The following is a 144,179-nucleotide window of genomic DNA, read 5'->3' on the forward strand; positions in this document are numbered from 1 at the left end:
ATAATTTCTTCGATGACTCAATCATTTTCTGTATAAAATGTCTGAATATAATAATAAACACAGTAGAAACAGTAAAGCCTCATATTTGAGAAGCTGGAAGCAGACATATATTTCTGCTTGAGAGATGATTTAAATTATTAATAGCTTATCAAAGTAGTTGCCTATTCACTTTCAGTCAATAGACTTAACAATTAATCAGTCCAAGCTGATCATCATATTCCAGTCCATGTGTCTCCTGTGAAATGTACCTGGCTCCATGGTTTCACCTCCCACCTAAAGGTGCACACCTGCACCAGGCAGGGCACTGTGGTGGCAGGTTTGACAGCTTCCCGGCAGCTCTCCTCCGGCACCAAGCTCTCCTTGCCTTGGACAAACTGGACACAAGACACGGTCCTCTGAGCTACACCCAAATCACAGGATGCTGAGCAGGGCGATGTGCTGAATACTTTCCACCTGGATGAATAACAGAGGTTTTTAAATCTTTTTTTTTTTTTTTTGCCTGTGCAAGAATTAATTTCAGACGTGTGTGAGTATTTGTCTGTGATTCACCTTGCCGGGCAGCTGTGGTCGTTACATGAAACCACTGCTGTGGGTTTGGGAAAGTCACTGCACTCTGAATCCTCCACCACCTCCTCCTCCCCTTCTGTTTCTCTGGCACAGTACAGCACCCTGTTGGCCACCCCTCCTCCACAAGTTACACTGCAGACTCCTTGCTTAGAGCGCCACCTGGTTGTTGGAAAAAATATTTGGGTGCTGTAATTTTCAAACCCTTATTTCAAACAACACACCTTAAATTTCACGCTAAAGACAAATATCAGATTGTACTATACATCAATGCTGTATGCTATATGCATGCTAAGTATAATGTCTCACACGGGGGGGCAGGGAGATGTGTTGCAGCTCTCAGACTGAGGAAGAGGTTTGGTAGAAGCATCACAGTGGACGTCAGTCATCCTCAGTCTGGTCTGGTGGTCCATGCAGGAGAACCACACCTGCAGGGTTCCTGCACAAGCATCAGGGTTTGACTGACCTTATTCTACGAGGACTTACTGTTTCTGAGTGATAGCGATTATATTTCTTAACTTACCATTGCCGCAGGTTTTTGAGCACTGGCTGATAACAGGACTCCAGACATATACAGGAGCCTGTCTGGAGCGTGGCGACACCCCAGACTTCAGCAGGGCCTGTTCCTGGTCAAGAAAGACTGTTTAGACACACTTCACATTTTGAATTAAGAGTGAGATTTTAGTTATTTTCTGCTTTACCTCTCCCTTAGATTCCCAACCAATGGGACAAACATCGGTCACACAGGGCACAGAATCAGGTGGTCTGATCTGCAACGAACAAAAGCTCTGATCCACTTCAACATCCTGACCATTCTCTGGCCGGATGCATGACACAACTTGTTTTGCCTCCCCTGGCCCACACACTGCTGAGCACTCCCCTGGCTCTGACACATGCCATCTGTGAACACATAAGTTAGTTTTCAAATAAAAACTCGTGAAAAATATCATCATATTCTGTGGTCATAGGAATTTATTTAACCCATGCACTCATGGTAATCAATAAATACCTAACTGCATACTGCATACCTGGCAGGGCAGTGTTGCAGGTTACATTTTTCAACAGTATTCGGAGCTGTGTCAGCTGAGCATTCAGAATCAGGAACCTTAACTACATTGGCTCCATCTTTCTGAACACATCTTACAGGACGCACTCTCTCTCCTCCACCACAGGAGGCACTGCAGGGCCCAAACACCCCTGTATCCCACCTGTGAAACAATAAATTATTCATGTATAACCATTTGTGCTGAGCTGTGTATCAGTCCAAAGGGGGAAAACAGTATAAACTTAACCTGGGGGGACAGGGTGAGAGCTGACAGCTTGTGTGGAGCGGTACAGGTGGAGGAGGTGTTTCACAGTTGTGTTCCTCCAAATGGTTGTTGGTATCCTCATCTATACAGATAGATACGTGCCTCTGTACACCTGTAGAAAGAAAGTAGCTTAGGGAGGGCCGTTCACCCCACAAAACTGCATGTATGCACAGTTAATCATTTCAGTGGACATTTACTAATGAAAACATCTGCGATCGGAACAATGACAAAATAAATTTGGCATATTCAACACTGCAGTACCCTCATAATAGACAGACACATTAAGGATGGGATAAAAGCTTCTTTAAAAGGTCAGTATTGCTGCACATTATTATACAAATGCCTCATCTCATTTGTAAAACCCACTTGCTCATAAAACAAGAGTGCTAAAGCTAAAATGTGCAATCAGCCTGTGAATTTATAATGACATGCTGGGTATTCTATTTGTGCCTTTTGATATGGTTAGTGATTAACAGGCTCTTACCTGATCCACAGGAGACAGAGCAGGGTGTTGTGAAGAAAGCCCATTTCCCTTTTGGTGTAATGCCCGTCAAGTCACTGTTTCTGGTTGGTACATAGAACTGGTAGCTAATGTTTGGATTCGTTTTCTCTCCGTATTCTTTTCCATATTTGCGATAGACCTGACAAAAGCAAAAATAATTAGAAATGTCAGATGTTGCACAGTTTTACGACTTGATTTCTGCACTTGATTATTCTTAACATTGTATAAAGATGTAATGCGTAATTGCTAAAGTTTTCAGTTTTCAAAAGTTGAAGAAAGAAAAATGACAGTTTTTCTCTCCTGACCTGTATGTTTATCTCTTCTGACAGCGGCCCTGGCAGCAGCAGCTCCTCCATCTCAGGCAAAAGGTCAGAGGTCAGGTGGAGACGGTAGTCTAAGCGATAATCATCCAGCAGGGAGGGATGGGTCATATTCAGTGCCATGCTTCCCATCCCGGACACAATGTATCTACCCCCAAACATTACAGCTGCGGACACAAATGCCAAAAAGTTTTAGAGTTTTAGATCCTGTTAACCATTTTGGAAAAAACATAAATCTCTGGTAAAGTGATGACACTCACCTATATGAGTGAACAGAGGTGCCGTGTTGACAATATGAACCTGTGTGGCATTCACTGGCAGAGTGAGGAAGGTGGTGTACTCTGAAACAGAAAGCACTTAATCATAACTCATGGAAGGTAATATAGGAGTTAGGGCTGCTTACTAATGAACCTATTGATTATTTTTGCAGTTAAAGCTACAGTTGGTTACTTTTAGAAAAGTAACTTTTGTCACATTTGCTTAAACTGTCACTAAATCCTGAAAGTAGGACAAAAGCCGGATAATCTGTGGGAAAAAAATCATGTTCCCCCTCCATTCTTGTTCCAAATATCCATTGCATCTGAAAGAAAACAACCAATGAAAGCAGAGGAGCCCCTAACGCAGCTGTCAGTCATGTCAGTCATTCTCCAGACCTGCAGTCAAACTGTCAAACTAGGCAGTGCTTATCAAAAATAAATCAATATTCTATTACTGCAATGCCTATTTCTCACCTCAAATGTTTTCAGAAACATATTTTAGTGACTGTTGAGTTGTAAAATGAGAGAGTTTGTGATGTGGCCAGTGGGTGGTGCTTTGTTTTGTCTCAACTTTTTCCAACATGGCCGCCGGGGTCACAAACGTTCTCATTTTACAGCTAAACAGTACACTAAAATATGTTTCTGAAAACATCTAAGGCGAGACAAAGACAATGCAATGACACAATCTTGATTAATATTTGATCAGCGCTGCCTAGTTTGACAGTTTGAACGCAGTCGCAGCTGTGATTGACATGATTGACAGCTGTGTTAGAGACTCCTCGGCTCTGGTTGGTTATTTTCATTCAGGCTCTTGCAATTAGGCCAATAGGAGCACTAGGAGGAGCCAGAAGAACATATTTTTTTCACAGACCATCTGTCTCATGTATCACTGTCAGGATATAGTGACAGTTTCGAAAAATGTTTTTAAAAAAAAATATGAAAAAAAAGTTAAAGTTAGTTATGTTTATTTCATCTGAATAATGTCTTATTTAAATGAGTAATTAATCATCAAAATTATTGTCAGGTCATTTTCTGTCACTGAATGTGTTAAATAGCTACACACTGTAATTTGCTACCTCTGGCCCGACCACCATTGTAGGAGTCAGAGATCAAACTGCAGGATGATCCGTCTCCACCACACACCCCGCATACATCCATCACTTTCCCAGAGTGCAGCACACCATCACAGCCAAACAGCTGACCAGAGACAAACAGCACATTTAAAAAGGTTAGAGTACAACTAAAGTGTGAAAGACTAAGATTGCATCTGCTTTGTCATCTTCTCATTCTTCCTTACCTGGCATTTCCCTCTGAGACAAGCAGCTGTGGAGCCAAAGGGAGGCGGGCTGTCTGGCTCGCAGCGAGTCCCGTCCACAAACTGAGAGCCACGGCTCACTATGAAGTTCTCTCCTCTCGACTGGCACATATATCTGCACTGCTCGTCCCCTGGTTACGATGAGAAGAGTTCACATAAGGAAATGTTAGAGATAAAAGGTTTTAACCATTTATATATGGAAAAAAAATCTTTAGGCCCACCTTGTGCGAAGCCTATAGCAGGGATCCAGGTGTAGAAGGAAGCAGTGTGTGGTTGCAGGTAAAGGGGGTGGAGGTCTGTTTGGGAACACTGCTCTGCCATGAAATCCAGCTGGGTGCTCTCACATGGCTGCAACAACATGTGTGGTCAGAAAATTGCACCTTCAGCCCCAAAATCAGAACATTTTTCTTGATCTAAAATTGATTTTGAGAATACCTCACTTTGCCTCAAGCTCATAGTCTCACTTTTAAATTACTTCTTTGCCTCTAATTCTTTGAATTATCCTGTCAATGCCTTTGTTTTTTTAGGCTTGTTACAGGAGTGCAGGCTGCAAACTGCTGACAAAAGATCATTGAAAAGTGGGACGATTGTGGGTACAGTGATCCTCTGAGTAAATAGTATTGACCTACTGTACTGTGGAGGCCCACTGCAAACAGTAAGAACTTACCTGCTGGTGACAAAGTTCAGCTTCAATATCCGGTCCCTCACAGTCATTCCCTCCAAAAGCAGGTCTGAAAATCAGACATGACACATAGGGTCACACATTCAGCAAGTCATATATAAGTTGTACACTTTGAAACAGCCTAATTACATAAAGTACAGTCACAGGATTTAACTATGCCTGATACTTTCATCCCATTCGTTACCTTGGGTTATTGCATTTCCGCGTGCGGTGAGTGATTCCCCCACCACATTTCCGTGAGCAGGGCGAGAACTCAGACCAGCTGGACCAGGAGCCGTGCACCACCACAGACGAGCTGAGCTCATCTGATGACACACAACGCCCCTTCAGACACCACTGGAACAAAGGAATGCACCTCATGAACAAACATGCTTGGGCCTTCTTGTGGTAGATAACACTCAATGATTCAATGGGGGAATGATTGCACCAGAAGGCCTCACTGATGATGCAGCAGTACCTGATTAGGTGCACACTCTGTCCCGTCCAACAGTGGGACCAGGAGACGTTTGCAGGAGCTGTCATCATCAGGGTTAATGTGACAGGACAGGACACGACAAGCTGGCTGATGGAAAAGGAGACCAATATTGCAAAAACGACTAGAAATGTGGTATATTTTTGATGTGAAATGCCACCTGGTGGCATCAAGCTGCTATAACATACCAGGTCAGGATTGGTGAAAGAGCAGGCTCTTGCAGTGCTACCAAAAGCTATACGGCACTGGTCATCAACTCCATAGTACAGACCAGGCTTCCAGTCTTGGAGGGAGCCTCCCAGTGCAGGCAGGTCCTTCACACATTCAGCTTTTCCTTCACTGGGAACATTAATACAAGTGACGTCTCATCATCAAGTCCAGACTACAGCAGTTTTGTACCTTAACTACTCACTAAGTTCATACACTTAAGATGCAATCAGGTTTTAATCAATTTCAAATCTTCCAATTATTACATCAACCTTTCTTAAAATGTGAGAGGGGAATCAGTTAAAACAACCTGAAGTGAAAACACTAATGACTTATAGATGAAATGCCCTTTCAACAGTCCCAGGTCTGCATGATAAATGAGAGGCACTTTCATGCACAGCTGCTCTGAACAGGTTGGCCCACCTGAAGAATGTGAGCAGCTGCTGTCTGCTGCAGGGAGACCAGGTCAGATCCACACTGTTGTAGCCTCCGTCAGAGGCCATCATGAACCCACTCCTGCTGCAGGTGTTCCCTACTCCGTCATGGTTGATTCCAAAACTGGGTGAAAGGAAATTAAATATAAAATGTTTTAAATTTATTTTATTTTGTGGATGTATTTACTGAGATGCATCATTAAGAAACCTTAATGTACAAGTTAGTGGTAATATTCAAAGTTTTCACCCTATTTTGCAGTGAATGTATGAAAACTTAAGTATTATAGCTGCAACTAACAGTTATTTTCATTGTTAATCTTTCAGTTATTTTCTCTATCAATTGATTAGATTTGGTCTTTAAAATGTTTGAAAATGTTGAAAAATGTCGATGAGTGTTTCCCAAAGCCCATGATGACATCCTTAAATGTCTTGTTTTATCCACAACATACAGCTTATTGTCATAGAGGAATGATTTTTTTTTTTTTTTCACATTTAAGAAGCTGGAATAAGAGAAATTTGACTTTTTTTTCCTGAAAAACAGATTAATCAATTATCAAATTAGTTGGCGGTCAATTTAATAGTTGACATCTAATCGATTAATCATTGCAGCTCTATTGAGAATCTCCACTCAAAAGATTTGCTTCATAAAAACTGTCTGCTAATCAGGGCCCAGTATTGTTACTGTTCTTTAGTGATTCACCATATTCTTTTAACCAAGCTATAGATTATGTTGCACGATAATGTTATTTCTTAATAATTCCTAGAATGAGCCATACCATTTGGTGCTAAGTATGTGGGAAAAAAATGAATGCCCATAAAGAAAAAGCTCCTTACAAATACAAGCAAATAAATATTTATTATCTATTATTGCACACTTTAATCTCCCTGTTTAATTGTATGCTGCGTGTTGTCAAACATTACATTTTTGCATGTTTACCTCACTGTGAACTCAGAGCAGCGATTAATTTTAATTAATTCGTTGAGGACACACCAATTAAACACCGTCTCTACTTTCCATGTAATTAGTGCCAAATCACATCGTTAATTCCAGGAAACTTGGAAATTATTCATAAAATGCAGCCCTGTAAAAGAAAGTGTTACCTAATAAGGTTCATGAGCTGCAATGTAAACTTTAATCAGATATTGTAGATTCACTGTTGGTCCATGTGTCTGCTTTACCTGTGGCCAATCTCATGAGTGATAGTGATCCCCAGGTCAAAGCCCGTGTCCTCTGTGATCACACAGCTCCAGTCACTGGAGCAAGCCCCACCCAGCTGTGCTACGCCCCTGACCTGCTTGTTCCCATCAGGCAACTCCAGGTCGTATCTGTTTGTGATCGTAGACATATAGTTAAACACGGTTTGTTCAGTTATAAAATATTAGGAAAATTTCTGTTTACGATACAGCCAGCTACATGTGGCACACCTTGTTATGTATAAGAGGAGATCAGCGTGGAGTGGGTCTGTATCGTTTGGGGGGTTTATCCTTCTGCCCCAGTCACACACACTTCTGAGAGAGGAGGTAATGTTGGGAGACATTTGGATTTCTGGCTAGAAGAGTGACCACAGGAACAAAAGTAAGGTACTGATATGTAGGTTAGTCCGCCATTGCTGACACTCAGAGTCACTGTGGAAAACAGCATTAGCTCAGTGCCTGTGAATGTTTGAATTACTCAAAAGCTAAAGGATTTTTAGATTACTGTTTTAATATACTACTTCTAAAATCTTCTCATTTATGAACTTTACTCTACATTGAACTTATAACATGGGGCCACTTACCTCTGGCTCTGTCAGGATGATCATGCGGACCAGGTGCACCCTCATGTTGGCTCCCAGGGCCATGTCTCTCAACAGCTCTGAGGCCTGGGTGGAAATTGAAATTTAAGTCAGATGAATATATTTCAGGATGTGCAGAGTGTAAAGGGACTATAGCATTGCAGTGCACCCTATAAGTCTGGCTATGTAAACATTTGAACATACAACACGTGGACTGATTTTTCTCTCTAATTGTGTTACATTTTACTTACATTAATTATTTATTCATTAGGCTACTCTTTATTTCAGCCTTCAAGTGCTGTAAATAATGTTGGTTTAAGTTTAAGACGTTACAAGTCACATCCCAGCCAACATTTGAATGTGGGGCCCATGTAGGTAATAGATGGGCTGAATATGGGATTGTCCACGCCACATGCCCACATGGGTGGGTTTACCCGTGGGCCCCACATAGGTTACGCTACGGCTACCTGGGTACAGAGTGGGTATGAGCCCAAAATGCGTATCTAATCTAGTCTAATCTAATCTAATCTAATTTGATCTAATCTAATCTAATCTAATCTAATTTGATCTAATCTAATCTAATCTAATCTAATCTAATTTGATCTAATCTAATCTAATCTAATCTAATCCAAGGGTAAACCCACCCATGTAGGCAATTGGAATGGGGCCATTATGGAACCCACTGACAATACCATATCCTCCTGAGACCCAAACTTTTGTTTGTTTTGCATTTTTAATTTCTCCCAGCTATTTGGGATAAGCAGGGCCCGATAAGTATATATATAAAAAAAAAAACAACGAAAAAAAAAAAAAAACACTGTCAATGATAATTAAGTCCCAATATCCGAAAATGAGACAATTTCACCATAAAATGTGATCAGGTTTGGACCTTGTCCACTTTTGTGTCAGGATAGGCTGCAGACTGGCCTCGCAGAGATGGCTGCCATTTTGTTTGTACATGGAATAGTGTATTTTGATCTTACTACCACTAGATGGCACATAACAGTGTCCACGGAAGAGAACAACAGGTCTAAGGTCAAGTAAACCCAAAATGGCATGTCCTCATGTGAGGAAGTGCAGTCACAACGGGGCAAGGCCAAGTAGTTTGTGAACAGCAGCTTACAACAATACTATAATTATTATCACTTTAACGTGGTTTAAGATTAGAGTAAAATGAGATTTAATTTTCTAAAGTTTTACATTGTAAATGACCATTTCGGGTTTATTAAAAGACTTTACATGATTTAGGCCTAATTAACGGTGACTACATCTAGTCTACATACAGTATATTGTGGTCTGTTCTTTAATTTAGATAGGGAACTACCTAACATGGGATACTTTGCCTGTAATTATGGTAAAGGTTAAAGGTTGGCAGAGTGATATGATAATGAGGTGATGTGTCACGATCGTTGTCGGTGTTCGGTTGTCCCTCTGTTGAGATGGACTTTAAAGTGGACCAAGTTACGACCCAGAAGTAGCTTTATAATTCAGTAGCTACAAGCTTATAGTTAACGCCACGAGTAACCAGCGTTACATTAGCTTTACTGTACCTCGGCACAGGTAAAACAAAGGTTGCGACTTTAAATAATCACTGTTTTAATCCTCCACCCGTCAAGCGTGCTAACTGACCCAAATCAAGCACACCTGCGATACGTGACCAACGAGTGCGCGCTAAGTCTGGCTAACATGCTAAAGGCTAAAATGTTACCTTCGCTGAGGTGTGTGAGGCCTTTCTGCTGTCACAGTTTCAACTTAAAAACTTAAAGGACAGCAGTGGGACTCGCAAAATGACTTCCAGACAGGTGAGTCTGCTACAACACTGATACTCAACTGTGAAAACTCTACAACCCCTAATTACTATCGTGTGTGTTTGTGGCTGGAGCTGCTGTGGAGTTTTTATCTGGTTGTCTGCTCTGGTAATGTTTTCCTCTGTTTATAAGTGGTGGCACCTTAAGTAGCCAAATATTGCTAATAATAATTTGTATTTATTTTAGATAATTCTTATTTAATTGTCTGTGTAAGTGTTATCTCTGCTCTGTTTAATTGTAGTAAGGTATCACTGAGAAAGGTGGTTGTATAATTAAAAATCATTTGTTTGCACAGGCTGCAAAGTGGCCTCTATACAAAAGGATTATTGTTGGTTTGGAGACAAGAGCTCTGTGTTGTGATGTGGATAGGGTAATGAACTTATTCCCTTTAGATTGTAGCCTGAATATGTTCTATAATTGAGTAGTTATATCAGCAGATGCCTTCAGGTTACCTTAGAAGGTTTTAAAATGTCTTAAATTTTATAAATATTATTCCTGAGAAGTTATTAAATGTTCTTAAATTTGAATTTGTGAGGTCTTAATTATCACATACATTTTATTTAATTTCAGTTATCCTTCTTTTAACTTCTTTTTGTCAAAATAAGTCAAGCTCTTCTGTGTGTATGTCCACATTTCTGATTTTACAGATCTTGAAACCTTCCACTGAATCCGATACTGTTATTTTACTTTATACTTGCACTTACCCATCGGCAAAATGTAGAAAAACTCATTATAATAACCATTTTCCTAAATAAGACATACCTCTGCAAGGGACCACATATATAGACTACTACTTACCGGCAGTGCTTTCATAAGAAAAACATGATTTGTCCCAAAAGTAGCCTTAAAATTGGTTTAAAATTATCTTGAAAACCTTTTAATGTAGGTGTCTAATACTGTAGACACCCTGTATCACATTTTTAAATGTACTCTATGTATATTTTTACTTTAACATTTACCTAAAGTACATTTTAATTGACCTCCTTTTTACTTTTCCCAAAGTACATTTTTTTTTACACAAGTAACGTGAAGTATGTTGCTTGGGCAAAAATTTCAATACATTTTTCCAGATATTGTTTTAAGGTACACAAATGGCAATCGACGGAACGTAGACTGTTGTGCTCAGACTTACAATATTGAGGTTGGTGAGGATGTATCGTTCTGTATCCTGTTTGTGGACCTGCTGCACATCAGGCCCGACCACCACCAGCAGTTCCAGATGTGTGATATCAGGCATCAGAGCCGAGCGTCGCTGCCGCTCACTCACTGTGAACAATAGGAAGACACTGTATAGACATGTACTAGTGATCTGCTTATGTGTATTGTACCTGTTTTTGTAGTTAGTTTTACAAATACTATAAACTGGTGTTTTACTGTACCTATTACACTTCTTTACAACATCACAGAGAGAAGATCGTTCCCTTTACATTATCTGTTAGTCTTCAAACTGTTTTTACAGTTAACCCATAGAGAGACATACCTGAGGCATCAGAAGAGCCAGGAGCGGAAACTATGTCTCTTTGACTGGGGGAGTGATGAAAAAGCTTAAAGAGGACACAGACAATAACACCATTTTTAGATCCTTCAGAGCAGCTTCAAACCTGTGCAACCAAATTTAGATCTGTAGCCCAAATACTGAATAAAAACTCAAAACTATTTTAGAGCTTTTGCTTCTTTTTGAAGTCACTGCCATGTAAATCCAGTAAAATACAGTCATGACTCTGGGCAGGTCGTGGGTTTTCACAGGATGATAAACAGTTTAAAGTTGAAGAGTTCAATGTACTTTGCAGAAGTCCTGAGCAGCGGAATCACTAACCGCAGTGCTCCTGTTCACCCGCAGCTTTCCACCTACCCCGTCCAATGGAGAACTCATTAGAGCGGTGAAGCCAGGCCGCAGTAACAGCAGACAGAGCAGAGTCGTAAAAAACATGTTTCCCCTCTCTTCCTGTGCGTCTACCTGCTCTGCTTAAACACCAGGACAATATGTGATCCTCCTCTTCAGCAGGACGGAGCCCAGCCAACAGGGTATGAGTAACATGTGTTTATGTAAACAGTAGGGACAAAGTTGATGAGTGACACACGTCATTTGCTTTTTTTTTTTTTCTAACTTTGGGACCAATAGGACAGCTTTTCTTGGTTGTTGTTTTTTTTTTGTACAATGACTAATTTGTCTCATTTCTTGCCTTTAGTCACCGAGCAAAGAAAACTATCACAGTCCCTTCTGACTTTTTGTGTTTGAAACATTTTGATGATGAAAGAGAATCAGCGATGGCAGCTGCATGCTTTATTTAGTAACCAAAATCCACCTTTGGTTCCAACCCATATTTATATTTAGGCCTTTCACAGCTGCAATCACTGCTGAATTAATCCCAATTATCTTAAGTAATGTTGCATGTTGTTGCCTGTTGTAGCCATTGGAGGGCAGACATGATCCTGCGGTAGGGCTGAAGGAAACTGGGAGGAAGAAGCACACACACACTGGCCCACAAGAGTGTAACAACATAACATCCCTTATGTCCATAGCAGACATAAAACCTTATCTAATGCTAAATTGCTTATTTGGAAGGCAGGAGATTCACAGTGGAAACAATAAAACAACAACAGTACAGCTAAATCTGACAAGCTTTATCCTCCGGGTCATGGCTATAATTATTTTCCTGTACTACTTAAACTAGGCCAGATGAGGGATTTTTCTCTCTAGATTCAACTATTAGTTGTTCTTTTATTTTTAATAATCTGTTGGCAAGGAAGTAATTTAAAATATGTGATTATGTTTTTCTTCTTTCTTTGCTTTTGATGATATAAATACAGTAAAACTGGGCCCTAAAGATTGCGTCCTACCTCTAACACAGCGAGCTCAATGGGCAACAATTTCCTCCTGCTGTGATAATGACACAAATGTCCAGAAAAAGCCAGAATATTCCACCTTTTTAGATAAACTCTCCAGTGTTGTTTCACCATGTTACTAAAAAGTGTTTGTCCTCTCTTTGTTCTCCTCTCCATTCCCCTTTCTTTCCTAAGGGGGTATAGTTTATCTCCATAAAGCTAGGATTCAAGCCCCATCTGCCATTAGTCTGCCAGATATCTGCCTGTTGTCAGTCTGAATTAACAGCTGGGTGTCAAAGGCATTACACCAGCATCGCTGCTCCACTAAAACCTCTATGCCCTGCTGGATTTACCGAGCACAACAGACTACAATAAGTGTTGTTGGATCCTCATGCCCATGTCTGTTCAGAGGAGGGTAGGGATTGTATATTTATGATCCTAAATTATATATGTTGAGCCATATGGGATACTCAAGTGGGCACAACAGATGACGCCTCAGGGAAATGTTATGTTGTTTGGTTGCAGTTGATGAAGAAGGAGGAAGTTGCTCATGCAGTGAAGTGTTCTGTTAGATAGTTGCAGCCACATTTTTGTCGTCATTCTCTTGCAACTATGTTTTATTTAAAAAATTGATAATGTCCTCCAAACCTTCCAAATGGTACTTTCCATCCTTGGGACAACCTTTTGGATGGACATTTGGCTTACTGCATTTTGTATTGTGAAGCTCAACCTCTCAGCGGTTCATTCTGACATGCATTTATGTAGAGTGGCTCCGGCTTGTACATAAAAGGATTCTCATTCATCTGTTACCCTTTGTCAGTCCCTCCATCTGTCACACTGTTGTCAGAGAGCTATGTGTGCAAAAACTATAAATGTTAACCTGCCTCTTTTTGTTTGAAAAATATATGGAGCATAAGCTATATGCTAGAATTTTACTAATTTGTTTAAAAGAAAAGTATCAAGGACGCTACTTGAAAGGAGCAGTGTGTAGGATTTAGTGGCATCTAGTGGTGAGGATTGCAGATTGCAGCTAACTGAAACTTCTCCCATGTGCCAAGCATAAGCTCCCAGTTAGAATTCCTTCAGTATTCATTGTTCAGGTTTTTCCCGGGAGCCAAATTAGCTACAAAGGTCTCCTCCTCCTTTAAACCAAACAGGCCATGTGATCAAAACCAGTAAAAACACTGAAAAAAGCAGTGTTATATGGGCTGTTAGCCCAGCACCTGCTAATGTTGGCTCACCTTTTCTCTCTGATAAGTTAAGATCCAGATGTTTAGGAGGTTTTTACTGGGAGCTGTATTATCTGCAGAGGTCTCTTTCTCTCCAAAATAAACGGACTTGATGATTTAAACCAGTAAAAACAATAAATAATAAAGCAGTTTCATGTTACAAATCAGTGTTTCTCCGACGCTGTTTGGCACACCACAAACAGGCCGCTAGCCCAGCACCTGCTAATCCAAACACTTAATGTGTACTCAACCTTTTCTGATCCAGATGTTTTTGCCAGGGGCCAAATTATCCACTGAAGGCTCTTCTTCTCCAATACAAACGGACCATGTGATTAAGACCAGCTTCACGTTACACATCAGTGTTTCTCCGACGCTGTTTGTCTTGTCGCAGACAGCCCAGCATCTGCTGATGTACGCTCACCTTTTTTCTCTGACAACTTCAGATCCAGATGTTCAGGAGGTTTTTACTGGGAGCAGAATCATCCACAGCAAAACAAACAGACCTGGTGATTTAAACCAGTAAAAAGACTAAATAAAGCAGTTTCACGTTAAAACAATTTTTTTTCTGATGCTGCTCTTCTTGGTCGGTCTGCTTACTATGGTAGCCGACACAAGACTGGCCCTATCATTGTTTGGTTGGTGCGTTCCGGGCTGCTGTAGAAACATAGCGGTGCAACATGGTGTACTCCATGGACGAGGACCCACTCCCTATGCAGATATAAACAACTTGTTTTAAGGTAATGCAACCAAAACCGTTCTTATTTTCAGGTGATTATACACTAAAGAAAACATACAAATTATATTATAGTCCGTTTCCGCCAATATATCCCCCTAAATCTTGCACACTGGACCTTTAAGTAGCAGGCACGGAAGTCTTCCTAAGCACAGAGTGGGTGAAAGAATAATTAAATCTCTTGCTTTTTTCTCTTGAAAGTTATCCATTGTCTTGGCTAAATCTAGCACCCCTTTCATGTCTGACTCACTGAAGCTGCATTTCTGCTAGGAATGTGGCTATTTATAAAACTGCCAAAGTGATGGATCAGATGTTGAATCTAAGTTAGAGCCATACATAAAAATATCACCACCAAACATCCGTTTTTCAAATATATGGATGTTCTTCTGAATCGTTAAGTGCTTTGTTTATGTATGAGCGACTCTGTCTTCAAGTTGTAACATAAGAAAACCTGTAAACTCAAGAATATTTCCTCCTGCTGATGGACTCTTTACTACCTCCTTGTGTTTTCACAGCTAATTAAGACAGATATTGTGTTGACAGTATATTGCCAGCCCTGAGATGATGACTTTCCAGCCTGTAATGCAACACTGAGGGTGCTAAAACTCAGTGGCACTACAAAATATACAGATATTTTCCAGGCAGTGGTTTTCTCCCAGTAGTCCTCCAGCTGTTTTGGCACATGTCAGCATATAATGGTGATGCAAAGACGCTGCAGGGGCATTTAATGATGCCCCTGTGCTGATGATGATTTAACGATCATGGTGTGTGTGTGTGGTTTCTGATAAATGGACAAATATCTGCAAGTAATTACACTGAATTGTTTTCAGGGGAAGCGCTTTTGTAATCTGGGTTTGAATGATAGGAGGGAAAAGGAGAAATGACTCAGTATTTGATGCTCTGCAGTGGAAATACCAACTTCCTAATGACTATCATATAGCTAGCAAAAAGAGTGGTAATTGGTAACATGTTTTAATGTGGTCTCCAGACTGTGGTATGCATTGCATCTTTCCTTGTGACATCTATCAGTGATAAAGCTATAGGGGAAAACAAGCTTAACTTATGGTATTTCTAACATACAATTAATTTGTTATGTGACACTTATACAGCCAGAATTTATGGAATTAAGACTACTTTATATCTTTACTCTACTTTAAACTAGGTGAATTAAATGAGTAATCTGAGTTTATTTCACTTTACCCACCGTCTTTGACCACAACCCATTTAGCTGGAGTTAAAGATAAATCGTGTTCCTAAAATAATCTCACCTGCTTTCAGGTTTACAGCATAAAAAGATTAAAAATGTCCATTAATTTACCCCCATTTTGCCTTGGCCTCTTTCTCCTGTGCTCAGCCTTGTTCCCTCTATTCCTATGAGACCACTGTAACTGCAGTTGACTGCAATAAGGGACTGCAGGGAAGGGCACTGAATACTAAGATGGCCAAGCCACACAGCCCACATTTAGATCCAACCCTCCCATGAATGGGCAGAAAGCTTCTATTGGGCTGTAGAATGATAGTGTTGCAGTTGTTAATGGGCAAACGCTATAATTGGACATCTGTTGGCATGCGGCTGATGAGACCAGAATTTTAATAAGCTGCACATGAAAAAGTCTGACTGCAAACTTTGGACACAAGCATGAGCAACATGAGTAACAAGCATGAGTAACCAATGTGATAAATTGAGACTCGTGGGAAAAATGACTTGGCATTGCGCCCCTCGAGTAGACCAATAAGCAATCAATACACGTGCAGACTGCAGAGCATTCATCTTTTGCTTCAAACCAATGTTTCTGTCCTTCTCCCTTAGCAGATGCGTAGTATATCTGAAATCATTTTCCTCATTCCCATGCTGCGGTGTTTCTCTGCTAGCCTTGTGCACTCCAAATCAGTAATTATAGTAGGCTATGTTTAGATAAACTCAACCTGAATTTTGCTGCTCGCTCAAATTGACATCCCACTCTCAAGCTTTTAGACTTCTCTTCTAGTCTGGGACTTTCAAGATACCTGACAGATTCATGGCTACTGAAATAAAAATGACAGCAAACCTTTGAAATAATTTCTGATCTTACACATCAGTTTAATTGTAATGTAGAGTACAACTCATCCTGTGAATGTCTTCAGCTCTAAAGGGAGCCTTTTAAAGTCTGAGGAAATTACCCTGATGTCATCATACGGGATAAGCTTGGGCTTGCCACTTCAAATCTTGAGCAGAGAGTCTGTGTCAAGACCTTGTGGGTGCAGTCTGAAAGACTTGGGCATTTACCAGAGACAGTCAAAGGAAGGGCACGATTGAGTTGCATTATGGGAATAGTAGTGTTTTTGGAGCCTTGCCTGTATTTAAGTCCGTAATAAGGATTGTCTTAGTTTCTGCTGCATTGATTTTGACTGTGCGTTTTACTCTCATATCTCTTGTGAGCCCCCTAACCTCATAAAAGTGTAATGCTAAATTCATGGAGAGTCCCTTTAAATAGCTACTTACAGGCTTAGGCTTAGCTTAAACAATATGTCATAGCCTACATAACAAAAAAATTATAAGTCATTAAGCAGACGTACCTGAGGCCCCATGAGGATAGAGATTATCAGTTAGGTTTCTAATATCCGTAAACCCCTTGCCATATAGACTAATTATAATGACCTCTTTGTACAACAAGCTAGGTTTTAAAAGGGGATGCCACCTAAATTAAGAATTCCAGTATGTGAATCCCATGGTCTATAAGTTCAATTAATATTTGGGAACATGCACTACTCTCTCAAAGCCAGAAACCAGAGAAGTAAGCCCCAAACTTGTGACGTCATAGGGTATAAAGTCTGGAGCTGCTCCATAGACAATAAATAGCCGCCTGATGTTATGTTTGTTACACCCAGTTGAGCTGTATTCTGTTGTATTCTTTCAGTTGTGACACAGAAAATGTACCCATATACTCAGAACATTCCTCTGGGTGCCCTCAGTGTCATCTATAACATCTTTACCACTTTGTCTGTGGAGCAGCTCCAGGGTTTATACCCTAAGACATAAAAAATTTGAATTTCAGCACTCTAGCTTTTGGATTTGAGAGGCATTTATTCATGTTTCTAATATTTTTGGACTGTCCTAGACCATGAGAAAAACATGTATTAATTTTGAAAATGGGCGCAGTTCCCCTTTAAGTTGATCATACACATCATTACACACACTGGTGCAGTGATCAGCTAATTAAAAGGTGAAGTACCTCCAGTCATAACATAATGATAAACAAAAAGAAGCTATTTATGAGCCATGTGCACGCTATCCCAGACATAAACCCTCATACATCTAAAAATTGGGCACACAAGCTACCTAAAAGTGCCATATCTGCCTTTAAACTCTGCCCCGAAAATGAGAATCTGCGTCTAAAAGTGTATGCGGGGACATAAACACTTCACTATACGAGATGACACGTCTCAGGGCTCTTAAGGCACACAAAGAGTCCTTGTATGACCACTGGTACCTCGACGTCAGCGTCTCTGTTGCACTGAGCTGAGTTGGCCAGCAGCAACGTCACTCCCTGACGGCGGCATCAGAGCAGCACGAGCGGCCATCCGCGCAGCAGCGACTCGCTCCGGAACTCGGCGGAGGGAGACAGCGTTGGACAGCGGCTCTGTGCTCTGGGACTGACTAGACGGCGACTTTGTGCTTCTGTAGCTCAGGTAAACCACGAAGTCGCTTATGGTGGAGACGCTTTTGTTCATTTCAAGGTGAGTTTTGTGTGTTTTTTTATTTAGGCAATTCGCTATAAGGAACAGCGTGGGTACCAAACGTTGCGAGTACAATGACTAGCAAGCTGCCTGCACTGTAGCGGTTGTCCTGTAGCCATAAACTGTGTGTTGCTATGGTACTGCCAGGCAACGTCCCACCTGCTGCTGCCGCGACTATATGTTTCTGCCCTCCTGTCAGCCTAAACAAAGATGAATATATGGAAACAAAGCACTCTTTTGTATGTTTTAATTCAGCCATTCATTTGTTATGAATTTAAGTGTATGTGCGTATGTGTTTTAATTGTGCTGCTTTCTTCTAGTCAACTGTTTTCATTAGACTATGATGGATCATTTTTTAGACTTCAGTTACAGTTGTTTAAATTCCAAGCAGTTTAGTAATACCTTCTGCACTTAACCAACACTCCACATTGTGCCTAGTCTGTGGGCTATATTCAGCAGCTGTAGCAGACAGTAGAAAGGTCGCTGCCTGTTTTTGAGTATTTTTCCAGTCAAGTGCTCATGTGTCTGTGGCTCTAGGTGACAGCACAGTCCATTTCCACTAGAACACAGCGAATGCTTGGCATTGCCTTTGTAACGGCTGTCTGTTTATTTTCATAGTGTCTAAGTAACACCCAGGACCACAAGGCTTGAGCAAACACAAGATGGTGATTACCAGCGTGGCATCCCTCAGAAGGACATCGCTGGCCATGGACACGGAGAGCAGATGTTTGCAGTGAAGGTGCCTAGTGCATACAGTAGCTTCCCATTCTGTGGCTCATACACAGCTGCTGTGGTTAGGCATCAGTGCATGCCAACGCGAGGCCCGTGATACAAAGAAATTCCATTATCCCTCATCTCCTGTCTGCTGTGACAGAGAGGAGGAAATCACCATACCATGCTGTCGTGAGTCCAGGAAGGAGGGAGAATTATGAGTCAGAATGGAGAAGAAAAGAAAACTGTCACTCTTCAAATCCGCCTCTAAGCTTGGTAGACAGCTCACACACTTATTTTAAGAGCACGACCAGATCTCTTTTCAGCCGCCATCTAGAGCTGTAGGACTATGTAGAGACCTTGCTCCTTTTTGCTTTCCATAAATTATTACTGAAACCTTTTACCTTTTCTTAAACTGTTAGGTCTGTATACATTCCAGGGATTAGAGTTAACGCTCTGAGTGAGTGCAAAGTACAGCGGGGTGCATCCAAAGGGAGCTCTGTTCATTGTGTTTTAGTTTACACACCTCCTTATCTCAGCTGTCAAGAGGGAGGATTCTTTTCTACAGTAACTTACCCAGAGCAATAGAGATAGTGGTGGGAAAGGAGGGGTGGGAGGAGTGAGAAGAACAGAGAATGACTGTGAGGGAGTGAGCGTGCTTAACCCAGCCACTGAGTGACTCTTGTATCCAAGGACGAAGGTAGCAACGCATCCAAACGCCACTCTTCGCCCACGGACTTGCTATGAAGAAATGAGGCGAACACATAGGCACTCAGCGGCGCTCATATAGACTCAACAACCTGCCCGGCCCCTCCTTCACAGGTCCCCTGGGGTTTGACTCGCCTGTCTGGAGTGCCAGGGCTGATGACTGAGCATATCATGACGGCAGCTAGAGTGAACTACACAGTACGATAGAGTAGTACTTGAATGGGAGTTTCTTTTTTTTCTCTTGAAGAAAACAAAACAAAAGTGTTTCCTGTATTTCACCGGTGTCATTGCACCTAAACTGGCCCACGTTTGTGTATGTTTTTTGGCAGAGGAGCAGACTGGAGAGGAGGTAGTAACAGGTGCTGCGTGCCAAGGTGGATTTGGAGGTGGGGAGGAGAGCTGAAGATCATGGGTAAATCAAACAGCAAGCTCAAGCCAGAGGTGGTGGAGGAACTGACAAGGAAAACCTACTGTGAGTACCTTCATGTCTGTTTCTTTTTGTTTCTCTTGAGAAACATTCTTCTCAGCTAGCCTGTATGAGAACAACAGCACATTGTTACCAAAGTAAAAGACTATACAGTATGTGATAGATAGCTAAGATTAATAATCACATTTTCCACCCACTGTGTTCCATACAGCTGTACAGTAAATAACCCTGCCTGCTAGGATGTATTGGGATTCCACATCAGTTTCTCGTTATCGACAGAACAGAGCTACAGCTAAATGTCAGCTGGGAATAAGCTCCCCGTTTGATTTAAATTTACATTTTAATGGTGTGTAGCAAATTGTGATTGGTGAAGGTCTGGCAAAAGTTGCAATCAGCAACTTTAAATCACGCTGAAGGGATTTATGAATATGGAGATGCTGAGGTTGTATCAGTCATCGAGCTGGGGGTTTTAGAGACGAGGACATGGTTTTATATGCAGGACATGGAGCCTCTGTATATTTTTATTTGAACAGAGACAGAGATAGATACAGAATATAAACGGTCAAATTAAGGCTGTGCTTTACATGCCAGAATTCTTAATGGCATTCCTGCGGAGTCTGACAGAAATGGTGGGACTGGTGGAAAAGTCAAAAACTGGAGTGAGCCTGCAACATCGCAAGTACATGTGTTGTTCCTGTTGATTTATCAGGACATTGCATATACTGCATTTGCTCTTCTCACCTTGTTCACACTCATTTATTCTTTGATGATCTCCAGCTGAACAAAAAATATTTTTTCCCCCGCCTACAGTTTTCAGTCACATTTGAGCAAAGATCACGTTCATAATTATCACAATGATGTCTCTCAGGAAGACACCGTCTTAATCATTTTCATGTTATTTCTGGAACCAGCGTTATTATTGTTATTATTTAAGCAGTACACTGTGCAGGTGTGGGTGGGAGTTGACATCCATTGGCTGCTTAATGACAGTGTTATTTGTGTAGTGGGTCTCTCTACAGCAGAACCATGGAAGGCTGTTGTGGCAGGAAATTGCTGTGGAGGAAGATTGGGCTCCGTGCTGGGCTGGGCTGTTTGCTGCTGTCCTCTACTCTCTCTCTCTCTCTTTCTCTCTTACCCTTTCGCCCTGTCTCCTTCGCTTTATCCCCTAATTGCCCTCTTTGAGCTGGGAATGGAATAGTATAATTAGGATCTTATCTGGTTAGCATCGCTGAGAGGGGTACCAAGCTTTCTCTCCCAGCATGATCATTCTCCCTTTCTCTGTTGTTGCCTGACTTGACTCTTATCATTTCTGTTTTCCTTCATCCTGTTGCCTTTTTCTCTCGCTCTCCCATGAGAAGCCTTGTCTGCCATTTTAGTCTACACTTTCCTTTGGTTCTTGACAGACTGGGGACTTAGTAAATTTCTCTGTCACTATGTGTCTTCTTGTTTCAGTGGCAGAAGAGGTAGGTTGCTTTTTTCCCCAGCAGATGCCCTCTGTGTTAACAGGCAACCGACAAGGCCAGGCCAGACATAAGGCCTGTTTAGTTCAGAAGATGTCTGTGTGCTGCTTTGCTGTAGGTTTGAAAATGCCTGCATCTTCAGAAGAAAATTACTATGACCTCGTGTTTAAAAATAAAACACTTTCTGATCAAAGACAACATTGAGCTGTGCCAAGGCCCTGGCTAGCCGGTGTTTTTCCTGCTCTTAGTGAAAACTGTGGAAAATGGCTGCAGCTTCACCTGTACTTTAAGAGAGCTTAATTCAAACCAGAAATTCTTTTCCAAGTGACTGTTCTGGCATCAAATGGAAATGCCAGCAGTCCTATTAAAATGTCTGCAGGATTTAGGCGAGGCCCATGTAACGGCACGACGATTTTGTAAGTTGTCAAAGCCATGAAGAGGCTCAAAGTGACAGAGTGCAAGCTGGATGTGTGGTAGCAGACCCTGCAGGGTCAACCAGCTGAGTGGGCCCTGCATTCTCCTGCACATGGGTCGATTGCATTATTGCCCGTTGCCTCTGACCGTCTTATGTAATAAAATGTTTTATTAAATCGAAGCCATGGTAAATTGCCTCAATTTTTGACTACATTGACTTTTGAGGCCAATTTAATGGTAGCTTGGCTTGGCTGACAGTCGTGAGATTGACCCTGACATTTATTACCCAGGAAGGGGTCACATGATGGATTCCTTGGTGAAATGCAGAGCAGAACAAATTGAAGGCAGAGATATATGCAGGCGAAGACTACCTGACCTGGCCTCTCATTGATAGCCTCTGTATGATTCTGCTCATGTGCTGCAGCAGTCACATCGTGGAATAAATATATAGACCTCATGGTCAAGTGTTGAATATATTTGTCATGGATATTTTTTTCCTAACCAGTGCAGTATGAGGGCATTGGACATTTTGATAATTTAATTCCTTACTGTTGTGACAGGTAAATGTCTAGGTTTGAAACTTGCTTTCTTTCTCTGGTTGTATGTCTTTGCACTAACTATGACTATGAGTGGCTCAAGGTTAAATATTACAGTAGAAGAAATGATTGACTAACCGACTAGCTGTTTGTGTCATTTATAAGGCTGCTGCTTTGCCCCAGGCCCAACAGAAGTGGTACAGTAGTAGACATCCTCAGACTTACAGTGGCATGAATGCAGAAAGTCTCTCTCAAAGGACCACCTGGTTAAACTAATGCTATTGATTTCCAGCCTTTGTTTTCATTAGCAAGCCAAAGGGCCGAGAGGCTGAAAATTGCTGTGGTTACTTGAGAGAAAGTAAAGAGACGAGGGAGAGCCATGAGGGATTGGTTGATTAGATACTGGCAGATAATGGTGTTTGTGTGTGGGCATGATAACACATCCTGCCTCCTGAACTGTTCTCTTTCTTAAATCTGTGGCTGACCTTCATTCCCTCAGCCTTGCTTGTCTTTTTGTGGCTCCCTGGAGTGTACTCCCACTTGTCGTCTACTATCCTGGCCAGCAGAAATTATTATTCATCTCCTCTGATAGTATGCTAGAGTGGATTCATACAACACTCAACGAAACATGGCTATTTTCCAATAATTGCATGTTGACACCGTGGAGTAGTTTTGGTAAAGTCAGACGATGTGTGAAAGGACTGGGCCAAGATGATTAACGATGCCACTACTTGGCTCTTCTGTTGTATCTAACAGCAAGCTACTCTTTTTCTAGGACAACCAAAGTTTTCCTCTAAGCTAATGTCACTCTTTGTTTCTCTTACAGTTACAGAGAAAGAGGTGCAGCAGTGGTAAGTGTGCATTAATTTTTAATGAGATTTTTCTTCCATTCCTGATGTGGCTAGTCATATATTAGCAATTGTGTTTTTACTGGCAAAGCTCACAGGAGTAAGGGGGAGATCTTATCTTGACCCACTTGCAAAACCCACTGGTATATATTTTGCCCAGGATTTGGTTTCTTGAATCCATGGATAGTGTATTTACATTTGGTTTGATAGCTGATTTGAAGCCATCTCCCTCACTCTACCCTGAAGACAGATGAGTTCTGAAAATAGAATGACTTTGAAGCCTTACTGAGACTGAATGACTTTGAAGGCTGATAACACCGATACAAAACATTTCCATGATGCATTCCTCAACAACCTTTTTGCTCCATTTGCAAACAGGATGTTTGGTAACAGAAGAACCTGAGGTCATGAGGTTTCACTTTCGACCGCTTAATCATTACATAGTCACTGAGCCTCCACAAGGTTGTTGATTAGTAATCCTCTCTGTATGCATATGAATATATATATATTTATACAGAGAGATACCTCAGGCCCTAAGTCACAGAACTGTGGTGAGAGTGATCATTACTGTTAAGGTGTGAATTTCTGAATGTTTGTCTGAAGGCACAGTTCGACAGCTGCTGGCACATGGATAAGAGACAATATATCTTCATTTACAGAGATGATTCAAGCATGAGCGCAGTCATTGCTTTTGTTTGCTGCATGCCACTCTTGGGCTATTGTTTCCTTGGAAATGAAAAACAAAGCGTGGCGTATATCAGAAGAGTGAGCACTGTAATAAAGTGATCACTCCATGTTCACACTTCAGTTCTCCTGCTTTGGTTTTGCATTTCACGACCTAATTCTGCATGCATGAGAAGAGTTCTGCCTCCTAGACACTGTTCATGTCCCCTGTTGGGGGGTTTACAGGGGGTTTACTGTTGGGGGGAGGCAGGGCACATTCACAGCAGCAGCATCATTGGATATCACTGGGCATTGACAGGTCAAGAGCCTCCGAGCGGGCTTGTCTCTTGGGCTGACGGAGTGCACTGGGGCGGAATACCCCCCACCCCCCTTAAACTTCCAACCCCCCCGGCTGTGCAGCCAGCTAGCTCACCATCACTCTCACTGTTTTTCACAGCAAAGTTTGCATGAGTCCTCACTTGAAGATCAGCAGCAATCAACACGGCTGAGTGTGAGGGATGAGAGGGAATTTTACCAGGGGAAATGCCAGATGGCGTGTAATTAGAGCACAGGCACAGACATAGAAGAATAAGCGGGGTTAGATAAATGCCTGTGTTGTGCATTAAATTTGTTCCCCTTCCTAATTCTCCTCTAAGGGAACATCATTAGTATGCTAGAGGCTCACCTGAAATCAATAACAAAATGCCATAGCTCAGTGATGTTCCTGCCAGCTAGGCAGGGGCAAGAAAGACATCCTGCACAACTCTTTAGCAAACCACCACGGTAGATGCCAAGGAGCAGGAACCAGTGCCAGTAATAAATACTTAATTTTCATGCTGGCCCCCTAGTGTGGTCGGATGCACAATGTCACGTCTGCTGTGTCCCTGCAAGCACAGTGCGTAGTTGTACTGTTACACTACTTCAAGTACAGTCTGACTGTGTGTGTATGGGGGTGTATGTGTGTGTGTCTTAGTGTCACCAAGTCAGATTTCGTGTACATGATGTGTACTTGGCAAAAATAGGCAATTCTGATTATGAAGCTGACGTTGGGCAAACATGTTTACACTGGTACAGTCATTGCCTTTTTTACTCTACCCATGTACTGTAGATATGTCTTCTGCTCACATAAATCAACTGGTAGTATATTAAGTATGATAGTAGCCTTAGATATGCATTACTGTATGCCTGATGAAGCTAATAATTGTGGCTGGCCGAAGAGGGAAAATAAGCATTTGATCATTTAAAACTGAAAGTGCAGATTGAAGAATTTAAGCCCGACTAATATTGACATTGGTACTTCAGAGGGTAAAAATCCAACATCTATATATCGGCTGATGTTTTTTAACAAAATTTTACCAAACAGTTAGGATACGAATCCTTTTAATTTGGTTATTGAAAATGAAAAAAATGGTGCTGTATTTGCATTGTGGGTAATGTAGGTGCCAGGTTTTAAGAAGGAAGAAGAACGTGTGGAATAAACAAGACAATATCTCTGATCTTGATGCATTTAAAAAAAAGTCTCCATGAGTCTGACAGTATTATAGAAGTGCAAGGCTAACATGATGGAGTGCTCTTATAAATCACTGCTTCTTTTTCATTTGCAGTAAGTCCTCAAGGAGCTCAAAAATTGTAATAATCAGTCACAGAAAAGAAATTTTCAGGCACTCTCAGGCAACAGTCTACTGTATATTTAAGGTGTACTTCAGTGATTTAGTATTGCATTATAAAGTTGAGTGACTCATAAGAAACAAATTAAAAAAGCAGTCAAAATCAAAGGAGCAGAGGCCAAGATATCTTCTTTTTTGTTTTTAGCCCTTACATTTTTTATATACACATATATATATATATATATATATATATATGTGTGTACTTTATTAATCCCCAAGGGGGAAATTCAATTTACCATAATGTAACTCAAGAGCATCTGTCATAGACCTAAATGCACACTTATTTCAAATGCCATATCTCCAGTTTGTAACATAGGGTTTACATTTTTGTTCATTTTGTTTTTGCCAAGATAACTGTGATGATGTCATCAGGGTTATTTTTAGACTGTGGAAAGTTTCTTCAAAGCCACAGAAGAAATGTTTTCAAAGGGAGTAGTACTCCTCATGCCAAACTGAATTTCACATGTAAAATTGGTTAGGTAGGTATTTGGTTTTCAATTTTCAGATTCTGATGTTTTGAGTAAAGACTATAAAACCTATAAATAAATATAAATCGTAAATCCTTACTTTGTTAATATGCTGCTTTTGCACTGCTGTTTGACAGCGCTCTGTCAGGTGTTGTCTCGGATTTGGAGCCTATTATTATAAGCATTTATGTAGGTCTATAATTTATCCATGATAAGAAAAATTGTCATAACCTGTTATTATGTCACAAACAGTGTATAGATAGGACTTTGTTCAAACAAACCCCTTGGCATTACAAACATGCAAAAAGCACACCAAGACTTTTGGGAAATATTTATTATTAACAAAAAACAATACAAACAACAATACTGTAGATAGTAGGTGATTTGATGGGGGATGCCAATGCCCCTTCGTAGCAAACTGACCAAAATGTATCCCTCTTGTTAACCTGCCATCACTCTCCGTCCCCTGGGTCCCCTCCCAGATGTCGTCCTATCCAGAACTATAACTGATAAATTATTGAGGATTGTTAAAGTTTGAAGGAGTGTTTCTATTTTAATCAGTGCAGCATTTTAAGCCTGGGTTTAGTGACCAGGAAACTCAGACTGTGAGACGTGATGCTACTCAGCCAATCAAATTTGTGCCTTCGAATAAGCCTTGCAACTCAAGTGAGATGCAGACATTGGAGAGATAAGATGAGTCAGAGACATTAGAGAGATACAGAAGAAGTAATTTCACATTGCATGTTCTAAAGAGAGAAAAGTAAACAGCAAAAACAGAGCTTATAACCAAGATTGGACAGACTCTTACATGTTCATTCTTCCCACGAGCAGATCAAAACCAGTATGCCTCATCATATGTTCCCAGACCTTGGCGGTTTATAAAAGCAGCGATGTGACGTGCCACTACGAGACAAAGCACCGAGCTTCTTTTTAGCAAACATACCCACTCAAGCCTGAACTAAGGGCACAGTAAATAAAATATTTTAAATGGCGCTGAATCACTGAATCATTTGTCCAACAAATGATTCAGTGATTGGAAATGAATGTTCAGAATTAACAAATCGTCTACTAACTCTGGGATAACAGAATGCTTAACAGGTTGTAGCACTGTGCTGTCAATCTCACCTGTAATATAGAAATGTCTTGACTGAGTCCCTCCCAACTGAAGCTTCGAATACTCGCTGCCGAATACTACCGAAGGTCTGGAGTCAAAAAAAATGGTGCTCAGGTCACCCCCAACAATTGGTAGAGTGCCCTTTTAAAAGCCCTTATTTAATCAAGCATAATAACGGTTTAAAGTGCAGACTTGTTTTGACCTCACACAGTCTTAATCAGAGCTCTTGGACCACATTTATGTTCTCTGTGATACTAATTGATTTTTATGTATTAATTTAGCCTTCTGTCATAACGATGCTGGATATAGGAAAGGTTTTTCCAGCTATTATTAATGTCAACAAGTTGAGTATTGGAGTGCAAATTAAATTTTACTTTGTCAGTCTTAAACTAAAATTGGCTGTTTGACCCACCTGAAGTGTCGCCACTTATTATAAACCTTATATTGTTGTGGATTTTAAGATTCTGTTTCATGACAGCTGTTGTTCACTGTGGCTGAACCTGTGACACAACTTATTTGAATATTTTATAGATGCACTGTTGTATTTTTGCATTGAATAGTGTATACTGTACACACAGTACACACAGTACACACTATGCTGTACAGTGTGTTACAGTACCATTCAGCTTTTTGTGTTGGTTGCTGAATATAATTTTCCATAGTCACACATTAAAAATGACTTAAGAATTCAGGTGAAATGGGTCAGCTTTGGATTATGATATGCATTGTGCGCCCTGCACTTTGAATACCAATTAGATTGTATTATGCATTATAGCGAGCGAGGCTTTCATTTCCCTGCATATCTCCACATGATTCAAATGTGAGAATTACATGCTTCTGCTCTCTTCTCGCCTCTCTTCTTGCTGAACTTTTTCTCAGCTGCTCCTCAAAGCGCCTCTCCATCTCTGTGACTGTATGGAGCTGGCTTCATTATCTCCAATGCAGATTAAAAGTAAAGAGTTTAAGAGGAGCGAGGAGCCAGTGTGGAAAAGATCTGTCCTGGCCTTCATTCTTCATCAGAGCACACTCTCTCTCTCTCTGGCCGTAATTACAGCCCCAGACTTGCTCTGAATCAGAGACGAACGTGCAGTGCTCCCTTGTGTGAATGTGCGTCATTTTTGCTGTTGATCAAGAGCAAAAGCTTTTTGCGATGCTTTTTATAAAAAGAGTGCTATTATTTCCCTGCTTTTCCCTTCCTTCTCTTACTTTTCATCTAGTATTTATTTTTGTAAAGGCTAAAACTCTCTTCCTCGCTCCCTGACCTGTTACAGTCTAGTTAGACTTTAAGGCTGCTGTGTTCCTTTATGAAGATGTACAAGGAAACTGCGCACCTCTGAGTGACTGCGTTTGAAATTGCCTATGAGATGCTTCTATATTTAGGTTAATAGAGATATTAAGGCGCTCTCTAGATATGTCATTTCCAGGGGGCAAGAGGAAGCTCTCAGACTTATCTATCAGCCATGCATATTATCAAAAGAGGACTAGAGAGTAATTTGATTAGAGTTAACCACTCTGGGCTCGCTATTGGATTAGGGCGATCGTCTTATCTGTGAATGAGACAAATAGCTTTGCACTTTACCTTTTTGATCTAGCGCATTCTTTCAAGCTGAATCAGTAATGACTGCTGTAAAGGTGAGGAGGTGACTTCAGTCTGCCATCATTGTTGCCCACTTTTATCTTGATTATGTATTCTCAGTGCATTATAAATTATATTTTCAACACTTTAAGTGGTGTCTATCTGTGCTTTATTTTTCAGGTACAAAGGCTTCATCAAAGATTGTCCAAGCGGGCAGCTGGACGCTGTGGGCTTTCAGAAGATATACAAACAGTTCTTTCCTTTTGGAGATCCCACAAAGTTTGCCTCCTTCGTCTTCAATGTATTTGATGAAAATAAGGTCTGTAATCAATTTAATATATTTTGTGGTCCTATTACAAGGGAGAAAAATATATTCAACCACCTTTGGTACCATAAATTGACAGTGGCTGTTTGTCCAGGGTTGCTGCTAGATAAGGAACGTTATGTTAAAGGGGACCTGTCATGCTCATTTTCAGGTTCATTCTTGTATGTAAGGTTTTTACTAGAACATGTTTACATGCTTTAATGTTCAAAAAACACTTTATTTTCCTCATACTGTCTGTGCTGGAACACCTGTATTCACTTTCGGTCCAAGATGGCTTCGTACAGCACCTGTCTTTAAGTCCGCCTCCTGAAAAGCCCATTCTGCTCTGATTGGTCAGCTTTTCCAGTACTTTCATATCTACCCTCTCTGCACCGTCATCACAGCTTGGGAATGACTGTAACAGAGAATAGTGGCAGTTTGTTACTGTGAAAAATCACTAATAAAAAGCTTTTAAACATAATCAGACATGTTCCAATAGGAATATGATCTAAAATCTGGGAGAAGTTAACAACATCAGCAACCAAGATTACATGTTTCACTGATGATAACATGTAGCTTCATATAGCAGTGTAGGCTTTGTAATAGAAACACTTGCAGTAGTGTTCCCAGAGCAGATGACTATATAAAGAAAACCAGCACACTATGACGTGATACTGTAGCCAGAGTAAAGTACAGTACAGTTGGAGTGTTCAGAACAGTAGATCACTGTGGATCAGTTCTACATGCATTTACATCATTATTTGAAACCTTGGCCATGTTTAATATGAACATCCTATATTGTCACGCTATATAAGACACAAAATACAGAAAAGCATAATAGGTCCCCTTTCAAAGCGACAGTGTCTGAGGATAGAGCTTATCTAAAGGCCCTTCCTTGAGCCAGAGGTTGCACAGAATAAAAGGGCAACACGGTATAAAAATCCTTCCATTTTGAGGCTTTTATTATTCCAGAGCCCTGTTTGCTTTTTTTGAAAACTAAAAGCTGTCAGTAAAAGGTTTAAGGACATGTTGGCCATATTTTTATTTATTTTTGATAACTGTAAGGTTAGTATGAATAGAATCCTATTATATTTTGCATGCATTGGACATTCACATCAGAACACTGCATACATAATGTTCTGCTCTGACATTGTCAACATCATAAATGATTCTATCCTTTAATAAAAATGCATAAACAGAGAGCTGAGGATGAGTCACAGCATCAGTAGTAACACATAATTGTAAGCCTTAGTTTTGTGCCAGAAATCAATTTCCAAGAGTGGATGCCAATTTATTATTCACAAGGTGTATATGCATATATTTTCTGGAATGAAACTCCTTCCCTGTTATGTGGGCGCATCCACTAAGGATTTGAGGATATGGTGAGAATGCACATTTTAACAAGGCCAAAGTGTTACATGCAACATTTGTCTGGAGCAATTCATCTGATCGCAGATGTAGATTATTCAAATAGTGTTTAGGAAGACAAACTGTAGCAGAACAGTTCCTGGGATATTGGCGAGCCCCTGGAGGTTTATTGACTCCAGTTAAGAGGCTTTGTGTCACAAGGATCAGACAGCCCCTCGGTCTGATGTTTATCTGTGACCTTCATTAGCGTTCGGCACCCCTTAGTTAGAGAATGCATTGATCTTAACAGTATTTATGACTTATGCAATCAGCAACGCATGGCTTCAGCATTGTCTGGCTGGTCAGATGTCTGGTAGAGATAAAGTGAGCTGACCCCAGGGCCATGAAGAGTGCTTGGCAGTTTTATAAGAGTAAAGCTACAGGTAGGCAGCTGTTAGAGCAGAATGCTCTTTTTTTGATGCAACACAATCCTTGGGTATCCAGTGAGAATATGAATTGACCAAAGCCTGAAGGCACCACTGCCAAGATGTTGATTTATATGCATTGCTTGTTGTCCACAAGCTGTTGTTTTCACTGTAGTGAATGGCGTGTTTTTTATGCAGCGCCTTTTAATCGTTTAATTTGAGTAAGTCTCACGCAGTTGCTTGAGGCTGGAGGTCATAACTTGATGAGTCGGTCTGAATTAGCGGCATTTGAGCCACTTTGTGCTTCGTTTTACATTTGATTACTATCCACTTTAGCAGATGTCTCTCTGCAATGCACAAAGTGAAGCCTCAAAGAAGAATGCTAAAGGCCACCATTTTTGGAGGGTAATTGGAAATTTTGAGCTTCTGTGGTAAGGTTCAGTGCATGGGATTGTAACAAAGCCTAGTGTCAGAACATTTTCTACCTTGTCGAACAGAATTATCTGCCATGCCCATACATGATGCGGAATCCTTAGAAAAATGTGAAAACGTCTTCGCCCCAAATATACAGTGGTTGTTTATGTGCTGCAACTTTTAGATGAGGAGCCAGTCGCATCCATCTTCCTAATGACCACAGGTGACATATTTCAGCCTCAGGAGAGAGCCAGGTGCAGGGCAAAAAATAGCAGCTGACTTGGAGCAAACGGCTGGCCCGGTTTTCAACAGAATACAGCAAGGACATCATGAAAGAACAGCAAGGAGCTCATGAAAGTACAGCTACAGCAAGTGTGAAGCAAGATGCTCATCTTGTCTCCGGGCCATTTCCTCTCCCCCATTCTCCCTCCCCCCCTCTCTCTGCCTTTTGTTACTCTGTAGGATGGACGCATCGAGTTCTCTGAGTTCATCCAGGCCTTGTCAGTGACTTCCCGGGGGACTCTGGATGAGAAGTTGAGATGTAAGAGGATGCACCCTCTCCTGTTTTTTGACATTTAAATGACAGGATTTAGGACTGACTGATATGCATTGCATATGAAAGGGGACTGCTGGGTTCCGAAAGAACAGTAAATAAAACATTATTAGCAAGATACAGCAGGGGTATGCAACCTGGGGGTCATGACCCAACATGTTGACAAGCTTTTTTGATATAACACTAAAACACAAATATAACACTCAAGAAAACTTGCAACTTTAGGTGTAATCAAAAGTTTTAAAGCTGAAACAAAGTGTCGTCATTATTTATATGCAGAATGACTACAGTCATCGTGAAAGGCTGCTGCCAGTCTGTACCCAGCAATTACCACTTCTAAAGAAATGAAACACTGTGTGCTTTGTAATCCATGAAAAATATATAGTCTTAATCTCTTATTTTACATAATGAAGTCACAGTAGCTTTTCAGTCTTTCCTTTCAAAATTTACTTCAACATCTTTTTTCATACAGGGGCTTTTAAATTATATGACCTTGACAATGATGGCTACATCACCCGAGATGAGATGTTAAACATCGTAGATGCCATATATCAGATGGTGGTAAGTTTTACCAGGAATCACACATAAACATCTGAATTGTTTGAGTGGCAGAGACTGTAATGATTTAATATCTCAGGGGAACACTGTGGAGCTGCCAGAGGAAGAAAACACACCAGAAAAGCGAGTGGACCGTATTTTTGCAATGATGGACAAGGTTAGTATTTTAATATCAAAATAATATCAAAAGACTTCAGTAATGAAAGATAATGCGCTAGCTTCTGTGCCATTTGCTATTTGCTGTTACTTTCTGCAGTTTAATGTCAAACTTTGCCTGACACTGATACAAGTGTAGTAATGATTATAAGTTTAATAAAGGAACTGAATCTGCCTTTGTTGCCACCCTCAGGGCTTTGACATGGACACTGTTAAGTTTAGAGCTGTAAGCTGTAGCCACCACAGCGTCACTAACACCGCCTGCGGTCTATAAACATCATATATAGTCTCCTCTGCCACTAGCCCTCGGTGCTAATGCCCTCAGCCCCAAGAATCTACTCAGCTTCAGTGAAAGCTGAGACGCAGCCTGCATGGGTGTGTTTGTCAGCCCACTACTGCCAAGATCAGCCCATTGGACTGGCTGTGCAGCACAGCAGCACTTAGTGATTTGTATTGGCAGAGTGGCTACCATCCAAGTGCACTGAAGCAAAGATCAGTCCAACAGCATAGAACAGGAGTAACATGATTTAGCTTAAGAGGCTGTTTTGCCCCCTGCTGGTAACACCGTGTTAAAGCATTGAAAGACTTGAGTTTCATTTTGTCTCATGTTCCTCTTCCAGAACGCAGACGGGAAGCTGACTCTGCAGGAGTTTCAGGAGGGTTCAAAGGCAGACCCTTCTATCGTGCAGGCATTGTCTCTTTATGATGGACTTGTGTAGCAATGTAAGGTGAGTGGGGTATTAATGAGCTAGTACCTGCATACTTCTCTGCTTGGGTGATTATCAATCTCAGGTCATGCTTCAACTCCAGGATAATACCGTCTAATTCATCAGAGCAAAGAATAAAAGCAAGGAGACTCAATCTGTGGGCTGAAACTAAAGTGAAGAAGCCACTTTCTGCTCCTAGTTTGTTCCTATGAATTATTCAAAATGGCCCACTTGTTTGCTGGCAATCAAATAGTCTTGCAGTGCTGAGTGAAGAGCGAGACAGCCCTCCGCTCTCACTGCCTAATGTAATGCACCGGCCGCTGCCAATTGTTGCCGACATCCTGCTCAGCGTTTTGTCAACTGTGAAGCGAGCTCGTGAAGACATATTTTAGTAATGCAGTCGCTCTGTTTAGTGATTTGTCTTGCATGCTCTGAGCACACCCACATTTCATGACACCACTTACTGTCATCTATTCAATGGTGATCATTCTCACAACTCCTCAGATGGATCCAGCCCAGCATACACGCGCCAAATCCAGCACCATCACACCTGCGACGGGAGGAAGCCACATTTAACTCGCTCACCCAGAAGTGGACTGCAAACTTTAGTCGCACAGCCGTATGGCATGCGTGTCGATTAGCTGTTCGTCTGCATTTTCGGATTGTAAACAAATATATCCTCTGATGTGACGGAGAAGTCAAACATGTCAGCAAAACCCTCAGTCATTTATCTGTGCTTCTACAGCTATGTGGCACCGCGTACACCCCTGAGTGTTGTGGACTGTGTACAAGCATTTCTGCAAACGCAGTGTTGTGGTTTTCCCATGGACAGTCTAAGGAACTGAACTCCCCCCTGAGATGTTCATGTGCGTCTTGTTCACATACTATAAACCGGGGGATGCACGTGAACCGCTCAGAGGAACTGTGCTGCTGCTTCACCACCACATGGAGAAACTCGAGACCCGGGAGAATCTGGAAAAATGTGTTACCTGGTGATAACGTGAACACTAACTTAAAGTTACAAAGCAGTATAGTGTATATTGTATAATGTAAATAGAACGGTAATTTATTTTCTGCTTTGCTGCGTTTATGGGAATTTCCTCATGAGTATGGAATGGAGTTTTATTTTTTATCAAAGGTGTTGACATGTATTGCACTGTATTTTTCATTATTGTGGGATTGTTGTACTCTCACATTCTGAAGTTTCCTTTTCCTGAGAGAACAGGGTTTTTATTTGACGAAGAGTGTTTGAAGGAGTTTTTTCTATGGAGTATTTTACTATGTTTGCAGTCTCTGCATCCTTTTGTGTTTTCACTTCCCCGTTCGCACTAGTGTCTAGTGTCTGCAGTGTCGCACAGCCACATCCTGAATGACATGACCAAGCAACACGGCGACTTCTCACAGCTTGCATCCAAACTGAGGCTCATTATTTCTTTTGAGAGCATCTCACTCCACCCTCAGCGCACACACAAAGCCCTGGTCATTGAGAGGCACAAACAGACATCAGTTCTGGTTGTAAAGCTTTTTGCGAGCTCCGTGGTTGCAATTGTCCACTTTGTATTTGTCCTGTGTGAGGCCAGAGCATGTGATGATGCCTTTTTTCCCATTCTTGGATTGTTTTAGTTAACAGCATTACGATGTTTTATCAGCTTCACTGATTTTCTGCCTTATGCAAATGAGAATTTACTAAATGATAAATGTCATTTACCTGTTGATTAACAGTATAAGAGCACAGAATAAAATGCATTTAAGTGGCTAACTTTTCTATCACTGCATTCTTAGTCTTTGTATTTGACATTAATGGAAAAGATGTGTTTGATTTTTTTACATACAGGATCATTTAAAGCAGCTGCTCTGTTTAATGCACAACTGGAATGACTGTTGCTTACATATGTATTTGCAAAATGTTCCTTATGATCGTTAATGAATCATGTCCCAAGACAATAATCAAAGACTTCACACACCCGACTGCATTCAATATTTGAAAAGATGATTAGTCCAGTGTTGCACTGACCTACTTCACTTTTAGGGAATAATGTCATGTTGAGTGTGTGTCATGCTTTGAAACACAGAACATGCCAACTCGCTGTGTGGTGTAAGCCTGCACTGTTTGGTTGAATAATGAACACTGAACTGCATAAAACTGTGATGTCTCTGCAGTGATTTGGTGGGGGGGTGGGGGTTAATGAGGCTCAGTGGCTTTTGTGTGGAGGCTGCTGGGTCCTGGGCCTGCTCAGACCTGCTTCCTGTTTCCTTCTCATCAAGGACAGATGCAAGTGATATCAAAAGGAGGAGGAGGTCAGGAGGTCTGGAGACTGCTCTGTCCTTTGGGTGCATCTTTGATTCCCGCACAGAAATTTTAAATGCAGCAAAAAGAGAAGTTAAAGCTTGTGTCAAAAATATTCTGGGTCCCTACCACTTATTTTGGAAGAAGACACTGAATAATTTAGGTAAGATCAAGGCTGACTTCCTCTGTGAGGTCTGATCTCCCCAGACAAGATGCGTCATAGCTAGGCATCAAGTGCGCGTGAATAATATTTAATAATCGATAATGTGTTTCTATCCAGATCCAATACTGTACACAGTGAAAAGGGAAAGTGACATTTCTGCGTGGCACGTCAAGCTATTCCACCCATTCATATGCCAAGGGGAGATTTCAGGGTGGGCTATGTATAAAATTAGATTGGTGTCAGCTGAATATAAACGATGGCTATTTATAAAAACGAGGCTGTTACTGAGACAATGTTCTCGGCATGTCCAAAATACAGGCTCCAGACTCTGCTGGTAATGTGCGCAAAGCCGTTAAAAACCACGTCTCTGGGGGCCCACCTCGATTATGGAGAAAATTGAATTGAAGGGGGAATGTTGGATAGGGTTAAAGCCTGGAAGTCACAGTGGGGTCGTGGCACACACACACACACACACACACACACACACAAAATCAGGTTGGGTCTCGGGAACCTTTTAATACCCATCTCCGCCCCCGTTTGAAGCGTCAGAGCTCTCCAGGGGCTCTCCAACACAGAGCCAGTCCACACGCTCCTCCAAACTTTACGCACGGATGTACTCCTGTGGAAGTATTTTACTCTGGATTTTAATGTGTTTCAGCTGAGCTGTATTGTTCCAGATATCGTTTCTACCGATTGGAAGCAGTCCCAGACTTTGCATAGCTTTGAAATCTGAACTTTTTTTTGAAACTTTCTACAAGTTTTTAAATTGTTTTTATGTGATTCGCCTCATTCCAGCAGACAGATGCACTAAATCTTAGAAAAAATGACCGTCTTATTAAAGTGCCTAGTCTTGGCGCTCTGTGTCGGCGCGCACAGGCTCTTGGCAGTCCCCCGAGCTGAGGAGGATGATGGATCCGGTGACAGCGCCTCGACCCTGGCCTTTGTGTTCGATGTTACCGGCTCCATGTACGACGATCTGAAACAGGTGATAGAGGGCGCCTCACGGATCTTGGAGAAGACTCTCAGCCGGAGGACCAGACCCATTAAAAACTTTGTCCTGGTCCCCTTCCATGACCCAGGTACTTTCTAACCAAACACACTTCTCCTTACAATGCCTAATTAAACAATAGGCACATTTGCTGTGAATGTTTAATCATGAGTTTTATTATGTTGTAAATTAATGCATATAAATGTAGCTTTATTGCAGCTTTAAAAATCAGCCAAACTGTTAAATTGTGTTGCCAGGTTCAGGCAACACAGCAGCCTATAGTCTTCTTTTTGTATTATTACAAGCATATTTGTTACATTGCCCCTGATTTTATATTTTCCTGTAGCTGTCATTTATGTAGTTTTACTTGAAACTATAACAGCAAACTGCAACACACCTCAGGACCTGTTGCACATGTAGTCCATAGCTGTTTCACTCCAAGTCCACTTGGACACTGGAGCAGCACTTTGAACTAAACTCTGGAATATTTGAGCTTTTACAGTGAGGAGTCGGTGGGACAGGTAGGGCTCCTCACCCCAGGCATCTGTCCTCTTAATATATGAGAAAGCTGCAGCTTGAAAATAAGAGTGCTCTAATGGGGGGGAGGGTGTTTGAGCACTGATGAGAAGCATATGCTGTCTGCTTGGGTGTAATTACCCCCAACCCCACCCCTCCCTCACCTTCATCCAAGCCTCCGGAAAACTCTGTAGCACCCCAGTTTACCCAGTCGGGGGGGGGGGGGGGGGGATGGTGGGCTCAGGCTGCACTAACACCACACATTTTGTCTGTGTTTAATGCGCCCTGCCCTTGGGGACCTTGTAAACTTCCAAGATTGCAAAGAAGCCATGGTGGCTTACAAAAGAGGCATGACAGTGCTGTCAGAGTTTTACAGTCCCTCACGACGAGTAGATGAGGACTTGAAAGCCTCTGCTGTTGGAAAAATAGATTGTGAATGAGTTAGAAATGTCATCAGCTTGACACATGTCTGCATGCTCAGTATCATTAGTCTCACAAAGATACTTCAAAATGGTATTTGACAGTCAGAATAACAAGCTCAGACACACAGAGAAACCACGAGGCTCCACCCTACCTGATAAGACTCTCCTTTGTAAAAACTATAATGAAAGGCTTGTGTTTATAGACAGCAGAGTTCTATAGCAAAAACAATGCGTTCTCTGTGTATTGGTTAATGTTAACTGTTCCAGCAATTGGCCCCAGAAGGCATCCAAGCAAGTGTCAGGCCCTGACAGGTTCTTATCCATCATATTGGAGCCTGCTGCTGCTGCTGCTTGAGGAAGTGGCCTGAAAGAAAATGCTGACTACAGCTGCAGAAAATTATTATCGCCACCCGAACCTTGTCCAAATTGTAGCGATTTGTGTGAAACACAACCTGAGCATTGTAATTTTGTCAGCGAACCAATCTAACCACTCTTGTGCCGTGTGGTGCATGTGATTGATATTCATGTCTTGCACAAAAGCTACAGGGCATCACTCTGGTCCTGATAAATTAGACTGTGGCTTATTTGGGGTTTTGATGCCGTAGATGCTTTTTCTCTGAGCAGAGAGGCAGAACCACTGAGAGGGAACAAGTAAATTCTTTGTTCTGATGTAGTTGTTTTGTTGAGTTTGATGAAAGAGCCAGACAAGTAAGACCTAAGCCCTTATTCTTTTGGGATGAATATATTTAGGCATGCACTATTTTACAACAACCAGAACATCTGTTGTTAGATGGTTTGAATTTGTTCATTTGGAAAGTGTCTGTTATGATGTACTACATTTCCATCCTTGCAGATATCGGCCCCGTGTCCATCACCACCGACCCAACGAAGTTCCAGCAGGATCTGCAAGAGCTGTTTGTCCAGGTGGGAACCAGAAGACTTAAAATAATGATTCTATAGCACCTGGGACCACTGTATTGTTCCTCACTAATCCCAGCTATAGCTGTGTAGACTGACACAGTTTAAAATGAGCCTACGCAACCTCTACCGAGCAGTAGGTTAGTCCCTGTGACTACAGGGGAAAATGAGACAATAATTCTCTAATACAGTGTAGAGAAGAATCATTAAGTCAGAAAATGGACTAAGGAATATCAGTTTCACAGCAATATGTATCTTAAGTTTGCTAACATCAGCCACCACAAGCCACTGGTCACACCAAGAGTAAGGCTGTAGTGATTGGTATTGATTTGAGCAAGGGTGTGTTTTCATTTGTAAAAGGCATGTTGTCTCATTTCTTCTTTCAAACGTGACTTAGTGTAGCTTTGAGTATGTTTAAAATGTTTCTGTGTCATGCTTGCCATAACCTGTATCTCTCCTAAATAAACCACTCTATTCCAAAAGCCCAACTATGTCTGAGTTATTTGAGTATAAAATTAGTCTGAATGAAGTTTGAAATAAGATATAGACTCGATTTCTTAAAGGAATATTTAATCATGTGTAATTCTGTCACCCAGGGTGGGGGTGACTGCCCTGAGATGAGCATAGGAGCCATAAAGAAAGCCTTGGAAGTTTCTCTGCCTGGATCCTTCATCTACGTGTTCACTGACGCCAGAGCCAAAGACTACCGCCTGAAAAGAGATGTTCTGCAGCTGGTGCAGCTCCGTCAATCACAGGTACAGTCCTAGAAAACTGAAAAGGGTTGTGATGGAAATTCTTCTTTGTCCACAGCTACAGCGTATAAAAATGGTAGAAAAAACATGTATGCAAGCATTTCATTAGTCTTGTTTAACTGAACATGAAACATGAAAATGGTTAAATGGACAGTTTGCCCCAAAATTAAAAAAATACATTTGTCCTCTACAGACCTTGTTGTGAGCAGTTTCACGTGGGAACTATTTTGTTTCTCCTGAACTACACTTGCCAACCGTATCACCATGCAGAAGGAAGCGTTCATCTACTGCTACCTCACCTAGCTAAGCCGAGTAGGACGGCATCGGTGTTTACATCCTGCACCAGCACGAGCATGAGCCTTTGTCCATAAGAAGAGAAACGCTTCCTTCTGCACAGTGACACTGCTTGTGGGTTTAGTTCATTGGAAAGAAAATAGTTTCTACATGAAACTGCTCACAACAAGGTCTGTGGATTATCTTGAGAAACCAGGTCATGATTTTTGGAAAGAGACATTGCTGTTGAGCTTTTAAAATGACAACACAAGTCAAGTGCCTTCTAGTTCCATTATATTCAAGAGGAGGCAGATATCTCTACAGCCGATATCTCCATTACTCAGCAACTCACACCAAAACAAACTAGACTGATAAATAGCACTACAGGTAAGAGGAAAAATATGTGTTTCAGATTTGGGGGTAAACTGTCGCTTTAAATCTGAAGGTTAAAAAAAAAAGTCCTGGCCCTCAGAGTTTTAAGTATCTTTGCATTTACCATACGCTGTAATAGGAATAAAAGGAATCCCGTGGCATGCTGTGAAAGATCTACATTCCAATGAAGTTCCCCCAACACTCAGCAGAGCAGCGGGAAAGTCTCTTCAAAGTTACTCTAGTCTCAGCCTCTACGTGAAGCATGACAATGAGCATTAGCGTCACTTTGGAGCCAACTGAAAAGCAAGTTTGTAGAAAGCAAACACCGAACAGTAGTAATCCTCTTAACTCTTCCTGCCCCCCCTTCGTTCTCAGGTGGTATTTGTGCTGACCGGGGACTGTGGCGACCGCTCTCAGCCTGGCTACAGGGCCTACGAGGAGATCGCTGCCACCTCCTCTGGACAAATCTTTCACTTGGACAAGCAACAGGTTAACGAGGTGAGAGCATGACAGAGTACATGGCACTACAGTCACCAAACCATTATAAACCTGTACATACATAATAATTGATTTTTAAAAGTAGAATCCAGTTGTTTATATCGATATGGAAAGGGTTATATCACCTAATAACGGTGAACTGCAGGAGCAGTGGAGAGACAAACCGTACTTGACCCACTGATGTAATAATAGCATTTCATTTAGTGTAATCAAATGATTCCAAAGCTGATATTAAACTTCCTGTTCATATGATACTGGTGAGCGACTCTTTTATATCGGAAGCAGCATGTAACAGAACTCCTGTCTAAGAAGCCAAAGACAGCAGGGCTCACTTCCCCAGCAGACGTAAAAGAAGCCAGAGTTTCCTCTGGAAGAGACACTGGTATCCTGCATGTCAACACAGGAGATGGCTGGGCAGCACTGAGCCAGAGCCAACGGCCCTGCACACTGGTGGCCCACTGAACCTCTGAACTCAGATGTGTTTGTGCGCGTGGGTCTGTTTCATGTCAAGTCATGCTTGCATGTAGCTAAACATACAATGCCTGTGTGTGGGGCGGCTCGGTTCATTATCACTCCATAATCCTGCCAGCTGTTTAAGGAGTATTTGAATGTGATTTCTGTGCTGCAGTATTAAGGGAATAGGAGACCAAATTCACTCTAGCCCTCACACCTCAACCCCAGATGGCTTTGTGCTGAAGTAGCCCCAAGTATTTTGACATATTCTTAGTGTACTGTTACATGTAAACATGTGCATACTTGTGAACACATTTTTCTTGGATCCTCACTGAATTAATGCTCGTCAGTCGTTTTTTGGACTGGTGTGATTATAGCTCTTGGGTGGCATGCTTTTACCGAATTAATGCAAATCCTTTAATCCTTAAAAACCTCAGAAGTACTACAAATCTAACCAAAATATTCCCCCTTAATAGCAGTTTAATAAAGTGCGGCCGAATCAAAATATACAAAATCTTTTTGTGGTCTCTGGGGAAAAGAGTGGAGAGAAAACAGCCTGCTTATTTTACTCTCTAATCCCAGGATATGATCTGTCACGGCCTCCCTCCTTCCAACACAGCTGCCCCAGTGGACTTGGCTCCAAGTCCTCAGACAACAGCTCATTGTCAGCTCGACATATCGCACTTTTAACGCTTTTTTTTAAAAATTCGACCAGTTATAATCAACGACAGGATCTGTTTACAAGAGCGTGGATGAGGCAGCTCTGCTAATGTGCTGTCAAACTTGGACCACGATCTGTGCTCCTCGTGGTAATGATGCCATCCTTAGTCATCTGTAGCCTGAAGCTGTGATTGAAAATGAGGGCTGTGATGTTTTAGCTACCGCATAATGTCCGCTGTGATATCTGCTTACAGACAGAAACAGGGCTCTAAATATGCATGTAATGTAGATGCGGTGTTGCAGCACAGAATTTGGCCAGTTGCTGTGTGTTTCTACTAAGCAAGCTGCACGCTAAACTCAAGTACCTTGAAGGGTCATTTATAACATTGCCCTTATGGTTTTCTCATTATGTGAACACAGTAGTGAGTTAAGGGGCAGGTAATGGTTGTCAGACGTAAAGTGAAATCCAGGTAACATTTATCCATGTCTTCCTGAGTGTGCGAAACAAAGGCACCGTTTATGGTGTAGCTGCGTCTCAAATACAGTTCATTTGTGACAGGCAAAGCCTCGGCAGGTGTGTCGAAACTCCCACTGAACAAGAACAGGGGGTCCATCTGGGACTGATTTGCTCTAGTAGCTTTGATTTGTAGTGGGACATCTTCCCGCAAATGTCAGCAGTTGTGGTGTTTAAGTCTGGGTAAGGACTAAGCTGACCCCGCCCCACTGGGAGGTCTGGAGTCAAGCTGTTGTACTTAACAACTGCATGGCCATGTTATTCTTCAGCAGGTAATGCACCTGGATGACTGAGGGGAATACAGCATCACCCCAGCCTTAGCTAACCCTTCTTCTGTGGCCCATCTGTCATGCTTCTAAGAATAGCAGAGGGGGGTCCTTCCTGTAACAGCCCTGTAAGCCCGTTCAACTGAGACACGCCGGATGAGGTTTCACAGGACTTAAGATCCTCTGCATTCCCAGTGGTTGAGACAGGGAGTGGCCGCAGGACTCAGCGTGCTCCTCCAGACCTACCGTGGCCCGGAAAGCAAGCCGCCCCATCTCTGCACACCACTTCCTTTTATCTGAGTAATGCCCACTCCTCTTCGCTCTCTTGCATAAGAAATAGACACTATCCTGGGGCAGATGTAGGTCACTTCTTCGCAGTTTCCTGCTCTGCTGGTGATGGCTGAACATGTGGCAGACATTACAGCTGTTTCCAGTTGTAAAACGAGCCAGAGGAACCAGCTGCCGTCAGCACCCAGTGGACGTGATAGACAAAAAGCGGAGGAGGCCTTGATAATTTAATTATCAAAGGCTTTCCTTGTTTCACGTTTTTGCTTGTTTTCGTAAATGTCTTAAAATGTGTTGCCATTGGCTCCGTCTCCAAGGGCTCCACTGAAGAAATGTTTTCAGTTTGTTAGACGCAGCTCAGCCATAATGCCTCTCCATATGAGGTCAAAACAAATACTAGACAGCAGTTACTTGTTAGGCATTTGGAAGACGGAAGACGTTTGGTCCATTGCGGCCACTGAAATGAGACTGCAAAATATCAGTGGGTTTTTCTGCTTCTGTTTTCATTTTAGAGAAAACAAAAGGAAAAGTGTATTCAATACCATGATAATGATTATACCTAGAAGGTCAAGCACCTGTCAAAACTGAAATTCTATATTGTGAGTTATTTCTCTGGAGGGCCTCTGAAGGACATGATAGTCTAAGTAATGATTGTTTTTGCCATTAAATATAATCAAACTGTCTGCCATTATTTCAGACTTAGCGTAATCTTTGCTCTGAGTGCTGCAGTGACTCATTTAAGAAGGGAGCTCCTGCAATCCTAATGTGTCACCGCCTGACCTCGTCTGGCTGCTTAAGCTTAACCGGTTCCACAGAAAAGTGGGAAACAGGCAGCCGTTTCTGTCCGTAAATGATCCCACACATTTGTCAGGCTGATACTGTGAAATATACAGTTAAAGTGTATTTCTTAAACAAAGGCACCACTACTTTCTATTCCGAGGAACAAGCCTCATGATTCATGAAAGTTGTGCTGCAGGAGGGGGACTGCTGCCTGACAGACTTCCACCGTGAGAGACGCTCCTCTGGGAATACATGCTTGAGAGTGCAGAAAACTGTATGTTATCAGTTTGACAGTTGAGCTGTTTCACTTTTCCTTTGTTTAGGCAAAATCCCTCTGAGAAATACTTTTGCGATGAAAGAATAGTCCGAAGACAAAGAGCAGCCTGCTGGGCTGCTCGCGCAAGGAAGGGGTTCATGGGGGCTTTCAAGGAAAGGCCACAATCGTGTCCTTCCTGTCCTCGTAGTTGAGAACGGATCTCTGACAGTTTATGTTTGACGGGTCCCAGCCTCATCCACCGGCGGATGTGTTTCCATCAGTGTGACATGTTGCTCTCTTTTTCTCCTCCCACCAGGTTTTAAAGTGGGTAGAGGAGACAGTGCAGGCCCTGAAGGTCCACCTGCTTTCCTCCAACCATGACAGTGCCCAGGAAAACAAGTGGGAAGTGCCCTTTGACCCCAGCCTTCGCGAGGTCACTGTGTCACTTAGCGGACCAGCACCGCAAATTGAGCTCAGCGATCCATTCGGTAGACAACACATTTATATGTTTTTTCCCCCTGCCTGATTAATAAAAAATATTTTCCACGCCCACAAACAAGGGAAGACATATTTTACTTTGACAAGTTCCTGTTCTTGTGTTCCAGGTCGCGTAGTGGGTGTAGAGCAGGGCCTGAAAGAACTGTTGAACATTCCCAACTCCGCCCGTGTCGTCAACCTGAAGTTTCCCAGACCTGGGGCTTGGAAACTGAAGGTACTGCTCCTGTGAATGATCCATGAATATGTTTCTTTGAGTGTTTTATAGAGGGTAGCTAAATACAGTTGCTTTCTTTCTAAAGGTGAGTTGCAGTGGCCGCCATACGCTGAGGGTCACAGGAGTCAGCAACCTAGACTTCCGAGCTGGCTTTTCCAGTGTACCAGTTTCAGAGTTCAATCACACCAGAGAGAGGCCAATAAAAGGTGCCCTACATGTCTCTGTTAGCTTCTTGTGTCTTATTTGACTGAGAACACGTGCAGAAGATGACTTCATCATGAGCTTTCTTTCTCCCTCAGGACTTCCAGCCCACGTTTTGCTGAAATGTACAGGCCTGAAGCCTCCAGGTCAGCTCAGCCATGTGGAGCTCATGTCAGGCTCAGGCCGCTCCCTACGCACCATCCCCGCGCCTCTGCCCTCTGACCTCGGCCAACAAGGACTGTGGAGTCTACCAGAGTTCCGCACTCCCTCCCAGAGCTTCTTCATCAAGGTGACAGGCAAAGACGAGGAGGGCTACCGATTCCAGAGGCTGTCCAGTGTCTCCTACACAAACATCGTTCCAGGCAAGACCCCCCCCTGCCAAAAACATCTCACCAAAGCCACTCCGCTGGGTCTCTCACACCTCATCAATCTCTCTGTTGACCTTTAACCTTTGTTTGCTCCCTTGAGTAGATCCCCCAGCCGTGAGCATGCCTGAAGTGGTGAAGGGCTTCTACATGCAGCCTGCTGTGATCGGCTGCACGGTGGAAAGTGACATCCCATACAGGCTAAGATTTACCAGAAGTGGGATTTCACTTGGAGAGGAGAAGTTCTTTCAGTGAGTCGTTCCTCTATTCACTCAGCACTCTGTAGCTTTTGGCTCGCCTTCCTTCAGATGCTGCAGCTTAATTCTCCCATTACCTGCTGTAAAATACACTGATTAGGTCACTCACTGCACTTACCAGTGAGCATGTCTGTGAAGCATTAGTGCTGCTTGACTGATGAGTTTTATTGGCTCATCTGTCGGTTTACATGTATACACAGTAAATTTTGTGAACATTACATATTGGATTGTGTCATCTTGAAAAATTAACAAAGCCCTTATTCTCTCTCGGTGTTGACGCTCTGCTTTGAATTAAATTCATGAAGTGAAGCTGACTTGTGGTGAAAACTATTCCCAGTGTGTATGTGCCAGAGATCCTATTTGAATGTGACGTAGAATGGGATCATGTTGCTATTGTCATACTCCAGTGAACGAACCAAGTGTGCTTTTGTGTCAGGAATTCTGCCATAGCATCATGGGAGATTGCCCACGCGTCAGCTGAGGATGAAGGCCTGTATGAGTGCATAGCGCAGAGCAGCGCAGGACAGGGACGTGCCTTAACACACTTGACTGTTCGAGGTATGTCACACACATGTACAACAAAGTAAGCACACACACCTCCTCAGTCATCTTGGCTACATCCATCACAGTCAGAAGAAGGCTTTGAAATGAGTTCCAGACATTTTTATCTCAGATTCATGGCTAAAACATCAACATAATACAAAGCATGCCAGCACAAACATTTGTATGAAAGAGTAAACTATATTTGCACTGTTTGTTCTCCGCTGATAACACCAGTTTGATGTTTCGGTTTTGTTTCCACTAAAACAAGAGCCTCCTCCGGTCCTGAAGCCTGCAGTGAATGTGACTTCCTCTGTGGGAGTCGTGGCTGTGCTGTCCTGCCAGGTGGAAGGCTCCATGCGCCACAACTTGACCTGGTACAGAGCGGGTCGTATCATCCGGGCCCGGGCGGGGAGGGTGAGGCTGCTGTCCGACTCGTCCCTGCAGATCAGTGGGGTGCGGACTCAGGATGCTGGGGAGTACCGCTGTGTGGCGACCAATGCTCACGGAGAGAGCAGAATCAACGTGTGGCTCCTCGTCCCAGGTACGGCAGAACAATACCCTGCAGGTCATCTGCTTAAACACTTAACACACCAGGGGCCTCGTGGTTCCTCTCTGGCCCCCGTCATCTGTTTTCCATTAATGGATTAACCTCCTCTCAGTCAGATTGAGCCACTTTCTCATCAGAAAATGTTCCTAATCAGCCAGAATTGATGCGTGTTGAAAAGTGTGGCTTCGACTATGGGTGCATGCTCACATGTTTGTAATGAATTTCAAAAATAGCAAAATAAATGTGAAACTTCTGTACCGATGATGTCAGACCTGGTATGTGCCGGTAATTGCATTGTAGCCCACATCATCAGGAGTTTACTGTTGTTAAACTTGTAATAGGGAAGTTATAAATGACATCATACCGTGGTGACAAGGCCTTGAGTCATCGACAGCTCTTTGCCTCTGTTTGACTCCAATTGTAGAGGCTCCTTCTGTGGTAGTTCACCCCCAGGGCCAGGCTTTCTCCAGAGGGGACGAGATCCGCCTCGTCTGCTCGGCGTCCGGCTCCCCTCCTCCCCAGCTCTTCTGGAGCCATGGAAACATGTTCCTCACTAATCGGCCGAGGTAAGGGAGCTCTCAGCCCACTCAACACCTCCGGCACAGAGGACTCAAAGAGTCATTACATTCCACTTTAACGACATGCACGATTGCCACATCTTGTTTGCATCACTTTGGAGATTTACATCTACTGATGTAAAATCTTTTTTCCAAGCCACAAGTACTTTATATGCCTGTGTAAAATACATATTCAAAGAAAAATTCCTCTCATGATACCCAAGAATAGCAGAAAGGATTAGAGGTGAATTGCCAATTTACATCTGCGCATGTAATCATGGAGAGTCAACAAACATGAATTCTGTCTATTGTGTGTTACAGGCTAAGTCTACACCAACATGGAGTTCTGACCATTAGAGGGGCCCTCCCAGAGGATGCTGGGAACTATACATGTTTGGCCACCAATGAGGCTGGGAGTGCCTCTCAGTCTGTGTCACTTACTTTTGCAGGTAGGTAAAGATGTTGAAGGTAGTAATGTAATCCACCATTTAGAGTCTCTTCCTTTTTTAAATATCTGTTCAGGATTATCATTTCTGTTAACATTCATTTTCAGCTGAATGAGGCAGTGTTTTCGTCTGTGTTATTGTCTTTTCTTCAAGAGCATTTGTTTTGAATCAGTCTGTGAATGATATCCAGTCTGAGCTGTGCACCAACCCTGAGTAGATCACAAGCGAGTGTGGCCACATGCTGCCCTGTCTTCCACAATAGGATATTTCTCTCCTTATTTATGTGAGCGCTGACAGTTGTGGGCCTGAAGTTTCAGTCATGGCATGTCAGTTAGTGGTTGACAGAAACCTCAATACTGATGGACTGTGGCAGCCTCTTCCTGGGGCGTGCTGGTGTTATACACACTTTTGTCTCTGAATGTCATTTTTAACAACATTGATCTGTCAAGGCAGCAAGAGCCTTGTAAGATAGATCAGCTCATCCTTTCAGCTCGGCTGTCTGCCTGTTTCCAAAAGCATCTATCCAGCTCTACTGAGACAGAATGTGTGTGAAATATTACCTTAGTTTTTATATTTTTCTCAGGTTTATCCTGGGGCTTTTAGTGATTTAAGCTGACATTACTTTACTATACATTTCTATAAAATAAAAATTCTTTAAGAATACACAATCAAACCACGTCCCATGCTTACTTTTGTATCTTCCAGAGGTTCCTAGAATAACAGTGGCACAGCAAATCGTACTTGTATCTGTTGGTGGTGATGCGACTCTGGAGTGTCAGGCCACAGGCATCCCCCCTCCCCTTGTTCACTGGTTCAAAGGTAAGTTAAGGTCATAAACGGTGTGTACATAAAAACAACGGTCAGAGACCAATGGGCTTGTTTTGTGTGTGTTTCCAGGTGAGCTTGAGGTTGGCTCTGCTCCTTTCGTCGAGCAGGATGTACACCGCGGGACCCTTCACATTCGAGGGGTGCAGGAGGTCGATGCCGGTCAGTACAGCTGTGTGGCTAGCAGCTCTGCCGGAACCTCCGCTGGTACTGTCACTCTGGAGGTTGGAGGTGAGACTACACTCCGGTGTTCCACACAAAGCTTTAAACACACGGCACTTTAGCACTCAGCACTTTTTCTTGCACTTTAGACGTCTCTGTATGTTTCTGTGTTGTGATTGTTAAATGTAGTCCATGTCTGTTTTATGTGATAGAACTGTCATTGTGATGATGTGTCCCTGTGATGATGTTTTTATCTTGTCCTGTGAAGCAATGAAATGTAGCACTGTGCCCAAGATGAATTTCCCTTAGGGGACAATAAAGTTTACCTTACCTTACCTTACCTTACCTTACCTTACCTTATATTTCTCTCAAGATTTACATGACGAAAAAATTCACTCTTCCCTCCACAGCGGGCCCATTGTTCTCGGAGGCACCAACTGACACGACAGCTAACGTAGGGGAGAACATCACCCTCCCCTGCGTTGCCCGAGGTTTCCCGCAGCCTACGGTGACCTGGCGCAGACAGGACGGCAGACAGATTCTTACAAGGACAGACAGCCACAGTAGAACAATGCAGCTAGAGAGCGGACATCTTCTAATCCAGAGTGAGTTGTCCATGAAACACTATCACAGCAAAGAGCTTTGGTCTGCAGTGCAGGCTTATACAGCTTCATGGTTGCCTTGCACTGACCGGCATGACTGAAATTTTCTGGTGATTTTATATATATATATAGAAGAGGTGCGGCCTTTCATATTGAATTCAGCTTTTCTTAAGAGAGGAGGGGCAACAGGATGTCACTGCTGTCAGTAAAGTTACACAGTAAATAGATGGCTCTCACAAAGTGTCCATCCTGCTGAAAGCACATCTTCTAGTCTGTGAAAGGCGTACCTTAAAATACTGCCACATCACTTTAATGCTGTTAATCACTCTGCAAGTGTTGGTGTCTCTTTGTCCAAGTATTTCTCCTTCATTGTGAAATTTTATTCCCATCAGGACAAGGGGAATTTAATTGTGAACTTCGAAGGTATTTTAGCCCTTAATATGACTTAATCTTGGCCACTGAGGGTAATCCTTTGTGCTCCTGAGACTAAATGTTTATAGTGTGTGTGTAATGTTATATTGGAGAGGAACGGACATATTTGCACGGGCTGCTCCTGTCACTGTTTCCATTTGTGGCTGCCGTCTGACCTAATTAGCTCAACCTATTACAGATGGCTTTATTTATTTGTTTTTTTATTTTACCTGCTATTGTTTCAGAAAATGTCTCTTCCCATATTGTATCACACACAAACTCCTCAACCCCCCACCCCCTCTGCTTCTCACTTTTTACTTTAATGCCTAATGTCTTGTCATCACCCATTCAAACATCGGCCTGACTGTCTAAACACAAGAAGTGAATCATATGTTGATGTTCCAACATGTAATCTCCAGAGAATTCACAGAGTGGGACATGTGTGTCAGCAGGCTGGCAGCTGAGGCAAACCCATTAATCCCATTATTTTCTATTTTTAACTCTTAATTACAGAGCAGTCAAACCAATAATAGCACTTGTTATTGAGGAGAGGACTAATCTACTATTAACATGGACTTATTTTTCTGGATATGTAGTTTTCTTTCTCAGTAAGTGTGGAGATGCTGCTTATCTCAGATGTATAGGTTGTGCTGTTTCTAAAGATGTTGATACAAGTTTGCTCAGTGCTGATTTACTTTGTGTTTGACTGCAGGTGTCTGGCTGGATGATGAAGGGCTGTACATCTGCGAGGCCAAGAACCAGTTTGGAACCATTACAATGGAGGCCAGAGTTAGTGTCACTGGACTGGGTAGGCTTTTTTAAGCTCCCTTATCTCTCTGTGCCACAATGTATTTTAGAAACAATGGCAGCAACTCCAAAGCTGACTATGGCCTTAAAATACCCACATTTTCCTGCTCTTGTTGGGTATTTATGTCACTTCCTTTTCCTGCAGAGCCCCCTCTCCTGGCCCAAGGTGCCCCACTCATCACTACTGGCATTGGTCAGTCCCTGAGTATCCCATGCATGCTGCTGGATGGAATACCTCTTCCAGAAAGACACTGGTACCAAAATGGAAAACCTGTAAGACTGAGTGGTATTAAACTTTCAAATACATACAGTACCTCACACAGATGATCTTTATGCTCCTGTGAGACAGCAGTTGTTTCTCTTCTGCACAGGTTCAGTTGAATGGGAGGATGTTTGTGAGGAGTGATGGCAGTTTGTACATTGAAAGAGCCACCCCAGAGGATGCTGGGACATATGTCTGCACTGCAGTGAATGTAGCAGGCTCCATGAACATCACAGTCAGCCTGGAGGTCCATGGTAAGTTCAAAGATCTGTCAGACATTCTGAAATCTTATTTGTTTTCTTGCCAAGAGTTAGACGGGAAGATCAATATCTCACCCACGCTGACTATGACGCTAGAGCCAGCAGATGATTATCTTAGGTTGGCATAAGGACTGGAGGCAGGGAGGAAAGGCTAGGCTCTGTCCATTTTTACATTTAAGCTTAAGTATGCATTAAACAAACGGGACAAAAGTAAATTAGTGAGCTTTAGAGGTGCTAGTAGGTGGATTTTGAATGCCAGTTGATTTGGTTTATGGCCAAATACCCAATAACATTTAACTTTATGTTATAACTGCACACATACTAGATTTTAACATTATATTCACAACAGTGAAATTACATTTCTCTTTCATTGTTATTTTCATTGCTATGTCCATTTGTTGTTGGTCATCTTTAGGATTATTTTGTTTATCGAAACAATTAATATTCCTATTATTACTATGCCACTGGTCACCAGTTTCTTGTATGTGTTGTCATCCATCATTGCAGCTTCTGAGAGCTGTCAATCAGCTGTCAAGCTGTGGTCTGTTTTGCTTTGTCATGTGACGTGTCTTCCACTGCACAGAGGATTGTAGGTCAGAATAGCCCGAGAGGCATGCTGGCTTGCATACTGCAAAATACGATCAGATGTAGCAGAACATCCTGGTATTTTTGACATACAATACACTGGGACATAGCAGATCTTTTTCTGGCATACTAAATAGTTTGGTACATAGTATGGCTATTGGAACACACAGTTAGTCTTGTTTCATTCTCGGAATCCATTGGCTGTATTCTTGTTTTATCTTCAGACTGAACCAAGCTAGCAGCCTCCAGTCTCTATGCTAAGCTAGGTCTGTCTAACATGGCTTTATCTTTATCTTTAGCATACTGTGGTGAATGTGTAGCTAGAGCCAGCAACCCATTAGCTTAGCTTTGCATAAAGACTGGAATCTTGGGCTAATGAAGCTTGCTAATGAACACGTTATATATTTGTTGTTTAAAACCTTTAAAACATCATGTGGTGTGTGTGTTTGCCAAGCTAACTGGTTGCCACACACCCCAACACTGCCAATTTTGTAGCTCTTACAATCATCTAACTTCAAGCAGGAAAACTAAAAGCCAATTTCCCAAAATGTCAAGCAATTCCCTGAATACTTCACCTACAAAATGACCACTTGTAAATCAGTCAGTCTTGGCCTTGTTACCTCTAACTCTCAAAGAAAGCATTGTTTTTCTTGCACACTCCATGCGAAATGGCGAACATATTGATTTATTGACTGATTGATTGTAGCCCACTCTTAACAACAGTAAAATGTGTGCTCAGTACTACAGACACAAAAAGTTTTGCAGAAAAAAGCTTTGAAGAGGGCATAGATAACTTCAAGTTTTAAATAGTGTGGTTTCAGCGGAAATGCATGTTTTTTGGAAATACTGAGCACACAACTGGATAAATGAAACTTGATCTATACTGCATGAGTTGTGTGAGAATTTGTAAACTTTTTGCTGTTGTTAAACATGGTGCCCAGTCAATCAATAAATCAATATGTTCACTGTTTTCTGCGGAGGGATGTGTGAAAAACAAAGTCTTTGTAGCTAACTCAAAGTGGGTGAAGTTATCCTTTGAGTTGTCATTCCTCGTTATGGTTTCTTAATGCTAGAGGTTTGGACAGTCATGTCAACAATGTGCTGACTCAGCATGGAAAACAATACGTCACTGACTTGACCACCTGCTGTCATCATAGTGAGAGGGTTCATTTATTGCATGCTTTGATGAAAGGGTCTTTTTGTTCATAGGCGCGTAATGACAGGCAGGCCAGATTACGGTTCATCATCGGTTTGTAATGAAGAAATGCCTCGAGCACTGACATTGCTGGCCGGCTAAGGCCTGTGATAATGCTGTGGGCTTGCTTCTTCATGGCCAGTCAGACAGCTGTGTTTTGTGACCTACTTCTTCCACAGTGCCCCCTGAGATCAACGCCGGTCCGTACCACTACATAGCTAACGAAGGCGTAGCCATCACACTATCATGTGAGGCCAGTGGAGTTCCCAAGCCAAATATTGTCTGGTCCAAGGTAGGATGTCACACTCACTGTCAAAATCTACTTATCTAAATGATTGCTTTGGCTGCATCCCACAAATCCATGCATGACTAATTGGCTACTTCTTATTCCCACAACTTTATCTAGTGAGGATTACACTTGGCGTTCATTCGTCTTAAAATGAATCATCATTAAGACTTTGTAAATAACGGTGGAGTAATAGCGGTATCAAGCATGTTACAGTCAAACAAAAGATCAGTATCCAGTTAGGCAATGGTGGTGGGATCCTCAATTTTAAGCCAACCAGTCATCAGTAGGCTTTTAATGTAATCAGCACCAGCATAATGATAGTGATAATAATATTAGTCATCTTCATCTAATGATGCATTCTCTTTACTACTTTAAAGTAAGACGTGCTTATTTAGAATAATACAATTATTTCAATTTGATCATTTTCTTACTGTCATCTAACAACAGTTTCTCCTTTCGGCCGTATTTTTATCTGATTCCTCAGAACACTCTAAAAATACCACTGACAATAACAGTTTGCAATGCAATCAAGATTTGATTAACCTGACCAGGAGGATGTAACCATGGCAACTTTACCATATTGCAGCTTGACTGTGAGAAATCACTCAGGATTGTAATTGTACCTAGGAATCTATTTAAAGCCTCTCTTGCAACACCTTCCAGTTCAACACTTGAGTTAAAAAAAAAGAATCACTTCAAGCCTCAAAGGTTACATAAAACCAGGCTGAACCGGTGCAAAGCCAACATGCTTAATTCACCCAGAGCGCAAACCATGAACCTTATTATCAGATGTTCTCACTACATGTGTCATACAGTGCTAGAGCTCTGCCTTGCTGGCTGTGACACTAATTACAGTATGATCATATAAGGCATCTAATGACCTTTTTACCAAATGATGAATTACACATGTACAGATGGATTTTGCGACCTCAGTCATTAAAAGCAGTGATTTGATCTGTTTCACTGAAGAAATCAGACAAAAAAATCATGCAGAAGTAAACACCCCGCACCATCACATAGCTGGCTTTACTAAGTGAGGTCAACATACATATTGTTGAACTGAGCCATTTTTCTTCTTGCTTTCTCCAAACATTTTCAGAGTAGTACTCTGGAGTCAAGTAAATTTCTTCTCTTGTCAGATAAAAGTGAATCTGTAAAAGCAATTTTATGTTCAAAGCAAGTGCGTGTGCAGCAGGCTGCATTCTTGCATGCGTGTATTGGGGATAGAGAGTGAGTTAAAGGGGCGCTCTGTAATTACATTAGACATCAAAGGTTAGCCTGTAAACCTTAAACCATGCTTAGTTTCCCCCGCGCTGTTGTGTGGACAGCTTTTATCCACGGTATATTGTGTCTGGTCTTACGCCTGCTGTTCCTCCAGGGGAGGCAGCCTCTGCCAAGGGACCACTCCTCTCTGCGGTCTGACCCTGATGGATACCTCCACATCCCCCACCCCACCACTGACGATGCAGGCATCTACATCTGCACCGCCACCAGTCCTGTGGGCTACGCAAGCCGAGAAATCCAGCTCAGTGTCAACAGTAAGGCAAATAAATGTTCCACCGCAGTCACCCAAACATAGCAGTGTTTGATTTAACAAAGGCTGACCTCTGTCGACAGACTGTATGATGTTTCACTGCATGAACATTTTTAGAAATACAAAGCAGGTCAAGCGTAGAAACTACATTGTATTCTTACAACTTCTCTTTCTCTTTTCCAGCCACACCTAAGATAGTGGGTGTGAGTGGCCATGACAACATAGTGAAGATGGCTGCAGAAGTGGGGACAGAGATTGTTCTCCCATGTGAGGCCCAGGGGAGTCCCTCTCCACTAGTCACATGGAGCAGAAATGGGCATCCCATCCCCCCCGTCACAGCTGGGTAAGTCTTACCTCACTCTGGCAGTGATGCAGTTAAATTAGTAAAATGTAATGTAACAAAAGTTCTCACCATACCTCTCATCTGACTTAGCTAACATCTGACTCAGCTCTTTACAAGGGTCTCTGACTGATGCTGGCTGTCATTCACAGCAGCTGTTTATGTTTGGAGTCCATTTAGTGATGAGTTTTGAAGGGCAGCAAGGCGGAGGCTGCAACAGTCTGCCGGAGAGCTGTGTGCGGTCTTCACTCATTGGCTAAAGTGAGGAGGAACATCTGGTCCCACATGGTTCGCTGCTTTCTGGCTTTCATGTGTGGTCACTCTGGGTGCAGACAAGGCTGGCTGACTGGGGACACAGACTGCATAGATGACAGATAGATTCTCCGGGCCAGACACCATGCCGAATGGTTTTCGGGGGTAGATAGAAGAATGACGAAGTGGGTTGAAAGCTGCAGTGACTCAGATACAGTATGACTTGTGTGGGGCCAGGAAGAAGAGAAAGGTGGGGGTGGATGGAGTGGGGGGTGCCAGGAAGAGGGGAGGAAAACGAACTGACAGAGGAAGAGATACAAGCCCTGTCTGCCTGATGTTCGGATTCCCTGGGGTGCTTCGGCAGTAAAACAACATGCTGACTCTTTACTAGTCCTGTCTGATGAGAATAACACATCTCTGTGAACAACCCCCACAACAGGCCATGCTTTGCATATGCAGGACCTGCGGAAACAAGCACGCTGTGAGGGAGGGAGATTCATTCTCTCTTACTGCGCCGTGGGGTCAAAGGAGATAGCCAGGGAGTGCTGATTGGTGAAATAGCTTAAATCAGTGGGCGGTAAGATTTCTGCTGTAGCTATGTAAAAGGCTAGTGCTCGCAAAAAGACAGAAAGGGGGATGGATCAAGACCCAGAGCTGTTTAACACTCAGTCAGTGGATTTGTTCGCTCTAGAACCTAATCCTGACGAGACCAATTTGTCCCAGTTAGTCTTTGTGTCAGACTGTGTACACAGATGACTTGACACCAGTGTGGGGAGTGATGGATGGGGGAGAGGGGTGGTTCATGTCCTGTGTGCTCGAGCTTGTGTCAGCCTTCACTGTGGCATTGCCGGGCTGCAGCGCTGCAGTGTGAGCCGCTCAGACCACTGCAGAGGCAGTCATTTGGTTCCAATGTAGCTGCCTCTCCTAAGGCTGTTTGAGGAGGTGGGGGAGCGACATTACACCATATGTGCAGCTGAAATAGAGAGCCCTTTGTGCCTCAAACCCATTTCTACTTACATGAACGTGTTATTGTTAGAATTCAGTTGCTTAGCAGACACACTTATCTCAGATAAATCACAGAGGTGTGTTTACATTTGCATGTATTATGCATTTATACAGCTGGATAGCTTCTGGTGCAATTCAGGTTACCACACACCCCTATAAAGTTGCTGACCTACATTTACATACTTTAACCTACATTTAACTCCTGCTTTTGTTTTTGCTGCAAAGTATGTTTTTGGAGTGGAGGGTGGCGCATGTGATCGCCTCCATCTGTCCACTTGTTTGTCTGTGACAAACATCTATAAAAGGAAAAGATGGTCTGGCCTAAACTTTACTTTCCACATGGTTGTTCTCAGGAGGATGAAACATATTGACAATGGAGGTCTGTGTGACCCTCCATCCAGCACTGCCATCAGGCTCACCTTTTGATTTCAAATAATCTGTAGCCTGACCCTTAGTGATAAACACACAATAACTGCTGTGCACATTACTGTTTCCAACACAAAGAAATACATTGATTTTTGTGAGCCTATCACTTTTCCCATGGCGATGTCACCAGGTCAAGCTTTGGCTACCCTTTGACAGTAAAATTTCCCTGGACAACGGTAACTGTGAAACTAACAACTCACTAGAGATTACTAGGCCCTGGCTAAGGTCCACGCTTCACTTAGTGCTTTCTTGTTTATAACTGTTATCCATCACTGGATCCATTTTTCTTTCCTGCAACCAAACAACGCAAATGCAGGGACGCCATTAACAGATATACAATTTATCTCAACTCTGTATTGCTGTCACTTTCTTCCATGCTTTGTTTTGTATTTAGAGCTCAGAGATCAATTTAAAGTGAAGCAAATCCAGTACAGTGGACACTGTAGCATTATGCTCCATTCTTTTCACAAATTGCTCAAAATGTGCACATATTATATAATAAATTTGCATACTAATGAACCATTTTATCAATGTGCCTTTGGCAGTAGCTGTACTGGGAATACACTGTCTGATTCTGTTTACAGGAACTGTTTTCATGGACTCATCTACTAAAAAAAGAAACCGAAGCAAAGCTGTATCTTGAAATGTGTCTTCACAGACACACAACTATCAAGGTTTACCAATACTATAAACACTAGGCAGCCTTTATAAATATTTCACTATTTATGTGCTCATATAGATGTATTGAAGACAAATAAGACACTAGAGGAAAATATAAATAATACAAGTCCTTTCCCAAAACTCAGCGGCTGTAGATCTTCAGTGACTCATAAAGTGTTGTGTGTTCTCCATCCCTTTGTCCTTGACCCCTAACCACTCCCCAGGTTCACTGTTTTGCCTTCAGGCTCTCTGAGGATCACTGATGTGCGCCTGATTGATAGTAAACTGTACACTTGCACTGCAGAAAACCCAGCAGGAAACGTGTCCCTAAGCTACAATTTACACATTCAAGGTAACTCAGTGCGGCTTTATTAGAAAGTTGAACTAGCATAAACTTGCATTTCATTGTGAACACATCACCTCTTACATATGTAAAATATATGGGATATAAGTAAATAGGTGTGTAACTGATCAGGTGAGACACGCATTTAGGATATTTGTTTTTGTCCTCAGCTAAGCCCAGAATTCAGCCAGCACCCTCTCTCCTGAAAGCCCTGATTGGCCAAAGGGTGACTCTGCCATGTGTGGTCCAGGGAGAGCCAAGCCCTGAGGTCAGTTGGTTTCACAATGGACTTCCTGTTGGGGTCAAGAACACCACACCCCTCAGGATTCAGCAGGTTGGCCTGGCTAACCAGGGCACTTACCAGTGTGTGGCCAGAAACAGCGCTGGACAGGAGACTTTGGAGATCAAGCTGGAAGTTCTTGGTGAATATCTGCAGTTCAGTTCTTAAAACCCTGTTTGTTGATTTTGAGAACAAGCAGAAATTAACACAACTTTGCACTATATACAGCATTACAGCATTGTGAATCATGTAAGACATATTAAAAGAAAACATTTCCTAGCTCTGGCAATATAAGGATATATATACACTGACAGTGTCCCAGTTTTAGCTCTCCCAGTCTTTAGAGGTGTATTCTTTTGAGGCACAGTAGCTCCATGCTGCAAGAGGATAAGGGCCCTATTATACTTGATAAAAAATAGTTTGGACAGCGTATTGTCCAACTACGTCAGAAGTCGGAAGTATCTGTAGTTGGCCATTCTTGAAGGAGGAGTGAAAAGCAAGCCATCATAGAGAGGAGGGATACGTGATACGGTTAAAATACGGGCATAGTGGCACACATTTTCAGACAGTCTCTACTGGAAGACATTTGTATAGTTGAACCCAGTTGTCCACAGAAAAGTGACAGAAAGTAAAAGTAGCAGAATTAGAGAAGATGAAACCTTGGCTCCTGTGGATGTGACTATGGGATTGTCAGTGGGGGTGTCCGAGGCTACTCTGTTGTACGACAAGCACTTCTGACAGAGTATACAGATCCCTTAAGCAGAACTCACTGTTGTGGCTGATTGTACTAAATCATGCCTTTTGCCAGAGGTGATGGGGTGCCGCAGGGGTCTATTTTTGGTCCATTACTATTTACATTATGCATAAATCACATTATTCTTCCTGAGCAGTACTCCAATTCCTACTTTTATGCAAATTACACATTTATCTGCCCCTTGCTCCACTCCCAGGCTCCTGCTCATCTTCAGTCTGACTTTGATGCTTTCCTGAAATCCCTGCCCCTAAGACCAAGTACATGTGTATATACTAACCTTGGCAGAACTAGTTTGCACCTTTTAAATTTAATGAACTATAAACTTCAGTCAAGAGTTTTTCTTTCCCCTAAGAGGTTTTTAAGCTGTGCCATCTGATGTTTTTAATCACTCTTTTCATTACTTTTATTAATTCCATTTGCCACTTGATTGTTAGTTATCTGGCTTCAGAAGTGTTGTTTTTGTATGCTGTTTGTGCGGTCGTCTGGTGAGTGTTTTCAGGCTCCTGAAAAACAGATTTTGATCTCAATGAGACTACCTGATTAAATACATTGGAACATCTTTTAATCATCCGACTAATACTCATTACACTTTCAATTTACTATTCACTGTGAACCAGCACTTAACATGTTTTTCTGTTCTCACAGAGGCCCCGTCCTTTGCCGAACCTGGAGATGCCATCATGGAGAAAGTAGCAAACAGCAAGGTCATCATCCCTTGCCCTGCTGAAGGTATGAAATGATTCACGCGAGTCAGCCTGAGAAAACTGAACTCAATCAAAGGTCTGGTGTTTAGAGACACAAGCTTAAAATGGATGCGTCTTTTCTCAGTTGTTTTTAGGAATGAGAGAAAATTCCACTTTAAATGTAGGACAGATATGTGTGTTCATGCACCATCAAAGGAAGATCTACTGTCAGTGTAAACTTTGAGTTGTCAAACCAGAAAAAAATCCCCTTGCCATCTTAAAAGGCGCATCCTCTTTTTATCGCCGCACCCAAAGGCACGCTGTTGTCTCTATATTTTACTATCTCTGACTGTGCGAACAAGGTAGCGTCCTGGAGGGACGTGGAGAGCTTGCTATTTTATGGAGACACATTGAGTGTCTGCCAATGCGCTAATGGAAACTTGCTCTCTGACAGCCCCTGCGAACAGGTATTGTTTGTGTGGAGCTGTCTCATGGTTACCAGCATGGTAAGAGAAGGTGAGGACTGTGTCCAATGTGGAGCAACAGCTGGAACATCAGTCTGCCTGCTGCCTCAGTGAGCCACATCTGCTTTCCTCTGCGTCGGGGCCTGCTGGGAGAGGAATCCTAATTACAGGCTGCTGCTGGCAGATGAAGGACAGAGATGTCTGAGGTGCACCGTGAAGCACAGGAAGAGGAAGATGAAGCCACACTAGCCCACCTTCCATCCAAGTCATACCAGCAGGCAGGCAGGCAGGCAGGCAGGCAGGCTGTACCAGGCCACAGAGGGCTTTCACAGAAATGCTTGATGCTCTTGACACCCCAGAGAGGCAGCCAGCGGCAGGAAACACGGATCCCCTCATTGTTCTCTTGAGATCTATCTGTATGAGGGAGATAAAGCACAGTCTCTGCCAGAAGGATATTATTAATTCACCAACAAGCGCATTGCATTTGATAGAGGTAATTATTTGAGAAACACATGGAAGAGATAATCTCCATCTTCGTCAGCCCCAGCAAGTAAATTCAAAGTCTACTAATGAGATCTGTTAACATCTAAAGCAGAACATCTGTATGCATTTCCTCCCAGCAATGAGATAATGAATTTGCTTAGAGCTCCTTAACTGTAAACATGTGTTCGGAGAGGCAACGGACGATAACATCACCTTTGCTGGTGCTGCGTGTCCTGCGGTTAGTATTTTTTTGGATTGAGGAAGGGCACAGTGTTTGATTTCCCTTCCTCGTCCATGGTGTTTGTATATGTAACACCTCTGTAAATAGACAGAGCCCTGGCATTTAGATCCCCTACACTCCACTGCTCTTTTATCATAGCTTGCTTCTCTGTCCTTGTCCTGGCGAGTCTGTTGTGTTGACTACAAAATCCTCCACCTTTTCCCCATTCCACCTTTCTCCTCTTGACCATTTCCACCTCTTTTCCACCCAGCAATCCACAGAACACATCTGTTTCAGGCTCCTAAATGTACACACCAGTGCCTTTGAACTGCTCCTTCGACCACTCCTATTCTTACTGCTTAAGACTCTCAGTGTCTGGTAATAAATCTTGATGCTCGTGTTTTAAACCGCACATCTTACATCTCGCCAGCATACTGTGTCTTACTTTTTTTATGTGACTCTGACCTTGAAATCTTAAGCTCGCAGGCTACAAGGACCCATTTTGGCAATGTCTCCCCTGCTGTCCCGCTGTCCAACAGATAAATGTAGAGCTGGCTTTTTCTAGTCTGGGCCGCCTGCCCATTAAGTTCCCCCGTAGAGGAGCAGAGAGATGGAAGTAACTTTTCTTTCTGTCAGACGTGATCAATAAAGCTCAGTTCATACTCGCTCACAATCCTTCTCTTGTCTCCGCACCTGCAGGTTCACCTCATCCCAAGGTGCGCTGGTTCAAGAACGGCCTGGAGATACACCCCGAACAATCAGAGCTTTCTGTGGCGAGGGATGGAGCTCTCATAATTAGCACAGCGTCTGCCAGCCACAGCGGGGACTTCAAGTGTGTGGCAACCAATGAGGCAGGCTCTGTGGAGAGAAAGACAAGGCTGAAAGTGAATGGTGAGAAGTCAGTTATCTCTATTTCTCTCCAGCCTAATATAAATACCTTAAACTGAACAGAAACATTGTGCTAACACAAATCTTTTGCACTTCTACAGTTCCCCCAGAGATCCAAGATGATGGGCAGCCACTGAACCTCACTGTCACCTTGAAGCAGCCTCTCACTCTGGGCTGTGATGCTTTTGGGATCCCCTCCCCAACAATCACCTGGACTAAAGATGGTCATCCTGTGAGTGCTTTCACCCTGAATTCCCATTTACAGTTAATGTAAAATGTGGGCTGCATGTTAATATACCTTGCTGATACCTAGTTGTACAATGCCACCAAGTGGTCATTGTTCTAATTACAATTAAAAACAAAGATGCACTCAACTGATCTCTGTATGTCCAGGTGGACAGTCCTGGGGTCTATCTGCAGAACGGGAACAGGCTGCTGAGAATGTACAGAGTTCAGCCAGAACATGCAGGAAGATTTGCATGCACAGCTCAAAACTCAGCTGGGGAGGCCCGCAGAGAATATCACATTGTGGTGCAAGGTGAGCTCATAAACCAGCTGTCACTGGCTGACACTGATATTTAGTACATAAAAGAAGAAAGTGGAGGAAGAAACAGATGTACGGAAACTAACTACATTAAGTAGTAAAATCTCCTGGAGAAGCAGTCTAAAGCCCCCAGAGCAGTTTAACTGTTTAATTAAATTTTAAAGATCCCCTCCACTAAAAAATGTCTGACCTTGATTAAACGGACTCGTGCCTGTGCAAAGTTTGTCACTAGAGAGGTGTTTTCACATTCCTCTACTAAAGGGGGCGATGTCTGTGCACTGCCCTAAAATCTGAGATTCAAACATACGCCGGGCAAGTGAGGTTTGGTACGCCACTAATACGAAAGCTAGTCACTGTCTAATAGTCATTTTTATTCAATGAGGGAACAGACATCAACACAACACTGGCAAAGAAAACTGAAGCCTCCAGCTCAGAGTGGACTTATTACACATAATATAAAATTCTCAGCCAGACAGAATATATCTTTCTGCGAACTTTTATTACACCTCTGGTTCTTAATTACATAATAACAGTGTGAACACAGTGTAACTTCGTAGCAGATATTATTGTGTTTTACAGTCATTAAAGCTGTGTCAGTCACTGCCAGTTAGCCAACAATCTAACAAACAACATAAACAAATAAAAGATGCTCATCTGAGTCTGAATCTGACCGAGGCCCAAACATGTATGGCTGATCGCTCCTATGTCACCCCTGACGCTAACGCTAGCTTTCTTGACGCACACTGCTCTTTCACCAGTCAACCTGGCGCTAGTCTCCCATAGCCAAACCTATCTCCACATTTCATTTTAGCACTGGAGACAGCACACAGTGAAACCTAGCATAAGCAACGGGGATGGAGGCCAGATCCAGAATTTCTTAATGAGTTTTTTTTTTTTATATGGGAAAACCATATAAAACAAAATATTAATCATAGCAGAGTGTTTTTACATATTTAAAAATGTATCTGTAGGGTAACTTTAATACTCCACTTAATGTAGCATACGTCCTTAAAGTTGTCACTAACCATTAAAGTCAATTCTAATAACCTCATTAACTGATGTCCCTCCGTAATCTGAATGATTTTAAACTGATGTAAATACTATCTTGCTCCGATCCCATAAATACTTAAAACCATGTTAACTAACTGATGTATGACTGGTGTGTTTACTCTGTTACAGCTCCGCCAGTGATCTCAGGAACATCCCGACTGCAGGAATTAACTGCGGAACTGGGCCAGGAGGTGGAGTTTCAGTGTCGCGTTAGTGGACGACCAGCACCCAGAGTGGAATGGAGCCGCGATGGAGAGTGAGCATCACTCCAACAGTTTATTGACGTGACATTCAGCGCCACACACCCATAGTATTGATCTGATCCTCCGTTCCTTCCTCTCTCCAGGGTTCTGTCCCGTGATGGAGACCCACATGTGGAGTTTCTGGAAGATGGCCAGGTGCTGAAGGTGAAGTCAGTGAGACTGAGGGACCAGGGGCTTTACCAGTGTCTGGCCAGAAACAACGCAGGAACTCAGATGCGCCAGTTCAGACTCACAGTGCAAGGTCTCTACTCTAAGACACATACACTCAGAAAACACACTTTCCTGAATTCAGCTTATACTCCAATCTGTTTTATTTCTCCACAGACAGAAATAAAACAAAGATGACTAAATATCCTTAAAAAGTTATCAGAACATTAAGCTGATTTCTTTTACAAAGCTGCTGTGGTAGCGGTGTTGTTTTAACAAAGAAAGTAACTGAACATAATATTTAATTCATGTGTAGACCCTGCCTTAACGGTTTTATAATTTGACTTGCACCACACTACCTGGTCTATGAGCACAGACTGAATTCTCTTCATGCAGGGCTCTGGGGATTTCTGTGTCACCTACAGAGCCTGTGCTGTAATTGCTCAGAGTATTGCACACTGCATTTCTGTTTTAGAAGGTCTCCTGCACAAAACAGGCCAATCCCCTGAGGATCTATTCATCCCGTGCTATGTGCCAGTAAAAATCTTACAAGCTCTTAAACATTAACATATTGTTGGTATTTCTCTCCAGCTCCCCCCACCATCAAGGGCCCAAATGAGACCTCAGAGGTGTCAGTGGTGCTGGGTTTCCCCACAGTCCTCCCCTGTGATGTTGAGGGCTCACCCACACCCAGCATCACCTGGCTAAAGGACAACCAGCCTATCGTGTCCAGCCCCCAGTCGACATACACCCGTGGCGGGCAGGCGCTGCGACTGGGTTCAGCGCAGGGAGACAGCACTGGCCTCTACACATGCAGAGCCACGAATCCAGCCGGCACCGCCATCAAACACTATTCCCTGAGCGTTCTAGGTAAGAGACTTCTACGCGACTTACATGCTAAAGTGGCTGAGACAGAACTTTTAATGAAACACCTGTTTTTTTTTCCCCCTCTCATCAGTTCCACCACAGATAGAAGGCGACCCTATGTCCTTAACGTTTGGTGGTAAGGAAGAGAAAGTACGGATCAATGGGACTTTGACTCTCTCCTGCCTGACCAAAGGTTTCCCTGAACCCAAGGTTAATTGGTTCAAAGATGGACAGGTTAGTTTGTCCTCACAAGCTCTGCATTTCTTAAAACCACAAACATGTACTTCTAAGGTGATTTAAACTGAACAAGTTTACCTCTATCAGCCTCTACTGGCAAGCAGAGCAAATTGCAACAGCCTCAACAGAATTTACATCCTCTTGCACAAGCCACCTCCACAGATCTTCTGCTATGAGTAATTATAGCAAAGATGTACAGGAAGAATGCAGTGACTAAATGTCATGACGTATAATACTGTAATAATTTTTTCTTTACCTACATATACTTTAATGTGTAGCTTGTTGTTTTTTGTTTTTGCAACATCAACCATTCAGTATGTACGTGTGCTTGTGTGCATGTTCAGCAGGGCCTCCAATAGGGAGCAGCAGAAAATGCATAAGGATTAGGTGAATTTTAAAAATATACAGGCCTGAAATTGTTTTAAAAGCCAGACACCTGCTAAATGTTTGTTGTCCCAGTAGTACGTATTATCCAACTACTGATACCTACACTAACTTTTGAAGTGAGGCAGGAAAGTGTTAAAGAGTACTCCACCAATTTAGGATTGCACTCCTTTAACATTGTTAGCAACTGCTATTTAAAAAAAGGATCAACATCAGTGCAGCAGAATAGAGATATCATCTTTTTCATTCCCCGCATTCTTCTTCAAGTCAAAACCTGGCTCCTGCATTACAGACAATGCAATGCAACCCCCAACAGTTCAGTCAGAGTTTCAGGTGTGTTTTCTAAGTCCTGTAAACAGACTTTGATGTGTGAGATCATTGGTGTTCCCCTTTAATAACTAATAAATAGCATTCACACAGATTGCTATTAGGAGGAATATTCCACTTCGACTATACCATCTTATGTATTTTCTTTCCTTAGTTGCTGACTGGAACCTTCCATGCCGGCATTCAGGAGAGTGGCCACGTCCTCGTCATAGAGAACGCAATGCTGTCCCATGAGGGACAGTACACCTGCGTGGTCACCAACTCTGCAGGAGAGGACAAGAGAGACTTTCATGTCACCATTCAGGGTGTGTTCAAGTTCGGTGTCAGTTCAAATTAAAATGCAAATTTATTTTCTAATGCTACTGGAATACTGTTGGAAGTGACCTGACACAAACATGCTCTCATCTCGCCAGTTCCTCCAATCTTTCACGGGGTGACAAATAGAGAAGCATCCTGGGGTCTAGGACACGAGGGTGATGATAACGAGGACATGATAGAGAAGAGGGAGGTGGTCCTGGGCCATCCAATCAGCCTGTCCTGTGAGAGTAATGCCATCCCTCCTCCCAAGCTCAGCTGGTACAAAGATGGACGGAAACTCACGTCTGCCGATGGAGTGGTGCTGCTTCCAGGTCAGAAGGAGCTCCTTCCTGTGTGATCTCAGTAAAAAGCATGACTGGCTCTTCATGTGCATTGATAAATCTGCTGCTGTGTGTTGGGCTTTGTCCTTTCAGGTGGACAGGTGCTACAAATCGCCCGAGTGCAAAAAGAAGATGCTGGAAGGTATACATGTCAGGCTGTTAATGAGGCTGGAGAGGACCGCATGCACTTTGAGCTGGAGATCCTAAGTAAGCAGGCACAAAATTAGGTAGTAATTAAATGTGTGTAACTGGAAATGATGCAACATCATTTCTGTTGTCTTTTCCTCCTCAGTCCCGCCTGTGATCATGGGAGCATCTGAGGAGTTTATGGAGGAAATGGGAGCAGTGGTCAACAGCTCTGTGGTCCTTCACTGCGATGTGACCGGGCACCCTGCTCCAGTCATCTCCTGGCTGAGAGACGGGCAGCCGGTGCACACAGACACACAGCACCACATCAGTGAGGATGGGACTCAGCTGCAGGTTAGTCAGTGCTGACGACAAACACCAGTTTGTAAATCAGATTCATCTGTTACTGTGTTGTATTGAGGATTAACACTTTAATCCCACTCTTTCAGCTCCTCAGTGTCCAGGTGTCAGACATGGCTGGGTATTTGTGTGTGGCTGAGAACAAGGTTGGAACAGTTGAGAAGCTCTTTAGTCTGACAGTGCAAGGTGAGAAAAGTCCATTGTTTTACATGTAATCAGAGGGACCAGTATATGTCTTTTACATATTTTATAATGGATGTTCTTTTATGACTCAGTGTCCTCTAAGTATGCAAAAACAACTGTTGTATCTCTTTCAGTGCCTCCAAAAATAATTGGCGTGAAGGAGGAAGAGGTTAGTGTAATTGAAGGCCACATGGTGTCGATGCTGTGTGACGTCCAGGCGTACCCTCCTCCAGAGATCACCTGGACCAGAGATGGGCAGATCCTCCACTTCAGCACGGGCATCCACATTCTACCAGGTCAGACCTCGGCCACCAGCAACCCCCAAATAATTCTTATGTCAAAAGCATTTCCTTTGTTTGAATCTAATAATGACACAGATATTACATTTGATACTATTGTGTGTATATATATATTTATATTATAGGTGGCCAGATGCTACAGTTGCCCCGGGCAAAGCTGGAAGATGCAGGGCAATATGTATGCACAGCCACCAACTCAGCCGGCCAAGACCAGAAGAGTATTGTCCTCAGTGTTTATGGTGAGAAAACACATGGTGACACCATCTGCACAATTCAGCTACATATACAGATGATCAAATCTCAAAACATTGTCTAGGCTAAAAAATGTGTTTACTGCAAGCCAGCTGTGACCGAGGATAGTTCAGGAGTGAATCATAGCCATCCTGAGTGAATCAAACTGAGATCATGCCCTGTCTTCATGTGCAAACCATCAGTCCTGCCCACCCTGAAGCCTCGTCTGGATGCTGAGTCAGACTTGGTCACCCCGCAAGTTGGCTCCTCGGTCACACTCAGATGTGAAGCACACGGTGTTCCTGAGCCCGAGGTCACGTGGTACAAGAATGGGCTGCAACTGGCCGCAGGGAACGGGCTAAAGATGGATCCTCATCAGCTGGAGATCATAGGAGTTCAGGTCAGGAAAGAATTGTTTTACGTCACCCATGTTTGAGGCTACAAACAAAACACTGCAAGAGGTCTTTCAAGGACTCAAAGTGGCTCACAGATATTTCCAGTCTTTACACGCTAACATATTAAATATATGTCATAAATATTAAATTTTCGCAGACTTATTCCATCACAGACACAGACTGGATGAGACTAGGACAACTGGAGACATACAGTAGCTGCATATGTGACAAGATACAGCACTCACCCTTTCTCTGACCGTGTCTATTCTAACTTAATTTACCTGATTCAGAACACATGCACCAGCTAGCAGAGGAGCAAGGAGACAAGTCCTGTCTTTGCTTATAGCCTGTGCTCAAAATGCACCCTCCCTCACTACAATGACCTTCTTTTTTTGGATCCTAGATGGCAGATGGTGGCACTTACACCTGCAAAGTATCCAATGTGGCTGGACAGGTGGACAGGACATTCAGACTGACTGTTCATGGTGAGAATACCTCTGTTGTCTTTTCAAACCAACACCGTAAACAACTATTTTCAAAAGGGAGCAATCAGGATGTTTGAAATGATAATGCAAATGTATATCTACAGTTCCACCTGTCCTGGACGGGCCTCTGCACGAGTCCCTAAACTACACCCTTGGCTCACATGTGGCTCTGCTGTGTGAGGCCTCGGGGGTCCCTGTGCCCAGCATCACTTGGCTCAAGGATGGAACTCCTATTGGTAAGACGCAGGCCATGATAGGGAAATTGGAATAGTACACGTCATGTGTGAAAGCTAGTGTAAATGAATGTGTTTGCTGTATAGAGAGCAGTCTGCAGTGGCAGTGGTCCGTTCGCGGGAACAGGTTGGAGCTGGGGCCCCTCACTCTTTCTCATAGTGGCACATACACCTGTGTGGCCAAGAACGGCGAGGGACACACACAGAAAGACTACACACTCACAGTGCAGGGTAAACTAGAAATTTGAGCAAAATGACATACACTCACCCAGAAAATTATACATATTACTCATGAAAGGAATGATTTTCAGTGGCATTTAGCTGTAATCTTTGTCCCACTCAGTATCGCCTACGATCCTGGACTCTGAACACCCATCTGATGTGAGTGCACCCTTGGGAGAGGAGCTGACCCTGGAGTGCAGAGCAACTGGAATCCCCACACCACGCCTCAGCTGGCTGAAAGATGGAGTGACTTTAGAGGGATCAGACGCCCGTCACATCGCGTAAGTCATTCACATTCCCCTTTTACTGCCCAGGCTTTAAATGCACACAGAGTATGATGGTAATATTAATACATTTTATGTAGCTTGTTCAACACTGCTGAATTTGTTCCACAAGCAGCACAGGAATCGATCAACACCATTCCCTAGAGGTTTTGGAAAATGAAATATTAATCATCATTGTCAGAGATAATGTGCATGACAGAGGGATGTGTGAATGGACAAATGGAGTCATTTATAGTCCCTTGCCTAATTTCATCATGGGGAATAGTAAGCGCAGCTGTTTTACAGCTGTTCAGCAGCTTCTGTGGTCATTGCAACTGCATCAGCCAGGGAAAGCAAATTTCTGTGTGCGTGTGTATGTGTGTGAGAAAACCGTGGGTCGATGATGATAATGATGATGGGAAAGTAATACTTATGTTCAGAGGTGGGGAGGACAAATAGTTTAGACAGGAAAAATGGATAAAGTGTCATGGTGTTAATATGAAAACATAATGAGTATTTGTAACCTGGCAGTGTGACCCCTGATGGCAGCACGCTAACATTACTGAGGCTGAGTCCCGAGGATTCTGGGACATACACCTGTTTGGCTGCCAGCCCAGCTGGACAGGAGAGCAAAATCTATACCCTCTTCGTCCTAGGTCAGTATGAACATTTCCAGGGGTTAAAGCAAGAAAAAATTTTGTGCCTGAAATGTGGAGCACGCAGGATTTGTGTGCCTGAAATCTGAAATCTTTTCCAGAGCAGGGGGCTTGGTGCTGCGGTCACAAAATGAAGAAATAGAAATGTATGTGTTGCAAAGGAACGTGTTTATTATCAAAATGAACAAAAAGATTATAGCGTTAGTCGTTACTTTTCAGATTAAACTTTTATAGCATAATGAGTTTATAAATAAAGATTAAACTTTAAGTGGTTACCAGACTTTTTGACTTATAGCTCCTACATCTCTTTTTTGTCTTGGTGCTATTTATTTTTAGAAGCTAAATCATTTAGGCTGTTTGCAAAATTGTATCGCGTTTGATGTGAATTAAACAGGCAGTTACGTCGAAATTTCACCTCTGGGCAAGCATGTCATCATTGAAATGGATCATATAATGTTGTGGTGGTGACTTTAAAACTTCAGCATAGAGGATTTTTATTGCAACTTTCGTTTCTGTCTGGTTGCTGTTACCTTTCCTTCAAAATTACCGCTGGCTTACCGGAGCATCTCCCGCTCTGTCTGTGCTCTGTGTCTCAATGTGACATGATGTGAAAGCATGCACAAGCGTCAGTGTTGATTGGCTATCACTTGTGCCGTGTAACCAATCAGAGGCGGCTGTAGGCGGGACATTGTTACAAAGCCCAGTGCAGTGGTGACTGCAGGCAGGGAGGGAGACGGCTGTATCAGAGCCAAAGGAGCAGTTTTAAAATAAATTTATTTGATCGATTATTGATGAAAAAACGTCCGATGCCGATTATGGTAAACAGTAGGTTGTGTTGACTTGCACACTGTGTGCCTAAATCATTTTCCCAGTTCGCACATATATATATATTTTTAGGGGCAAATGCGAGTGAAATGGTCGCACTGCAGAGCACTTCTGCCCGTGCCAGACAGAAACTTCGCCACACCAGAAATCCGGTGCTGTGCCGGAGAACTTTAACCCCTGCATTTCATATGTTTGTGTGTGTTGGTGCTTAAGTTTCTAAGTGATGGTGTTTTCATTTGACCTGTCACAGTCCCACCATCCATCTCTGGTGAGACAACTGCCCCCAGAGAGGTGCAGGTGACACAGGACAGTGTTGTGACTCTGGAGTGTCAGACGACAGGAAACCCTCCACCTCAGATCAGCTGGCTGAGGAACGGGCGACCTCTGCTTCTCTCTCCTCGCACACGGCTCCTATCTGGTGACTCTGTGCTGAGGTCAGTTTAGATGAATATAAACATGATCTATTGTAAACAGATTACGTGGTTATAGGTGAGGTAATGCTAAGTGTTCCCTTTCTTTCTGAAAAAGGATTTCTCCTGTGCAGCTGTCTGACTCTGGACTTTACACATGCGTGGCGCGCAGTCGGGCAGGTCTTGCTGAGCTCAGCTATGATGTCCAGGTCCAAGGTACACTCATAACAAACCACCTACTGATTTTTTCCCCTAAACTGTTTTTTTTGGGATCTGAGGGTTTCACACAGATGTGTGTTTGTGTGTGTGTGGCCCACAGTGCCCCCTGGTGTGGATCATGTTGAACCAGTGGAGCCAGTCACAGTAGTCCAGGGGTCCTTGGTGACATTAACTTGCGAAGCACGTGGCATACCCCCTCCAACACTGACTTGGATGAAAGACGGCCAGCCACTGTCCCTTCACCGCAACCTGCTGCTGGATGGACAGGAGACACGGCTGCAGCTGCCTGACGTGGCGCCTTCAGATGCAGGCCTCTACAGCTGTGTGGCTAGTAATCAGGCTGGAAGCAGCACAAAGAGCTTTAACCTCACTGTACTCGGTAATCCCAACCCAAGCTGTATATTTAATTTAATTATTACTTTATTAAGTTAAAGTCATGATGTAAACTCCTTCAACAACTGAGCCAAAAACATTCTGCTTTTTAATTTAGAGCCTCCAAAGATATCCAGCTCCAGCTCTCCAGAGGAGCTGACCATAGCAGTGAATAGTCCACTGGAGCTGGAGTGCTTTGCTGTGGGGGTCCCACCTCCCACCCTCAGCTGGCTCAAAGATGGTCGCCCATTAGAAGGAACTGACATTGTCCAGCAGGATGGGCACTTTATCAGGATTAGCAAAGTTCAGGTAAATTTTAAATGGACAGTATCTGATAGTTTTGCAAAGAATTTACTGTAAAAACATGCACACAGTAGCTGTGAGTATATGCACTATTTAAAATGGGTGATTATGGTTTAACTTAAGGAAAGTACAATTTGAGGTTTTTGCAAAGTTCATCTTGTTAAAAAAGGCACTTTAACATTTTAAGTCTTTTCATACAAAAACAAAAGCACATGAAACAAAGCTGGAAAAAAATGGGTTTACCTGTAATTCAGTCTTCTTAGTAGGTTGTTTCCATTTGTGATGTGCATCATAGATATAAATAAAGAGTTGCAAAAACACTTTAACTCTTATCTGTAAACCCAAAATTAAATCGACAAACAACCTGATGCTGTTTAACCAGGATGAATCCAGGCAAATACAACATGGTTATGCAAGAACCACTCAAGCTAATTAGTGTTGTCTCTCTAAAAGGTCGAGGATGCAGGTCTGTACACCTGCTTGGCCAGCAGCCTGGCTGGAGAGGATGGGAAAAACCACTGGGTCCGAGTCCAAGGTGACATAAGCTATTCTTTTATGTTGTATAAGTTAGAAGAAATATATCATGTCCACCCCTCTGTCTTTACTTCCTCTCTTACTTGCACCTGGGACTTGATGGATAAAGCTCTGTGTATACTCTGGAGTAAAAACCTGTGTTTGCACAACACACCTGGTCTTGCATTAGCGTTTTCCTGCTACGGTCACGCAAAGTTGTTAAGCATGCAATATGACGTATATGCAGTTATCAGGACATTTTCATGTTTTGATTGATGATACATTGTGCAGCATCCTTATCCCACTTCGTCATTTGTTCTACCTTTTTGTTCATGTTAGAATAAAAAAGTTTCTATAAATATAATAACACGCAATGCTGTTGAGACATATTAAGCTGTTGAGATTAATGCTCTGAGTAAGATTTTCCAAAGTCCTGATAAACCTTTCTTTGATTCCCAGCTCAGTCGACTGTAAATCATGTGTGGTGAAACACACATTTTTACAGCACACCCTCTTTTATAAATGTTATGCTCTGTATGGAAAGCTGTATTTTTTTAGTGCAAACACATGATTTTTACATCTGACCCCTGATCTACCTCCTGACTTTATCTGTTCCACATGACCACACATTTTTAACTAACTCATCTCTGTTTAAAAGGAGCGCTTCAGTCATATAGGAACTGTCACGTTTGTCAGTCTGGGTGCTTAAGTGCGCGTCGCCTCCGGAAACTTTTTGTAATTTGTACATTTGTACATTTGTGTCTACAGTTTAATAATCAGTGGTTGTGTTTCAGTCCCACCAACCCTCCTTGGCTCTGGTGATGTGAGGACAGTGACAGTACCAGCTAATGGACATCTGACCTTGGAGTGCCTGGCTGACAGTGACCCCCCTCCTGATATAGAGTGGTACAAGGATGAGGCCAAACTGCAGGTACAGAGTCATAAAACAAAGCAGGTATTGGACTAGAAGCAATCTCCTCTGACTCACACACTGTCTTTGTTTTCATACCCTCCTCCTGTTATATTAGCTGGGTAGTCGTATCCAGCGGCTGGCTGGCGGTCAGTACCTGGAGATACAGGAAGTCAGGCCTGAGGACAGCGGCCAGTACAACTGCGTGGTCACCAACATGGCTGGAAGCACCAGTCTGTTTTTCACAGTGGAGATTCTCTGTAAGTCACACCCTCAATGATAAGATGGTTTAAATACATTTTAAATTGTTCTACAAACTAAACCCAAGTCACTACATTAATACGTCACTTTTTATTTCCCTAGTACCACCTGTAATAAAGGAGAGCAGCTCAGTGGTGACCGCACATGTCGGCCAAGATGCAGTTTTACCTTGTGAGGTTGAAGGTGACTCTTCAGCGACAGTCATGTGGAGGAAAGATGGCTTCCCTGTAACTCAAGATAACAAAAAGTAAGTCCAAAGCTTTTGTTTTGTTGTAACATAACTCGAGAAATCTGTCCTTGTTGTATTTACTTTTCCAAGTGCCGACAAAAACAGACACAGCTACACACAGTGGTGTCTATCCATAAATTAAAGGGACAGTCCACCCTCAAATCAAAATAAAGATTTTTCCTCTTACCTGTAGTGCTTTTTATCAGTCTAGATTGTTATGGTGTGAGATGCCAAGCGTTGGATATAGAGATGTCTGCTTTCTCTTCGAATATAATGGAACTCGATGGCACTCAGCGCCTTTAATCTTTTGTGATGTGATGTGTTTCAGGTTCACCATGTTGTCAGAGGGCTCCTTGCGTGTACATGGGGTTCAGCTGAATGATGCTGGTCGCTACTACTGCACTGTGTCCAACCAGGCTGGCTCAGATCACAGAGGAGTGGATCTACGAGTGTTTGGTAATTATAGAAAAGGAGACTTAAAAGTGAATTATGACTCTGGTGTTGCTTTTTCTGTAATTCTATTATCAGTCATAGGTTCAAATGTTGGTTCTGGTTGTGATTATCATCAGTTGTCATGCTTCAATGCTTTTTAGGATATCTTATTGTAAAAACACAGTGAAATACAGTTCTGTGGTCAACACCTGACTCTGTTCTGTCTCCTATCAGTGGGTCCTTCAATTAGTCCGGGTCTCTTCAATGTGACAGTAACCACAGGGATTAGAGCTGTGCTGAGCTGTGAGACGACAGGTATACCCCCACCTACAGTATCCTGGAAGAGGAATGGCACGCCACTCGATATCAGCCAGCAGCCTGGTGCATACAGGTACATACAGGACTGTCTCTGAATACAGAGTATGCATACATTATAGATCACACGGCCATTAAAACGTAAGTGTGCTGTTCTGTTCAGGTTACTGTCCTCTGGGTCCCTGGTCCTTTTAACACCGTCCACTGAGGATGAAGGTTACTTTGAGTGCACTGCTGTTAATGATGTAGGAGAGGAGCGCAGGGTCATTGAGGTCATCCTGCAAGGTATTGACTTTCAGCTCTGTACAATAAGCACACAGCAGACAGCCATTTCAGGTGATTGAAATTATGACTTTGCTCTTTTAGTCCCACCGTCTATTGAAGATGATGTCACGACGGTCACAGCTGTGAAAATGTCTCCTGTGGTGTTGCCTTGTCACGTACAAGGACGCCCTGAGCCCACTGTCACCTGGACCAAGGGTGGAGCCAAACTGGGTGCCAGAGGAGGAAGTTATCGTGTCCTTCCCACTGGTAAGACGTCATGTCTAAAGGCTCTTTATATTAATATGTCATGGTCTACTGGAACAATAATACCACAGGGAAATTAATATGTGTGCTCATTAAATGTGACATTAAACTATGTATCTTTGCACTTCATTACAATGCAGGAGTGTTGGAGATAACTGCTGTTTTGCCAAGCCATGCTGGCAGGTACACATGCTCAGCCCGCAACCCAGCTGGAGTGGCTCACAAACACATCTCTCTCTCTGTGCAAGGTGGGTCATAGATAGCTGCATATTGCTGCAAAAATACTATGTGTTGCAACACATATGATGAAACATGTAAACACATATCACATTTTGTTCCCTATGTACTTAGAGCCCCCAGAGATTAGGCCAATGGCAGAGGAGGTACAAGTGGTGTTGCATCATGGGACCATTCTGCCTTGTGAGGTTCAAGGATTTCCCAGACCGTCCATAACCTGGCAAAGAGAGGGAGTTCCTATAGCAACAGGTATTGATGTATACAGTAAAATACAAGCACAACTTTGATTTTATAAACACATTGTTACTTTATATTATTACATGGCTTTGTTGAACACTTAAGGCATTCTACGGTCTGTTATTTCTGAGGTGCATACTGTTGTTATGAATAATAGGCTGTTGCTGTGGACACAGTTCTGAGCATAAATGCTTAGCGGAAGAAATCAAATCATTTTGAAAGATATATTTTGTGCCAAATTATTGATATCTTTAGTAGGTAGTGGTATAATTAGCAGGAGTTGGTACAGCAAGTGGCCATTTGGAGGATTCAAGATCCCTTTGCTTCACGTCAGCATCCTGTATCACTCTCTCGGGTCAGCATGTTATAATGATCCGCTTGTTGTACATTATCCTTTACACAGATGCTGGCACTGGTGCTCACATAGGCATTTAGCATCAGTCATATTCATGGAAAAATTCATGTTGAAGCGACCTATATTGCTGTTTTTAATATTAATATTCACTACATAAAATGAGGTCTATGACTCCTCTCTGTGAGGACTTTGCTAAATACATACTTTTAACATTTTTACAGACTGGATAGCAATCTGTCAAGCCAAGTAGCTCTCACTGGAATTCATGGGACAGGGTCTGATTTTCTGGCTGATGTGATTATATTTGACTACAGGTCACAGGCTTGCTGTTCTTTCAAATGGAGCTCTGAAGTTTTCTCGTGTGACGCTGGGTGATGCAGGGACCTATCAGTGCCTGGCAAAGAGTGATGCTGGTGTGGCTGTGGGTAGGACCAAGCTAGTCCTCCAAGGTAACATGCTTTTGATCTCAAAGTTTGGAAGAAAATGATGGTTTATCTGTGATTATTCCTCATAGGCAAAGTGGTTACTCCTAATTCCTAAAAAAATAACTTTGTTAGACATTTATAAATGGATTAATATTTCCTCATCTCATGTTTCCACAGTTCCACCCGTGCTGAGCGTGCCTCGTGTAGAGTACTCTGCAGTGCTTGGCCAGCCAGTCAGTCTGGAGTGTGCGGCTGACGGACAGCCTCAACCTGAAGTAACTTGGCACAAGGAGAGGAGGCCTGTGGTTGACGGCGCTCATATACATATCTTTGCCAATGGAACCTTGGCAATAATTTCTACCCAACGCAGTGATGCAGGCCTCTACACATGTACTGCCAAAAATCTCGCCGGCAGAGCCAGCCACGACATGAGGCTGGTTATTCAAGGTGAGCACCATTTCACACTCTGTTAAGACTGAATGTAGCTGCTTTAATGGTTCTATTGATAAAAATTTTGCTTATTTCAGTGCCACCCATGATTCCTCCTGCTCAGACAGACCTGTCAGTCATTCAAGGATTTCAGGCACTGCTGCCGTGTGCTGCTCAGGGCTCACCAGAGCCCAGAGTCACATGGGAGAAGGATGGGGCCGTTGTGCCCAACCTTCCAGGCAAATTCACTGTCCTGAGATCAGGAGAGCTGATCATCGAGAGGGCTGAGGTTAGCCAGCCGCCCCATATTCTTCACTACATTATGAACTACATCTCTGTCTCAATCTGATCGTAATAATAAGTCATGCTTGATTTCTTTTCACAGCCAGGGGATGCTGGCATGTTTACATGCGTAGCCACTAATGCAGCAGGCTCTGCAAGACAAGACATTCGCCTGTCCATCAACATGAGGCCTGCCTTCAAGGAGCTGCCAGGTGATGTAACCCTGAACAAAGGGCAGAGTCTGGCCTTGTCTTGCCACGCTCAGGGGACACCTTCTCCTGTCATCTCCTGGACTGTCAACAACAGTCCTTACTCAGGTATGAACTTCCTCACATAGTGAGCCGCACAGCAAGTCAGTACTACCAAAGTATTATAGTGTCATTGTGACAAAAATTATATTCAAGATAACCCCTTCTGTTGATCAGGGTAGCTTTAAATAGCAATTGAAACATGTTTTGCACTGACTGATCAAACTGGGGTGTCTACAGGTTATAACAAGGTAAATTCAAGACTTTTAAAAACCTTGTATTAAGGGCAAACTTGCAATGGAAATACAAACTAAAAGTGAAAATATACTCTTTCATGTCAGTTCAAAATGAACAGTGAGCTAAAATGACTCATGATTCTCTGTGCTTAGAAAACATACACTAACAAGCAGGCTGGCTACCAAAGCCTCAGTTTAATGATGCAGACTCATCGGTGATCTAATTGCACAGTAGGACGAAGATGTTTCCTGTAGTTCAAACACTGGAAATTCTTGCGGTGACATGACTAAAAAACATTTGAGACCCACCCAATCTGGAATTCATACTTTTTTAAAGGCCTTTTATCTGTAAATGTGTATTTAAGACTTTTTAAGGACCTGCTGCCACCCTTTAACATGTTCCAGGTTCCACTATTGATGAGGCTGGCAGGAGCTCCGTGCTCATTGACAACGTAACCACGAGTGACGCAGGGACCTACGTGTGCATAGCAGAAAACAGCGTGGGGTCCATCCGAGCGCTCTCATTTGTCCGTATCAGAGGTGAGCTTCTTGTTAAGGATTAGTCGGGGCAACTAACTTTCTTCAGATACTGATAACACTTTGATGACCTTGTAAAACCATGCTGTGTCTCCAGAGCCTCCCGTGTTGAAGGGTGAAGCCCACATGTCTCAGACGGTCATCCAGGGTGGCTCTGCTATGCTCGACTGTCCAGTCCATGGAGACCCCAGCCCAGTCCTCCGCTGGCTCCGGGATGGAAAACCACTGCTCCGCTCCCTCAGGATGCAAGCACTTCACAATGGATCTCTGGTCATTTACAGCATCAGTGTAAATACAGAGCTCCTTTTTTGTTTTGCCCTTTATTTGTTCCATTTTAGAGCAGTGACCCTCTCTCTAGGCAAGTTTAGTTAAACCAAGTTTGAGTGATTAAGCCCTTTGAGCTACTTACATCTATAAATGTTTTATGTGTTGGAGGACAATAGAGCAGTATTCATCCAATCCTAGCTCCATCTGCAGTCCCCTTGGGTGGAGGAACAGTGTGTGACTGTCCCGCAGCGTCCTGTTCCCACCTAAATCAGATTCACTTCAGTCAGAGAGGCTAACAGCATTAGCAACAGAGGGAGGAGATGAACAGAGAGCTGGATGTTCCCAGACTCTGCCCCTCTTTCTTTAGCCTGTAACCTTGTTAGGTCTCTAACTGCAGCTGTAATTGCACAGCCTGCAGTTGAGACTTTCTCACAGACGGATGACTGTCCTTCCCACAGAGCACTCTAATGTGAAATTTCCTCTCTCTGGTCCAATAATATCTATTATGACAAAGAATTCAATGGAACTGCCCAGTGGAAGATGCTGGCTTTCTTTGCTGTAATGTCAGCGTTCTTTCAACATAAAACTATATGTGATCTCAGTTTTGTCCTGGAGGTTTGTGGCCACATCAGAGGAAAATTGTTCCTCAGAGTGCCAATTAAGCCAAACTCTCCTCCTCTACCTGTTTGATGTACAGGCTGCAGATGAAGGGGAGTACCAGTGTGTTGCTGAGAGTGAGGCTGGAACAGCTGAAAGGACCATTGCTCTCAAAGTTCAGAGTGAGTTCTGTGTTTATAATTATACACATTGTCACAGGATATCAAATTAATCAGAAAAATACAACCACGCATGCCAGTAATAACACATTTTTGTACATCTCAGAATCTGGCTTCCCTTTCTGGGAACTATTTCAAATAACTAGTTTATATAACTTTTCTGTAAACTCCTTGTTTTTTTTGCAAATAATCTAGACTCACAGCTCTACTGTCCTCTCTTCCTCTTTCTCTAACACAGTCAATGGAGGCTACTCGACCTGGGAGGAATGGGGTCCATGCAGTAGCACCTGTGGACAAGGCTTTCAAGAACGAATCAGGCTGTGCAACAACCCGGAACCAGCCAATGGTGGTCGATCATGCAGCGGTCCCAGTATCGACTCTAGGAAATGTCAAGCTGGTCTCTGTCCAGGTGCTAATTATTTTTTATTAATCTCATATGGTCGTAACATATGTACGTCATACTCAATGCCTGTGAGTACACCCCTCCCATTTTTGCAAATATTTCATTATATCTTTTCATGGGACAACACTATAGAAATGACACTTTCATATATCTTAAAGAAAAGTGCTCTTCACCAAGGTGCCACACATGCTGAAAGAGCACCAAGACAGCTGTCCCTTGCCTACAGTCAAGTATATTGGTGGCAGCATCATGGTTTGGGGCTGCATGAGTGCTGCCGGCTCTGGGGAGCTCGGTTCATTTAGGGAAACATGAATTCCAAGCAGAGCATGATCGCCCCTCTTCAGAAACTGAGCTGCAATGTAGTTTTCCAACATGATAATGACCCGAAACACACCTAGAAGATGACATCTGCCTTGCTGAGGAAGTTGAAGGTGAAGGTGATGGACTGGCCAAGTATGTATCCAGCCCTAAACTCACCTGTGCACCTGTGGGCCATCCTCAAGCTGAAGGTGGAGGAGCACAAGGTGTCTTCACATCCATCTGCTCCATGATGTCATCATGGAGGAGTGGGAGAGGATTCCTGAAGCAACCTGTGAGCTCTGGTGAATTCCATGCCCAAAAGGGTTAAGGCAGTGCTAGATAATAATGGTTGACACACAAAATATTGACACTTTAGGCACAATTTGGACATGTTCGCTGTGGGGTGTACTCACTTATGTTGCCAGCTGTTTAGATGTTGATGGCTGTGTTTTGAGTAATTTTCAGAGGAAGGTAAATCTATACTACTATACAAGCTGTACACTAACTACTTTAAGTTATATCAAAGTGTCATTTCTATAGTGTTGTCCCATGAAAAGATATAATGAAATATTTGCAAAAATGGGAGGGGTGTACTCACTCATGTGAGATACTGTATGTGTGTACAAGTGAACAGAATATTATGAAGGTTACCTCACAGACGGGGTAAACATGCCAAAAGGACATTTCCATCTGTAAGCTATATGTGTTCTAACAGTATTTGGAAAGGGATACCTATAGATGAGACGTATCCAAAAATGTCAGTTTTTTATGAGTAATTACAAATTATTCATGTGCATGTCTGATAATAAAAGGAGAAACTCCCCGCAAGACCAGAGGCAGCCTGATAGGCATGGTGAACGAGAGAGAGTTTGGCGTGTCCTACCTAGAGGCCAACATCACAGACAGTGTTGAGGATGGGAGCAGCACTATGCAGGCACGCCTGGACAACATCCCTCCCAGTGTGGGTGAGTGATCGCATGTTATATTCCCCTGGGGTGATGTCACATGTTTGGAGATAAAGACCTTCATTTTAGCACCTGTTGTTGTACAGCAGTCTTTGGTTGGACACAAGTGTATAAACAAAACTGTTGGTCAGTCCAACATGTTATTGAAATAGACTCCAAGGTTTAGTTAAAGTTGCTAACTTTTTGAAATTTGCACAGTATGGGTTCAGCAAGCTTTTTAAGACAAACCTTTCAGATTTAAATTCATAGGATGCAACATAGGAATTGCATCCAGTCTAACTTTAAAATATAGGCTTCTTTTAAATGGAAAAAGTATGTATTAATTATTTTTTTGAGAAAAACAATATATTTTATTTTACTCAGTGATGACCTGCAGTTTCATGGAAAGTTTGGAATATGTTCTGTTCTTTAAGAGCTAATTTTTGGGATGTGGTCCTTATCCTGTGTAGGCTGTACTGTTTTTCTGTGGTTCTGTAAGAGGCCAGGAGTTGATGCTGTTTCATTGTAGGTCCCTTGTTGCGGGTGTTGGTGTCTGCTTTTGCTCCCATCTACTGGACCACTGTGCTACAGAGTGGAGACACCAGAAACGGCTACTCCTTCACTGAGGGCCAGTTTAGACAGGAGTCTCAGCTGGAGTTTGAGACTGGTAAGTTTCGCCCCACATGAGTTTTATTATGTAAGCATGTCAAGAATGAGTGTTAGCTAAAAGATATTTAAAGCTGTTGATTTATTTAAGACACCATTTATGAGTCCTGCATCAGGTCAGGTACCCGGCAGGTGACCATGAAAAGGTGACTTGCGGTTGGGATTTTGTCCTAATTTGTATAAGATTTATTATTATGACAGTTACTGAAACACATGATTATTATAGGATCTGCGGTTTCAGGTCGGGCCACAGATCTTGTGTTGACAGGTCACGTTGCAGATCTCATTGGTCATATGTGTCAGTGGCAGGACAGATGCAGTATTGCACATCATGGTGCCGGGGAGGATTTTATCCTCAGCGCCAACACACACAAAAATGTAGACATAAGTTTTCAATTCATCAGTGTTTTTTCTGTTGTTTACAAAACAACCAGCAGATGGCACCACTCACTGTCACTGACATTCATGAGTTTACACAGGAAGGCTGTTAATTCAAAACAGTATCATCATGCTTCCTTGTGCTTGTAAATGAGTGTTTTTTAAATCTCTCTAAACAGGGGAGATCCTCCGTTTGACCCATGTTGCCAGAGGTCTGGATTCAGAGGGAGTTTTACTGATTGACATTGTAATTAACGGATTTGTACCTCCTTCATTAACATCATCTCATCTGACCCTACAGGTGCGTTCACTTCTGTCATTACATTGTGTATTTAAAGACCTCTGTATCTCACTTGAGAATATACTGACGTACGTGAGTTCCTCTTCATTTCTTTGACCCAATTTCTTGTGCGTCCCGCAGGAGTTTGATGAGTCATATGTGCAGACGGGCCAGGGGCAGCTGTACTCGTGGTCATCACAGACCCACCAGAGAGGAGGAAACCCCATGGTGCTGCGCTGTAATCACACCATTATTTATGAGGGCCAGGAGGAGCGCCAGGGCCCTCTGCTCCAGCTGCTCAAGGTCTCCGGGTTGAACAGCGTGTACAACATGTTTACTCTCACTTTGGACTTCCATATCACTGCCAATCTTCTCATACCAGGTCTGGAGAAAACATACAGTGATTTAAAGATTTGAAACTTATCACTGAAAGTATCACGACATCACATAAAAATACTTGATCTGAATGTTCAAACAGCTATGAACTGAACTTTTCTGCTTGCAGATGGTTATGGAGACACATGCCCAAAAGGTTTCGTTCTTGACACAGCCTCCTACTGTGCTGGTATGCTGCTTTCCCTTTTTTATGCCTCATTTCTCTTTGAACATTTGTCACTGTACAGTTTTATTATCATGACTCAATGTGTCTTTATTAGATGAAGACGAGTGTGCGCTCCAGTCTCCCTGTTCTCACTCATGCAACAACATCATGGGAGGCTTTTCCTGTGCCTGTCCCTCTGGCTTCACCATCTCTACAGAGACCAACACATGCCAAGGTGAGACAAAAAACAACATAACATGCTAAGGTATTTGATTTATTACCATATATACAATGGTAATATCCTAGTTAAAGGGACAGTTCACTCCAAAATCAAAGATACATATTTTTCCTCTTACCTGTAGTGTTGTTTATCAACCTAGGTTGTTTGTGTGAGTTTCCAAGTGTTAGAGATATCAGCCACAGGGATGTCTGCTTTCTCTCAAATATAATGGAACTAGATGGTACTCAGCTTTTGCTGCTCAAAGCGCCAAAAAATACATCTGAAAAAATTCAACAGCAATATCTCTTTCCAAAAATTATGACGCAGTTACTAAAGATAATACACAGACCTTGTTGAGAGCAGTTTTATGTAGGAACTATTTTCTGTCTACCAAAGTACACCTCCCAACCCTATCATTACGCAGAGGGAAGCTTGCATCTACTGCTACCTCACCTGGCACCACTAAGCCAGCTAACGTTACAGCTCAGCCAAGGAGCACTGTCACAAGCATGAGCCTCTTGCCCATGTGTAGATGCACACTTCCTTCTGCGTGGTAATATGGTCGGTGGGTCCATTTTGGTAAAAGGAAAATAGTTCCTAGATGAAACTGCTCACAACAAGGTCTGTGGATTTTCTAAAGTAACCAGGACATAATTTCTGGAAGAGACATTGCTGCTGAGTTTTTCAAATGTATTTTATTTGGCGCTTTGAGCACCACAAACAGAGTGCCATCTAGTTACATCATATTTGAGAGAAGGCAGACATCTCTACAGCCAATATCTCCAACACTCTGCAACTCACATCAAAATAATCTAGATTGATAACTAGCACTACAGGTAAGAGGAAAAACATGTATATTTGATTTGGAGATGAACTGTAGCTTTAAGTAAAGGAAAAACCATCTGTTGTGGTAATTGTAGTATTTGGCCTTATACTTGTTTCACTTCATACCAGATATTGATGAGTGTTCCCAGGGCTCACACATGTGCCACTACAACCAGCAGTGTGTCAACACAGTGGGCACATATCGCTGCCAGGCCAAGTGTGGACCAGGATTTAAGCCCAGCATCACAGGAACCAGCTGTGAAGGCAAGTCACTGTTAAATTGTCTACACGTTTCACAAGGAGGCATAACAACTTATCCTCTACTGTAGTTGTAGGCTGGTAACGTTTAAAAACTTACTAATACCAGCACTAATACCAGTGCTCTTAAAGTGATACTGCTACCCACAGAGTATTTCATTCAATATCCATAATGTGAATGGATTGGTATGTAGTATAGCCATACTATTGGACGTTTTGGTGGCATCTCAGCACACTGGACTGTCTGTGCCTTCAAATACGCTGCACTTAACTTCACCACACAACAGACTATATGGGTTGTAGCTGCTTCTACTGGAGGTGTCTGTGAGCTCTGCACTGGGGACAGTTGGTGAAAGTCCGCCCACCAACACACAGTGACAGAGCTAACTGTTAGCCACCACATGGCTAAGGTTACTTAATGGTTATATGACAGAGTCGAACCATGTCAGTGTCAGTGTGAGTTTGTTGGAACCATTTAATGGCTTTTGTTAGCCGGATGTTAGCTGCTGCTGCTGCTGCTGCTGCTGCTGCTGCTGCTGCTGTTGTGTTAGCTCAGGCTAACCAGGTAGACGTTGAGTTGACCATTTGCCAGAGGAAGGCAGCTCTGGAGACGACAGAAGGGATACAGGATGGTCAGGGATCAGATCCCCAGCATAAAAAGGACTAAATGCAAGTATTGTTTGACTGGAGATGTTTCGATGCTACTTGGTACTTGGTTATTTTAGTTGATACCTTAAAGGTATCAAGTACCGATACCCAGCCCCAGTACTTGTTGTCACCATACCTTTTCGTTGTTTAATTCAATTTAATTTGTTACTGCAATAATCAATAAAGACAGATCTCATTTTCTACACACTCCAGCTCATACAATATGCTGGATGTCTGCCGAAGATTAATATAACCAGATGTGTCAATTGTGTGTTTCAGATGTGGATGAGTGCCAAGAGTCTGCTCTCTCCCCATGCCAGCATCAGTGTCTCAATTCCCTGGGCTCCTTCCGCTGTCTCTGTCACCCTGGATACCAGCTATCAGGACATCGTTGCATTGGTCAGTCACTTAAACTTGGTGGTACTCCCACACGTTATTCAGAGCTTAGGAAAGTCTTGGAAATTAAGTAATTGTTAGATGAGGATAACTTACAGCTCTGTTGTAATGATTGCATTTTTCTAGACATCAATGAGTGCATGAGAAACGTCTGCCCGGCTCACAAGGAGTGCCGCAACACAGAGGGAGGATACCAGTGTTTCGACAGCTGCCCAGCTGGCATGACCAAATCAGAGAACGGAGCCTGCATGGGTTAGTGGCTATCATACTTTGTTTTGTATCCACCTTTTCTAAGTGCTAAATGGAGTATTTGACTATACATTAATCATGACTTTAGTCATTTGGAGACACAGTGTCGACTTATTTATACTTTGAAGGGCTCATAGAAGACAACACCTGTGACTTTACTGATTAATTAATCCTCAGACACGTGACAGTTTGTCAAATGACCCAGCATGGCCTGCATGAGTATAATAAACAGGGCTGTTGCTAATAATGCTGGCAGCTTCAGCAGAGCTCTGCACTGCATTTTACATTGCATAACACCCGGTCAGATTTCACAGGATTGCTTCAGGGCACATGGAGCAAGAGTTCACAGCTTGTTCTTCACAAAAAAAGCTAAAGTGTTTTAAAAGTCTATGAATTGGTAATCAGAGAAAACCTTTGACCAAAGAGCAATAAAGATCCTCTTTATAACAGGATGCAACACAGTTTATGATAGTGTGGTCTTAATTATAGAAACTCTATAGTCGGAATAGCATCACAGGTGTGAGACAGAGGCTACCAGTCATCTCAACCATAAATTACTGTTTTGTGTTTTTTTTTTTTTTTAATTTTACCAAAGGTATCACGGCTATCATATTTTTTTTAACTAAGATTTTTTTCTTTCATTTTGATACTGTTCATCAGAAGAATTATAGCAGATGCAAATGTAATGATGAGATTTGTGCTGATGCATTGTTAACTTCACACTTTTCAGATATTGATGAGTGCCAGGATGGAAGTCACATGTGTCGCTACACCCAGATCTGTCAAAACACAATCGGAGGTTACGGATGTGTGTGTCCCAGAGGTTACCGATCTCAGGGAGTGGGCCTGCCATGTCTGGGTACGACTGCTGCGTCAGTGTTGTTATATAACTCTTCAATGACACTTACACATGAGAATTTATCTGAGCCTTGTTATACCTCTCAGACATCGACGAGTGCCAGCAGACGCCAAACCCTTGTGCCTACCAGTGCCGCAATGTGCCTGGCAGCTTTAGATGCCTGTGCCCTCCTGGCACTGTGCTGCTTGGAGACGGGCGCTCCTGTGCGGGGCTGGAGAGACGGCAGACCTTCACCAACGGTACCAGAGTCAGGGCAAGGCTCCGCCCACAGCTGGTGTCGTCTCTCGGCAGGCCGATCCTCTCCCGTACTCACGGAGTATCTCGCACCACCAGACAGAGCTGTCCTGTGGGGTACACCAACAGAGACGGCACATGTGTTGGTTAGTGTGCATCAAAACTATTAGATACAGCATTCAAAACAAAAAAGTACATCCACATCATATCATGTTGTTAACCTTGATTGTCAAATGTTCTCGGTATAGATGTAGATGAGTGTCTGTTCAGGAAGCCATGTCAACACGAGTGCAGAAACACCATTGGCAGTTTCCAGTGCTCATGTCCCCCTGGTTATCAGCTCTTACCCAATGGCAGGAGCTGTAAAGGTAAGATGTTAACTGTAATTGCATAACTGTCATCCTCCCTATAAGGGCCCTGAACACCAGGCCAATCAGTTGTTGGTCAATGTCGGGCCATCTGTGAGCATCTGTCACCCTTGTTTTTGCTGTGTGTCTCGCACCATTGGTCCCCGTCAGGTTTTTTTCAGCTGATTCAGCATGTTGAATCTGCATTGGAGTGAAATAATTGATAGGCAGTTCATCTCTGTGCACTAGAAGAGAAATAGATATGAGGAAAGTAAACAAGAGACTAAAGTCAAGAGGGAGTGAGATGGAAACAAACTTCTTATATTAGGTAAGATTATTTGTTTAGTCACTGGGCTCTTCAGTAGAAATGGAACGGAAAATAAGCTTTGTTATGTCAACGTTGGGTTGTTAATGTTGTAACTGGCTAAACAGCGTCTTGAATCTGTCCTGTCGGTCTTCCAGTTTCCCTTTTTGAATGACAAATACAGACTACTGCTGGTACGAAAAGTTATTTCCTCTCATGCAGGCGCAGAACGTACGTGGTAGTTGGTTAGTTTGGGGTATGTTCAGTGTAACTCTTCAGCCGAGACACAGGCAACATGAGGCACTGCAACAGTTGGCCTTTGTCGCCCCTAGTTCTTTGAAGGTTTGATGTGTCTGGGCCTTAAATGATCATAGCTAATCTCCTTTCTCTACCTCTAGACATCGATGAATGTGTGGAACAAGGTATCCAGTGTGGACACAATCAGATGTGTTTTAATACCAGAGGGGGATACCAGTGCCTGGATACACCCTGCCCTGCATCCTATCAGACTGGACGAAGCCCTGGGTAAATTGCAGTGTTTTTGAAATGCAATAATCAGGCTGTAGATACTGTACACATGCATGCATATTTTTGTGGCTATAAAATGTCTTAGTGCTAATGTGTCAGTGACACTTTCCTCTTTCCTGTTGACCTTTAAAGGACGTGCTACAGGCCTTGCTCTCTGGACTGTGCCACGGGAGGCTCTCCTCTGCTCTTACAGTACAAACTGCTCACACTCCCCTCTGGCATTCCAGCCAGTCACAATGTGGTACGACTGTCAGCTTTCTCTGAGTCAGGCGTCCTGCAAGAGCGTACATCTTTTACCATACTTGAGCAGGAATCAGTGACGGGTGCACTGGGCCGAATGTTTGGCATCAGAGACGAGGCAGGCAGGGGGATCATCTTCACCCTGAGAGCTCTTAACAGACCAGGACTAGTGCGCCTCAAGGTGCAGGCCACCACCATCTCGCTGCAGGGCCGCATTACCTACCAGAGCATCTTCATCATCTACATCTCCATCTCAACGTACCCCTACTGAGCCTCTATGCTGCTTTACAAATGACTTTGCTGCCCAGTGGCCTCTGGATGCCTCTTACTCACAAGGCAACTGCCCCAAAACCCTGTGCCTTGGACACATTAGGCCATGCAAATAAGCTCTAATATACAAGAGAGGGTGGACATGGTTAGTAAGTGGATCGCTTGAAGATACGTACCCCCCTCTGTGACTGAAATGTCAAAGTGGGAAAAGTCCTGTAAGAGAAAAGACCTTTTTTCCCCAAATGCTGATTAGATTTTGTTGAATTAAAGTGGAAACAGACAACACCCCCATGTTTCCAAGTATTATTGGTGCCTGTGCTGCTGTCACAAAGACAACTAGATTGCTTTCTGTTTTCTCAGAGTCTAATAACTTCCAACGACACAAGAGACACTGCATTTTGTTTTCCCACAGTTACTTTGGTATTTCCATTGTCCGCCATTTCCGCTACTGAGAACAGTAGCTGCAAAGATACTCACTGGGGAAATCACTGATAGCTACCAGGGAAAACAAAAGTGCTATCTTCTTCTTGTTTTGGTTGCACAATCGAGAAGGTATAACTGCAGCTGAAGCAGCTACATGACCCACCCCATCTACATGTCAGTCCACAATCAGCCCCTTTGCTCTTTGGCCTGGAAGCGGAAGACCTAACAATTTGCTAAGTTAGCGATTGGCTAGCTATGAAGTATTACTTAAAAAAAAAAAAAGAAAAAAAGAGGCGGCTGAGGTTAGGGTAAGGGGAGGGATTGCATCTCCTTACTTATAAAGTAAATCACGTTTTCATGTGTTGTGGATAATTGCTGCATTTAGTCTCATGTATTCATTACAGTGTAGTGGGCGTGGCTTGTAGGGGGCGTGTAGGGGTGTGTCATGTACGCTGTAAACGAAATGTGTCTGCAGCTATACATGTCTCTGCAATGGAGCCGTAAATTGAGTCTTCGTTTTTCAGGAGATTGTACCCTGTGTCAGACAGGACCGCAAAGTGAAAAAGAGGCTAACAGGGAACCAACCTAAACACACATGGTGTCATTGTTCCATAGGCATTACGTTGTGCAATCAACATTTACTTCATAATTAAAGCAAAAAACTTGTCTGTTTCCACTTTAAGCAGAACCTACTCTGGTGAAAAAAATCTGAACTGACGAACATGCTGGATGAACAATTATTTTGTTCATTTATTTACTATTCGGGGAAAATCTTTCTAATCAATATCTGAAAATGCAGAATGGAAAAAAATGTAATGTCAATCAAGCACTGAAGTTATTTTGTATCCATCAGGAACTACCACAACTTTTTTTATGTTCTGCTATCTATCATTGTTTGTTTAAATTTCTATCTAATTCTGGGACAGATTTATTCTCATATGAAAATATGTTTGCAGCCCACACTTGAAAATATAAGTCTTTCAACAGTTATGAAACTGTACAATGTTTTCCCTACTATTTTAATTTATTTAAGTCATTTGAACATATGAATGGTTCAAACAACCTCCAGTCCTAGAAGGTTTGAATTAATAAGGATCTACTAGCTTTGTGATGACAAACCTTCAATGGCACACTGTAACAATGGCTTATAGCTAGCGACATTGTTTCATCTATCGTCTGTGTTTTTATACTCTTTTTATAACACTTTTTATCACGTTTAAAGTTTAAAGGTGCTAATCTGAATGTACTTGAGTATTTTAAATACTCACCACAGAGTTGGACTGCACTTCCAGTTTCTGCAGTGTGACATTAGCTACACAATGGCATGTTTTTCCTGCATTCATGACACATTTTAATACTCATTTCAACAAAAAGTTGGTGTTCAGTAATCAAACATGTGTCATTAATGTACAAATCTGAGAAGGGAAATTATATTACAACTATAAAATGCCACAAATTGCAGTAAAAATGTTTGCTCTACTCCTGCAGATTAAACACACGTTTCCTTGTTGCTGTAAATGAGTGTCAAATATTTGTAGAAATAAAATGGACAACACTTTTGTTATTGTCTGTTATTACCATAGCATAGCATAGCCTCAGTCAAGCTTGATCCTATCCTGCCATAGACTCTAGATTAACATTTTATAAATGGCATGTTGCAGCTGACAAAGAAAACTGCTGCAGACAGTTATTAATCGAGAGAGGAGCTGATGCACAACAACTCAGGAAAAGCAATTTGGCCATCAAGTTAATAAATGATGCATTAACCCTGAGAACTGACAATCTGGCTTTTAGATCATTTCTCCTCTGCCCTACTCTGACCCCAACCCTCAGTTAACCTTAAATCATTTCCTTCCTACTCTGTTCTGAGAACGCAGTAAAGTGGTTGATGGTGTTGTCTCTCTGACCTGTGTCTTGTCAATCAGTCTTTGTAGTTAAATGTATAAAATGTTCAGTGTTTGAAATAGCTGTTTGCTCACTCAAAAGTGCTTAGCATCAAAGCCAAAAGCAGACTGACTTCTGATCTTATAATGCGCTTAAAAATAAAGATTTTGACATTTACATTGATACAATGCCAGAAAGTCATATCACCAGTTGGCTTGTTTACTTTGGAAACATCTGTAGTACATGGTCTTTGGCTCAGGTAGTACCTCAGCTGCTCAGTAGATGGAGCAGGGTTTAGGTTGTTGTCAAAATGTCTCAAGACTGACTAGAAGATCAACTGTTGGGCCCTCAGTGCTCTGGGTGTATTGTTGGTCTCTTAGCTGTCATCACTGTCATATGTCGAGCTGCTGTTTGTAATAACTGTCAACGCTGAGTAGATCGATCTCCACAGGAGGGAGTTTCAACAACATTCCACTTAAGGCTCAACTATACTCATTTTAGGTCCTACAGTTGATAAGTCCATTTCAAACACTGTGACTGTCACTGCCCACATACTGCCATGCCTCCTTTACGTTGGCATGGACACATCCACTAGACACTGACTAAAGGGAACTGGAGGACAGCGGTCTCACGTGGACCTCCACTTTTCCTTTGCTACCTTCCAATTCACATCTAATTTCCATCCAATCTCCTCCCAGCTGTTCCGCAGTAACTGTTTGTCCCTGTGTCCAACAAAGTAACATCATGTCTAAATGTTTAAAGGAATACTTTGACCCCCAAATTACCTTTCGTATATCAGTTACTTACTTACCCCGTGTTACATTTAATTCGTAAAGAAAACTTGTTCTTCCATACCTTCACAGTGAATATAATAAGGAATCCAAAAAAAAGAAGAAAAAAAAAAGAAAATCTTGATTAATTAAAGTTATAGGGATCCACGTTTAACAAAAGCAAAACTATATCAAAACATCTGTTTAAAAACTCACATTACTCATACAGTATCATCCAAGTCTCATTTGTCCAGTCACATGCTCAGTGCTTTCCAGACAGATGATGCTTTCCGCCAGGAAAGTGAATGGAAAATTGAAACTTAATCTATGTTAAGCAGTATCTTTACCACGACAACATGAGTTGCTGGCCAACCGTTGCCTTGGTCAGTTAATTTGTCTGTGTTATTGTGTGACTTTGGTGTTTTAAAGGGCGAGTTAGGACTCAAAGTCACACAGTGACATAAACAAACTTCCGATCGAGGCAGTGGTAGACCAGCAGCTCCTGTGTTTAGCAAGGTAAAATGACTTTGGCACAATCCCAATACCCCCTCTTGTCCACTACCCCTTAGCCCTTGGCCCTACCCGTCGCCCTTGCCCACTACCCCTTGGCCCTCAAATGAAGCAACGAGAGGTAGGGGTTGGAATCTTTCCCTAGGAATTGGGACACCACTCACTACGTCACCGCGTCGGTTACGTTCACACATACGTAACTATTTTAAACAGGAAGCTGCGAGCCATCTACATTTCCAACCGGCATCTACAATGGAGTCTCCAGTTGAGTTCATCCTACCGATCACGTTTGCTGTATTCATCATGCTTCGTTTGATGACCCGACAGACGACGGGGACTTCTGCTAGCTAGCTAGCTAACCAGCTAACATTACGAGGCAGCATAGTTAAACTAGCTGGCGTGTTATCGTAATGTGAAAAATCCGACAATTTTGCAGAACAGGACAGATGACAGACGCCAGATAGTGCGAGCTAGCTAGCTAGCTAACAAGCAACCTGACGACGGTAACGTTAGCAATGTATGAACTTTTTCCCCCGTCTCTTGCTCGGTGGTAGCCATGGCGACGTCTACCCCTCGCTGGCAAGTCAGCAACTGAAATCCCTCGCTCCGAAGGGCTAGTTTCATACCCACTACCCCTCGTTATGCCCCCTACCCCTACACGCAAAAAGGAATTGGGACACCCCTACCCCTCGCGGGAACACGCAAATCTAGGGGTATGGCTAAGGGGGGGGTATTGGGACGGGCCCTTTGTCAATGGAGTCTGGCTTTGAAGTGAGCGTAGATAAGTTTCACTTTCTGCCCAGCTTCCTTTCACAGAGGGCGATCTGTTTGGGAGGTACTGAGCATACGACTGGATAAATGAGACTTGGATTGTAATGCACGAGTTGTATAAAAGGTTTTCAAACTGATTGATATTGATATACTTTGCTTGTCATTAAACGCAGTTGTGGGTGAATTCAGTTTAAGAATTTTCTCAGTTTTTGAATTCTTCAATCACCGTAGGCTTGTGGATACAAACAGTTTCCTTTACGAATTCAACGTAATACGAGGTGATTAATTCATGTATAAATGATCATTTGGAGGGTGAAGTTTTCCTTTAACATTTCTGACCAACTTGCATAATTGCTAAAAAAGTTCTGCCATTTTTAAAATGTCTTCGTCTTGTTCTGTGCTTGTGTCGCCCTTTAACTACTGGCTACACTGCCCCCACGATTTTTTGTAGTACTGCTTCATTTCATCTGCACTGTAAGCTTTCATAAAACATGCTCAAATATGGAGAACATGAATTCAGAGTACGGACAGAAGTCTGTGTCTGTATACCTCTCTAATGTTGAACATTAATGAGCCTTAATGGATACACTCATTGTTACCTGACAAAACTGTTCACTCACATAAACACCATTATTTGAGATTAGGTTATTTTTGGACTCCAGTGCCACGTAACTGACAAGGTTAAAGAGCTTGTACAGTTTGGCATCTGTAAAACAGGATTCTTTTTTTTTTTGCTGTTCATTTCCCTGAAATGACTAATAGAGAGGGTCATGGAAAGCTGACCTGAGCTGAGCTGAGGGAGTGTGTTTGTTGATGCTTCACTGTTGTGCGAGTGCATGTGTGGGGGACGTTGCCTGCAGTTGTTTTGATTTTTGCTGTTTCTGTGATGTGGTCATTAGCTTAGCTTGGATGTTAGGAATTACCAGGGATTGTGAAAGAACAGTTTATAATACTGTATGTGGCTTTAATACTTGTTGTTAGTGAGTTACTACTCTAAGTTGTGAATAAAAAGTCAGCTTACTTAGGTTTCACTCACTTTTATGATTAAAGTATCCATCAAACAATACCATAAAATTATTACAATCGTGAAATATATATAGATCTGTGGCAGAGAAAATAAGTCATGCTGCGGCCTTGAATTCAATATGGGTTCAATGTAAGTAAAAAAACACAAAGGATTTCTGAGCTACTTCCTGATGACTGTGTTTCTAAACAAACAGCCATTAAACGTAATTCTTTTTGACTATGGTACATGTGAGGCTAATTAAAACAGTCTGTGCTTCGTATTTAATATCTCTGAACCATACGCACTGACTGAAGCAGCCAATATAACTTTAACAGATACATGTGAATAATAAGCAGTGCTTGCAAATAATTAGAATTGGCATTAAAAAGAAAAAAAGGAAAAAGAAACAAGCATTACTTTCTGAGAAAAACAGCAGGACAGCACACCAAACTGGAAGCTAGTCAGTCATTACGGTTTCATAAAGCTTCCCAAATTCCCTGTAACACATGAAGTACACTGTGGGGCAGACTGCAGGCCTTTTCCTCTTTTCTATAAAACACAGAGTATTAGTGGAAATGAATGCTTAAGGCTGAGAGATGGCTACCAGTAACATCTCCCCTACTGCTTTACACAGTCAGGATGTCAGGGGAATTGGGGACTTACTGTGCTCCACTCACTAATGAGCACAACACTGCTGCCTATTAGTAGGTATAAGCAATGGAGCAAAGAGCGTCACCATTATTACCAAATTAAACCTTCAAACAAAAGAATTCTTCAAGTTTAAGTCTTGTCAAACATTTCACTGTGTCCCAGATTCTGTCTGAGATCTAATGCCCTTTCATATGCCACACCAGGCATTGTTTGACGTCAGCATTCTTTCACAGCATCACAAAACATTCGAAACTCATAGCTGCACCAAGCACGCATTTTCATGCAAAATCATTTTGTATGAAGTTTCTTTTTTTTTTTTTTTTAATTAATTTTGTGAGCTCTTATGAAAGCCTGCACACTCTTGTGGGAGAAAAATATTTGGACAGACCTCCATTTCAGCTGTTTCTGCCTGCAAAAATATGAAATCCTTTGTTCCAACTGATGTCATAACTCCAGTACATAGCTAGCTTGCTGCCAAAATGGGAGAATGTCATATCAAACAGGTTTCTCAACACTGAGTATTGTATGACTAACATTGCGACTGATACATCAACAACCAAATAAAGAACAATATGGCTTGAGATTGCCTTTAAACTGGGATATGATGAAGATGGTAGCTTATGCAGTTGCTAACACTTTATACAGCTAGATTTTATACAGCTAGAGTTAGCATCAAATTTGGGGTGTGATTAGTTTATATACTGTGTAGTTAAAGAGACAGGCCTACTGTGCAGGAGTTTCCTAAAAATATAGCCTCATACAGAAGTAACCCCTTTCAATCATCACTTATGACCCATTAGAAATGTGTGGAGGTACATTTATCTGCAGAGACTCTGCCTGTAGTTTCTTAGCACTGTAGCACTCAAGTGAGGTGACGTTTTCTAAAAAGGAAGCAGCCAGGTACGAGATCTTGAGCAGCAGGCATCCAAGAGACACAGCACCAAATAAAACAAAAACAAAACCCAAACAAACACAAATATAGCAAGGCAAAACGCCAAACACGAGTGAACCTGAGGTTGGCTTTCACTTTTGCAGATGAGCACTTTTACAAACAGTAACCAATAATCCTGCATAGTATATCATCTGGTCTGGATGGGTTTTTGTTGTGTGAATATTTCTGCACCACATTTTTGTATCGCACTGGTAAGTAACAGCTTTAGCTGATATTTTTTACATGAACAACTGGTCAAATGATGATGTGTAATATGAACAGTGTCATTATTTATCACTAATTCAACTCACTCAATTTCCCTTTAGCTCTATGGATGATACTATCCCCTTCTGAGCACACTGCTTTGGTTCTGCAGCAGATTTTGCTTCACTCTAATGCTCTCATCAGAATTGTATCCACATGCAGGGAGCTGTGAAAAAATATACCGTAAATTACCTGTCCAGCACTTAACAGTTGCTAGTTAGCAACTAGCTGATGATGATAGTGAAGTATTTAGCTACTAAAGAGCCATATGTTTCCTTCAGGAGTTGTTGAAAACCAAAACATCTGTGTGAGTACAAGAGACCCTCAGAAAGAGGAGAAATCAGGGGCACCTGGATGATGGACAGTTCAAGGCTTATTTGCACTGAGGACAGTTTAATAGTCTGCTGTCAATCATTGGGCCTAATAATGGTTGGTAAAATAAAGGTAATTACAAGGCTACAACAAAGGCCACGATCTGTTCAGATATGTCTTGCAGCTTGCCTAGGGCGACATTGAAAGTGAGCGCACATCAGAGAAGTTTGCCTTTAGACTTGTCTTTTCAATTTTACCCAAACCATGACCGTTTTCCTAAACCTAACCATGAAAGGGCAAATTCCAAACAGCAAAGAGGCCAAAGTTGGCTTTACACGAACCATCAACAGTGAGCAACCAATTGTTGTCATCATCACCACCAAAGAAGGCCTGCCTCTTAATTCTCCTGATTGGACAATGAGATAAAACGGCAGTGATTGGGCACTCTTTGGCTCTGAGTTGAAGTTTTTCCAACTCAAGGCGTTCAGGTTGCTCTGCAAAAACATGAGGTGCTAGCAACTCAATACCAGCGAGCAAAATGTTTCACAAAACGCTGCCCTGGGCTGCTAAAGAACGCTCTGTCTGACTGGGGCCTATATATTAGACTTATATCTGTCAGATGGTCTGAAACCCGACACCAAATGAATGTTAATGTTGCTTTGCATCTGCTGGATGTGTACAAGGGCGCCTGTTTGCTAACACTTAACAAGTAGCTCAGCTGCCCACAAATGGGTCTCCGTCTTAGCTCTGGCATTTAGCAGCTACGCTCCTCAAAGTGGTTGCTTTTTAAGATCTGGGGAAAACTGCATTTTCCTACTATACATCTTGGGCTTGGAGTAAACTGCGAAAAAAAAAAAACCCCAAAACTTTATATCCATTAATGCATTTAAGGGCACCATTAAAAATGTGGTTATGGAAGCAAGTGGTTGTTTTTCTTGAGAGACCACTGTGTTAAATCGCTGTTCCACTGCTTTATTGTGAAATTTTGGATGTCATGTTGTATATGTTGTGTTTTAATATGCTGTGATTTTGCACAGCTACTTGGCCAGATCTGTCTCGTAAAAGAGATTTTTGATCTTAATTGGATTTCCTGGTAAAATAAGGTAAAAATAAAAGAGTAGTTGATGCAGCTTTTGTTGCATTGTCTTGGTTACTGTTTTAGAAGTCAATGAATTTGGAAATGATTCTGTAGCATGGCGCAGTTGAGTGTTGTTTGGGTTGTGGGGCTTTTTAAAACATTGTCTCGCTTTTCCAATATCTGCTGTCAAAGAGCAGATTAAGATATGCCATGTAACAATAGGAGCATGAAAAAAGTTACTTTAAAAAAAGGAAAAAAAAATTAACATGATGTCAGTTTTTGTTCACCCAACAAGTTGGATTCGGTTTCCCAGACATTTTTCTTTGACACTGCACTGCACAAAAGGGCTGTCACTGAGAACGGCTGACGCAAACCCTTTTTCAATCCAAACCAGTAATGAACATGAGTAATGCCTCAGCTTCAGACTGTCATAACTCTACAGTCTGTAACTAAGTGTGGTGAGATTGAGTAATACTATGATGTGGTGACTAAGAAGTGATGGTAAAAGTGTAGTTGAGGATGTGGAGAGCCTGTCAAAGACTCCATGTGCAAGGTCAAAAGTACGAGATACACAAGACACGAGATAGCGAGTGTACCTGTGTTTGCATCATAGAGATGGTCAGTGTTTTACTTCATTGCCAGATCATTACAAATGTCTGTGTCAAGTTCAGAATTGGCTCTGTGAAGTTAAAGTGAGCTTTGAGTACTTGTTCCACCGGCTGTAGTAACAATCACAGGCCCTTGTCCAGTCCTATGTCCCCTCTATGTGTGTGTGTGTGTGTGTGTGTGTGTGTGTGTGTGTGTGTGTGTGGAAGCATAAGTCCTGCCTCCGTATCAACTCACATAGGATGAGGCCAAAAATGTAAATGTAATCAGGGTGCACACTGCAGTGACTTGTGTATGAATATAAAGATCTTGGCAGCGTGTTTTAAAGCCATTAATAGAATTCGCTAGCACACACTTAGTCAACATAGCACTTCAGTGTGGAGACAAATTTATGAAAGTGAAGTATATTTTTCCAGATGACATATTAGGTTTCTTGCTTCATACAGTTGCACTGCCAATAAACGTGATAATCAACGTACATATGTGACACACTCTTACCCAGAGCATTACCCTATGCCTTGCTGGAAATAACGTGTGCACAGATGAAAAGGATGCGATGGTAATATTTACTTGTCGCCATGGCAGCAGTGAAATATACAATATATAAAAGTCTTGAGAAAAGTAGGCCAGTGGAAAAAGTATAAGTGTTGAATGAATGCAATGCGATGTAATTTGTGTGGTAAAAGCTGGGAGGTTATTTACGATGCATATGCGCTAATTTTTCACCTTGGTGTTGCAGTTTTGTATCCATGTTGTTTCTCTGATACAGGCTGATCGCTGGGGCAGTGACAGAGTGTGCATGAGCTCATGGAGATATGCATTACAAATATGAAATAGTGCTTCAATGAAGAACTGCTCTCAAGGCTATCACCCCTCTCAGTAGGGCAATAAAAAACAAGCACACTGTGTGGTATACTACTTGACATCATTCTCTTCAGCCGGCTTGACAATATTTCCTGCACACGTAAGGGAACAGCTTGCCAAGAACATCAATGAGTTTTGGACCAGTGTTTACCCTTTACGGGCCCGTATAAGACTTCATATGGCTGTCTGTAGAATGTGCAGCCAATGATATCATTACTATCTGCTGCTGGGACAGTCGCGCTCCGCCAACCACCCACAGTGCTCCCTCACTCTAATAATTGCCATCAGGAAATGCGGGAAGTCACCAGCCTGTCGATATGTGGGATAACACTTTCATGTGTTCTAAACATGTTGGCTGGAATGTAGCTGTTGTGTGTGTGCATGCGCCTGCTTGACTTTTAATGTGGGCCAGACGCTGACTTCATCGCCACAACGCTTACCACAGTAGTTCCATCCATCCTGCTTCCCCATCCGTCAGCCAAGCTCTGCTTCCTACCATTACTCCCTGGGACTGCAGATGAGGGGAAAAAGGGACGGGTATCAAATCCTACCATTTTGTAGCTACGGGTGGAAAAGAGGTAAAAGAGACCACCACATGTTGAAACAGAGAGAGCCCGCACAGTTCTTTGGTTGCATTCCATACAAAGTCTCAAAGCTACTGTTTTGGGTTCGATTCTGCGGTTAATATCATTCACATCGGCCCAGGCACTACGGCACAACTACAGACGCCAGGTTTGCTTGTTCCTCACACATATTTTTTCCAAGCAAATTGACTTTCCAGACCCCAATGAATAAAAACTATTATGTAAGCCTTCAGAGACAATAAGACAATCATAGCAAACTGGTAGCATCGGGTAGATGCGGAGACTGAACTATAAAGTAAGCATGCATAATTCAAAACAACTGTGCAAACTGAGTCTTATGTTACAGTTGGCAACTTTTATGAAAGTAACTTTTTGTCACATTTGCTGAACCTGACACTATTTCCTGACAGTAGTACACAAGAATGTCTGTGGAAATAATCATGTGTCTCCTCCTACTGCTTCTGAGGACATTTTGTATAATCCACAGCAGCTGAAAGAAAACAACCTATCAGAGCAGATGAGTCTCTGATGCAGCTGATAATTGTGCCAATTCTTGCTCATGAACTGCAGTCAAACTGTCAAACCAGGCAGCACTGATCAAATATGAATCAAGATTCTGTTACTGCAAGGTGACCTCTAACTCACCTGGTAGAATGTGCGTCCCTTATAGACTGAGTCCTTGCAGCGGCCCGGATTTAAAAACAAATAAAAAAAATTGTGTTACTGCATTGCTTATTTCTCACCTCAAATGTAAAATATTTTAGTGTACTGTTTACTAGAGTTGGGACGATTTTCCATTTTTGCCGGTCTGGATTGATGTACGAGCTTAAAGCTGTTTGTTTTAATGTATACTAGCTGAACCAGCATTTGTCTTTATGACACGCTCTAGCAAAATAAAAGGTAGCCTACATCACTAACCTGTACTGACAGCGTCACAGTGCTAAAGCCAACTTGTATTGCATTGGTAATAAGCAATATGACAAGGTGATGAACATAATATTATGTTTGTTTATAAATGGACCAACAGAGACGACAGTGTGTGACAGGCCGTAAGCCAAGCACAGCAACATAAAATGAGATCAAGTTTGAGCAGAGATGGGAGAGGAAGAGCTGCACCCACTGTTTGTTTACTATAACATTCATGTGTTTTTTGGGCTGATGAGACAAGACACGGCAGAGTTAGTCTCTCAAGAAAATTAAAACTTACCAATATGGCAACACTTTGGATTTGAGGCAGACAAAAGAGGTGTGCTACCTGGCTGCAGGCAACATGGTGCATCGTTTAGCACTGAACATTTTTCGGACACCCTTCTGTTTATAGGCTACCTGCCACTCACACTGAAAGCTCCGCTATGGACGAAGAACGGCTGATTCATGAAGGTAAATTGAGGAATTATCAACACTTATTTCACTATAAAAACCTAAAAAAAAAAAGGTGGCAGCTGACTGGAGGGAGTTTGCCAGGGAGCTGAAAGTTTCTGATAAGGTAAATGGCCATCGTTACAACAAGCTGGGATACTTGCTGGTGGCTATATTGAGTGTCATTTCTAGTAAATGTCACAGTATAAAACACTTTTTGTTTTGAAATGTAACGTTATAAATTTAGGAAGATAGCAAGTAGGCTACTCACCCACCTTTTTAGTGGTTACATATCCAGTCTGATCTGGAGCACACAGTTGATAGGCCTACGTGGTTTATTTACATGATGTGACAGAAGTGCATATTTAATGTATTCAATGTGGACAGAGAGCTCTGATGTGCGATGCAAAGTGATAACAGCACATTTGCTGTTGGGGCACAGCGTCATTATGTTTCAATCGGGAGCGACTCCTGAGTCAATGTGTAAATTCTGGTATATCTGGTCCGGCTCATAATATCAAAACAATTTTGAAAAAATTTACACATGCCCAACCCTACTGTAAATTCAGAAAATTTGCTCTGGCTTGACAGTTTTCAGCAGTGGCCAGGCTACAACCGTCCTCTTTTTACAGTTACACAGTAAACTTAATTATGTTTCTAAAAACATTTGAGGCGAGAATTAGGCATTGCAGTAACAGAATCCTGATTCATATTTGATCAGCGCCGCCTAGTTTGACAGTTTGACCGCAGGTCACGAGCAGTGACTGACATGATCGACAGCTGCGTTTGAGACTCCTCAGTTCTGATTGTTTTTTTCATTCAGCCACTGTAGATACTAGCAAATGCCATTTGAAACACTATGAGGAGGCGGAGGAACATTTGTATGTTTGTTAGTTATTTTTTTTGTCTAATGTACTACTGTCAGGATACTGTGACATTTTCAATAAATTAACTTTTTTTTTTTTTTTTTAAATAAAAGTCACCAACTACAGCTTTAAGACTTGCATGTTACATACAACTATCAACACAGTTAAAGCTGCTATAATCAATAACTGGTTCACCCTCACTGCTCTCCACTCAGCAGCAGCAGGCAGCTGTTTTCAGCAAAGGTCTTCCTCAGCACCAAACAGCACACACAGGGGAGCATTTAGCACCTAAAGAGCCAAACATATCCCTCAGGAGGTAATCAAGAACAAAAGAGAGCTAGATGGAAAGTGAATATTGGACCTGGCCTGAACAACACAACACTAAATGAATGCTAAAGCTGCTCCGTGTCTGTGAGATGTGTACTGTCCTCATGTGGCAAATAAATCTCTTAATGCAGGTTTAAGTAAACAAGAAGCCCCTAATAATATGACTATTGCATCAGCAACTCTGCAACTTTCCCCTTCACCACCATGATTAACAGTTGACAAAGGAAGCACGTTTGCTGCCCCCTCAGGATATTTTGCGTCTGCTCCATTAGTGAAGCCAAAGCCTCCATTTTCCAGACCCGCAGTTGTTCACTAATCACTCTGCTGAGATTTACTGCCCCGTTGGACAGGTAATTGTCAATCCTGCTCCAGTGATTACTCTCAGACACAACCCATGCTGTGTAGGACTGGTGGTAAAGAAGTACTTTCTCACGCCAAAGCTGGAGCACCTTAGGCTATCTACAAAAATACCACTGCGGCAAATAGTCATATGCTACACCGGTAGTTAAAGAAAGACAGTGTTTTGCAGGTAAACTGTTAATGTCTGTCCATAATGTTCCCCATTTTAAACTATTTGGTCAGTTCTGTGTTACAAAAATGTATGTAAAAATTAAGAGTACAATTCAAGAACTGTTTGTATTATATATACTGTATATTTCAGGTTCTCCTATACATGCTGCTTTAAAAGAATGCACATACAACATGTGTGTAAGACAGGGACAAGATGGAAACCATCCTCCAAACTTGAAAAAAGGGACACCTAACCACACTTGTGTTTCCTGTTTGCAACCAGATGCCCCACCAGCCTCTGTCTGTAATCACACACTTGTAAAAATGACTTTTTAAGTCCAAGTTGTTCTTTTTGAGTGTTTTTCGACAGCTGTTCTCCAATCTGCAGACGTTTATGTGACGAGTGTTTCTCAACTTCAAGATAAGCCTTAATATGCAAATACCTTTGGTGCATCAAAACCAGCAAGTCGCAACTGGCAGAGTGCAACACTCCTGACACTCCATTCACAGGCCTGGAACGGGATGAGATGGAAATATCACGGTCATAAATAGTTTTGCAAAGCAGAGGTAAAGGGAAAGCCAAAAACAGCCCTGCAACTGTCTTGATCCACCCACACAGCGGCTGTGGAGTAACTGTGGTCATGACTTTGAATGACCTGTTGCATAATGATTTGACTCGACAGAGTAAAACTCAGATCTCATCACCGAGAGGCCACGTTGTAGACAACACTTTTAAATCATTGATGGCAGGTCCTCTTATTTCCAAAAGTAACAACTGATAAAAAACACTGCAGTCATGTCGGCTTTTCCAAGGAATCTTCAAGGACCCTACTTAAGCAGCAACAGTTGTAGCTGTAACCGATTTCCCGCCTGCGATAAGAAGTCAGACACTACACAGATCATCAACAAATCTGTGAAGCGAACATAGAGAGTTAATTGCAGGCTGACATCACTGAATACACCCCTTATATAACTGCAAACACAAAATTACCTCACAAGAAAAGAATGGGCCTTTATAGTGAAACTGAAACAGTGCAATAAAGCCACGTTATACCACTTCTAAGAGTCAGTCAGTGCAGTATAGTTTTTAGCAGAAAATTTTTGGTTTTCCTAAAACACATCATCCCACGCTACGAACGCTGTTTGTCTTGGCGGAATCATCATTTTATCGCCTGTCCAACGTTCACATTTTCTAGTCTGGCTCCATTTGACAGCTTATGACTGTCTAGGATGTATTGGATCAAGACTTTTTCTTCCTGGAACTGAGAGCGCTGGTGGCTGACTTCCAAAACGACGTGACCTCCAGCAGTGTGACCCCAGGAAATGGGGTGGTACTGGAGGGGCTGACAGCCATCAATCAGAGCCAGTGCCCTGGGACACACCGTGGAGCACAACTGCAGCGTGCTCTCTGGCTTTCCTCTCAGCACTGACTATTTCATGCTTCTTGAAATCCAATACACACTTATATTTAGCTTGTCCTCCCAACATTTTACAACACGAACAGGGCCAACAAAATGCCCGTGACTTTAGTATGAGACATTAAAGTTTGTTTGTGAAATAATACAGTCCATAGCAACAAACTGTAGCTGCTTTGCAGTTTCTTTGTTGCAAATAACATGCGCTGGCACATTTAGTGACCACAGATATGATGAACTAAAAAAGACTGACAGATGAAAGTCAGCTGTGGATGATAAATCAAGACACTCGAGTAATGATGTTGGAATTTTATACTTTAAAGAACCAGCTAATATAGCTCGTGCCTAGAACCTCTCATCAACTCTATCATATATCGAGGTCAGCTCACCAGTTGTAAGCACCAGAATATCTCTTGAAAACAGAGAAGCTCTGCGTTGTACAATGTGTGTATGCATGCTTTTTTCAGCAACACACAATGCATTATCCTCTTCTGCATATCAAGACTGCATGCTCCCAGCAAAACCATTCCTTTCATCATTGCTCATTGAGTAGCCACTGGAGCAGCTGAGGATCAAGCACTACAGTAAATCACACCTCTACAGTAGAGGAACATTTGGCATGAAGAGTGTTTGATCTAACAGACTATTCATGTCTACTGATAAAATCTTAACTTTGATTTTTAGCTCAGCTGCATTCCTCCAAAACAGCAATGATCAGAAATGAGCTGCAATTTTGGTTTATGTCATACACTCAGTTACTCAGGGCAGTACAGTGATTTGTGATTCTCATTCAAATAAATGTCTGTTAAGTCACAATCTATCTCCGCATGAGGTAACACAATGGGGATTGAGCCTATGGCCCACTGATGAGAGCCCATGCCTTTGCAGTATTACAAACTGGGTATCGAGGGTGACATTCCCAGGAAAAACATAAGAGGCAGACAATCATTAGTAAAAAAAAAAAAAACATACATGCACACACACATCTACACTGTGGTAACCCTTTCATTTTACCAGCTGAAGGGCTCATAAAACAAGCAGATATAAATTAGGGATGGGCATGAGTATTCGAGTACTCGTTTGGACATCAGTATTTGTTCGAGTACTCGCTGACTTTCACACACACACACACACACACACACACACACACGCACACACACATATATATATACACACTATATATAAATGGGTAAAATCTTATTTCATGGTAGAACTGCCTGAAGCATATCATTGCCTCCTTGCCCTGCTGTCGCTCTCTCTTTCTCTGTTTATTATCATAAGACTACTGCAGTAGTGTGAGCTCCAAACCGGGCCACAGCTGGTGAGAGTCTGCCAGCACACATACAAACACAGTGATAGGGCTAACTGTTAGCATCACAAGGCTAACATTACCTTGCGGTTATTAACAGGTTTACATTAGAGTCGAGCCAATTCGGTGTAGATTTAAGTTTATTGGGACCGTTAGACGGCTTGGTGTCAGATGTTAGCCTCTGCTACTGTGTTAGGTCATGCTTACCAGGCAGAAGTTAAACTGTTAGTGAGGAGAGAGGCTCAGGAGATGGTCCTTCAGTGCTGCAAAAACAGCAGTGACAAGAAAAAAAAGGCAGATTTTTCCCATGTCAGCTTTTAATGGGTGTAATAGACATATTGAAGCCTGATAGTTTAGTAAAAGAATTTCAAATTGCACTTGTTTTCTGTTTTTGGCCAATTTACACTCCTTTTCTATTTTTTTTTGTTTGTATTTTTTCCGAGTACTTGAGTACTCTATAATGATTTAACGTGAGTACTCGAATATGGAAGTTAGTTAAAAGGCCCATCCCTAATAAAATGTTATGAATCAATCAGCACCACCCAAGCAGCAAAAATATGCATTAATCAACCATTCAAGCCTGACTCGCAAAGCGCCAATTTAATGCACTATTGTGGCACAATTGTCAGGACTGAGGACTGAGACAAGGACAGAGACAAGAATTAAGCGCCACAGCGCAGTCAAGTGGAAGGTGGACTGTTGCACACAGTATCTCTAACTTCTTAATAACTTACTCAAAACGCTGATTGGTCACTTTTTGTCCTGCCTGCTTGAACCCGTAATATTTTCTAGTAAGCTTACGTGGACCTGATTGTTTCTTTAAATACTAGCGCTAGCTAAGTACTAGCACATCGACTCAGTTCATTTAGTTGAGCCACAAGGCAGACACAGGCTGTAAGGAAAATCTTAAAATCCTAAAGCCAATACCACCTCCTACTTTGTAATGATACATTCAATTTAATTCTATCAACACTGGACAATATGTTTAATGAATTCATACAGCTCATCATCCCTTATATGAATAACAGATTTATATCATATTTCTCAAGTAGATTGACTGTAAACACTGCTGTAAGAAAATTATTTTTAAAAAGACATCATCCTGCCCTCAAGTATCCTCCTCCCCTCCTTTGTGGGTATACTATTCAACTCTAACCTCTCTCTCTCTGTTTACAGAGAGCAACAACAGAAAACTGATGCATGACCAACTAAAACAAATGGCCCAATGAGTTAAATTTACCTGATAACAACTACTGTATTGATTAGAAAATCCAGTTACCAATGATGCCTCTTAGCACCAGTGGCCTTGTAATTACTATGTCTATGGTATACTGTATATTTGAACTTGACACTGTAGAAAACTGGACCCCAGTCAACATATTTCAAAAGTTCTTGATACAATTTAGAATCCTTTAGGCACACTAAACAAGAAAAGGAAAAAAAGAGGCTGTTATGATTTTCTAAAGCCAAATGTAACACCGCAAATATCTTGTTTACTCTTACCTACAGTCCAAAACCCAAACATATTCAGTTTACTGTTGCTAAACCAGCAAAAAAAAAAACATTTGAGAATCTGAAAATATTGAATTTTGGGCAATTTAACCTAAAAAAAAAAAAGCTTAAACAATTCATCTATTATCAAAATCGGAGCTGATTAATTTTCCGTTCCAGCTCTAGTGCACTCCACTGCAAACCTAACCTTTGATCAGCCAGTTCAGTAAACGCGGCCCAACCTCCTCATGAGGACACTTGTAAGGCCCCAGAGCAACACTGTTTCCCATTTTACTCATTACTGAAAACAAAACAAAAATTTAAACTGATTGGCATTTTAAGCCAAATAGATTAGCCCAAAGCCAAACTTTTATACTTCAAAGAATCACGAAAACTGGCAGACTTAGATCAGTCTGTAAAACCTGATACCGAACTGTTTTAGCCAAGGCTGACTGTACAATCCCGACAAGCCTATGACTCAATTTTACTACTCTAATTGCTTTTCACTTTTGCAACGAAGGCTTCCCCGAAGCTAGTTCTTCTACAGTCATTTAATATTCACCGCAGGCGCTGACACAAGCTCTGCTCTTTTACAAGCTCCATGCTGGTTGGGACTGAGCTGCAGTAAGACTGAAAGTGAAGAAATCCAAGCTGCTTTTCTGTATGTTTAAAGAAATGGAAAGTTTTAGGTGTAAGACTGAAAACAAACAGGTCAAGTACCCTGACCCGACTTTTACTTTGCTCTCTGGGACATTCCTCCAAAATGACCTCATAGGGGACAGCAGGCCTGGAAAGCAATAAAACCAGTCTCAGTGGAGATGGCTTTTCCATCAGCTCTCCAGCTTTCAGTGTTCAGCGCCGCTGTTTAAACCTGCAGTCTGGGACCCCCTGTGGCAGCTTCAAGGATGGGGAGAATGGGTTGTAACAACTTAAACTACTCAAGTATAAACTCTCACATTTTAAACTTTAACTCTCTATTATAGTCACTACGGGCTGACTTTATAGCCATCGGTAGCTAAGAGGTTAGCTACTGCAGGCAAACTGTGTCAGCGCACAGCAAAAGTGAGCTGATCTGAAAACATTGAGGCTCCTATGTATCAGATGAACAGGGAGAACTGGAATAAAGGAGTCACTCCAAACAAAAATGATTCCTACAAAATGCACTTTTTTGTTTACTTGTGTCAGAAAAAAAACATTAAAGGAAGAATTAAAATCAAGTCTGTGGCACAGAACATTTCTGGGACCAGCCTCTGATAAATGCAATTAACTTTGCACAGACAAGTGCAACATTCTGGCCTTGAGCATTTTTAAACACTTCAAACTTTTTTTTTTTTTTTTTGGCAAAAATGTCTGTCTATCTTTGTAATCTACTGCAAGGATATCCACAGTCATGACCAAAACTAATATCTTTAAAGCATGGAGCACAATTGTGCTTGTTTTCCAGCCTTCTCTGAAACAAATAAGAGATAGAATCATAGAATGGTTCTTTGCATGTTTGCTTAGTTAGTCATAAACAGTTAGTTATAAACAGCTGCTCCTGACGTGCGTCCAGTGCAAGGCATTTTGGTCTGGTTTCAGATTGGGGTGGAGTGGTGGTTTGGTTCTTCAACCACAGGATGACATTTCTAATAATAACAATGTTAGTTTCACAGAAGAATTTAGTGCTTATTCCTATATTACTAATGCATTATTCCAACTGCACATTCACTTTCACTGATCGAGACCCAGAAGAGAAACCACTTAAGAAACAACTTGAGATTGGAAAAAGATAGGTCCTGTTGTATTTGCAACTTAAACCAATTCTTGCATCGAGAACACTGTTCTTCTTACCGAGCTTTAAAATGACATTCAGTGTTTTTATGAATACATTTTTAACCGAACACATGAAGTGAAGGGAATAGTAGTTTATTTTTTTTCTGTCAGGAGCAGTTTTTTCTTCTGCCCTGAGTGTGTCTGCAAAGCTTCCTTCACCAGGGTTTGCTTTGCCTTGCACTGGTGATGTCAGGACATGGTGGTTTGCTTGTGGAAGAAGAAAGGACATGATGCATGCAAAATTAAGGAAACATTCAGCTACAAGGATGAAATCACAGAATCACTTGGCTGAACAGTCATTCAAACAGCTCTCTCTCTCTCATCGACTTCCTCTGACTTCAGCTCAACATGCTGAATTGGTTAAACAGCCACTGATAGCGGCCATCCGAAGCCAATGGTGCTGTACACACTGGAAAAACTACAAGTGATGGTTAGCAAAACAGGGCCCGACTGTCAGCTTGTTGTTCCTGGGTACTTTTCTTAAAGGACAAAAACAGGAACTGGGTTTAAGAATATTTAATAAATCAGTTTACTGTAGATAGCTGGCAGTACATTATTTAAGTTTTGTAACGCAGCTATACTACATACAGTAAATAATAATTCATATATGTCACAATGAGGATATTCAGTCAGAATAGGACCTCACCATGAGGTTTAATGGCACATGTCCAACATTACCTGTGTAATATATAAATATACGCTGAGAGGATGCAGGCTTTGGATTTCATCCAGAGTCAGTAAATCAGCAGAACCAGCCCTGAGCCTAATCGCACTGATGATAAAGCGGATATAAACATTCAAGGTTATATGTTGACATAACACTCGACACTGTAACACACAGAGTTTACATCATCTGGGAACATTGACTGGACAGACTGGTGTAATAATGTCTGTCTGGAGCTCCGGCCATTTAATGGCAATGCTTTGCCTGGCCAGTGGAAATAGCTGACTAAATATTGGCTCAAAGTACATGGAAGCTATGACCGACAAACATTAGGTAACTGTGGTTCTTCTCTTTCAGTTTAAGGTATTTAGACAGAGAGGCAACATAATACAAGCATAATGCTCAACATTTAAAATAATCTTTAAAGCAGCACGTCCCTAGCTTATTTTTCTGTAATGCAGTAACCCAATAATTAAAATACTGTGTTCTTATCTTCAAATAGGGCTGTAATCAAGTACGGCATCTACCATAAATAGCCAGGCAAATGAGAGCTTAGGTTTGATTAACTGTCTGACTAGAGCAATGCGCTAAACCTGTGCAGAACAATAAAGCTTTTGAGTGAATACTTAGCAAATTGCTACCTTAAGATCATCCAAGCAGGGGTACAAGAACAGGGTGCTTGGAAAAGAAACCTGACGCGTTGCTCTGGAGGAACAGCGAATGTTATAAAGTTTTACTTATGAGACAAGTCAACTGACAGGCACCCTATTGTTCCAAAGTGAAACTGGCTGCCAGTTTTGCAAAGGGAACTTAATAAAATGTTTCATTTGATTGCTGTTACCGGATGATTGTAACTTTTGAGTTGTTTCAGCAGGCATTTTATGTCCCAACATCGAGTCCTCTGCAATGAAATGTGACATTTACAACGATCTGTCAAATGGACAATAATTATGACTACGTGCTCTGCCATTTGGAGGAAATTAAACACTTGGCGCTCTAAAGTGTGCACTGTTCGCATTTATCAGCAGGGAGCCAGTGACACACAGTGGGGTAGCATTTCTTTAGTGAACAGTGACCCTGGTTTCACATCATGTCTCACTCCAGTGAACGTGTGTTGGCCTCGGGCTGCTGCAGGGAGGGCGGGGGACAATCAAGATAGGTTTCCCAGGCCTTGATTCAAGTGGGGCCCAATGATCAGTTACTGTTGCAGTAGATTGCAGAAATGACACAAAATTTTGTCCATGTTTGTTCAGGTCAAATGTTCTAACCAAAACAAAATCTGAGGGTCATCTCTTTCATAAACATAGCTGCAACCGAAGAAGTGGAGGAACTAAAAGACTGAGCTTACACATTCAGCAATGTTTCCAAGGTGAGTTTCCAAACTAAACACAAAAAGATTGCTGGTGTCCAAAGTAGAAGTGCAGGACTGGTTGTCTGTTGTAGTCTGACCATACAGTACAAAGAGCCTGCAGATGCTCAGCCAACTCATGAGCTCAACACTGGCCTCTGAGAGCAGCCTGCGCTGCGAGGATCCTAAGTGTATGCATGTGTTTGTTCAGAAGTGTGGGGTTATTAAGCTTGTCTCGTTTTCTGATGTGGTTCAGGAAATGGCTCGCTGCTCCACTTAAGCCATGTTTAGGTTTTAGCAGTAAACATTTTGTAGCCAGATTTCTCCACGCTTTGAGACTCATGGTATAAGACTCTTGTAAAGGTTCCGACAGCATGTACTCACCATAAAACTTTCACATTACGTCACTGCAAGCTGCTGAATCCAATAAACTACAGCAGGATATCACCATTTCTTCATCAATAGATCATGTCTGAAAGCTTCATGATATGAAACTATTATTTACGTCTCAAGCAGACATTTGTGCTCTAAATAATGGACCTGTGAAAAATGGAAATAATGCTCTAGTTTGGCAGCTGAACACAGGCAGGCGCAACACGATTCGCAACACATTATCTCATGTGCAGTGGAAAAAGCAATTCCCGCCTTGTGGTTCCTTTGGTTTTCTCCTGTGAAATTGGGGTCTGTCTTTAGAGCAAGGGCAAGGAGCATGCTTTAATCTGGAAAATATTACTGGGGGTGGAAGAACATGGGAAACAATAACACTAGGAGGAATCCTCTTCCATCCTCTGGGCTCTGCGATTTAAAGATATGCTTTAGTCTGCAATTTTAGCTCACCACAGCTACCCGCTTGGCCTCCTTCCTTTGCTACTCTTTTTCCACCTCCCTCTAAAGTGGGCTTTTGTCTTGGCTGTTCCATGAAGTAGAATGGCTGGAGAGTAGCTCAGGAAGTGAACAACTCCCTCAGGTAACAGTTTGGGTTAAGTCAGTCTGCACTACAATAAGCTGGCCTCGCTCCAGATCATTTTAAAGATGAATGTTCACTCAACTTTGAGCTTTCAGGTGACTCCACCATGCTCCTGCCAGTAGAGTCGTAACAGAAGACACTACTGTGTTATGAGATCTTGCTGCTCTTTGTGGAAAGCTTCCCGCGCTCAGTCAAGGACTTCCTCTTCACACATGGAGAAGTAATCAAAACATGGAGGCAAATGGAGCAAGTAGGTCTTCCTTCAAAGCAGAATGATTCCCCTCTGTTTTTGACATTGAGACAGCCAAAGCCTTCCGGCAACTGATTAACTACTGTTTTCACAGAGGAAACCATAACAAATGATTTGTAAGCTGTTGTCTAACAAAAATCACCACAGGGACAGTAAACGGAAAATCTAATCTACATTTGCTTCCTGCTGGGATGAGTTGTGGAAAATACCTCATAAAAAGGTAATGCTACTGAGAGAGTAGAAGATGTAATACTAAACAGCTGTAAACTAAAACAATCCTCTTTTTGATTTCTTCATGTAAATTATGGACTGTTAACTGATAGTTAGGATATCTGTAGATGTGGTGTGCTCATGAAGGTCCATACAGGATTTACCAGAGGTGATTTATGCTGCAAATCTGCATTTGAGGAGAGTGATAATACTTGGGTCTGTTTTGAGAAGCTACTGTGTACTGAAAGGTGGCAGAAAAGTCCTCAAACACATCTTTAGCTGTTTATTTGACCCAGAGTGATCCAAGAAAAACGGTCTGCAGCTTCAAAGTATAGCTACCCTGACTGTGTGGTCCGTTTCCATCTATGGGACCATATTGTACTCATAAAAACTCACATACCAGCTTCTAATGCACCCCGAACACGAAGGCTAACAAATCAACAAACATGCCTAATACTGGTACAACTTCACTGATCATACTCAAGCTCATTAATTATCACCAAATAATGACTAATAAACTGGCTGCCCACAGAACAACCAACAGCATGACATAGTGCACTGCCTAATCCATATGTCATACAAGAGTCTATGTCTCAAAGTCTCGAAGACGAAAATTATACCAGACACTAGTCTAACATGAGTCGTTGGCATGAAAGAGGGTATCAATTAGAACTTTGATATTGTACTTAGGCCTGTCAGGATAGTAACTTTTGTTGAACCATATATTGTCCGACAAATAATTTCAATATATAATTGTTATTTTGAGACCATTTTATGCCACTGATATAATGATAATATAACAGCATTAAAATACATTACAGCCTTTCACAGTGCCTTGTACTTTTAATTCGTAAGAATGTTCAGACACTGGAAATGGAATGCAAAAAAAATAAAAAATATTTAACATATTTTTAAAAAATAATTAACACCTGTTAAGTGCATGTAACATTATAGTACCTTTACAGGAGTAGCCCAGAGTTACTCAGTTTAAGACATAATTCAAAAATTTGGCCAACAAAACCAAAACCAAGTGATGCCTCTTGTGACTTAGACAAGCTTAGCCAAGTTCCAGGAACACCACAGTTACCTCCATAATTCGGCTGGTGCACTGCAGGGAATGGACGGTCTGGAGCCGAGCAGTTTGCTGGTAGATTTACGGATGAAGTTGCTGGAGGGTAACACTACAGACTTTTTGGCTTGTTGCCAGGGGTTGGCAAGCTAACAGGACTAAGCTATCAGGATCGTGCATCTTCTACTCCAAAAGTGGACCAACAGCACAGAGCTAAGCTACGCTGTGTTGTCTCTGAAGTGTTTTATTTTTCTTTGGACTACTGGCAATTAGGTGGGGGTGATGGAGAGAAAAAAAGGGAGAATCAGTTCACCCGCGGCTTATAATGGTTGAGAAAACCCTGCTGTTTATTCTGGCATCACGCTGACTAAAATGTTGGTCACGCTTTTATGTAAACAAACACTCATGTAAAGACAACGGCCATATCGAGGTCAGCAAAATTACTGAGATTATGTCTATATATCACATGATGAGTCATTAATTACTGTCACAGGTCTAATTGTATTCCCTGTTGGTTTCCTTACACAAAAAATGATCAAACAAAACTCTTCTGACAGGCTCAGGACTCAATATAAGCAATAAAGACACACCTTATGATAGGGTTGGGCAAAAATGTTTCTACCATGGGAGCTAAACAGGGCTGGACTCTCTCTCTTGATCTTGTGATTCTTGCATGAGCTCATGATCTAGAATCTAGGGTTTTCCCTGCATAGAAAATATTTTGGTGGCCGCCAAAGCCGTTTAGCCCTCCGCCAATGGAAAATCCCCTCCGCCAAAGAGGGGTGTGGGAGTGGGGAAGGGAGGAAAAAAAAAAAAATTCAAATCTCAGTGCAACCGCTCATAGTTCAATTACCATGGTTCAGACCAATAACGAGAGCCTGGTGACGCGACGTTAGACCAATAATAATGGAGTTCTTTGATTCATCAAAGATCAAAGTAACGTGTTGAGCTACTTACAGTAACATAACGAGTTTATATAACTTCTTATTCATTGGATTAAAATGTGCTATATCGTGATATGTATCGTTATCGGGATATGAAATGACCTACATTGGGATATGAGATTTTGGTCATATCGCCCAGCCCTAATGTACTGTATTATTTGGACCTCTCATCTAATAGAGAAGATATGGCATCGCTTAATACATTTGCATGATCTGTAAATGCAAATGCAAAGCGCGCGCAGCAGACATCACCACCAAAGCCCCTATCTGAGTCAGGGAAAACCCTTAAAGTGACATGATTTAGGCTGACATGGAGGAGGGGAGTGAAGCTGTAAATACAGAAAACTGTAACACTTTAAATTATTGTTCCCGGGAACCCTAAAGCTTTCACTTTGAAAGGATTCATTGTTTTGAGTCTGTTGTTTTTAACTCATGGTGTCCTATGTAAGGCAGATGATTTTTATTTATATGAAAGTTCCAAATAAAAGAAGGAAATTATCAAAAAAGTAAAGTAGGGTGGGGTTATTTTAAACCATTTGTTGTTTGAATTGGGATGTCCTATTAAACACCATTTCAATTTTGCAGGCTATTCGTGATTTCTTCCACATGATGCTTGTCTTATGCTATGTAGGTCAGTGTCAGGCAGAATAGTAGAGCAGTATTTTAACTGTATTTACAGCTAGGCTGTGCTGGGAATTTGGGGGTGTCACTGCTGCCATCAGTAATTCCATAAACAGCAAAGAAATGAGCTACGGTCTACCTTGAGCCAGGGTGCCGTTCTGATCATTCCCCAGGCGGCTCTTTCCGCATCAGTCATTACAGCCAGCAGACCTGAAACTAAATACACACAAACATAATGCATCTTCTTTTCCACAGCCCAGTGTTAACATGTCATTACCACATTATATCTCATTTGTGTAATCCCTACAAAACCAGTCATATTACAATAAATGTTCATCATACAATTGATGCTCTAGAAATGCGGCTCTCTGTTGCTAAAACTATACACATATGGTCAGTGTATTCCATGCAGCCCCGACTAACACAAAATCCACAGCTTGCCAGACACTTTTTTGATGGTGTGTTTTACGAGATCCCATCAGCCTGTTAAATCTTAAAATATCAGTGACCATCTGCCAGGTGTTTGCATTCAGCTGGTCAACAATCACTGGTAAATCGATGAGATAAAAAACACCAATAAAACAACTCAGTGAGGTGTAAATGATGGAGGCCAGGCATGACAGCACTGATATTATTCACAGCCTGGACATGTTGTCATCATTTAAACAGATAATGACATGAAAATGTAAGTTATTCCTTTCTTACTCTGAACAATATTTTCATACTACTGTGTAATGTATTATTTTCCTTGTATAATAATTACCATCATATCATATTAGGTGGCGATTGTGGAATTTGCCCTCATTTACCAATGGTATTCAGCCTTTTGCCAGCTGTTCGAGGTCAACTATCCACAGTTGTTAACATGTAAATTTCTGATTTCACGAGTTGTCAAGGCCCTCTAAATGCAACATTAGTCCTGGTCTGTGAGGAGACAGGAACTCACTGCGATGATGGATTCTCTGTAGACCGCATTATTTGGGTACCAGGCACTGTTTCAGCCAGCATTCAGTCCTCTGTAGGGTTCAAGAAGATAGTTTGTGAAATGGAGCAGCTGTTCTACAGGCACACCATACTAAGACACTTTATGTTGATTTCTCCTTCTATTTGTCATCTAATGTCAATACACTAAGCCTAAGAATAATATAAAAGGGTGTGTTGTAACTTTCATTCAAAATAAATTAGAGTCCACTGGCTGAGTTACTGATTAGCCTAATAAATCTTAATTCTTGGCAAAATTATTTCAATATTTATGGTGGGGTCAAGCAAACACACATGCTTTGTTGAAACACAGGGATGGAAAAAGGCCACACTTGACTGGATTTAGTCACATAAACTGGAGCGAGTACTCCCTGGGAGTTTCAGGTCAATGGCTTTCACTTGGAAAGCTGCTCATTAAGTGAGAAGTTTGCAATAAAATGCAAAGATGGCTAAAATTGAAAACAAAAGACACAGCACATGGGTCACTTTTGATTTGGCTGTTTTGCTTGTTTGTTTGTTTCATAAAATACGCACTCAGAAATCAGTAAACAGATTTTGATGAAGGCAACACAAAAGATGCATCCCACCATGCGGTTCATTAAGACTCATACTGAATGGGGTGCTGTTATTTCAAGTCAAACAGGGTGGCCTAATTGGTGCAGGGACTGATTGAATTATTTGTATGGGATGCTTACAGCTGCCTTTGATTTATGGGATATTATTTAAAGGACATCAATTAACATAGAATTTTGTTGTTGCATTGAGCATACATTTAGGTTGGTACCTGTAAACTCAGTTTAGAAAATTTAAATATTCAGGTCTGTGATAGCAGGTTTATTTTTTCAAGTCAAAACAGTTACTCCTAAAAATACTCTTTACCTGTAACCACCATTTTTGTTTTAATTCCTTGCTTTCACATTTATTTTCACAAGCTTATTTTTGTGAGGACAGAACAGTGTCTCTGGGAGACATGGCTGAACTGGTTTTCAATATTTACATTTTTGTCTTCCAGTACCGGAGCTCTAAAAGACTTCCAGTCAACAGACCTACGCTTCTTCCAGTCAAGCATCAGTATATAAGGATTGTTCTGTGTCAGACCAACCATGAAGACAACCCAGCTCAAGATCAGGGTCACACCTGCATGTGTAATGCTGGATGTTTGGTGAAGAAGAGGTAACACAAGGACAAGAAGAACTGGTTGGTCGCAAAACATACAAATAGTGCCTGTCAGCCCCAAATTTAGTTATACCAAAGATTAGTCAGGAGAAATGATTTTCTGGTTTTCAGTTCTGCCTCTTTGATTCATGAGTGCAAAGTCTGGATGTACTGCTCTTATAAAGGAACCTTATATGTATGGCTGTACATGATTTAGAATTACGCCAGCTGAATCAGATTTGGCCGTTAAATTCAAATATTCTATGACTTGATTTTTTGTTTTTGTTGTTGTTTTATTCATATAAAGTTTGAACGAGGCTCAGTCGGGCATTCAGTATGACAGTAGCATTCATGTAATATAGAAAACAAGCTAACTATGCTAACAATGGATCGGAAATGTGCAACAACATTTTGTTAGAGACACTGGATGTCAAACAAAAGCTAGAAAATGTGTCATCTTAAGTATCTGAAAGCTGGAAATTCACCAGTTCTCAGCAGAAGAAGGTAATGTTTTCTCTGAACCTTACAGTGCAAAGCCTCTCCTGCTCTGTGCCGCTGCATCATGTCCGCAGCTCTGTACCAAACAGTAGCATGAAAGTCAAGAGCACTCACTCCCCAGAAAAATTTGGGGACCAGAACGTCCCCAGAAGTATACTACACAATGACTAGCAATTAGGGATGGAGGAAAAATTTGATTTCTCAGATGCATTGCGATGCAGAACTTTCACTAGTCAATTCACAAATGTCATAAAATCAATTTTCTAAATGTAGGTTAAAACATGGTGTTGACAGAATGAAAAAGTTGGAACTCAAACATGAGGGCAGTGCACCACTCGGACAATCTACAGTGCTCACACACTAGAGTCAACCTATCTTGTTATTGACCTCAACAAACAGCAGTGGTTGCAATTTTAAACTAATACCTCATTACATTTGCAAGATGAACATGAGGTAAAATATGAATACTTTCTGGCCATCACTTACATGAATGCAGTGGAGCAGCGATGAGCAGTAACATTAACAAACCAGACCGGCTGACCAACACATGCTGCAGCACTGAACAACCTAAACCAACTCTGTGGTGAAGAAAATAACTATGCTCAGTCTGTTTCACCTCAAAAACCCTGTGCCCACTCAGTGTCTTGGCTTTCCCTGGAGCCAACCGTGCAGCACAGAGGCAGCTCTCCACTGCTAGAGACATGACATTAATAACAACACAGTGGAGCTCTCTGCTCTGCACTCACCCCTCATTTTGTCATTCTGTACAGGTATGAAACTGTAAGATCATTTTCAAATTAATTGATTAATTAATGAGTGAGATTAACTTTTTACAATGGAAAGGCTGTGGACCATTGATCTTAATTGCCAGTTATGTTTCATATTGCATTTCAGTGGAGTAAGGACACCTGTGAATGGTTTGGCACACACTATAGCCTAATGGAGCAAGACGTTGAAAATGGTGCCTCTTTTTCTCTTCATATAATTGAAGATGAAATTTAAATCAAACCAAACATTTGTGAGGTTCCCAAAGAATCCTTGCTCTAATAAACGTACAAATAGAAGTACAAACACAAGTCTTTGGCATTAAAGGGGGTATTATTTTAGCACTGCTGTATTGTACTTCCTGTCGGTTCCCTTACACAGGAAATGATCAGACAAAACTTCTCTGACAGGCTCAAGACCCTTAATAAGGAATAAAGAAACACTCCAAGATGACATGTTTGCACCCAAATTCCTCAGTTTGGGATATCCTATTTAACATCCTTTAAATCTTGAAGGCAATGTGTGATTTATTCCACACAATGCTTCTTTAATGCTACTTAGGCCAGTATCGGGCAGTATAGTAACAGTGGCTGAGCTGGGAGTTTGGGGGTGTCACTGCTGCCATCAGTAGTTCCATAAACAGCAGGGAAATGAGCTATGGTCTACCTTGAGCCAGGGTGCCGTTCCAATCATTCCCCAGGCGGTTCTTTCCGCAGGACATCAATCATTAAAACTAGCAGACCTGAACCTAAATACACAGCTACAGAATACACCGTGTTCTCTTCAGTCCAGCAGCTTAAACCACAGAGAAACAAGCTACGAGTCCTGCTTTACTCCATGTCACACCTGGCTTGGAGGCTGGTTTGTTCAAAACTGATTCTGTTGCCAAATAAATGTCCAATAAGACTAATCAGAGCCAAGATGGTGACATTTAAAGAGTGATCACTGCAGCTATAAAACAAACCTGTCACGTAAACACGTGGGATGACCATATTAACAGAACTGGTATCCAAGATTCATGATTTGCTCCTAGTGTGACTTGAAGATGCTAGCTTTCACTGCTATATATGTCTATGCCTGTCACAACTGCAAAACATACAGTACATTGGACGCTATATATAGTACATACGTTTTATGTTGTATGTGTAATAAACTGTATTTTCTGCACTGGGACAATTTTGTAGGGAATTCTTTGTATTTGCACAAGCTATGGTCATTGGGCTGAGAAAGTAGGTCAAATATGCTGCTGACATAATCCACACAGAGTCATAAACTTCACTGAGAGCCAAGCTTTGTGCAACCTTAACTCTACTACTGACAGCCTCCCCTGACGACAGAACTATATGTGTTTACCATGAAAACGTCAGGACTTACTGCTGTCCTCATGAGTCTATCACAGGCCATTAGACTGCTCACTTGAAATTCACTCACACATACAACCCAGACAGACCAACTGCCATTGCTTTTCACCAGCATATTAGGTCACACGTCATTATATTTTCAAGTTGCTCTTATGTGGCACAGGCCTTTATTTGTTGTTCAGTCCTGCTTCCATGGATCCCAAATCACAACAGCTGTTAAAAAGCCTTAAACATACTGAGTGTGTTCCTTTGGATTCTTTCCAAATGATGTAAAGACGGCCCTCTTGTAAAACATGTCTGGAAACCATACGTTAAACCTTTAGCACCCATGAGAAATAGGTACCGTAACCCTGATCTTTAAATTCCATGCTACAACGCATGATGTCAAACCTAATATATGTAAGATACTGAGCTGCTTTAGGGTTTAATGCTTGTTAATAAACAGGCTGCAAAGGGATGAACAACACTGAAATTTAGTAACTTCTAAATTGAATCTAACACAAATAAAAAAAGTTGGTCACTTGCTACATATGTTCCCAGATCTAATGTGTTTTGCAGCTTCAGCATTGTTAGCAATATACTGTTAAATCCCTCAATGAGTTATGTCGAGTGAATTTCAGACAAGGCCACACAGGCCGCTCATGCTTTCAACATCAGACTAATGAAGTCTGAATGAAATCCTTTTCCTCAGAATTCTCACACGTTCCATATTTACTGGTCCCATTCGGTGGTTTTTGCAACAGTTGGGGTGAGCCTGACAAAATCCTGAGCCAGTCCCATTCTTTCCACTCAGATCATAAAACTCTAAATTTTCCTCCCAACAGAACGGTCCTTGTAGGTCTAGCCACCAGGCACAGTGAGTCCTACACAGTAAGGCCATGGAATAATTAAGCAAACTCTTTCCACGCCACATCACAGAGGAAAATTTTAATATTTCTATTTTGATAAATGTGTTACATGACCATCTGATTCATAATATCGCTCCAGAGAATAAACATGGCAAAAAAAACAGCATATTACAGCAACAGTTTACTAAAGAGAATTCTCAGTTGTAATAGGCTTGTCACTCAAAAATGCACAACAAACAGCGAGCAACAGTAGACCAGGGGTGCCAAGGTCGATACAGGTCACCCGAGAACCATCCATCATGGCTGGCAGACAGGAACACATGCTGGCCTTGTACATAGCCATGTTTAAACAAAGCTCACTGTGGTGGCCTCACACAGCAAGCTGCTCATATTGGGTACATACACTGAGCAAAATACAACCTCATTACACGTGATACCACTCATGAAAAATATATCAGGGATAAAGTTGAATACTATAAAACGGATTCCACACACACTGTTGGTAGTGTTGATAGTTTGTACTGAACTATGGACAAATGGGAGCTGTGCTGCTTGACTTTCTTCCGTTCAGCTAACATGTTTATGTTGATGTCAACCAAGACTGGGAGTAAGGCAACTGCATTCACGTCCGTTAGTGGAGCTGAGTAGCTTTTTGGTGCATTTGTGGCTTTTTAAATGTGTCAGTCATTTATGTCTTTCCTCTAAAAGTATTTGACACTGGACAACTTTAGAGCCTTCTGCAGACAACAGCCAGTCAGTGAACACAAACATATTTGTTTCCAAAGAAAACAATCAAGGGCAACACTGTTCTCTATCAATGTTTACTCTTAGGGCTGATGACAAGAGCTGGGTATCCGTACTCAATACTTTTAAGGTATCAACTGAAATAAACCATCAAGTAGTATCAAGAAGTCTCTGGTCAAAGGATACCTGCATTCGATCCTTTTTGCGCTGGGGGCCTGATCTTGGACCATTCCGACACCCCGCCAGATCAACAAATGAGGCATTGAAATAGATCAAATGTACAAAATAGGATCACTGTTGACGCACTGTTACTGTTGGGTCCCCCCCCATGTTTTTTGTATATTTTAGACGCTGTTTTGTGTATGTGTTTTTTGTGGCCACAGCAGGGGTGGAAGCCCAAGCCAAATTTCCCTTGTGGACAATAAAATTTACCTTGACCTTGAAATACTTTCTGTTGCAGCCAGCTCTAGAGACACACTCCCTGGGGAGTGTTCAACATCCTCCCAGTTAACAAGAGCTAACACAGCAGCAGCAGCTTACATCAAACACCGAGCTGTTTAACAGTCCCAACAAATTCACACCGACATAGCTCAATTCTGTCATTAGGCCTATTAACAACTGTTAGGTAACATCAGCCATGTGATGCTAACAGTTAGCCTTGTCACTGTGTGTGTCTGGCCAGTCGGATTCTCACTGCTGTCCCCAGCGAAGAGCTCACACTTCTGCAGCAGCAGCTCCAACCCATACAATCGGTGGTGCAATGAAGTCGAGCCCGGTGTATTTGACAGAGCTGGCAGTTCAGCGTGCCGAGATGCCTCTAAAACATTCATCAGTATGACTATGCTACATGCTACTCTATTCACATGAGGAGTATCAAATGAAGTACTCTTTTGGTATCAGTATTACTTTAAAAACTAGAACAGTCTGGAAGATGAAAATTACATCAATTTATTGTAATTCAGCTTTTAAAAACCAGGTAAAGACAACACAATATTACAATATCCAAACTCTAAGACAATAAAGCCTCGTATCATGATATTGTTATTATGTCAATATATTGCCCAGTCCACTTCCAGTTCATAAAATACACGTAATTGTACGTCTACCCTCTCACCTTAGATCAGTCCTTTACAGAAGTAGGGGCATTTCACGTTTAGTAGATTGCACTTAATTACTCTAGTGCTACTTCATTGACACTTCATATGGGTTTCTAGCCTAAAGGACTGCATGAATCCTATTGCAGATTTTTGGGTTTCAAGAAATGAGATTAACACATATTTTTGCACTAATATATGAATAGTTTTTATTCAGTTAATTATTTTGTAAAGAAAACCTCATTAATCCAGTTGCATCAAAACATAAGTTCATGGGAGGCCTATGCTGTATATTTGTGATTCCACTTTATTTGCAACTATTACATTTGTTTTCTACCCAACAGTGTTTCTACTTATGCAGGGCACTGAAGTACTTTTCCAACCAAAGCTGTCATAATGAACAACATGAGCACCAGGACAGATCATTACATGCAGGTTATACAGCCTTTTTCAATAAATATTTGAACATTTAAAAACATGAATACAAATTTAAAAAGCTGTTCTGATCTAACAAAGATGTGTTTTAAAAAACAAAAATGCTTCAGGCTCTCTGCTCTTTCTTCACTTCCTCATCTGTGAGAGCTTGTTTAGTTTTAACTCCCATGCAAGTCGCTCTGGGAAGATACATAACACGATTCACTAATTTACCAGCTGTTGCCTGTATGTGAATTTTATTTTACATGGATATTAATTTTTATTGAATCTGACATTTACTTGACAATTTGGCCTGTTTATCATCTAATGGATGAGAGCAAAGAGAGCATTAACGTAGTTAATATAATTTAGAAGCAATTATCCCGTCTTAAACTCATTTTTATTTGACTGGTCACTAATTGTACTCATAAACAGAAGCTTCCCTCCTGCTAATCCCAGATGAACTGGTAAGAAATCAGAGAACTCTCTAAACATGCTCATTCATTCACCAACATAGAAGCCCATCTGTGAAACATTTCCAACGTGAAGCCACTTTCCATGATCCCCTCCCATGTGGTGCTCGCAGCTTTAAAATGCATTGATTGGTTACTATTTCAATATGGGACTAACATTTTCCCCCTGACATTTTTATGATCCGTTGTTCCTCCACCTGCTGAGGATTAGAGATGGAAAGAGAACTAATCACTGCACCAACACCGTGGTTTTGGATGACGTCCAATGAGTCACTCAAAGCACTCGACATTGAAAAGCAGCTCAGCTTCCCCGCCGCTGAGTAAGAGCGCCATTCACCAGTTAGCCACAAAGTCAGCTGCAGTTTTCATTTAGGAGAGGAAAAAGATGTGTATAAACAATATAATAATACCAGCTCAGCATAACATGTGACGCATGAATCACATTTTCTTTGATCCAAAATCTCTTTAAGGGATTAACGTGTCAACTGTGTGTCCGGCCCTTCAGTCTGGCTCAATCTTGAATGTTATGAAATGAATTTGTCCACTTCTAGCTGGTCCAAAATTTTCTGCCAGGAACTTTGTCTCATAAAGCCAGTTGTACATTCTCACTGTGTCATCAGGGGAAACATTTAAACGCTTCCATTCACACAAGGAAGAAATTGAATCGACCGTGGAAGAAATCAACGGCCGTCTGCCTTTAAATACCGAACCTCACATGATCTGAGCAAGGAAATTATACATGACTGTGAAACTAATATAATCCTATAATATAAACAAGGACCCTGCTCATTGCACTGATGACGTCCTTTATTATAAATATTTAGTTCTTGAAAACTACAGTCAATAGTTGCTTTCTCTTCTGCTGCTTGCATCTTTGTAGTACAATATTTTCTTTCACTTGCTACTAAATAATGCCCCATGGACATTACAGCAGCTGACATCAGAAAGGTTAAACGCTACCTATTGCAAATAGCTTTTCCAGTCTTACTACATTTGGTTAATAGTGCATGGGAACATTTCCCCAAAGCTGAAGTATGACTGTTTTATGAGATTGCCTGATAGAAAACACATGAATGCAAACTGTACAAGAGCGTGATTTCAGAGACGCACCGAGGCCAATATTTAATCTATAGGCTTAAAGGGAATGGTCGATGGAAATTTAAAACAATGCAATGGAAAACGCTGATTGTACAGTATACAAAACGAAGGAGCACGTGAGTAGCTGCACTCATAGTAGAAAACAAATTGCCTTTTAAACATGTACTACTACTTATGTAACTGCCTGATATTTAAAAACTAAATTAAAGCGATGTAGCTCAAACTTTGGTACTAGAGAGAGACATGCAACTTTTCTCATGTCTTGTTAATTTTTTTTACCCCTTCCTTTCCTATTTTATACACATCCCAACACTTTCAGAGTTTATAGTTGACACACATAAAAGTTAGTTACCATCTGTAGCATATTAGATGTTTAAACTCTAAAGGGGAGAATCACACATCTTATGTTGTAAAATAAACTCCACAGCCAAACTTAGAAATTTTATTTAACACAAAGCTACAATAAAACAACGAAGAACTGTAGCTCAAGGCTAAAAACAATGTAACAAGTGATGAACATAGTTGCCATCTGGTGCTACTACAAGTTGGGGTTTAGACAATTACATTTCAATAGCTGACAAAGCAGTTAATACCAGATTAAGAAATACTTTTATTGTCTGCTTGAAAAGTGTGAAATAAAACTCCTAGGAAATGTTACTCTGAAGTTTCTCTGTGCACTGAATAGGAAACTATTAAAAACTAATCATCTTAGCAGAAACAGGAAACCCAGTGACAACATCATTGGCTGGGGCGAAAACTTCTAATGTTATTGAAAACAGGAAGACAACACAGAAACAACAGACAGCCAGGGCAACAGTATCCAAAGCCAAGGCTTTGCTTGAGAAATTTATAGAGCATTGGCAGGACTGTCCACACTCTGACATGACGTGTTTCATATCCTTTTGTCTACCAAAACACATGGACAAGTAAGCACAGCTCTGCTTTTGAAGCCATTACGTAATTATGCCCAAGTGAGAGGCAGTTCAAGTGTGCTGTTTTGTACGCAGATCCAGCCCGATTAAGACATCTCACCTCCAGGCTATAAACCAGGGACAGCAACCGCTCACCCAAGACCTGGTTTAGGTCAAACACCTGGATCTGCTTCCTATCTGTCAGCCTCTTCCCATCTCTCGGGGAAAGCTTTCATTCACGGCCAATTAGGATCTGATGGGTGTAACAACGTGGCTGTCCACCACCACAAGAGCCATGCAGTCCAAGCCAGGAATAGTGGTGGTGGTGGTGAACCAGCGGCCAGGGGGCAGGGGGTTGGAAATTTGAGTAGTGTGTGTGCGTGTGTGTGTGTGTGTCTTGTGTTGTGTTGTGCATGCTTGTGGATCTCTTTTGTGACATGGGGAGGAGGGGTGAAGAAAGAAGGCTGTTGCTTTAAACAAGAATGTGTTCATTTTTAAGGGAGAGGGGGAGGCTCTGAGCTCAATTTGTCTGCCTACTGAAACACTGCAAGAGGATTTTTCATCATTTAAAAGCACCAAGGAGGGAGAGAGAGGGAGCGAGGGAGAGAGAGAGTGAGAGAGGTGCAGTTGAGAGAGACAGCCTCTTAGAGCTGTGAGGCAGAAGTGATGGATTCAGCCCACAGAAAAGTGACAGTCTTCTCCTAACGGGCCACAGGCAGTACACAACTTGCCCTGGACTCTCACCATTTATCAGGAAAACTACCTCCACCATCCAACTAAAGTTACCAGTTGTGTCTTGAAAGTGCTCCAACTTTTTCAAGTGGATTTTGGAACAATCTGCTCAATGTTTGCTGAAGAGTTTTTGGCAAGTTCACCTTCTGCAATGACGGTCTTTTAATAATAGGCTTTAAAAAAACCACCACCCTCCACGGTTGGATTGGACTGAGGTGACAAAGAGTAAGTAACTATACAGGCAGAGCGCAGAGAAGGAGGGGAGAGGAGGACGCAGGGGTGCAGCTTTCACACTTGGGATGACTTTCTACCAGGAGGAACTTCAATCAGCTCTGCCAGGAGGGCAAGGCAACTGAGGGAGCCTCGTCAATACTCTACAGTCATCTTGTAAGCATTGTGTAACTTTTCACATATTTATCTTATTTATTGTTTTGTTTATTTTTAATCTAATGAAGATGGTGGACATGTACATTACATTCACTCAAACATTTCTTCAACTTGCTGCACTGATAAATTGTCCACGCTTGTAACAAGTACTCTCAAGGGAGAATGATGACTTTTCTTGGTGTGGGAGAAGTTGTAAGTAAGCTCTGAATCAGTCAGCCTGGTTACATTTCACAATAGTGAAGCAATTGTTTTGTTATTTTGTTAGGCTGATTGATGTCAGACTGTGTTCACTCTGAGGCTGCTGCACCTTACATAATGATTTAGTTTGATCTGTAGTTCAGCAGACATCATTCAGCATCTGTTGTCTGACTCACAGTTTGGTGCCAAAGGGTAATTCTACTTTCTGATGACTAACCGGACAGATGACTCTGATAGACTGGGTGGAGGGGGGTTAATTCAGCGCAGGGGGATGCTGGAGACTGGGCACTCTCAGCTAAGTGCTTCTTCAGTACTGTTAAAACATTTGTCAAAACACAGGACCCAAAATGGAGTAAAATAAAGAAAATGAAGATGGTGAAGTAGATGCTACACAGCCAGAGCCTTGGATAATCCCTGCTGGCAGATTTCTATTCTAATATCTAAATAGTACCATTCACGTCTAAAAAAAAAAAAAAAAAAAAAAAAAAAGACTATGTCAAGCGCTCTGCAGCTTCAGGATGTTCCCCTGGGCTCAAGAGGACAGGGAAGCAAGCAGTTGAATCCCTTCTTTGTTTCTGGTGCCAGGGTAGTGTTTGGATAAGGGGGCTTTGAGGTAGAATGCTGGAACTTATCGAAACAATCCCCGAGACCCCCTGCCTCCCTGTCTGACTCAGATCACAAGTGTGGTACGGAAGAACACACCAAGCGGCATTAGACACAGAACAAAACCTGAATTTGAACAAAAACCTGAACTCCCCTGCTCCATGGAGGGTCCAAACAAATACTGTCCTACACCATCAAACTGAGCAGGTAGTTGGGGTTAATCATGTTCCAAATGTCATGTTACGCGCTTACATGGATTACATGCTTGAGGTAAGAATGAGGTCACCCTCAAGGTAATGTAATAGTGCAGATTACCATGAGCAAATTGAATTTGACTCTGATCCAACACATATTGGGTGTCATGCAGGAGACTGCCAGTTCTCAGCAGAGTCGGCGCTAATTTGAACATGCAGCACAAAGCCGCCCTGCAAAGTGTCCGTTTTTTTTCCGGCTACTGACAAATTAGGTGCTGCGTAGTTGTGTTGTGATCTCCTGCTGTGGATGATGATGATGTGATTATGAAGCATTCATATAGAAAGTAGGACACTGGGAATGAATCAGGTCAGTAGATACAGTATGTCTTATAGGTGATAAGGGGAGTAGTGGTCCTGCGTCTAGAGGGTCTAGCTCTTCCCGTCTGCCACCACCATTGACTCTCCATGTGTGTATGGCAGCTCACTCTAATGAGGTGACAAAGAATGTGAGGAATGCCATGCTCACGGTGAAATGAGAGGGGCTAGGGTGAGAGACATCAGCTAGTCTGAGCGAGGCTGCCCACCTTCTAATTAATATGTGCTGAGCATGACCAAAAAGGCTGGAGCACAGTGCTGGTCAGAGACACAGTGACCTACCCGCTGCACTCACCTATCACACTTGATTTAACATTGAGTAAAGTCCACAAGGAGGAGTCGTGTAAACACAGACTTACCACCTGAAGACAGTAAAACCAAAACATTTGGTGTGAAGCAGACTTGAAGAAATCACCCAAGAGGAGCTGCCAATCAAATTAAGAAGAGAGTAGTTACTCACTGCACACTACGCTCAGTCGTCTCTAGGCCCTGAGCAAAGAGGATGTATATGACACTTCTCAACACCAGTTAATCATTGCAGTGATTTGCCAGTCAATAGCAGCTTGTTAAAGTGTACTGATGTTGGGACAATGATGAGCTGCGGGGGCTGTTAACAGTGAAGGAAGAGGAGGAGGCTTTCTGTTGTTCCCTCTGGCAGACTGGGGATGGGTTAATAACAGGCTGTCTCTGCCGGGGCAGATGGGACTCTCTCAGGTCCCTGGGATACTGAGCACAGCAAGTGTTGTTATTTGAAGACGCACATTAACGGAAAAACACTCGCAGACACGCACATTCACTCACTCGCACACAAGCACATATTTCATCACAAGCTGCAAACATTTTCCCCCGCAGCTTTGAAGTGTAGTGAAGCCTAGAGCGGGCCATTCCGGGCTAACGACGTCCAACATGGGACTCCTCTGCAGCAGGGGCAAATCACACGGCATTTCTCAGAGACAGAGCTCATGTTCCAGGGGGAGAAACCGCAGGAGCCACTGGCCAAATACAGTCATCAGCACATTACAAGGGACAGGCTCTGGGCTGCTCTTTTATCTTGGTATGGGCTTGCTTGGAAGCTATTATTAGTAATTTCTTTAGAGCTTTATCTCTAAGACTATGAGATAATTTCAGTGTTAATAGATAATGAGTATCTCTTTACGTAGTGTGAAAAATATTTATGAAACTACCATTTCTGAATCAGTCAGCATTTGCTGAGGTGACGCCATATAGCCCAGCTTTGTTAGCAGGATTAATAAAATGAAAACCCTCCTACTGTGCTGACACAAGATAGTTTCATAGTAAATTTGAAACAGAAGCTACACTCAAGTTTTTTTATATTCATATCCATCATGTTTCAACCGAGGACCTGCTACTTTCATCGTTTAACAAAATCCATGTGAGAAGCAGACCGCACATTCTTCTGTACTGTAGGTGATTTTTTGTCTGGCCAGGTAAACTATAATATCAAAAGGACAGACAGGTTACAGAAGAGTGAAGTGTGCAAAACCCCTTTTTCTACACAGGTTTTCTTCCAGTGAGGATAAGTGTTTACACATTCTACTCTAGACAGATAAAGCCAAAAGGGTCGAATGTGCCAAGGGTCATGTTCTTGGAGAGCGCTGCATTTCTCTTCTCCATGTCTCCAACCTAATGTGCTGGCAGCACGCCCGGATTAACAAGACAAAAACATTTCTGCTCTCTTCCCACTTTTGTGCCGATTGTTATATGGTAGATTATCTTTCACACCAGGATAGGCTATAACAAATGTTTGAGGACTTGTTAGACTGGCAATCCCGACGCGGTTCTTCAAAACCATGCCAATATAGGCACTCTCTGTAATGCTTTCTGATTAGACAGGCCCCCTTCGACTCTGGGGAGGTGTTACACAGGACCCCTCTGTAATCCAATATGCAGCAGCTTTCAATTAAGGTGCCCCAGGAGTTCAAGGCCTTGTTATCCTTACACAGGAGTTACATTCTCCTCAGAACTCAGTGGCATCTCCTAATAACACCACATCATCTACAAAAACTGCCTCCACTCATTTTTCTAATTAAAAATGTCTACACTTTGAATTAGGGGGTGACACTAAAGACTCACCATAACTTTTGAGGAAAATAATGAGTTGTGCCACCTGGTCCAGTTATGGAGGACACAGAATTTAAGAGAGACTTAGCTTTAATCAGATAAGGATAACATTATGTAACATCCCCTAATCAGACACTTAAGCATGCTTGATGGTTAAAGTAAGCTCAAAAGAGAAACACACATGCTTAAAGTGGATACAAACATTTCTATAACATAAATAATATAAATGTATTGCCTTTCACTGTCTGAACACACCTTATTTTCCTGGTTTGGTAAAGGCTATGGACAGAACTGATGCAACACGATCAATATTTAAAACAGCTCCATGAATAGCATCATCTGGTAGTGTCTCAAATTTTCCATAAGCAAAGATGTCCAGGCCTGCAGAGGGGAGCAGATAGGATAGGAGTTTTTTTGTGTGTCAAGGACAAGCAGTGGCAGTGGCCCAAACAGAACCTGAGCCAGCACAGCAAACTAAACTAAACACACTCCCCTAACAGCAATGTAACTGACTAAAGAGATCAGCACATCATTAGGCAAAAGAAATATTTTTCTTAGGGGCAGCGAGGTGATTAGTAACTTTCAAACAGCAAGTACTGCATACTTTTGATAGTGGAAAGCTGATTTAAACAAACCAGGATCAAGGCCAGATGTATTTAATGAGTCACACTTTAAAGCCATGGGGAAAACAGCAGTGTGTGCTCATGCCAGTAGTGATGTGCACAGTGTATCAACCATGAGAGTCTTGATTTATATATTACACATGAATGTAATGCGTTTCCTGTTATGGAAAGGCACAGCAGCTACTGGGGTGCTCAGCGTGACAAGTGAGCGATTTTCTTTCAGATCTAATCTTTTTCGGTAGCCCGTATTCTTAAGAGCTGTAATGACCTCCAGCCCTGTCTGGGTTGAGATGTGTATGCACAGGGTGTCTGTGCCTGTCTGCTCCTGGCAGGTAATGGAGGATAGGACCAGTGGAACTTGACGGGCAGTCTTTTTCTGGTCTCAATAAGTCTAGCTGTGAAGGACTTCATTGATGCCCTGTCTAAATGAGTAAGGGAAACAGTTTCAGAATATGTACGCTTATACAGTTTCCTGCTAACCAACTACAAAAGTGAGTCAGTTATGATGTTATTTTTCTAGAGATGCAGCGAGATACTGGTAACCATAATCTGCCGATTTTCAGCTTGATCGGCCATGACCGGTGACCAGCTGATCAGACTAACACAGAGTCAGTCCTGTGGCGATCAAATTTACATGCAAGCGTGGCGAAATGTTTCATGACGCACAGTCGCACACAGCTACACAGACAGCAACTGACTATTGTCAGAGCCACTGCAACCCGTTCTCAAAAGTTGTAGGCTACTTTATTGTAATGCATACTGCACATGTTTTTACGCTACTGTGTTAAGCTAACTAGCAAACTGGGGTATACCATCCAAATCTATATTAATCACAGAGTTAATAAGTTGCTTAAAAGTGTAGCATAACAAGGCTAAAACCAACTCTTTCATGTATGTGGATGGAAGATGCTAAAACACTTAGCTTTATAGTCCAGGAGGTAAAGTTACATAAAAACACAGAAATGGGTGGTCTAACCTAGTTTGCTAGCTAGTCTAGTTAGCTTTCTTACCAAGTAGGGTCCACTTGATAGATTTGGTAGTTTATCATGTGGCAGCAAAACGTTTCAACACTAGCGATTGAAGGAAAATGAAATGGTGACATTACTTGAGCTTAAAGTAAGCTGTCAATCAAGCGTGACCTGATCACACTCCCACTATCCTACGAAATGGTTTCAGCAGCCAAATAAGCGGTTTTTGAACTGTTAAATTATGAACATATCTATTTTCACTCAGATTTTAGTGAATGCTTAATGAAACACTCAACTTTGATATCGTATGCATTTTTACTATTTCAAGCCAAGTTTCCAGAGGCTTTGACAAAGTTCTAATATGTTTGAGTACACTGTCAATCATAGTTATTAGAAAGGAAGAAAATCTGAATCGGCAGGCCAGACTTTTTGCATCTCTAGTTTTCCCACTACAACACAATTATGTTCTCCATTTTCTTCCCCATTCTCTTCAGGGTTTGGTGAGTTGGACACATGGAGCCCCCTTCAATGGTCCTGCTGGGGCTCCTTCTTGTTTATGGACTAGCCATTGGTGTTCAGCAGACTCAGGGAAGTCTGTCGGGCAGCAGCCATGGAAGGGACAGGACCCAAGAATTTGAGAGTAGTGAGGATTTAGAGAGGGAGTTTTTCTATGCTGGAAGGAGCAAGCGTGCTCCAGCTGACCAGCAGCAGGACAAATGCTCCTACACATTCATTGTGCCTCAGCAAAAAGTGACTGGAGCCATCTGTGTCAACTCCAAGGAGCCGGAGGCCATGCTGGAGAATCGGGTCAACAAACAAGAGTTGGAGCTGCTAAATGTGGAGCTACAGAAACAGAAGAGGCAGATTGAGACCCTGCAGCAACTGGTAGAGGTAGACGGGGGTATTGTCAATGAGGTCAAGCTTCTGAGGAAGGAGAGCAGAAACATGAACTCCAGAGTCACCCAGCTGTACATGCAGCTGCTCCATGAGATCATCAGGAAGAGGGACAATGCCCTCGAATTGGCTCAGATGGAGAACAAGATCCTGAACCAAACCTCTGAGATGCAACAGCTCACCAGTCGATACAAAGACCTCGAGCACAAATACCAGCACTTGGCTTCTTTGGCCACTAACCAATCAACTCTCATTGCCCTGTTGGAGGAGCAGTGTCAGAGTCGCCCTCCCCCTCGTCATGTGCCCGTCCCTCAACCACGACCTCAGCCACCTCCACCTTCACCACCTCTCAACAAGCCTTACCAGCCACCTGTCCTTCCACGAATTAACAACCCAATCAGCAACGAGATCCAGAGTGACCAAAAATCTCTACCGCCTCTTCTTCCAACGATGCCCACTGGCACACACAGCCCTTCCACCACTGACAAGCCCTCTGGTAAGTCCAACAAAGTCAAATATGAACTTTTAAGTAACGACTTAATTTAAACCCTATTTATCATGCATTCTTACCAAACACACCAGTTGCCATCACAAAAGTGGTCACAAACAAAGGACTGTGTGTCTGACTACACCATGTTGTGAACCTCTTCATCATTTAATCACAAGACAACAGCAAGTACCCACTCTTCCAGTCAAAGCCAATTTAAATACGGCCCACACATTCCCAGGGCAAAGGGCTCTCAGTGAGAACAGAAATGCTGTTGTCTACAGCCTTTTCAGATGCATATCATCTAATTGCCATGATTTAACCCACACAAAACACAAAGATATTAGCAGGGTAAATACATGTGCCTAAATGGATAGCTGGATGCAAGCCCATGGGACTCCTGAACATATGTTAGAGGATGATAAAGCTTTAAAATCGATGTGAAGGGTGTTTTGTGCTATCAGTTCCAGGGAATAGTCTGTCGCCGTTCCCTCTCATTAGGAGGCTTCGGTTTTAAAATGGTGGAAAAAGAACAAACCATTCCCAACATGACTACTGGGAGCTTTTTTCCATTGACATTTTATGCTAGCACTTGCCATTTTCAATAGGCTGTATGTGAACGGTAGCCTTTGTGTGGAATGTTTGAAAGGAGGCAAGTAATTTCCTGCCCATAGCCATGCAACTAACACCCCAAAAAGTTACATAAACCCTTAACACAGGGTTGCACACAATGTAGAAATAGAGAGAGGAAGAGAGAGAGACCTGACAGAGCAACCGAGAGAAACAGAGGGATGGAGTTGAAAAAAAAGGGGAGGGGGGGGTGAAGTACGAACAGCAAGAGATACCGGGAGTCAGTGATGTCATTTGTTCCAGTTGCACCAGGCAAGAATCAGTCATATGTTCCACCAAAGCAGCAGACTTTATCAGGCAGAACAGAGCAGGGCAGGGCAGCTCTCTGGCTTGTATCTGCTCAACAGACATTCCTCAGAGCAAATGGATGGCAGGGAGTGAGCTGAGAGATAGATATCATCCAGAGCAATTTTATAAAACCAAAAACAACCTTGTTACTGGGAGACAAACATCAGGCTATTCATGTTATGTGAACACTATTCCTATGTTTGACACGTCAGGGGGACCTCATGATATATTACAACAGAATTGCTTTGTTTCCTCCTCTTTCTTTATATCTCTGGCAAACTGTTGATGCACCCCTCCCCTCACCTCTACCCCTTTGTGTGACCCCTCTATTCTCTATTCATTTGTTTCCATTGTATTTAAACACTTTGTAATCCGGGCCAGTTGGCAAACCACACAAGTGTGAAAATCTCCAGAACTTAAACACTTTCACAGCCGATTGAAGCTGGGGAGCCAGTTGCCCCATTAGTGCTTTAAGTGGGTTTGGAATTTGGGGTAATATCGTAATGGCACACAGGCAAATTAGACTTCACTGATTTGCACCATAAAATCCGATGAAACAATATTGACCTTGCACAAAATCTAGAACACATTTGTAGTTTAAATTTTTTCTCAGCAGAGGAGCAAAGGGCTGATGTTGCATAATTATTGTCAACATTACTCATTTGATTCAGAGGGAGGGTTTGTTCATCTGTAAACAAGAATCTTCATAACACATTGCAGATGCTATCTTGTTACTTTGCACAATGTATTGTAATATTGGAAAGACCTTTTGTAGACTTACTTGCTGAGAAGTGCAGCTTAAGACAAGAATTTACAGGCAGACCTTATATTAACTTAGTCCCGGAAATCCCCTCTTCAAAACATGATGTGAGGCCTTAATATGTATGCCTCCAGTGACAATGATGTATCTGTATGTTATAAAGTACAAAAACCTAAGTGAAAGTAAGTAATATAAAATAATCCTTCACTGTAAAGCATCCCAGATGATCAAAAGTTTATGCTTGTGTTTCATCATTCAGTAGTCAGGATTCCCTTTGCCCTCATGCCAGTGTTTCTTTTGGCTGCACAGCCAGCAGCCATTTCCCTTGTGAGAGGAGCAGCCAAAGTCAATTCTGCTGTTAAAATGAGAGCCTCTGCTGAAAAATGGGATTCCCTACGGCAGAGTATAAAAACTCTTTGTGTCACTATGGCTTTTTCTCCATTTCCCTTTCTTAACTTTTGAGATACTGTTGTAACTGAGGGGATTTGATATGCCATGTCATATTTATGTTCAGGGCCATTTAAGGATTGTCTGCAGGCTCTGGAAGATGGCCACACTGCCAGCGGCATGTATCTGGTGAAGCCGGAAAATGCCAACCGGCTTATGCAGGTGTGGTGTGACCAGAGACACGACCCGGGTGGCTGGACTGTGATCCAGAGGAGGGTGGACGGCTCTGTCAACTTTTTCAGGAACTGGGAAACATACAAGGTGCGATAACCTCACACCAAATCAAGGCCCTCATAGATTGGAGAGGAAGCAGGTGGCTTATGTAGGTTGTTTTGCTTCTTACCAGATGTGAACCAGTAATGAATAGGTAATTGTTAAGCTCTCAAAGTGTCTGCTGCAGTAACAGCCTCAGTCACTGCCACAGCCATGACTCATTAATTCCAGCAACATCAGTTGGTCTTTGTGAATGAGCACACAGTAAAATAAAAAACTTAACATTAGGTGGTTATGTCAGGATTCCTGATGTTCCAGAAAAATAACTATGTTCTGAACATTGCATCAGAAGCTGCCTGATAAACAGGGCTATAGAGAACATCAGTTTTTCTTTTCAATGAAACTTCTTTAAGTTTTCAAAGGGAAACCCCTCACACAGGGAGTAGCAGTTCACTGGTTAATATTTGTTTGCTGGCCAAAAATTCACAAGGGTCCTGATTAAATCTCAGCTAACGTCAACAATGGAGATCTTTCCAAGAGTTTTACAAAAACCTTGAAACCACACGAGATCTGCAATTGCGTAACTCATCAGAAGGGGTGTTTCCATGATTCAAAGCATGTGCAGGGTAGGGGATACCACAAACCAACTTACTGTATGACCACAGCCAGAACAAAGCAGTGAGACAACATCCAGCATGTCAGATTTCATACTATATACACTTTTTCCTGCTGTGTTTTCAATAACAAAATAATAGTGGAAATCTGGACACCCGATGCTAGCTATAAACTTGACTCAGAGGGTCCATTTATAATAATGTTCCCTGACGATAAACAACCCCAAAGAAGAGCTAAACACATAATTACCTCTAGAGCACAAGCAACGACCCTGAATCATCCCCCAGACATCCAAACTAACCATTCAAAGCTTTTCAAAGAGCATTCAGAGAGGATTTCCTAATCTGACTTATAGTGTTTTTCTTATCACTGTCCTTCACAGCAAGGTTTTGGCAATATTGATGGCGAGTACTGGCTGGGTCTGGAGAACATCTACTGGCTGACTAACCAGGGGAACTACAAATTGCTGGTCACGCTGGAGGACTGGTCTGGCAGGAAGGTGTTTGCAGAGTATGCCAGCTTCAGAGTGGAGCCTGAGGCCGACTTCTACAAGCTAAGGGTGGGCCGCTACCATGGCAATGCTGGAGACTCCCTCACCTGGCATAATGGCAAACAGTTCACAACACTGGACAGAGACCATGATGCATATACAGGTAAAAAAATATATATAATGGTAGAAAATATTAAACTGGACAAACACTGGCAGGTTAAAACCAATGATGGAAATGTGTGTTCAGTGCAAAATGTGTGTTTGTGCATGCAGCCTGACAGTTTCATTTATTTTTTCAATGTTTCTAGGCAATTGTGCCCACTACCAGAAAGGAGGCTGGTGGTACAACTCTTGTGCCCATTCAAATTTGAATGGAGTTTGGTACAGAGGAGGACACTACCGCAGCCGCTACCAAGATGGAGTGTACTGGGCTGAGTTCAGAGGAGGAGCCTATTCACTAAAGAAAGTGGTCATGATGATCCGTCCGAACCCAAATACCTTTCACTAAGCATCCAAGGAACACATTCTGTACTGTACTGAACCTCTCACTAAACAAAACCTTTACAGCTCCTAAAATCCATGCAGTCTTTATCTTTTTTCTGTTGGAGTGGCACCACACCAAGCCAGATGACCAAGAGACAGATGATGCTGAAAGTGCAATATCAAAACATCAGGCTCTTTTACTGGTACCTCCTGATAATTCAAAGAATTTGTGCTCTTCATGCATTGTTGTTCAGTTCTTTTTTTGTTTGTTTTTTACCATTTTCCCTTTTACATATGACTCAATTAAGAATGTGCTCATTGCTCAGGAGTTGTTTTACACTGTTTTTGATAAAAGCCTGCTTAGTTGACAGTGCTATCCTTTTATCTCAGTGAGAAAAACAATAAGAACCTAATTTGACAAAAAAAAGAACAGATTACAATCATTCAGTTAAGTATCCTTGAGACAGGAACCCCACAATATATATTTAGTATGTATGTAAAGTTGTTTTTGCAGTAACAAGCAAATGAGGTTGACACAGGAAACGTATCCAGTGACTTTTAATTTCATTCTAAATACATTTCTCAAATGTGTAATTTATAGGAACAGTAACATGTACTGACTTGTTATGCAGGGTTGATATTCTGGCCAGTTTTCTTAATTACAACAAAATATACTATAAAAAAAATAGTGCCATTTTCTTTTCTAACAAAAAAACAAAACTGTTAATAGCTATACCTGACGTTATTAACAGTCTGCTTATGCAACATTTTATAGATCAATGAACAAAAATCAACACACCACCAAAATCTGAGGAGGCACACTCTCTTCAACCTCCTGCTTTTTTTTCCTTAAAAATACTTGTTTTAAAATCTTGAATTGCTTGAACAGGTATCCACCAATTTGCTTGTATGAATCAAGCACTGTATTTACTGTATAAATTTAGTGGTTTGTTGATGTCAATAGATCCAACACATTGCGTCTGTACATAAGATATTTGTAATATAATGTATTAAAACATGTTATGTCACTATTACTTTGCAATAAAATATGTACAGCTTGGGTGTTTTTCTCTCTTTTGGTGTCTCTTGTTGTAAAGCATATTTAATAGCAGAAACAACACCTGCCACCAATGTAACGTTTCTCCATTTTCCAAATATGAAAGTAAGAACACATTATTTGTCTGTTATTTGCACTGTTACACTCTTACAACTATATCACCTGTCATGAGCATGAAGTGAATGTAATGCAGTCATTTAGTGTACTCAGTGCTATTAGTATTATATCAGTTTAATAAGCTGTATTAACTATATCCTTAAAGCTATACTTACAAATTTTTATAAAATTAAAAAATGACTTCTTTTTTTTTCACATTTGATAAAACTTTGACTATATCATGACAGAGGTACGTGAGGCAGTCTGTGAATAAAGATCATGGACATCCTCCTCCTTGTACTGCTTCTAATGGCTTTCACTAGAATCTACTTCAGCTTTTGGAAAATAACCAAGTCAGAGTTGAGGAGTCCCACTCATGTCAATCACTCCTTGTGAACTGCGGTCAAACAGTCAAACTAGGCTTACTACATATGAATCAATATTGTGTCACTGCATTGCCTATTTCTCACCTGGGAATGTTTGCTCTGGACAGTGGGCGGTGCTTCATTTTGGCTCGACTGTTTCCAACATGGCAGCGTGTCACAAACATTCTTACTTTACAGCTAAATTGTGCACTAAAATATGTTTCTGAAAACATCTGAGGCGAGAAATAGGCTATGCAGTAACAGTATCTTAATTCATGTTTGATCAGCACAAGGGATGCACGTGATTAAACATCTTAACGATTAAACGTCCGCCACCTCGCTAGTCAGCACCAGAAATATTAGTTGGTTAAACCAATTAGTGTTTTATTCATGTACAAGGCTGCTTAACTGTTATGCAGCCGCCCGCCACTAGTGGGTGCTACAGAGCCATCAGATAGCAGTCCCCCTCCCCACGGTAATGCTCGAGTAGACTGGAGTTTTAAAACAGTGCGGTGGGAAATTGGAGAGATGCCCTTTCGCAAAACCAGCGCAGTTTGTCAGTACTTTGATCTAGAAAATGAATTCAGCAGCAATTAATCTTTTTTGAGATGTTATATTATTTGTTAATCTAGTGAGTTGTTGTCAGATAAAAATGCCTCTCATTTCAGCTGAAATTTAATTATAATTTAGATGTTTTATTAACTTTAAAGTGAATTGCTATAATTTCTGTCGGTAAATCTGCAGAGTTCAATGTGCCCCACATTTCAGAGGCAATTTATTTATTTTAGATGTTATTTTAGTGGTGGACTTTTGACTGAGTTGTGGTCATGTTCGGCGCAAAGTGTCTTGTACTTCAGCGGCACTTAAAATCCAACATGGTTGCTGAAGATGTGCTTCAAAGAGCTCTTAATGCACACACTATTTTTTGGGGCAATGTTTGAAATACTTAATAATAAGTTGTGCTAATTTTTTATTTTTTTTTAAAGATATTTTTCAGGGTATTTTGCCTTTATTGGACAGGACAGGTAAGCGTGAAAGGGGGAGATAGAGAGGGGGGATGACACGTAGCAAAGGGCCACAGGCCGGACTCGAACCCGGGCCGCCGCGGCAACAGCCCTGCACATGGGGCGCCCGCTCCACCACTAAGCCACCGACGCCCCAGTTGTACTAAATTTTGACTGTTTTCTGAGTGTTTTCCTCTTTTTAGACTAGTCGACTAGTCTTAATTAAAATTTCTGATTAGTCGACAGGGAAATTAGTCACCAGGAACATCCCTAATCAGAACTACCTTGTTTGACAGTGAGATAGCAGTTCATGAGCAGTGAAGACATGATTGACAGCTGCATTAGAGACTCCTCAACTCTGATTAGTTGTTTTTGTTCCATTCTCGGAACCCATCGGCTGTATTCAGCGTCTGACTTCCAGCAGACGGCGATACAGCCTCTGGGGGCAGACCCCGATTTTTTGGCATTCCGGTTTAAGGAGGCGAATTTCCGTTTCCGACTTCCGTTTATATATAAGTAAATATGCTGAACCATTGCGATGGTCAGAGTTTGCAGTGACGCCAATTATGTTCCGCCTTGTTAGTTCACCGCACGGAGCGTTTAACCTGGCAACAACTGCAGCCGGCTCAAGCGTCATTGATCAATATCACGCGGACTACAAACAGCCTACAACTGGAAACCAGGGCTCTTCCGCTCTTCTTCTCTTCTAGGTTTGCCTACAGACTCGACATTCACTGAATATAGAGTCTGTATATAGAGACTATTTTTGTTCAGACGCAATGGATTCTTGAAAATGCCATTCGGAGCACTTCAAGGGGGCAAGAGAACATGTTTTTTCATTGTTTGTTTTGTTTTGTATTTACAGATTATCTGCCTCATGTGCAACTGTGTGGATATATTCAAAGTTTTAGTAAATATGACCAAAACTATTTTTTTTAAGTTTCCAACTGTAGCTTTAAGACTTGCATGCTACATACAACTATAAACACAGTAAAAGCTGCTATAATCAATAACTGGTTCACTCTCACCGCTGTTCATTCAGCAGCAGGCAGCAGTTTTTAGCAAAAAGGTTTTAAACAGCCTGTATCCACAGCACCAAACAGCACACATACGGGAGCATTTAGCATCTAAAGAGCCAGATACTGCATATGCCCTTAAGAGGAGGCTAGAGAACAAAAGAAAGCTAAATGTAAAGTGCGTATTAGACCTGACTAGAAACACAACACCAAATGAATGCTAATGATGCTGTGTGTACTGGATGTGTAAATAAGTGCATTCACATGTGTGAAGACAATTACTGGCAAGCAAAGGAACATTACTTTTTTTCACAGACTGTCTGTCTCCTGTACTGCAGTGTGGATTAGTGAGAGTTTCAGCGAATGACAAAAAAAAGTTATTTTATTAAGTTACCAACTACAGCTTTAAGAAGCTTCTTAACTCTACCATTTAACTTGGGTGTCATGTTTATTCAGTGACACCTAATGATAACAGTCATAAAGATTCATAAAATGTATTTCATTTTCATATCAATTTTCATGACTTATGACAGCCTTAAGTATACATCTGCAGGACAGGTTGACACCACGATTTTTCTATGTTGGTGGATTTAGCACCTTATGGTGAAAAGTTTTTTTTGGCAATACAGATGACACTCCTATTCTCAGGTATCTTCCATTAGAACAAGACGGTGAGCCAGTGTTTTTGTGATTAATGCACGTCCCCCGTGGGGAAACTACTTTATATATAGCGGGACAGCCACTTGCTTTTTACAATTTATTTGACATGCAGTCAAATTCACATGTAGCCTACATCATTTCCTCATTGCATAATTTTTAATGCACTACTTGTTTTGGTTATTCTGCTAAAAGTGTATTTGTCTCTCAATATATGAAAGTATGCAAGAAAAAAAAGCTTATAGAATATAAATCCATGATAAATACGTTGGCAATGTCAGATGTCATTTGGGCATTATTCATTATCATTTTAATTAAGTTAAATCAAAAAAAGGATAACCTATATTTTCAATTTTAAGAGGCAAAAACTTCATTCACATTTGTTTGTAATTGGACAAAAAAAATCCTAACATTTGAGTAAAACATTAAAAAATTAATTGTATTTAAATTAACTTAAATTTACGACAGCAATTTTAAAAATTTTTTTTCTTATTTTCTAACCAAAACTTGGAAAGATTACTGATATGTTCACACTGAAAGCACACAGCTGACAGTAAATGTCCTCCACCATTCAGCAACCACAGCTTGTGGCACATATGCTTCTAATTATGCCCTATAGTGCAACACCTTTATTTGTTCGCCTGAATTTTCACAAAAAAAATAAAAATAAAAAATCTTTATGAAAAACGAAGATTAACAGAATGAAATTCTTTACATGGAGTAACAATTACCATGCCAACATGAAAACCTGCGTTTCTCTTATCTATGAGAACTGGTTGCATAAAAACATGTTGTCTCAAACACTATGAAGCACAGTGTTAGCCTATGGAGTCAGCACACCAGGGAACGACAAATGAAATGTGACAGGCTTGTAAAACTAATGCATCCAACAGTCCCCTCCACTGACAGCAGAAACCACCTTTATTTTACTACGTGTCAATGACATCTCCAAAGACAGCTGGAAAATGAAGCAAAAATGACTTTACACTGCAATGAACCAAGCTCCATTAATGTCATATTTTGTGACCAGACTTTAGCTGAGGAAGGTTTAGACAGTTTAGAGAGCATTTGAAATCAATTTCGTATGAATTCCTGTGCCTGACAGCACTTAGGACAACCTGAGATTGTCTAAAGAGACCAATTATCAACGGAGCAAAACGTGACGTGTGTATTTAAACTCCCTCGCTCCGAATAAAACCTAACATACCATGTTAGAGTTTTGTGCTGCCAAAGTTAAGATGGATGCGTATGTGATAGAAGCCAAAACACTTGTCTACATTAAACCGACAAACACTGGCTGCTAAAACTGGCTCATAAGTCAAAAGCTAAAAAGCTTTCTTCCGCATGACAAAGAGGCTTTGGATGGGACAAAGGAAGACATTCATCACTGCGACTGACACTCTTGTCAGCTGTGTTTCGACTGAAGATGGATGGGACAGTAAAATGCACTTTGTACTAAATCCTCCTGTCCTCCCAGATAGGTCAACACTATTTTATAGCAATTACATCTTAAAACCAGTCTAGAGTCTGCTTTGTCAATTAACCTTCTCGTGGTAAAACAGCGGACGGTGTTTCATCGTCTCCATAAACAGAGACGACAGACTCTTTGGATGCCGTGTATGTCTGAGGACTCACCACGATGGAAAACCTTCAGTAAGGGTGGCCTGTGCAGCCCCCACTCCTCAACCAACATGGAAAATCATGAGCTGACACAGTGCTCAGTCAGCACAAAAAGAACCGCATTTCCTGGGCCTTCGAACCTGAACCTTTAAACTGGCCTGTATTGTTGTTTCACATCTGCAAAAGTCCATGTCCTTGTACTTTCAATGGAACCATTTTTAACTTTCCTGTGCTCCCACGATCCTTTTCACCCCACCTTCTGAATAAATGTAATCATACCAGGAGAAACCACTGCACAAATTATTCACTGAGGAGTTTAACCACAAACATTTCATGCTTTCACTAAAACCTCGTGCAGGCATCCCCAAAGAGAACAGACATGCCACATAACTTAGAATTTATGGGTGATTATTAAAAGCTTTACCAAATATAATAAACGAATTAGGGAATACGGCGGCACGGTGGTGTGGTGGTTAGCACTGTCGCCTCACAGCAAGAGGGTTGCCGGTTCGATCCCGGGTGTGGGAGCCCTTCTGTGCGGAGTTTGCATGTTCTCCCCGTGTCTGCGTGGGTTCTCTCCGGGCACTCCGGCTTCCTCCCACAGTCCAAAGACATGCAGATTGGGGACTAGGTTAATTGATAACTCTAAATTGTCCATAGGTGTGAATGTGAGCATGAATGGTTGTTTGTCTCTATGTGTCAGCCCTGCGATAGTCTGGCGACCTGTCCAGGGTGTACCCTGCCTCTCGCCCGATGTCAGCTGGGATAGGCTCCAGCCCCCCCGCGACCCTCAAGAGGATGAAGCGGTTAGAAGATGAATGAATGAATGAATTAGGGAATACATTAAAAGGCTTAAAAAAATCAATTACACTTAAAAACAATATGTGAGCCTTGGAAAACTACTATAACCTCTATTTGGAAATCACTGAGAGCTTATAACATCCTTGAAACGAAGAGGCCAGTGCTTGTGTTCAGGATGTGTTGCATATCTAGCTCTTTAAAAGGACTCTGTGAGGGAGTTGGCTTTTCCACTGTGTCCTTTTCACACCTTACAGTGGTTGAGAACCAGGGTCATGCTAGTCTTTAGACAATACAACTGTAGCTGTATGCCTCTGCAAACCAGTCAATTTGCACTTAACTTTACATCCATGTCTGTAAAAACACGGATGCTTTACGTACATGTTCCCCCTGACAGCACAGAAGATAATCAGTACAATGTCAAGGTTGGCACCCAAGATTAGTGTCACCAGTTTAGTATCTGACCAAATGTTCCCCTTCTGTTCCCTCTGTTCTGTTATGATGTTGAGTAATGTCCAGAAAAGTGTTCACTGTGACGTCACAGTGAAGCTGACCTTTGACCCTCTGGGTATAAAATGTCATCAGGTCATCATTTTGTTCTATTAGTCATTTGTGTTAGGCCTAAATGTTGTCATAATTAGCGTATGAAATCACAAGTTATGGCAAAAAAATTGATGTTAGGTCACAGTGACCTTGACCTTTGATGACCAAATTGTAATCAGTTCATCACTGAGTCCTTGTATTCACAAGAATGAGTCAGATGAGGTCACAGTGACCTTTGACCTCTAAAATATAATCAATTTATCCTGGAGTCCAAATGGATGTTGAAGAAATTCCCTGAAGGCATTCTTGAGATAACCCATTCACAAGAATGGGATGGAAGAAGAGATATGCACACAGACTGATGGACGGACAACCCGAAAACATAATGCCTCTGGCCTTTGGCTGTCATTAGCGCAGAGGCATAATAAAGTGGGATAATTATGATTAGTGTTGGGTGGTACGAACAAAAACTTATCACACTATTTTTTAGGATTCTGACTGTTTTGTGGTATATCACGGTATTTTTTTCTGTTTATATAGGTTTATAGTGGATTATTCTACTGTCGGTGTAATTCTGTAAATATACAATAATCAGTTTTACAAACTGTTTTTGTGTCACACGTTTGTGTGCCATGGTGTTTTGCCCTGTCGGAGAGTTAGTTGTGGGTTATTAGTTGTTAGAGGGTTAGTAAGAAACGTAAACATTTAATATGCCTCCCCTCAGACTGTAGTGCTCTTCACAGTGAACACTATAATATATTTTGCTGCCTATTTAAGAGTTGCAGCAATTGTTTCAGCTATGCATCAGTATGACAGTATATGACACAGGAGATGAAAACCTGCACAGGTAATGACAACCAGTAGGGGTGTGCGATATAGGCCTGAAACAATATCACGTTATTTCAGGGTATTTTTGCGATAATGATATTCCTGACAATATGACAAATTAATCACTTTAAGTAAGTAGCCCAAGTCAATTTAAGAAAATAGAATTTCAACAAATTATGTGATAGTTTTACATGATAACCTAACAGTCATGGCCACCGCAACCGCACAGGCAAACTAGGCAATTGCCTAGGACCCCGAGCTGGAAGGGGGCCCCCAAAGATGGCTGACATTGGTCCATATCAATGACAATATGATGGAACCCCTATAGACACTGCAACAACGACAACACGTTGGAATCCCCCCTAATGGGGCCCCCCTCCTAGCTGCTGCTTGCGAGTGGCTAAGTAGGGTGACCAGACACCCCGCACTGTGGGGGACTGCACAGCATTTCTGTCTCTTTTCACGCATCACGCAAATTGAGACCATGTCCTGCATGATTGGTTGCCACCCGCACTAGCATTGTTATGGAGCTTTATCCCTATCTTTATTCAAGAGAGTGGTCTATCAGTTTGAGAGCATTATTTATTGATTTCACGTTCAAAAACCCTGCCCTCACACTCAAATAGCCTCTGCTTGTGCTTGGATCTACTCTGTTTCTGCTCAAACTGTGTGCTCGCACTCAGATACCAAGTTGCTTGCACAGATTTCCTGTTCGAGCTTCGGCTTTTCTCCTTGCGTTCAAACTGTTTCTGTGCGCTCGCGGAATTTCTGCTCTCAGATTTCTGCCCTGCACTTGGATTTTTTTGTGTAACAACCCTGTCAAAATCCCCCAACCAATCCACCTTATTTTTCACGGAAACACGGAGGCAAAACAGAACGCAGTCAGCTTCCGTTTTTTTGTGCGACACTTCCGGTCCAGCACTCTTACCACTGTGTAAATGGGAATCGCTTTGTTGTTTACCTTGCTGAGTTTAGCTATATATATGTATATATCACATTTTTCAGGTCACTATATCACCGTTTAGACTAATCTGATGTTTGTAAAGTCTATAAACACAATGACTGAACAAACATTAGTATTTTCTCTGTGTGTAATTAATAACATGGTTATCGTAGATTAGCTGGGCTAACCGTTAGCTGTTAGCTGTTAGCCGTGTCTGTAATAACTCACTACACTCACAAAGTGGCCCGTGAAAAAAATATTTTCGCCAGCGGATGTCTTAGTTACAACATGATTGAACTAACTGGAGTAGTTTCATGTTGTATCCGACAACGGGAGGCTTTTAACGGATGACGTCCTGATGTTAGCTTTGCTGCTAGTGTTAACTGTCCCCTGCAGCTGCAGCCACTGCTGCTTTCTAGACTTCGTGATTTCCCAAAACTGAATAAATACCACACACAGCAACACAAAACTGCTTTGCTAGCTCNTAGCTGTCCCTGTCAGCTGCAGCCACT

The 144,179-nt window shown here is 42.0% G+C and overlaps 4 protein-coding genes across 7 annotated transcripts in view; 3 read left to right on the forward strand and 1 right to left on the reverse strand.

The window, feature by feature from the left end:
- Positions 1 to 11,685, reverse strand: part of adamts13 (ADAM metallopeptidase with thrombospondin type 1 motif, 13) — a 15,094-nt gene extending 3,409 nt beyond the window's left edge. Inside the window, exons 1-24 of one of the 2 annotated variants that reach the window (XM_050050438.1) lie at positions 11,499 to 11,685; positions 11,127 to 11,190; positions 10,779 to 10,912; positions 7,842 to 7,925; positions 7,489 to 7,613; positions 7,243 to 7,389; positions 6,053 to 6,187; positions 5,611 to 5,761; positions 5,408 to 5,512; positions 5,135 to 5,286; positions 4,936 to 4,999; positions 4,490 to 4,616; positions 4,251 to 4,399; positions 4,030 to 4,150; positions 2,957 to 3,037; positions 2,682 to 2,863; positions 2,359 to 2,515; positions 1,857 to 1,986; positions 1,593 to 1,772; positions 1,266 to 1,464; positions 1,088 to 1,184; positions 874 to 1,003; positions 550 to 726; positions 249 to 453 (exon numbers count right to left, since the gene is read on the reverse strand). In XM_050050438.1, coding sequence (XP_049906395.1) covers positions 249 to 453; positions 550 to 726; positions 874 to 1,003; positions 1,088 to 1,184; positions 1,266 to 1,464; positions 1,593 to 1,772; positions 1,857 to 1,986; positions 2,359 to 2,515; positions 2,682 to 2,863; positions 2,957 to 3,037; positions 4,030 to 4,150; positions 4,251 to 4,399; positions 4,490 to 4,616; positions 4,936 to 4,999; positions 5,135 to 5,286; positions 5,408 to 5,512; positions 5,611 to 5,761; positions 6,053 to 6,187; positions 7,243 to 7,389; positions 7,489 to 7,613; positions 7,842 to 7,925; positions 10,779 to 10,912; positions 11,127 to 11,190; positions 11,499 to 11,576 — 3,174 coding nt within the window. In that variant the 5' untranslated portion in view covers positions 11,577 to 11,685. Of the gene's footprint in view, positions 1 to 248; positions 454 to 549; positions 727 to 873; positions 1,004 to 1,087; positions 1,191 to 1,265; positions 1,465 to 1,592; positions 1,773 to 1,856; positions 1,987 to 2,358; positions 2,516 to 2,681; positions 2,864 to 2,956; positions 3,038 to 4,029; positions 4,151 to 4,250; positions 4,400 to 4,489; positions 4,617 to 4,935; positions 5,000 to 5,134; positions 5,287 to 5,407; positions 5,513 to 5,610; positions 5,762 to 6,052; positions 6,188 to 7,242; positions 7,390 to 7,488; positions 7,614 to 7,841; positions 7,926 to 10,778; positions 10,913 to 11,126; positions 11,191 to 11,498 lie in introns of both variants that reach the window. The other variant, XM_050050437.1, reaches the window with a different exon arrangement.
- Positions 11,686 to 17,355: 5,670 nt separating this feature from the next.
- LOC126394865 (neuronal calcium sensor 1) lies at positions 17,356 to 35,349 on the forward strand. 3 transcript variants are annotated; one of them, XM_050051989.1, is made up of 10 exons: positions 17,356 to 18,151; positions 18,770 to 18,890; positions 19,900 to 20,042; positions 23,234 to 23,258; positions 28,923 to 29,061; positions 31,695 to 31,773; positions 32,258 to 32,346; positions 32,423 to 32,500; positions 33,120 to 33,227; positions 33,711 to 35,349. In XM_050051989.1, the coding sequence occupies exons 3-9, from the start codon at positions 19,979 to 19,981 to the stop codon at positions 33,216 to 33,218; spliced, it is 573 nt and encodes a 190-aa protein (XP_049907946.1). In that variant the 5' UTR covers positions 17,356 to 18,151; positions 18,770 to 18,890; positions 19,900 to 19,978; the 3' UTR covers positions 33,219 to 33,227; positions 33,711 to 35,349. The 3 variants fall into 3 exon arrangements, with proteins under 3 accessions (XP_049907946.1, XP_049907948.1, XP_049907949.1); XM_050051991.1 differs by having other exon boundaries at positions 17,356 to 18,103; XM_050051992.1 differs by lacking the exons at positions 17,356 to 18,151; positions 18,770 to 18,890 and adding an exon at positions 18,897 to 19,768.
- Positions 35,350 to 36,201: 852 nt separating this feature from the next.
- On the forward strand, positions 36,202 to 92,737 carry hmcn2 (hemicentin 2). The gene is made up of 81 exons (XM_050050814.1): positions 36,202 to 36,735; positions 38,436 to 38,506; positions 39,097 to 39,255; positions 40,273 to 40,395; positions 43,926 to 44,097; positions 44,215 to 44,321; positions 44,407 to 44,527; positions 44,621 to 44,884; positions 44,994 to 45,138; positions 45,581 to 45,702; positions 45,956 to 46,228; positions 46,659 to 46,800; positions 47,113 to 47,240; positions 47,943 to 48,056; positions 48,135 to 48,293; positions 48,635 to 48,829; positions 49,950 to 50,045; positions 50,190 to 50,317; positions 50,416 to 50,560; positions 52,526 to 52,638; positions 54,014 to 54,173; positions 54,353 to 54,512; positions 57,077 to 57,204; positions 57,366 to 57,617; positions 58,875 to 58,958; positions 60,779 to 60,970; positions 61,069 to 61,199; positions 61,361 to 61,505; positions 62,691 to 62,817; positions 62,908 to 63,065; positions 63,563 to 63,841; positions 63,930 to 64,072; positions 64,941 to 65,091; positions 65,200 to 65,415; positions 65,518 to 65,631; positions 65,717 to 65,904; positions 66,000 to 66,096; positions 66,228 to 66,389; positions 66,518 to 66,631; positions 66,827 to 67,023; positions 67,422 to 67,503; positions 67,608 to 67,739; positions 67,824 to 67,967; positions 68,080 to 68,239; positions 68,753 to 68,877; positions 69,953 to 70,136; positions 70,231 to 70,328; positions 70,432 to 70,710; positions 70,822 to 71,012; positions 71,460 to 71,541; positions 72,314 to 72,450; positions 72,548 to 72,689; positions 72,793 to 72,937; positions 73,248 to 73,375; positions 73,586 to 73,742; positions 73,830 to 73,951; positions 74,033 to 74,197; positions 74,335 to 74,442; positions 74,546 to 74,680; positions 75,338 to 75,472; positions 75,626 to 75,895; positions 75,976 to 76,166; positions 76,263 to 76,476; positions 77,049 to 77,183; positions 77,278 to 77,468; positions 78,145 to 78,226; positions 78,462 to 78,632; positions 79,739 to 79,891; positions 80,400 to 80,537; positions 81,094 to 81,215; positions 81,336 to 81,576; positions 81,700 to 81,759; positions 81,851 to 81,970; positions 82,910 to 83,044; positions 83,966 to 84,085; positions 84,209 to 84,334; positions 85,062 to 85,190; positions 85,277 to 85,570; positions 85,673 to 85,792; positions 86,474 to 86,600; positions 86,736 to 92,737. Exons 1-81 carry the CDS (start codon positions 36,480 to 36,482, stop codon positions 87,112 to 87,114), a joined length of 12,600 nt encoding a protein of 4,199 aa, XP_049906771.1. The 5' UTR covers positions 36,202 to 36,479; the 3' UTR covers positions 87,115 to 92,737.
- A 31,030-nt stretch (positions 92,738 to 123,767) lies between these two features.
- angptl2b (angiopoietin-like 2b) lies at positions 123,768 to 135,802 on the forward strand. Its single transcript, XM_050051487.1, has 5 exons — positions 123,768 to 124,390; positions 129,928 to 130,823; positions 133,007 to 133,200; positions 134,150 to 134,420; positions 134,566 to 135,802. Exons 2-5 carry the CDS (start codon positions 129,947 to 129,949, stop codon positions 134,763 to 134,765), a joined length of 1,542 nt encoding a protein of 513 aa, XP_049907444.1. The 5' UTR covers positions 123,768 to 124,390; positions 129,928 to 129,946; the 3' UTR covers positions 134,766 to 135,802.
- Positions 135,803 to 144,179: the final 8,377 nt, after the last annotated feature.

Source organism: Epinephelus moara, chromosome 8 (assembly GCF_006386435.1).
Source record: "Epinephelus moara isolate mb chromosome 8, YSFRI_EMoa_1.0, whole genome shotgun sequence".
NCBI lineage: Eukaryota > Metazoa > Chordata > Actinopteri > Perciformes > Serranidae > Epinephelus > Epinephelus moara.

Bases quoted from the DNA above. Each gene is read 5' to 3' on its own strand.
- LOC126394865 (XM_050051989.1), top strand. From the start codon at position 19,979: ATGGGTAAATCAAACAGCAAGCTCAAGCCAGAGGTGGTGGAGGAACTG. The intron at 20,043-23,233 runs GTGAGTACCTTC...TTTCTCTTACAG, and splicing joins ACTGACAAGGAAAACCTACT to TTACAGAGAAAGAGGTGCAG. The intron at 23,259-28,922 runs GTAAGTGTGCAT...TTTATTTTTCAG, and splicing joins GAGAAAGAGGTGCAGCAGTG to GTACAAAGGCTTCATCAAAG.
- hmcn2 (XM_050050814.1), top strand. From the start codon at position 36,480: ATGACCGTCTTATTAAAGTGCCTAGTCTTGGCGCTCTGTGTCGGCGCG. The intron at 68,878-69,952 runs GTCAGTATGAAC...GACCTGTCACAG, and splicing joins CTATACCCTCTTCGTCCTAG to TCCCACCATCCATCTCTGGT. The intron at 74,198-74,334 runs GTAAGACGTCAT...ATTACAATGCAG, and splicing joins TTATCGTGTCCTTCCCACTG to GAGTGTTGGAGATAACTGCT.
- angptl2b (XM_050051487.1), top strand. From the start codon at position 129,947: ATGGAGCCCCCTTCAATGGTCCTGCTGGGGCTCCTTCTTGTTTATGGA. The intron at 133,201-134,149 runs GTGCGATAACCT...TGTCCTTCACAG, and splicing joins GGAACTGGGAAACATACAAG to CAAGGTTTTGGCAATATTGA. The intron at 134,421-134,565 runs GTAAAAAAATAT...CAATGTTTCTAG, and splicing joins AGACCATGATGCATATACAG to GCAATTGTGCCCACTACCAG.